The following is a 134,074-nucleotide window of genomic DNA, read 5'->3' on the forward strand; positions in this document are numbered from 1 at the left end:
ACATAAAGTACAAAGACCAAGCAAAATTAATTTATGAGTTTGAAGTCAGGACAGAAGTTTTCTCTTTGGGACAGGGGGTGGCAATTAAAAGGGAACGTGAGAACGCTTTCAGAATAGTGGTAACGTAATGTTCCTGGATCTGGGTGCTGATGACACAGTTGTGTTCAGTTCATGGAAATTCACTGAGCTCCACACTTAGGATACCTGCATATTCCTATATGTAAATACAGTCCAACAGAAAGTAAAAGAGAAAAGACTAAAAACTGACCCAGAATACAATGCAGTAGTACTACATACCCACAAAAATGGCTAAAATAGAAAAGACAGAAAACACTAAGTGGTGACAAAGACATGCAGCAACAAGAATGCTTATATATACAGTCCCCTTGGAAAACTACTAATGCTAAAATATGTATACATAGTTGTATATATAATTTTATGTATATTATCTGGCAATTTCATTCCTAGGTGTATACAATCAATAGAAATATGTATATATGGTTTAAGAATGTTCAAAATATCAAAAAAGAATGCTCATAACAGCAGTTTTCATACAACCAAGAGCTGGAAACTGTCCAAATATCCACCAATGGTAGAAAGATAAATGAATTGTGGCATATATATACCTGATGGAATGTTGTGTATCAATGAGAATGAACAAACCCCAGCTGCATGCAATATAGATGAACTTCAATTTAAATTTGGAAACCCAGATATCAAAACACATGATTTCATTTATTGAAAGTTCAAAAACAGGCAAAACTAATCTATGTTGTCAGAAGGGAGGATATCACTAACCCTAAGGGGCTTTGTGACTGGGTACCAGCGACAAGAACACTTCTGGGGTTGCGATAAGGTACCACTAATGACCTATGAGCATTACACAGCAGTGAGAACTGTGTGGAAATTCATCACGCTGAACACCAATGATCGGTACTGTGCACTTTTCTGCACATACATTATGCTTCAATCAAAGTTTACTTTAAGAAGGCCTCAGATCTGAAAGCCAATCTTATTTAAACATTCCCTAAATGCTACCTTGTCTCTGTAGGTCACTTTTTAAATTTTTTCAGGTTTATCAGAAAAATCACAGTACTGTCAAAAAGAGGTCTTTGTTCTCCTTGCAGCACTGTGAATATAATATAAAAGTGTGTTCTAGAACAGTCTACTGACACAGCATTAGACTGCCACTTACTATAGCTAACTATATTGCTGTTTACTATAGCTGACTAGGTTGGAAAATAGAATAAAAGGCAGCCTTGCAGTGGCATATGGCTTTTGCCCCAGTTAGGTAAATCATTAACCCAGGTGCTCTGTGGTGCAGGGTACTTGACTAACCTTGTAAACCAAGCCAAAGAGCAAAAGTAGGGAGCTGTGGCTGCCTCTTCTCTGAAGGAACAACGAAAAAGAAATAATTTGGTGAGGAGTTCCAAGTCCAGCTGTTGGTTTTCTCGTTAGACATGTCCTCCCTCTGATCTCTAAGGGGAAAAAGCACCTTCAAGAAAGGATTTTTAAATGGCTGTAAAGAAAAGCCCACCCTGGCTGGTGTGGCTCAGTGGATTGGGAACAGAAAGATAAGGGTTGGATTCCCGTGGGGCACCTGCCTGGGTTACAGGCCAAGTCCCCAATTTGGGGAGTGAAACAGGCAACCAGTCGGTGTTTCTCTCACACAACAATGTTTCTCTCCTTCTGTTCCCCCACCCGCCTCGACTTCTCTCTCTCTAAAAAAAGGAAAAAAAAAAAAGCCCAACCAAAATACACACCCCTCCCATCCTCCCACGTAATTAACCTATGAGAAACTTTTTTAAAAAATACAGCTTATTGATTATGCTATGCAGTTGTCCCATTTCCCCGCTTCATTCCCCTCCACCCTACACACCCTCTCCCACCCACATTCCCCCTCTCTGGTTCATGTCCATGTGTCATAAGTTCTTTAGCTTCTACATTTCCCATGCTATTCTTGCCCTCTCCCTGTCTATTTTCTACCTACCATCTATGCTGCTCATTCTCTGTACCTTTTTCCCTTCTCTCCCCCTCCAACTCCCCCGCTGATAACCCTCCATGTGATCTCCATTTCTGTGATTCTGTTCCTGTTCTAATTGTTTGCTTAGTTTGCTTTTGCTTTTGTTTTAGGCATGGTTATTAATAACTGTGAGTTTGTTGTCATTTTGCTGTTCATGTTTTTTATCTTCTTTTTCTTAAATAAGTCCCTTTAACATTTCATATAATGACGGCTTGGTGATGATGAACTCCTTTAACTTGACCTTATCTGAGAAGCACTTTATCTGCCCTTCCATTCTAAATGAAAGCTTTGCTGGATAGAGCAATCTTGGATGTAGGTCCTTGCCTTTCATGACTTGGAATACTTCTTTCCAGCCCCTTCTTGCCTGCAAAGTCTCTTTTGAGAAATCAACTGACAGTCTGATGGGAACTCCTGTGTAGGTTACTGTCCCTTTATCTCTTGCTGCTTCTAGGATTCTCTCCTTCGTTTTAATCTTGGGTAATGTAATTATGATGTGCCTTGGTGTGTTCCTCCTTGGGTCCAACTTCTTTGGGACTCTCTGGGCTTCCTGAACTTCCTGGAAGTCTATTTCCTTTGCCAGAATGGGGAAGTTCTCCTTCATTATTTGTTCATATAACTTTTCCACTTGTTGCTCTTCCTCTTCCCCTTCTAGTACCCCTATACTTTGGATGTTGGAACATTTAAAGATGCCCTGGAGGTTCCTAAGCCTCTCCTCATTTTTTTAAAATTCTTGTTTCTTCATTCTTTTCTGTTTGATTGTTTCTTTCTTCCTTCTGGTCCACTCTATTGGTGTGAGTACCAGTTTTCTTCCCATCACTATTGGTTCCCTGTTCATTTTTCTTTATTTCACTTAGCATTGCCTTCATTTTTTCACCTAATTTGCAACCAAATTCAACCAATTCTGTGAACATCCTGATCACCAGTGCTTTGAACTGTGCATCTGATAAGTTGGCTATCTCTTTGTTGCTTAGTTGTATTTGCTTTGGGACTTTGATCTGTTCTTCCGTTTGAGCCAGTTTTATTTTGTCTTGTAGTGCCTGTTCCATTGAGGGGTGGAGCCTTAGGTGTTCACCAGGGCAGAGCAACCAAACTGCTGGGTTGTGACGTTATATGTCGGGGAGCGGTCAGAGAGGGAACAATGGCGCTTGCTCCACTCTGTCAGATTTCAGTCCCTTCCACCGCTTCCCCCAAGCAAATTGGGTCCTTCTGGTGCTAATTCCTATGTGTGTGGGCATGTGCACGTTCTAGGACCCTGTGGGTCTCTCCAATGAACTCTCCTGTGAGGCTGGGAGTCTCTCCCGCTGCCTCAACCCCCACAGGTGTTTTCAATTGGTGTTTTGAAGCTTTATTTCCCTGAGCTGGGGCCCTGGGTTGCATGGTCTGTCTTGTTCTCCAGTTTCACCTGGTTTATCTGTGCACAAATGTGTGACTGCCCAGTCTGCCAGCAGCCTTGCACACCTTGCTGGGTCTGCCCGCTGCCACCCCATACCTGGGGTCTTCCAGCCACCACTTTTTTTTTGCCATGACCCCTTTCCACCCAGCTGCCCAACTCCGCCCTTTCTACCGATCTGGATGAATGTGTCTATTTTAACTCCTTGGTTGTTGGACTTCCGTACAGTTCAATTTTCTGTCAGTTCTGGTTTTTTTTTTGTTTCTAAGTTTTTGTTCTTATTTTGGTTGTGCGAGTAGACACAGTGTATCTACCTACGCCTCCATCTTGGCTGGAAAACCTATGAGAAACTTTTAAGGGATTTGAATGGGCTGTGGCTTACCTACTACCAAATGTTCAAAATTGAGTTAAGAAAAATTTTAATATTTTGTCTTTTTCCAAAATGAGCCTTCCCCTCCCTTGACCTACAGTGCTACCTGCATTTATGAGCAGCTACAATAAATGAAATGGATCACTTAGTGCTGTGAGCTTACTCAGCCAGAAGGGGGTGAGCAGAAACAGTTACCAAAGGTTTGGATAAAGTTAGATGCTTACTTTCTGTTTATGGTATCCCAATTTGCAGCTGCCAGATTGGACCACCTGAAGTGAAATCTATGGTGAAACTGCCGCAAAAACATTGAGCAGAAAGGGAAAAAAAAGGCATGTTTAGCAACTCTCCACCACTTAACAAATCAAGCACAAACTGTATTCCCGGTTAGCTCAAAATGACTGCTTCAGATTAGGGCGGTGTGTTTTCGTCCTGCTGGGACAGTCTGAAATCAGATAAAGCATACTGTATGTTGGAGTCTGGGTAGTGGGAGCGGTGACAATTTTGTTTGGTGACCTCACTTACTCCATGCTCCTTGCTGTTAAAAAAAGTCCTTGCTCTCAAGGAAGGGTCCCGTGGGAACACAGCAAAGCCAACCAGCAGTCGCGAAGAAATACCAAATGCTAAAAATGGCTTTTTCTGGTATTCAAACTGAAGCAGTTATTATCAGCTATTCCCAGTACTCATCCCTAAGCCTTGTCATTACCTGGACAGAAATCAGCATAGTTTCAGCACTACCACATTTTCAAGTACCACTGGAAAAAAAGTCACATTAAAAATCCTCATCTGATTTCATTTTATCAGATGGTTAATATTTTTCTGCTTCCCGTAACAAAAGGTCAAATGCTAGACTAGCTGCTGGACCAATTATTTTTAGTGGTATATACACTTCTTTTTCATCAACTACATAGGAAAATTTGAAGACAAAAGTGGCTCCAACTAAGTTTTCCAGCCTTGGTAGAAAACGCTTTCCTGGTCCAAACCAGGGTATCCATATGTGCCCCATACAGTGTCTGGAATACAGTGTTTTGCAAATAAAATCTAAATATAAAAAATAAAATAATAAAACATTAGAAAAATATGAAAAAAACATTTGTATAACTTCGGAGATGGGAAGTCTTCTTGAGCATGGCAGGAAACCCAGAGAAATCAAAGAAAAAAATACACATGTTTGACTACACAAAATTAATAATCTTCTGCAAGACAAAAGACACCATGAACATAATGAAAAGGAAAACTGAGGGAAATTGTTTGCAATAAAAATGACAGAAAATAGTAAACATGTTAATAAACTGAGATCCCTACAAATTAATAGACAAAAGACAACACAATAGTAAAATGAGCCGGTGTTATAAAAAGGTGGTTCGGGTCAAGAGGGAGGTGTAGGTAAACGTGGCTCTCTTCCTCGCACAGCTGCAGCAAAACTGCAGCTAAACTACAGAATATCACTCAAAACCATCAGAAAATCGAGTGGTATAGGAGCATGACAACTGAGGAATTAATTAAAGGAACTACATTTATCCAGACAGGAAGGAGGGATGGAGGGGCAGAGACACGGAACTGGCTGGCCTCAAACCCATGTGTGGTGGATATAAAATGGAGGGCTATCTCAGGAGCAACTGATCCCAGCCCCACAGCAGACCACCCAGCCCAGGGTTCCAGTGCCAGGAAGACAAGAGTCCATAACTTCTGGCTGTAAAAACCAGTGGGGGTTGGGTCAGCTGAAGAAACTGTGGGATTCTCAGGCCTTTCCTCTTAAAGGGCCTCACACCACACATGGACTTACTCAGACTCACTCCCTCTGAGCTCCAGCACTGGGGCAGCATTTGGAGGGCACCAGTGGCATATGGGGAGGAACTGAAGTGTCTGGTATCAGGGCAAGAACTGGGGGACAGCTACCTGCCAAACAGAACTGCAGGCAGTGGCCATTGTAACTTTTCTGAGCCTTCCCCCACAGAGTCACTGTGCAGCTGGCACCATTATCCAAATCTCCATCAACCTGGCTCACATGGTAAGGCCTGCCCTGACAATTACCTAAGGGTTTGCCCCATCCAACCTATGGCCCACTTAAGCTAGTAAAAGTGGCTTTTCCATAAAGGGCTGGGCTAGGCATAGGCTTCAGACCTTCCTAAATCTAATCAAAGGAGCAACAGCTGAGCCCAGCCCCCTTACTTCTTGCTAAGTGGCCCTAGGCCTGGCATTAGCTGCAATCATCTACAGGTTGCTTTACAGCTTACACCAAGGGGTCCCAGACAGAACACAGGTGGAGGCTGACTTTGGCCTGCACCACCTGGGAAATTCCAGAGCCTTCACACCCAGTGGACAGTTACAGACCATGTCAGAGCACCATCTAACCACTTCCACAAACCATTGAGGGAGATGGCTGCTGACCAGGGGTCACAACCAGTCCTACCAGCTGTCCGGACTGGGCAAATCCCTCCCATTGACCTGCTGACAGCAGTCAAGGCTCAACTACAAGAGGAGGGAGTACTCAGGCCACATGGAGAGAGCACCTTGAGTACACAGTATGGGAGATAGGGGAGGCTGTATCAGTGGACCCTACAGGACACCTATTACATTAGGTCACATTACCAGGACACGGAGTCAAAGCAGCTCTACCTAATACATAGAAGGAAACACAGGAGGCTGCCAAAACGAGGAAACAAAGGAACATGGAGCAAATGAAAGATCAGAACATAACTCCAGAAGAACTAACAAAATGGAGATAAGCAATCCATCAGATGCAGATTCAAAACACTGGTTATAATGATGCTCAAGGAACTCAGTGAGTACTTCAACAGCATAAAAAACACCCAGGCAGGAATCAAGGATACACTAATTGAATTAAAGAACAGTTTACAGGGAATCAACAGTGGAGTGGATGAAGCCAAGAATCAAATCAATGATTTGGAAAATAATGAAAAAAAGGATATTCAATTAGTAGAGCAAGAAGAAAAAAGAATCCAAAAAATAAGGATAATGTAAGGAGACTCTGGGACAACTTCAAATGGTCTGACATTCACATCATAGGGGTGCCAGAAGGAGAAGAGAAGGAGCAAGAAATTGGAAACCTATTTGAAAAAATAAAGAAAGCATACTTCTCTAATTTGGTGAAGGAAATAGATATGCAAAGCCCAGGAAGCAAAGAAAGTCCCAAACAAAGACAGATGTAAAGAGGACCACACCAAGACACATCATAATTAAAATGCCAAAGGTTAAAAGTAAAGAGAGAATCTTAAAAGCAGCAAGAGAAAAGAAGATAATTACCCACAAAGGAGTTCTGTTAAGGCTGTCAGCTGATTTTTCCAAAGACACTTTGCAGGCCAGAAGTATACAAAGTGATGAAAGGCAAGGGCCTATAATCTAGATTGCTCTACCCAGCAAAGCTATCATTTAGAATCAAAGGGCAGATAAAGAGCTTCCCAGACAAGAGAAATCTAAAGGAGTTCATCATCTCCACACCATTATTATATGAAATGTTAAAGGGACTTATTGAAGAAAAAGAAGATAAAAACTATGAACATTAAAATGGTAATAAATACATATCTATCAACAATTGAATCTAAAAAACTAAGCAAACAAGCAGAACAGAAACAGAATCATAGATATGGAGAACAGTAGGGTGGTGGTCAGTGGGGAGGTGGTTCTGGGAGAATGAAGGAAAATGTGAAAGGATTAAGAAGTACAAATTGGTAGTTACAGAATAGGCAGGGGTATGTTAAGAGTATAGGAAATGGAGTAGCCAGAGAACTTACATGTAGGACCCATGGACATGAACAAAGGAGGGGGGATTGGAGGAGGGAGTGGGTGGTACTGGGTGGAAGGGGGTCAAGAGGGAAAAATTGGGACAATTGTAATAGTATAATCAATTTTTTTAAAAAGGCAATTCATAGAAGAGGATATTAGGAGAAAGTGCTCAGTCTCACTGGGAGTCCAGAAAATGCCATGAATTCATGAATAATATGAGTAGTTGCCTTAGGGCCCATGGGTCTAGCAGAGGGTAATGGGCCTCAGAACAGAAGTCAAATGAGACTTTAACTGAATTGCTTTTGTTTTTTTTTTCATTAAAATACATTAAGCCCTGGCTTGTGTGTCTCGGTGAATTGAGCACCGGCCTGGGAACCAAGGGGTCACTGGTTCGATTCCCAGTCAGGGCACATGCATGAGTTGCAGGTCAGGTCTCCAGTTGGGGGCATGTGGGAGGCAACCAGGAATATGTCAATGTTTCTCTCCCTCCCTTCTTCTCTTTCTAAAAATAAATAAATACAATCTTTAAAAAATTCTTTAAAATATATTAAGACTTAAGGGGAATGTGACTAAATGGTTAACAGTTATCAAACCTGAGTTGTGTCTTTTGGTGAACATATATTTGCATCTGTTCAGTATATGCCTAGGAGTAGAATTGCTGATCAGGCTATGCATATGCTCTAGTAATGATGTGTTTCTTAATCTGGGTGTTGGTTTTAGGGGTGTTTTCAGTTTATAAAAATTCAATGTGACACACACTTATATGCATTTCAATAAAAAGTAAAAAAACAAAATACAAATTATTTTTAGTTTTTAATTATTGGAAATAATGATTATTTCTAATTCAGGCACTACCACTTCACAGCCACCATAATGGTTAAAATAAAACACCAGAAAACACCAAGTGTCCATGAGGTTGTACAGCAACTGGGTTGCTCCTATGTTGCTAGTGGTGATTTACCTCGATACAATCTCTTCAGAAAACTAGCATCATCCATTAACAGTGAAAATAATGTGTTCTATGATCTGATAATTCCACCCATCAATAGACATACCTGAAAGAAATTTATTTATATTGTTACCAAAAGACACGTATAAGATTTATGTGAAACCATTTTTCAATATATCTTTTAACAATTTTATTGAGATATCTTTGATGTATAAAAATTGCATGTATTTCAGCAGTATGTTTTGATATATGTGATACCATTGTTAAACCTTCAGATTGGGTGGGAAACAAACTATGGTAGAGCAAAGATAGGAACTTCGTACAAATTAAACCTGTGTATGTATAGATTTGGTGGGATATCCCTGAAAAGTGAACTTGTGTATAGACTGATCTCATTTTGTAAGACTAAACAATGAAGACAAACCCCCTGTGATGGGCATCTATGTATGCGAAAGTGAGAAAAAACCCAGTGCAAATAAACAGATCACAACATGGGCAGTAAAATTAAATGGGAAATGAAGGGTGAGATGATTAGCTTTTTTCTTAGCTCTGTACTGTCTGACTTGCTAAAACCGAAATTGTTAATAGGGAATTATTTTTTATTGAGATATACTTCACATACAATAAAATTCACCATTTTAAGGTATATAATTCAGCCATTTTTTTCTTAGAGGTTCTTCAAATCCATCTTCAGTAGTTTTTAGTACAGTATATTCACAAAGTTGTGCAAGAATTAACACTAATTCCAGAACATTTAAATCATGCCCTTTGACCTCCCACCCAAAAAATAAACAGTATCAACAACAAATAAAACATTAGCAGTTCCTCCCTGTTCCTCTGCCTATCAGCCCTTGGCATCTATGTGACTTTTTGTTTTGCTTCTTTCACTTAGCATAATTTTTCTGAGGTTCAACCACATTGTATCATGTATCAAAAGTTCATTTCTTTTTGTGGCTGAATAATATTTTATTGTATGAATACAGCACATTTTATTTATCTGTTCACCAGGTGATTATCATTTCTTTTATTTTCACTTTTTGGCTATTATGGAAAATGCTGCTATGAAAATTCATGTACAAGTTTTTATGTGGACATATGTTTTCCATTTTCTTAGGTATATACTTAGGAGTGAAGCTGCTAGGTCAGGTAATAACTCTGTTTAACCTTTTGAAGAACTGCCACGCTACTTTTTAAAGCACCTGCATCCTCTGACTTTGCCACCAGCATTGTTTGAGGGTTCCAGTTCCTTCACATTCTTCGTTCACTTGTTGTTATAGTAGTCCCCAGTGATCCACGGTTTCCCCTTCTGCAGTTTTAGTTATTCAAGGTCAACCGAAGGCTGAACTACTAAATGGGAAATTCCAGAAATAAATAATTCGTAAGGTTTCAATCGTGTGCCATTTTGACTAGTGTAATGAAATTTTATGCCCTTCTGCTCATCCTGCCTGGAGCCTGAATCACTCCTTCGTCCAGTGTATGCAACACCGTACACACTATCTGTCCATTAGCCACTCGGTAGCCGTCTTGGTTACCAGATGGACTGTTGTGGCACTGTAGCGCTTGTGTTCCAGTAACCCTTATGCTTAGAAGGTGAACAGCAGCCTAATGCTGCGTCACAATGCCTGTGCCACTCACCCCACTTCATCTCATCACACAGCGCTGTACCATTTCACATCATCACAACAAGGGTGAGCACAGTGCAGCAAGATATTTTAAGAGAGAGGCCACATTTACATAACTTTTATTACAAAATATTGTTATAAGTGTTCCATTTTATTATTAGTTATTGTTGTTAATTTCTTACTGTGCCTAATTTATAAGTTAAACTTTATCATAGTGCGTATGTATAGAAAAAAAGCATAGTTATACATAGAATTTGGTTCTGTCTGAGGTTTCAGGCATTCATTGGGGATCTTGAAATGTATTCATGTATTTCCTTCAGATAAGGGAGAGAGCCACTGTATCTGTCTTTTTAAAAATTTTACCCATTCACACTCTGGCTCAGTGGATTAAGCACTGTTCTGTGAACCAAAGTCACTGGTTCAATTCCCAGTCAGGGCACATGCCTGGGTTGCAGGCCAGGTCCCTAGTAGGGGGCATGCAAGAGGAACCACACAGTGATGTTTCTATCCCTCTCTTTCTCCCTCCCTTCCCCTCTGTTCAAAAATAAATAAATAAAATCACTAAGAAAATATAGGCCTCCTATACACTTTGAGTTAATTTTTGTATATGGTGTGAAGTAGGAGATTACCTCCATTCTTTTACATGTGGATATCCAGTTTTTTCAGCTTCACTTGTTGGAAGTCTATTCTTCCCCTCATTGAATTGTCTTGGCACTTTTGTTGAAAATTCCTTTATCATAAAGGTATAGGTTTTTCTCTGGGCTCTCAATTCTATTCTATGGATCTATATAACTAGCCTTATGCCGGAACCACATATCTTGACTAATATGTAGGTAAAAAAATAAACCAATTTAAAGATACACTTGATCGTACAGAGGTGGGCTTACAGTTGTAAAAGTAGGTTTACAGTTGTTACCATGTAAAACAGAGTTAATAAAGCTATTGTCATAAAATCATAACCTGCATGTCTTTTTGAATAAGTGTAGCCCTGGCTGGTGTGGCTCAGGGGATCGAGCACCGGCCTGAGAACGGAAAGGTCACCAGTTTTGCCCCCCGGTCAGGGCACATGTCTGGGTTATGGGCCAGGTCCCCAGTTGGGGGTGAGGCAACTGATCGATGTATCTCTCGCACACTGATGTTTCTTTCTCTCTTTCTTCCTCCCTTCTCTTCCCTCTAAAAGTAAATAAAATAAAATCTTTAAAAAACCAACTGTAAACCTACTTTTGCTTATCTCTATATTTAGTCATATACCATCAAAGGATTTATTAAAGCTTTCTCTATCTTATTCTGTTTTAACTTTTATTAATCCTTGTATTTTTTTCTATTGCTGCTAAATAAATTACTACAAATTTAGTGACTTAACACAAATGATATTATCTTATGTATCTGTAGGTTATAAATTTGACACGGGTCTCACTAGGCTTAAATTAAAGGGTCAACAGGGCTGAATTCTTTGCTGTAAGTTCTAGAGGAGAATCTGTTGCTTTGGACAGCTTTTAGATGCTGTCCACGTTCCTTGGCTCATGGCTGCGTCCTTCGTCAGAGCCAGAATTTTGCATCTCTTTGACCATTCTGTAGGTACATCTCCCTCTGACTCTTTCTGAATCCCTTTTCCCCATTTAAGGAGCTTTGTAGTTACATTGGGCCTACATGGATACTCCAGAATAATCTTATTTTAAAAAAGTTTTTATTATTTTTCAGGAGGCAGGGAAGGGGAGAAGTAGCCAGAGGCAGAGAGGTCCTTCCTGGACCACACACCCATGAGGAGGTGGTCCGCCAGTGTGCCGCTGCATCAAAGCAGTCTTAAAGTTATCTGGATAGCAACCTTAATTCCCCATCACTATCTAAGCTAATATATTCACGGTTCTGGGGATTAGGATTTGGACATCTTTTCTCAGAGAGAAGGGCAAGGCATTATTCTGCCTATGGTATTCACCATCACAAACTGTGAATTAGAATACAATTTTTTAAGGCTTTACTATACAGATTTTATTTATTTTTTAGAGAGAGGGGAAAAAAGGAGAAAGAAAGGGCAACAACGATCAGTTGCCTCTTGCATGTCCCCACCTGGGGACCTGGCCTGCACCAATGCCGTGTGCTCTCCCTGACAGGAATCCAAACAGAGACCTTTTGCTTCGTGGATGATGTCCAACCCACTGAGCCATGCTGGTCAGGGCACAAAGGTTTTTTAATAGTTTATATTAATGTTGGTTAAAAGAGCTGCTTTAAGATCATACAGCAAATAAGTGATAGGATTGGGGAGAAGACTCAGGTGTTTTAATTCCCTGTGTGGTGATCCACTTGCCTCACTTTTCATTCAGGAAATACTCATTGAGCATTCAGGAAATGTGACACACAACCTTACGCCGCTTCACTAAAGGCATTTTAGACTTAACCAGCTTGTTAGGTTTGGAGTTCAAGATCTCTGAAATTTTAAATTTTTAGATAACTTTAAAAATTTAAGTGTGGCTGAATACTTATAAAGAGCTGGCACTACAAAGCTTAATAAAGTTGAGTAAACTCGACTAAACTCAAGTAAAGTCAAAAGCCTTTCGATGACCAGGACTGTAATGCCCAGGTGGGAGATGCTGGCGAGGTTGGTGGGAAAGGAGCAAATAGGGTAGAACACAGTCAGTGTTCGATTGCCAGTCCTTTCAGGGAGGATCACAAAACAGGCCTGTGGTTCTTACGAGAAACACATGTTTTCACATCCACACTACATATTTTGTTACTGGGGAAGAGCCTGAGAAAAGGGGAAATGTATCCATGCAATAGCAACCAGGCAAACTCAATATGCAACCGAAACAAGGCAAAAAAAACCAACCACCTGTAGAAGAGCATGTGTTACAGAGTTAGTTCAGTCATTTATTCAGTCATTCAACCAGCATAAACTCCAGACAGTGTCTTAGGGGTTAAGCACATGGCTCTGAAGGAGGCACAGAACCCCTAATGAAGGTGTCTTTCCTGGCCAGGCCCTCCCCTGGTTGGGCGCTGCCACTCAGAGAATAGGTGGGGGCTGAGAAGGCTGTGCTGGCTCCAGTCCTGCTTCCCACCCCTCCACAGCCCCGCTTCCCTAACAGTCATGCTACCTGCCCATTCAATGTCCCAAGGCTAACAACAACTCCTGGGGACAACAGTTTAAAATCACATGAAGTGAAAAAGGAAGTTTGCTTCAAAGGGACAAATCCGCAAAAGTTTCCATGGCCCCATTGTGGACAGCCTCTGAAGTTATTGTGCAGAGTGGTTTCTTTCCTCTTTTTTCAACTTCCGGCTTCTAGACTTGGCTCAGGGGCCCACCTCTGCCTCACAAAGCCCATTTCAGTGCATTTCCAGTAAGATACATGCCCTGGCAACCCTCCTAGAATGTGCAAGCAGCTCATTTTAAAATAGAATTATTTTTCTCTTTGGTCCTTCTGCATCTAATAAGTATACAGTCTACTACATGGAAAAGTAGAGTTGTTGTAGTCCTTCCTCTCATTTTCTGTCCCTCTTCTTCTCTTCTAGATCCTTTTCCTCTGCCTTTTCTTTTTTAAAATTTTTTAATTTATTGATTTTAGAGAAAAAGAGAGGAAGGGAGAGACAGACATCAATGTGTCATCTACTTATTTATGCACTTATTGGTTCATTCTTGTACGTGCCCTGACTGGGGATTGTACCCACAATCTTGGCACATTGGGGCGATGTTCTAACAAACTGAGCTACCTGGCCAGAGCATCTGCCTTTTATTTTCGCTACTCTTTGTTTCCTTGAACACCCCCTTATGGCTCAGTTGTTCTGGACTTGATAGAGTTCTGAACCAGACAGACACAAGTCAAGGAAATAGTATCTTTTCTTAACTTGGTGATTGAGTGAAATAGGAGAGAGTTCTTGGGTGAAGAACTGGAGGTTGTTAGAGAAGCAACCAACTCCAGGGAAGAGACATTCCCTGAATTCATTAGTTCCTTCTGGAGCAATCACTCTCCAGCTCTCCCATGGTGGCCAGACTTTTGTTTTTCTTAGACCCTGTGTAAAATGCATGATGATGGACCCAAGGCTTCCCCTGGTCTTCAATCCACTGTCTTTTATGTATCAATTGTCATTATTATTTATTGTAAAGTTCCTGCCTGAGCTCAGATCCCCATATGATTTATTCTTATTGTTACTCCCATAGGGGATTGCTGAATCCCCTATGGCTGCCCTCTTTTACCTTTTAAATCCTGACCCAGAGCCTTCCATGTGACCCCATTTCTGACTTCTTCCACAATGGGCTATAATTTGCCAGTTCTCTGTACAGTTACATTCTCTAGGCTGCCCACCTTTTTAAGGGCAGGTGTGCCTCTGTGATCCAGGGAACTGCCTCCACGCTTCTCACACAGGGGCTGTAAGCCACCCCCTCCTCCCTGACATCACAGTCATGCCCGTCTCCCTGGCCCCAAGCTGCAGCACAGCTGTTAGCATGACTTAAACTAGCCAAGTTGCTATACGTATATGCAAAGTACCTCTTGATGGCTGTCCTTTGCTTTCCCCATCCCCCCAACCAGGTTTGTGGGGGTCTTTCTCCTCTATTTTGGCACCCCTTGCCCAATACCCCATTACATTTCCATATTTCCTATTTTTAAGTGCCTTTAGCTCAAAATAATATACCAAAGCAGCACATATGGGGTGGCATATTCTACTACCCTCAATCCTTTAAAGAGTCAATGACCAGGAGTTTCCTAGGTTGCTCATTTAAAACAACCCAAAGGAGTTATTAGGTTTCTTTCATGATTACTCTAGTCTTTTTTAAAGTGATTGACTTGCGGGGGGGAAGGGAGAGAGAGTGAGAACATTGGTTGCTAATTCCATGTACCCTGACCAGAGATCGAACCTGAAACCTTGGTGTATGGGACGATGCTCTAACCAACTGAGCTACCCAGCCAGCTCCCCAGTCTTAATCAGATAAAGGAAAAAGGAATTTGCGATTCTGTAAGGATGAAGGAGAAACTCTGAAATTAGAAGAACAATTCCTATTCCCCATGAATGACTTCCTCATCTCTTTACATTTTGGTAAAATTAAGCAGTCAGAAGAGAATGTCCACCAGCTCAACACTGTATCCACTTTGCTTCTCCTCCCTGCAATGGGTGCTCCTTCCAGATTCTCTCCCCTGGAGCAGACCTCTTAACCCCAAGACTCCTTCCTTGGCCCTGGCCGCTATCTGTGTTCTTTCCCTTGTTATCTCATTTAGCCTTTTGACTTTGTTCCATTCAGGAATGCAGGAGTGTTCAGGAGTGAAGCAACAACGTGTCACTGTGGAGGTTTAGAAGGAGTCATTCTAAGAGGCGCTTCCACGGTGTGCAGATTGTTTTGAGCTAAACACAACTTTAGCTCAAAACAATCCCTTTGCTACAGGCTCAACCTCTCCCTTAACTACATAGAAGAGGTGGAATTAAGGTCCTTACCCATAATAAGGGATTATCAGAGATAACTTCTTTTGACCTATCTATAGGGCAGGACAAACTTCTATTTACTAAGCAACTACTTTTCTTATAATCCTGCAGTGACCCTTTGAAACCCCCAAGGTACATTACCTCACTCCTACCTTAGGATTCGGGGTATATATATATATATACACACACTAAATTTGGTTGTTTTCTCTTGTTTATCTGTCTCATGTCTGTTGGATTATTAGACCAGCCAGAAGAACCTTGAGGGCAGAGAAAAGTTTATTCCTCTCCTACATCTCCAACTTTCAAATGGGTCTCTTAAACAAAGTTAAACATTTATAAATAGAGGAATGTAGGGCAAATATGGAGGTAGAAGATACATGTACTAAATATATGTACAGTTCTTTGTAAAAATGTACATGTTAAAATAATGGAAATAAGTAAAAAAAAAAAAAGTATTATCTGTATACCGACAACTCCCAAACTATGTGTCCCGCCCAGACCTCTCTCCTCAACTCCAGACTCACATACATATCCGACTACTTACCAAGTTCCCCATTTGGATGTTCATTTACCCAAATCACACTCCTGATCTGCCCTCTCCCCACAAGCCTGCTCTGCCAGCAGCTGCCCCTACGCAGTTGATAAGTCCCTTTTTTGTTGTCCAGGACAAAACCCCTGGAAGCACTTCGAGTCTTCTCTCTCTATCCCAGACCACATTCAATCCCTCAGGAAAACCTACTGGTTCTGTCTGCAGAGCATCGAATTCGAGCACTTTGCACTACTGCCGCTGTGACCCTGGTTTTCACCACTCCCAGCCCTATCTTGGATCACTGGAGCAGTCTCCCAATTGGTCCCCTTGTTCCTGCTTGTTCCCCTCAGTCTTTTCTAAACAGAGAGGCCAATGAGACCCTTTTAAAATGAAGTCAGGTTGTGTTCCTTCTTTGCTCGAAAGCAGTCTCATCCGGAGTAAACAAAGAAAGAGTGGAAGCTGAAGTTCTTTAGTTACCCCAGATCCTGCGTGACCTCTTTCCACTTCCCTCCTGGCCCCTGTGCTCCAGCCACTCTGGCCATCCTGCTGCTTCTTAAATAAGCCAAGATGCTCACGCTGCCTTCTTGGAATGCTATACTAGCTGTTGCCTTTCCTTGGAAGGCTCCTCCCCCAAACATTTGCACCTTTTCCAAGTCTATTTAAAGTCACCTCTCAACAAAGTCTACCCTGAGGGTCGCATCCTGCTCCTCCTCACTGCTAGATCCCTCTAACCTTGCTGCTATTTCCCTGTAACCCACACCACCTTCTAACATACTAATTCACTTACCTATTCTGTTTGCCATCTCTCTCTCCCACTTGACTGTCAGCTCAAAGAGGAAAGGGACGATCTGCTTGCTGTTTTATGCTGTGTCTAGAACAGTGCTGACCCAACGTGGGGCCCTAATGTGCAGTAAATGTCTGGGATGAATGGATTGAATGACTTGATCAAAGAACCTATAGTGTGAACTTTAATAGGCCATAAATTAAACTTAAGTCAAAAAAACTCTTTTAAATCCAGACTCGCAAGCTACACTTTCTTTTTATTCCAGTTTGTTCTTTATTTTCTTATTATGGTGGTACTATACTAAGCTTTCTGTCAGTAACCTCTTCTATGAGTGATTTCATTGTTCTTCTTATTTTGTACGTTATAATTCTTGGAACTCTTATCAATTCAGCTGTTTTATTGATTTCACTTACTTCCTTAAAACGAAATGGCATTACTCAATATGTGAGAATCTGTGCGGGTTAAGTCAGAGTAAGAACTTTCATTTGAACTGGCAGAATTGAAATGAAGTGTCCATGGGGTATGACAATGCACTATTGATATCCATTCTCCCTAAAACTCACCCCTTGGACCAGAATGAAAAATTTTTTAAATAACAATAGGTTTCTCCCAACCTTTTTTTTGCCAATTGCTTAAATAGCAGAACAGAGTTATCATTTGCTCCCAGGAAAAGCAATTTATGAAATGCAACACCATTCTTTTCTATAGTAATTCTACCAAAAAATAGTCTCTTCTAGGTGGTCCCAATTTTTTTCTAGCTTGACCATATTCATAGACATGTTAAATGCCTTTCTTAGTTTCTCAAAAGAAATCTTGTAGGTTTTTTAAAAGATTTTATTTATTTTTAGAGAGGGGAAAGGAGTGAGAAAGAGCAGAAGAGACACATCAATGTGTGGTTGCCTCTTGTGCACCCCCTACAGGGGACCTGGCCTGCAACTCAGGCATGTGGCCTGACTGGGTATCAAACTGGTGAGCCTTTGGTTCGCAGACCAGAACTCAATCCACTGAGCCACACAGCCAGGGTGGACATTCTGATTTCTTAATTGAGATTATATTTGCTACTTATATTTACTGTAGGAAAAGTGAGCATGTCACCGGAAAGAAACTGGCCCAGAGTCAGTCTGCTTTGGGCTAGCCAGTAGTGTGTCTGTTCTTCAATTTGTGCAGAAAAGATTTCCCAACACGAGTCCAGGTGATTTGGAGAGTACACTTATTAAAACTGGGGATGCTTTGGCCATGTAGCTCAGTTGGTTGGAACATCATCTTGATGTGCCAAGGTTGTGAGTTCAATTCCTAATCAGGGCACATACAGGAATCAATAAGTATGTAATTAAGTGAAACAACAAAAATTGACATTTCTCTCTCTCTCTCCCTTCCTTTATCTAAAATAAATAAATCAATAAAGAATATATCAAAGGTGAGGGCAGTGAAACAAGGAAGGGCTTAGGATAGAGGCAACAGGAGAGAGCCTAGGCAGGGCTGCTTTTGGCTCTGGGGGAAGTCAGAGAAAAGGAGGCCTTGGAGACAGGTTCAGGGGGTCATCCCAGGATGAGCAACTGCTGCCCACTGCTCCTCTGGTTGCAAGTCTCGTGGAAACCCTTAGAGTTTAGGAGAAGCACAACTGCGAGGGAAGAAAGGTGTGGGTGTGCTCCTAGGAGGGAGAGCAGGCCCTGGGTCCTTCATCTTGAGGGTTTTAAAGTCCAGGACTTTAGGGGATCTTAGGGAAGGATCACGATAGAATATTCGTCTTTGTGCAGATGTACCAAAATGAGATTTATTCCCTTAACTTTATCTGTCCTTGGGTGTGGTTGGCACAAATGGCACTAACTGGATTTCTGCTATCTATTGTGACACAGGCTGTGAAAGAATTCATAAAGAGAGGACAGTGCAGAGAGTAAAGCTTTTATTCACTTTCCAGAAGTGGAGAGGGGCATGGTGTGGAGAGAAATACGCCAGCATTGAGGGGTAGGGGCTGAGCCTTTATTGGATTATAAAAGGGTTGCAGGGGTTATTGCTGTGTGGCCCCTGGGCTGTTGCAACCCAGGAGGTTTTGGGTGGTTTTGCATAAGCCACAGTTTGTTCCAATGTTATATTCTGCCTCTGGCTGTGGGGGGCAGTTAGTCACCTTCTGTTCTTGTTTTCCAGTAATTTCTAGTTCTGAGGACATAAGCTCAGAAGTGTAAAATGGCAGCCATGTTTCATAAGGTCATAGGCCTGCTGGGCAAATGGTGCCACAATAGCTAACAGCACTGTCTCTGCCTTTTCATCTACCTCCCTGAGTAGGGTGATTTAAACTGTTTACCCTCTGGTTGGGGAGGAGGGGTGTAAACTCTCAAGTGTCCTTGGTTAGGGAAGGAAGGATTTTGGGATTTATTAGATGGCTATAAACTGCTTGGCCTTTTAGCTATCTGTCTCAGTTTCCCTATTTCATTTGTCCTGGCTGACTAGTAGTCTGTCTTAAGCACAAGACTATATTGTGAGCCTGAGCAGAGGCATCACTGGCCAACTGGGCTTTCAACTAGTGCCAGGAGAAGAGAAACTCCACTGAATGAAAAATGACAGCATTTTATAGGTATTGAGCTATCAAGAAATTATGGTTAATTTTTAAAGTGACAACAGTATCTCTTGTTATTTTTAAAAGATTTTATTTACTTTTTGGAGAGAGAGGAAGGGAGATGGAGAGATACACCAATAGGTTGCCTCTCACATGCCCCCTACTAGGCACCTGGCCCACAACCCAGGCATGTGCCCTGACTAGGAATTGAACCAGTGATCCCTCAGTTTGCAGACCAATGCTCAATCCACTGAGCCACACCAACCAGAGCTATTGTCATTCCTGAATAGCAAGTGGGGTTCTGCTGCTGGTCACCACCCTCTAGGCCAAAATTCTGAAGGCAAAGTTTTGGTGATTAGGAAAGGAGTCTTTATTCAAAGGCTACATTATTTTGGAATGACAGCTTTCTACAAGTGTTAGTCACTTAAGCCTATCAATTAAGGCTAAAATCTTTAACTTTTTAGTTACAGCTCACTTAAGCCTTTCAGTTAAGGCTAAACTCTTTAATACCTGAGTTTTATCATTCCCTAGTTAGGTTTTTTTGTTTTTGAAAAAAATTTATTTACTTACTTTTTAAAAAATTTTTATTTATTTATTTTTAGAGAGGGAAGAGAGGGAGATAGAGAGAGAGAGAGAAACATCAATGTGAGGTTGCTGGGGGTTATGGCCTGCAACCCAGGCATGTACCCTGGCTGGGAATCGAACCTGGGACACTTTGGTTCCCAGCCAGCGCTCAATCCACTGAACTACGCCAGCCAGGGGATTTTATTTATTTACTTTTAAAGAGAGGAGAAGGGAAGGAGAAAGAGAGGGACAGAAACGTCAATGTGCAAGAGATACATCAATCAGTTGACTGTTGCACGCTCCCAAGTGGGAACTTGGCCCCCAACCCAGGCATGTGCCCTGACTGGGAATGGAACTGGTGACCTGTAGATTCATAGTCTGGTTCTCAATCCACTGAGCCACACCAGCCAGTGCCCCCTTAGTTTTTAATTACTGTATTTCTATAGGGTTAATTTACAAACTAAAACAACATAAGATACAAAAGCTTAATGTTCTCCAGTTCCATCCATGCTGTTGTGCAGGTTGGAGCTCTGCTGTATAGTATTGCATTGTGTAAATGTACCATAGTTTTTTGATCCATTCACTTACTGATAGTGTTATGCTAAGTGAAATAAGCCAGGTGGTGAAAGACAAATACCAAATGATCTCACCTATAAGTAGAACCTAATCAACAAAACAAACAAGCAAAATAGAACCAGAGACATTGAAATAAAGAAAAAACTGACAGTAACCAGAGGGGAGGGGCCAGGGGCATAATGGGGGAAAGAAGGGTTGTCAAGGAACATGTATAAAGGACCCATGGAAAAAACCAAAGAGAGGGAGGATTGAGGGTGGGAGGTAGGGATGGGTGAGGAGGGGGAAAGCGGTGGCGAGAAAATGGAGACAACTGTGCTTGAACAACAATAAATAAAAAAGGATACAAAAGTTACACAATTTTGGAAGACTGACTTCTGCCTCAGAGTTCATCCCCTCTAGAAAACCCAGAGAATAACTGAGAGAGGGTGGCCTGCCACCCTCCGCCAGGCCAGTCTGATTGTAGACTGTGCTCAGAGTCCCTTCTCATCCAAAAATATGGTCCGTTGGGAAATCCAGGCAGCTGCAGCACAACCATCCAGGCATCCTCCAGGAAGAGAGCCCTAGAGCCCATCTCTGCTCTTCTTTATTTTAAGTCTTCTGGCCCATAATTCCATGTGCTCTGGAGACATTCAGCTTCTCAGACAATCTGGTCCTAGACTGTTTACCTTTGTCTCTGGCAACCTCCTCCTACAACCCCTTCCTACTCCTCCCTAGTGATCTGATCTGATCTCTCTGTATCATTATCATGTTTTTAAAAAGGATTTATCATTTAGAGATAAATCCTAAGGTGTCTATAGAGCAAAGGGTATGAAGTCTGGTATTGGCTCCTGTTGAGGGGAGGAAATGAGTGCAGGCAGAGATGAACAATTTTGGCCATTGAGTTAATGATTACTGAAGCTGGGTGATGAAAACACAAAGATTATTATAATATTTTCTCTATTTTTTAAAATATTGTTTATTTTTAGAGAGAAGGCAAGGGAGGGAGAGCAACATTGATTGGCAGGAGATACATAGATCAGTTGCTTCTCACATACCCCCAGCTGGGGACCTGGCCTGCAACCCAGGCACCTGCTGACTGGGAATTGAACTGGGGACCCTTTGGTTCACAGGCCAGCACTCAATCCACTGAGCCACACCAGCCACGGCTCTACTTTTGCATATGTTGAAATTTCCCATTAGATAATGTTAAAGAAAAAGAAAAGTGGAAGAAAGTTGGATTTTGATCATAATCTATGCATGATGTTTGCTCAACCTACTGGTTCCAGATAAGTTAAAGATGTGGTGCTAGGGGCTATAAAATAGCAGCGAAGAGGGATGTCAAGCCCAAACAAAGAACACCTAGTGCAGGAGAGTCAAGAATGCTTTACAAAAGAGGGCTGTTTGTTTTGGGTCTAGAAAGTTAACTAGGAGTGAGAGACCAAAAGCGGGGGATGACATTGCAGGTGGAAGGAAGCATCATGTTCTGAGACAGGATTGCAAAGGGACATGACACGTTTAAGGAATGGTGGTGACACTACAGGCCCAAAATTGTGTCACTCATGCTAAACACCCATGATATCAAATTTTTTTAAATTTAATTTAATTTAATTTTAGTTGTTGTTCAAGTACAGTTTTCTGTCTTCCCCCCGACCCCAGCCCACCTCCCCAGCCCTCCCCATCTCCTTCCCATTTCCAGCCCCCCTAGTTTTTGTCCATGTGTCCTTTATACTTGTTCCTGTAAACCCTTCCCCACTTCCCCTGAAATTTCCTTCCCTCTCCCCTCTGGTCACTGTCAGCCTGTTCTCTATTTCAGTGTCTTTGGTTATATTTTGCTTGTTTGTTTGTTTTGTTGATTAGGTTTCTGTTAAAGGTGAGATCATATGGTATTTGTCTTTCACTGCCTGGCTTATTTCGCTTAGCATAATGCTTTCCAGCTCCATCCATGCTGTTGCAAAGGGTAGGAGCTTCTTCTTTCTTTCTGTTCCATAGAATTCCATTGTATAAATATACCACATTTTTTTGATCCATTCATTTACTGATGGGCACCTGGGTTGCTTCCAGCACTTGGCTATTGTAAATTGAACATTGGGGTGCAAAGGTTCTTTTGGATTGGTGTTTCAGGGTTCTTAGGATATAATCCTAGCAGTGGAATTGCTGGGTTCATTTTTAGTTTTCTGAGAAAATTCCATCTATTTTCCACAATGGTCGTACCAGTCTGCAATTCCACCGACAGTGCACTAGGGTTCCCTTTTCTCCACAACCTCTCCAGCACTTGTTGTTTGTTGCTTTGTTTATGATGGCCATTCTGATCAGTGTGAAGTGGTATCTCATTGTGGTTTTAATTTGCATCTCTCTGATAGCCATGATACCAAATTTTTTTAAAGAATATGTATTTTTTAAGGTTTTATTTATTTATTTATTTTTAGAGAGGGAAGGGAGAAAGAGCGAGAGAGAGAGAAACATCAATGTGTGGTTCCTGGGGGCTGTGGCCTGCAACTCAGGCATGTGCTCTGACTGGGAATCGAACCTGCGATGCTTTGGTTTGCAGCCCGTGCTCAATCCACTGAGCACGCCACCCAGGGTTGATACCAAATTTAATACCTGATCTAACAGCACTTTCAACCTCTCCCAGAAACATAATCAATCAGTATGGAATTTTCTGGTAAAGCACCACACGGTAACCTGTCACATAGACCCCCACAGAAAAAAGGCAATCTACACAATACAAACCCTTCCTCCCTACCCAAAGAAAAGGTGTCCAGCACAAAAAATAATCCTTTCTTTTCTTTTGCTAATAGCCTCTTTGTCCCACCCTTCTTCCTATAAAAACCACCTGTTTGTTACAACGACTCAGAGTGTCCTTCTAGTTGCTGGATTGATTGCTGCCCAATTCATGAATCGCTTGGTGAAACCAATGCGACCTTCAGATTTACTCAGAAGAATTTTTTTTTAACAGTGGCAAGCCTACCTGGGCCAGAGTGAAGGACATGGGGTGCAGGGTAGGGAATGAATTAACGGTAGGGTGGGGCAGACTTTTGAAAAGTTTTGTGTACCATCCTGGAGAGTTTGCATAGTATCCTGTAGCAGATTAAAGAGATGGTCAAATGTGATTCAATTAGATTATATAAAGCTCTAGTGACAGAAAGAACAAAAAATGTCCACTGGGTGGTCAAGGCTGGTGGCAGGGAGATCAACAGCGAAGCTATTACTGCAATGCAGTGCACACAGGAAAGATGATGAGGGAGCCAAACCCAGTCTTACTAGAGCCTGTGGCATTATTTCATCTTGCCTTCTAAATAATTACTCTCTCTTCCCGACTTTCACAAAGTTCCCAACCACTCCTCACTAGAAAACTCCCCTCAACCCGCAAACGACAACCCTTCCCTGTTTTCTTCCCCACCAAAGATTCCCCACCTGAAAATAATCCTTTCTTTTCTTTTGTTATTCACTCACTTTTCCCATCATTCTTCTTATAAAAACCTTCCATTTTGTAAAACTGCCCACCTCATTCATGAATCGCTTAATAAAGCCAATTATCTTCAAATTTACTCTGGCGAATTTTGTTTTCTGACACTTTGTAGGAAATATGGGGGACAGCAGATTGGGCTAATAGATACAGCAGCAATCAGACAAAACCAGAAGGTGGGGTGACTGGCTGAGCTGCAACAGACCGGCTGGATTAAAAGAGATTTACAGGACAGAATTACTAGATGTGACAGGAGTCCTGGACTGAGTCTTCTTGAACAAACCGAATGACAATGACAGTGTAGTGTCTTTATATTTTAATTGAGATAAAATTTACTAAAATGGAAACAGAGGACACTGGGAAAAAAACAGGTGATGATGAAGCATTATGTACAATATAATCCACTTTTGGTTATAAATATCACTAACGTGATAATCTCTGTTTTTTATTTTTGTTCATCTGCATGCTACTATTTTATTTTGCTGCATATATAGTGCATCTGTAGTATAATGAGTTGTTTTACAAAAGGTAGGAAATAATTTTTTACTTCACTAGGTTGGACTCAGTTCCATTTCATCTCCCTGTGACTCTCCACAGTTTATTCACCCCAAAAAGAACACTGCTGCACAAAAAAGCCAATGTTTACTTGGTTTAATGGTGGGAGGACTTCAACTTCATTTATAACAGTTCTTAGTTACTCATTGAAATGAATGACTGTTGCACAAAATGATATTTAATAATGTACGACGTCACATGAGTCAGCTTATGCATAGCATTCTGTTTGTGCTTCACTCTATATTCCAATAGTTTTATTTATTTATTTTTTAAATTGTTGTTCAAGTACAGTTTTCTGCCTTTTCCCCCAACCCCAGTCCAACCCTCCAGCTCCCCCCACCTCCCACCTGTTTCCAAACTCGCCCCCTAGTTTTTGTCCACGTGTCCTTTATACTTGTTCCTGTAAACCTTTTCCCTTTTCCCCTGAAATTCCCTTCCCTCTTCCCTCTGGTCACTGTCAGCCTGTTCTCTATTTCAGTGTCTTTGGTTATATTTTGCTTGTTTGTTTATTCTGTTGATCAGGTTTCTGTTAAAGGTGAGATCATATGGTATTTGTCTTTCACTGCCTGGCTTGTTTTGCTTAGCATAATGTTTTCCAGCTCCATCCATGCTGTTGCAAAGGGTAGGAGCTTCTTTTTTCTTTCTGCTCCATAGAATTCCACTGTGTAAATGTACCACATTTTTTTGATCCATTCATTTACTGATGGGCACCTGGGTTGCTTCCAGCACTTGGCTATTGTAAATTGTGCTGCTTTGAACATTGGGGTGCATGAGTTCTTTTGGATTGGTGTTTCAGGGTTCTTAGGATATAATCCTAGCAGTGGAATTGCTGGGTCAAAAGGCAGATTCATTTTTAGTTTTCATATTTTCCAATAGTTTTATTCAATATTATGTATTTTGTGACTATTCAATAAATACTTGATGATTATATGTAGAAAAACTTAAATTAGAAGATCTGATCTGAGATTTCTGGTCAAGATGGTGGCACAGGTAAACATGGCACACCTGCATCAAAATTACACCTGCATCAAAATTACAACTGAAAGTATAGAGCAACCATCACTCAGAAATGTCAGAAATTAAGATGAACAGAAGTCTGACAACTACGGAATTAAAGAAACCACATCCATCCAAACTAGTAGGAGGGGCACAGATGTGGAACAGACTGGTCCCTCACCCACGTGTGGTGGATAAAAATTTGGGAGGGATATCTTGGGAGTGAAAAGTCCCAGCCCCACACGAGGTTCCCCAGCCCAAAGTTCCAGTGCCAAGGAAAATAAGGGTGCATACATTCTGGCTGCAAAAAACAGTGGGGATTGAGTCAGTGGAAGAAACTGCTGGAGCTCCAAGGAGTTTCTTTTAAAGAACCCACACATGGACTCACCTACTCATATTCATTCCCTCTGATGTCCAGAACCAGGGTAGCAGCTTGAAAGGCATTGGTGGCATACTGAGAGAAACTGAAATGTCTGGCATCAAGGCGAGTGGAGGCCATTGTACATTTTCTAAACCCTCCCCTGACAGAACCAGCAAGTTGGTGCCATATCTGCGACTCAGCCAACCTGGCTAATGTTGTTTGACCCACCTTGGAGATCCCCAGAGACTCTGCCCCACTCAACTTACTGGCCCACCCAAGTTGCTTTTCCATATGAATGGCTGGTTTTGACTCATGCTTCATAACTTCCTAAACCCTCTCAAACAAGCAACAGTTGGCTTTGTGAGCCCCAGGCCAGGCACTAGTAGCAGCCAGCCTGGATTCACAACTTGGCTTTGCCTGGGAATCTCCAAGCCCAGCACAAGTAGCAGCCATCTCAGATTGCTTTATAGCTCAGACAGGTAGCCCTGGGCAAAACACAGGTCAAGACTGACCTTGGCCTGCACCACTCAATAAACCCCAGGGCCAGCACACCCATCAGACAGCTACAGACCATGTCAGAGTGCCATCACCCTGTCCCTGCACAGCTGATCCTCCACAGATGACAGAGGTTGTGGTAAGTGGTTACAACCAGTCCTTGCACCTGACTGGCCTGGGTAAATCCCTCCCATTGACCTGCCATCAGCAACCAAGGCTCAACTACTAGAGGAGGGTGTACTCAGTCCACATGAAGGGTGCACCTTGAGGACCCAACTTGGATGATATGGGAGGCTGTGCCACTGGACCCAACAGGGCATCTGTAGGCCACACTACCAAGACACAGAGTCAAAGTAGCTATACCTAGTACATAGAAAGCAACACAGGGAGGCTGCCAAAATGAGGAGACAAAGAAACATGACCCAGAGGAAAGAACAGATAAAAACTCCAGACAAAGAGTTAAATAAAATGGAGATAAGCCATATATCAGATGCAGAGTTCAAATCACTGATTATAAGGATGCTCAAGGAATTTAGTGAAGACTTCAACAGCATAAAAAAGATCTAGTCAGAAAAGGATACACTAATTGAAATAAAGAACATTTTACAGTGCAACAATAGTAGAATGGATGAAGATAAGAATCAAATCAATGATTTGGAACATAACGAAGCAAAAAACAACCATGCAGAGCAACAAGAAAAAAAAGACTCCAAGAAAAAATGAAGAAAGCATAAGTAGCCTCTGGGACAACTTCAAGAGGTCTAACATTTGTATCAAAGGGGTGCTAGAAGGAGGAGAGAAAGAGCAAGAATATGGAAATCTATCTGAAAAAATAGTGGAGGAAGAATTCCCTAATTTGGTGAAGGAAACAGACATGCAAATCCAGGAAGCACAGAGTGTCCCAAACAAGATGGATGCAAAGAGGCCCACTCCTAGACACATCATAATTAAAATGTCAAAGGTTAAAGATAAAGAGAGAATCTTAAAAGCAGCAAAAGAAGTTAGTTGCCAGTAGGGGAGTTCCCATAAGACTGTCAGCTGATTTCTCAAAAGAAGCTTTGCAGGCTAGAAGGGATTGGCAAGAAATATTCAAAGCCATGAAAGGCAAGGACCTACAGCCAAGATTGCTCTACCCAGCAAAACTATCATTTAGAATCAAAGGCAGATAAAGAGCTTCCCAGACAAGAAAAAAACTAAAGAGTTCATCATCACCAAATCATTATTATATGAACAGTTAAAGGGACTTATTTAAGAAGAGTAAAACTATGAAAAATAAAATGGCATAAAACATACCTATCAACAATTGAATATTAAAAACAAACTAAGCAAACTAGAAGAACAGAGACAGAATCATGGATATGGAGAGTGTTTTGGTGGTTGCCAGAGGGATACTAATAGGTAGTTACAGAATAGCCATGGGGATGTAAAGTACAGCATAGGAAATGGAGTAGCCCAAGACTTAGATGCACAACCTATGAACTTAAACAATGGTGTGGGGATTGCCTGAAGGAATGGGGGGTGCTGGGTGGAAGGAGGCAAAAGGGGAAAATCAGGACAACTGTAATAGAATAATCACTAAAATATAATTTAAAAATAGCCCTGGATGCTGTGGCTCAGTGGATTGAGTGCCAGCCTACAAACCAAAGAGTTACAGGTTCAATTCCCAGTCAGGGCATATGCTGGGTTGTAGGCCAGGTCCCCATTAGGGGGTGTGGGAGAGGCAACCACCTGTTGATGTTCCTCTCTCTCTCTTTCCCCTCTGTGTAAAATAAATAAATTTTTTAAAAATATAAAATATTAAAACAAAAACAAAACAAAACAAAGCAAAAAAGACTTGATTTTTCTTTTCCATCAGCACTGCTGTATGGAGACAAGGATCAAATGTTTCTGTCCTCATTTTTATTTTATTCTGTGGTTGAAGCAGATGACCCAGTTACTGTTTCCTGATTTTAAAGTAATTATAGGCGGACATGGATGCTATTGCTGTTTCTACTTCTAATAGTTCTATGACTCAGAAATAGCAGTAGGCTTGGAGTTAGCCTACTTGAATTCCAATGCCAGTGCAATCACTAACTAACTTACTTTTTTACCTGTTTGAGATGAAAACACAAAGCTAAATGATATCTAGGGTTACACCTAGCTCCAAAATTCCATAATCCTAAAACATTGCTTTCTTAGATTTTTTTCCCAAAATACAATTCTTTGAGCCCAAATAAACAGCAACAAAACACCATACATAATGGGGGTTTAGCCTGTAGCAATTGGTATGGATTGCATCCCATAGTTGAAGCATGATGACTTCATAAATAATGAGATAGAAATAAGAAATTATTGTTATTTCTTATTTCAGAACAAATAAAAGCAGTAGGTTGCTTCTAGTTCTACTGATGATTCAGCAGATTACAAAACCACTACATATGCATGCTGAATCTAATATATTTGGCAATATAAGATGCCCTATTTCTATCACAAGAAAATACAAGTATAATTCAATTTAGATACTGTCAACAATTGTAAGATATCTTTCTTTTATTTTCATGGGATTTAGGGTCAGGCTAACTTGGGTAAAAACGACAGTTTTGACACTTTCTGCTACATTTTCCAAAACTTCTATTCACTTTCACTTTTAATTTCCAAGACCATTCTCTGAATGCTGTTTTCTCTTCATTTCCTTTTTTTCTAATAGGGTTCTGTTCTGGTTTCACAGTTACTGATTGCCTTCTCCCTGCATTATCTCTGTTTCCAATAAGTTTGTTTTTTATATTTGCTTGTCCTGACTCATATCTTTGGTGTAAGAAGCTTCCTTCTGATGTCTGCTAACCTTGAGGTGTCTGCTCCTATTTGATTGGGTTGTGTGTCTTTTTGTTTTGAGTTGTAAGAATTTAAAAAATATTCTGGAGCCCTGGCTAGCGTAGCTCAGTGGATTGAGCATGGGCTGCGAACCGAAGTGTCGCAGGTTCGATTCCCAGTCAGGGTACATGCCTGGGTTGCAGGCCATGACCTCCAGCAACTGCACATTGATGTTTCTCTCTCTCTCTCTTTCTCCCTCCCTTCCCTCTCTAAAAATAAATAAAAATAAAAAATATTCTGGATGTTAGATCTTGATCAGATATATGACTTGCAAATATTTTCTCCCATTCCATAGGTTGCCTTTGACTTTCTTTCTTTCTTTTGGTGTTATATCTAAGAAATCATTGCCCAATCCAAGGTCATGCAGATTTTCCTGTTTTCTTCTAAGAGTTTTATACTTACAGAAGTTATATTTAGGTCTTAGACCCATTTTGAGTTAATTTTGTATATGGTGTGAGGTAGGGGTCTAACTTTTTTTTCTTTTACATGTGGATATCTATCTTTCCCAACACCATTTGTTGAAGTGATTATTTTTCTTCTCATTGAATGGTTTTGGCACCCTAATTGAAAATCAATTGACCATAGATGTATGGATTTATTACTGAACTTCAAATCTGTGCCACTGCTCTGTATGTTTACCTGTATGCCAATACCATAGTCTTGATTACTGTAACTTTGTAGAAAGTTTTGGAACCCAAAAGTGCTGACTCCTCCAACTTTTTCTTTTCTATTGAGAGATTGTTTTGGCTACTTGAGGTCCCTTGCAATTCTATGGGAATTTTAAAATAAGCTTTTCCATTCCTAGAAAAAAAAAAGGTTGTTGAGATTTTATAGGGATTGTTTGGAACCTGTTGATCACTCTGGGCAGAACTGCCTGCCTAACAACATTAAATTTTCTAATCCATAATTGTAGGATGTCTTTCTATTTGTTTAGGTATTTTTAAAATTTCTTTCAGCAGTATTTTTTAGTTTTCAGTTTATAAGCCTTGCACTTCCTGGGTTAAATTTATTCCTAAGTATTTTAATTTATTTCTGATCCTATTGAAAATGGAATTGTTTTCTTAATTTCATTTTTGGATTGTTCATTGCTAGCATGTGACAATACAACTAATTTTTGTGTGTTGAGCTGGTATCCTATAATTTTGCTGTATTCACTTACTACCTCTAATTGTTTTTTTGGTAAAGTCTTTACGATTTTTTATATATAAGGTCATGTCATCTGCAAATAGAGATAGTTTTACCTCTTCCTTTCTAATTTGAATGCTATATATTTCTTTTTCTTGCCTAATTACTCTGGCTAGAACTTCCAGTACAATCGTGAATAGAAGTGGTAAAAGTGGGCATTTTGTTTTGTTTCCAATCTCACAATGCCCTTATTTGAAAGAGAATGGAGTCTAAAAATCTGATTTGAAACTTTGGGTGCATGCATGGACCTTCCTGACTGAAATTCTCTGTAGCTGATCTGGTTTTGCTAGTTAGCTGGAAGACCTTCAATGTCATTACTTTTAGGTTTTTCTGTTCTGCTAAATTCTTTGCCTCCTACTCTGCAGCTTCCAAAATTGTGTTGCTGTTGTCTCTTCTTCCATTCTTCCTGTTCTTGTGGGTTTATACCTTAAAAAAAATCCCTCATATTGTTTTGAAGGGGAAAAGTATTTGCCATCTTTCTCTGAAACTCTAGGACTGAAATTAATAGGCTTTGTGCCATGTATATTTTGTCATTTGTAACTCAAGCACTTGGGCCTAATTCAGCTCCATGGATAAAGTGTGAGTTTCGCTTCTAAGTAGACTTTCAGAGTTTGGAGTGGTTTGAACTTTCCCTTTAGATTTCTTAGTAAGCCAGAGACACCACTGGCATAGCCTCCTGGCCCTGACAGGTGTTGTGGTGGGCTGTCCTTTTGGAGTACTGAGTCAGCCAGCAGTGTGAAAGGAGTTTGTCACCAGCTAAAGGGAGGCTCCAGTGAGGCTTCCATCCTCACTCACTGTTTTTGTGCCCTTTTTGCTGATCTACACCAAAAAAATAAACTCTAGTTACAAAAACTACTTGTGAATTGGCCTTGTATCACATCAAGAAAGAGCCCTTTTAGTACTCTAGATCATCAGAAAGCTGTGCCAACATCAAGCTACTAAAGTGCCTTCAGCACAGCCTTATTTAGACACATATCTCTTGCTTGGGCCTGGGAGTCACCGGTTTCACCGATTTTAGGACACAATCTCTGAACTCTGACTACATGTGAGAATTGTCTTTTTAAAAATCTTGATCCCTGGCTGGCGTGGCTTAGTGGCTTGAGTTCTGGCCTGTGAAACAAAAGGTCACCTGTTTGATTCCCAGTCAGAGCACATGCCTGGGTTGTGGGCCAGGACCCTGGTTAGGAGCGTGAGAGAAGCAATCAATCTATGTTTCTCTCCCACATTGATGTTTCTCTCTCTCCCTTCCTCCCTTGCTTCCCCCCTCTCTAAAAATACATTTTAAAAATCTTTAAAAAAAAACTTTAGAACTCTAGTTTTCAAAGAACTAAAAGAAAAAAATAGTTTGTCCTCCATCCTGGTTAATTCAGAATATCAAGAATGGTGTGCAGACAGACAGTGGTAATTTACTGAGCACCCCTTGTGATCTGAAATGCACTTGCCTTAGGAACCTGACTTAAGAGGCCCACCGGCAAGGTGGCTGGAGCCACCCTGGAGCTTCTCCAGAGCTTGTTAAGGTAACTTTCTCCTCGAGGTAGGGGCAGCCCAGAGGAACCCAGGCTTCCTCACTTCAAGTCTGAGAGCCTGGAAATGAAGCAACAATGTTCTGATATTCTTCATTCTGAGGAAGTTGTTTGACATATGTGTGCTTTTTTTCTTTTAAATACTTTATTGTTTATGCTATTACAGTTGTCCCAATTTTCCACTTTGTCCCCCTCCATCCAGCCTGTCCCCCATTCCCACAGTCAATTTCCACACCATTGTGCATGTCCATGGGGTGTGCATGCTTTTTTAAGGGACTTATCCCTTGGGTGAGTCAAAGAATGCTGAGGAATTATACGGCATTCCTGGTTCCACGCTTGCATTCCTGAGCAAGCGTTATAACATCTCTTAGCTTCAGTTTCCCAATATATATAAAAATAAGGATAAAAATCTCATAGTGCTCAGTAAAAATAACTCTTATCATTTAACTAATAAAAATAATATAAAAGGCAAAAGAAGAACTTTAAAATGGTACTACCAAGGTAAAAGATGTTACTGGAAAGTTGCTCTAGGCAAAATGTGTCTGGTTAGCACGATGTCTGGGAATGTTGCAGGATTAGCATTGAATAATAGTGCTTTGGCAAACTTCAGTGTTCCTCCAGATCAGGATGGGTCTTGAGGAGGGCTGAGGGTCTGCATTTCTTCCTTCCTTCCTTCCTTCCTTCCTTCCTTCCTTCCTTCCTTCCTTCCTTCCTTCCTTCCTTCCTTTTTTCTTTCTTCCTTCTGATTTTTAGAGAGAAAGAGTGGGGGAGAGAGAAAGAAACATCAATTTATCGTCCTACTTATTCATGCATTTAATGGTTGATTTTTTATGGGGACCACGCTCTAACCAACTGAGATAGCCAGCCAGGACTGAGAGTCTCTAACAAGGTTATGCTGATGCTGCTGGTCTAGGAACCACGCTTGAAAGAGCAAAGTAGAGGACATGTCAGCCACAGTGTTTGTGATGGTGTCTGTTGAAACTAACCATCTTCCTTCTTAGTCCTCCTCTCAGGATTTTTGCAAAGAGTGGGGAGAGGAAGCTATTGATTGGACCCACAGTGGGTCTCTGACCCAAGGAGAGTTCGTCCATAGGCTGGGCTTCAAAATTCGAGATGGTGCAGCTTAAGGGGGCCATTAGCTGGGCCACCCAGACTCGGAATCTACAGTCCAGGTTCCAAAGGCAGTACCTGTAGCTTCCAGTGGGATGAGATAGGTTCTAGAGTTCCATCCCATGTGTATCCAAAACAACACTCCCACACTTCTCCAAAGAGGACATACAGATGGCCAGCCACTAGACATGAAAACAAGCTCAATACCATTAATCATCAGAGAGATGCAAATTAAAACCACAATGAGATGTCACCTCACATCTGGAAGAATGGCTATCATCAATAAATCAAGAAACAACATGCGTTGGTGAGAATATGGAGTAAAGGAAACCCTTTTCTCCATATGTTGTGCACTGATGGTGGGAATGCAGACTGATGCAGCCACTGTGGAAAACAGTATGGAGATTCCTGCAAAAATTAAAAATAGAACTGCCTTATGACTTGGTGATTCCACTTCTGGGTATATATCTAAAGAAACACAAAACATTAGTTTGAAAGAATATATGCACTCCTATGTTCATTGCAGCATTATTTACAATAGCTAAGATATGGAAGCAACCCAAGCTCTCATCAATAAAAGAGTGGATAAAGAAGGTGTGGAATGCATATACAATGGAATATTAGTTAGCCATAAAAGGTTAAAAGGTTAGAATGAAATCTTACCTTTTGTGACAGCATGGATGGACCTAGAGGGTATTATGCTAACTGAAATAAGTCAGTGAAAGAAAGACAAATGCCATATGACTTCACTTACATGTGGAATCTAAAGAACAAAATAAATAAATAAACAAAATTGAAACAGATTCATAGGTACAGAGAACAGATTGATGGTTACCAAAGTGGAGTAGAATTAGAGGACTGGGTGAAAAAGGTGAAGGGATTAGGTACAAATTGGAAGTTACAGAATAGTCCTGGAGATATAAAGTACAGCATAGAGAATAGGTCAATAATATTGTAATAACTGTGCATGGTGCCAGGTGGGTACTGGAAATATCAGGGGAATACTCTGTGAAGTATATGATTGTCTAATCACTAAGCTGTACACCTGAAACTAACACAAAATAATATTGACTGTAACTTCTAACTGAAAAATAAAATTTAAAAAAATTAATTAAACCCCTCTTTTTCTTCACATGGTCTGGATGCATGCCCTCACACATTCTGTTACTCAACAAGTATGTATTGAACACCTACTCCACTCCAGGCACAGTTCTGCACTCCAGAGGTACAGCAAAGAACAAGTAAGGCCCCTGTTTTCCGAGTTTGCTCTGTAGTGGAAGACTTCTTATAACCCAACAGGTGAACTAGATGCAAAAGGCATCCTTCTGCCAGGCCTCTAGGTCTGCTAAACAGTTGGAATGTATTCAACTAAGTTAAGGGAGCTTATTTCAAAAGAGATTTTGTCGACAAGGGTATAAAAACATTTCAAAGAATCACACAAAATAATGTGTGGTGGAGTCATAATTGCCGTTAATATGTGAATTGCATATGCTTTCAGGTGACAAAGAAAGTGGAAGGTGTATGGAGGTGCTGTTTAGTCAGTGAGAACTGTACTTTAGAAGTCTTTTGTCTCATCTGAAAATGGTTTAAAACAGGCTATTTTCTGCTAGTTTTATGCTAAGCATTTTTAAGTACTCTAGTAAGATACAAAAGAAAAACATTTATGTTGATTGTGTAAACTCTGAGCCTTCTTGTGTTTGGTAACAAAACCATGAATATATAAAACCTGTAGCATTCTTAGCAGTGTTTTATAAAATAGTAGTTAATGCATAAAAGGGAGCAACTAGCAACATTTGCAATTCTGATGTTCCACCCCTGTCTGTTTTCTGTATAAGAAAGCAATAAAGCACAGTGGTCAGGAATGCAGATTTTAGAGTCAAATATACTTGGGATCTAATCCCAACTCTGCCTCTTGAGAGCCATGTGGCCTCAAGAAAGTTACTTTATCTCTCAGACTCACATCTGTAAAACAGGAATAGTAATTATACCACCCTCACAAGATTATTATAGGGACTAAAAAAACAATCTATGCATATTCAATATCTACTAATTTTTATGGATTGTTGTAAGAAAGACTCTCACCCGTCTCCCCTCTATAGTAATGACCCTGCATTACTACCGGCAGCAACAAACAGGTGCATCATTAGTGTCCATCATGGCACTCCCCACCTCTTCCCCAGATTTGGCCCCGCTTGTCCACTGCTTCCGTCTGCAGCTTCACGGTGATACTCCTGATTCCCATCTCACAGCTTCTCCCCTCTCCACATTCTGTTATGAAAGAAAATGTCTTTACAGATGAATGCACACGTGCTAAATGATACTGATGTGAATGTGGTAGGATCAGTGCAGTCTACACTGGCAGTAATCAGACAATAATTGTCCTGTTTTATACATAAGTGTTTGTTGATTGCACTTCACCTCACATATGATAACTGCCTTTTCAACTTTTCATTTAGTATAGATGTATTCTACTAGAGACACTCAACCTTTTAGTATAGGGAGAGAAATCGATTCCACAGCGTCAAATGTTTTTAATAGAATTTTGTATAATGAAACAAAATGGGGTGCTGCTTCCACCTTGCTTTCCTAGTGGATCAGAGAAACAATATTAATGTCGCAACTCTTAATGATCTCAATGATTTTTTGAGGCTAATGAACTGACTCCAAGGTTGGGACTCTGAGCAACAAAAACAGAAGACTAGTTTCTTCTTTTGAATGGCCTGAATGAGCTCAGGGAGTCCCTGTGACTTGCCGCAGCAATTGGATTTCAGGGATGGCTGGTGGTTGGCTTGGCCACCTTGTAGTCCAGCAGAACATCCGGAAACACATTTGACCAAATTCCAAGGAACAGTGGGTGTGTCCCTGGATATCACATTGGTGTCACACCCTTTACCCCAGAGAAGAGGGCTTTTTGTGAATGAGGTATTATGGTTGCATTTTTTAAATATACATAGAGTATTTTTATATTGCTAAATGTTCTGGTTTGATTTTTTTATTGTGGCAGAATACACATAAAATAAAATTTACTATTTTTTATCATTTCAAGTTTGCAGTTTTGTGGCATTAAGTATATTCATATTGTTTTGCAAACCATCACCACTATCCATCTCCAGAACTTTTTTTTTAAGAGTTTATTTATTTATTTTCAGAGGGGAAGGGAGAAAGAAAGAGAGGGAGAGAAACATCCATGTGTGGTTGCCTATCACATGCCCCCAACTGGAGACCTGGCCCACAACCCAGGCATGTGCCCTGAACGAGAACTGAACCAGCGAGTGACCTTTCAGTTCACAGGCCAGTGCTTACTCCACTGAGCCACACCAGCCAGGGCTCCAGAAGTTTTTTATCACCCCAAACAGAACCTCTGTACCCACTAAACAAAAAGCTCCGATTCCCTCCTTTCTCCAGCCCCACTTACCACCATTCTACTTTATATCTCTATGAACTTGACTACTCTAGGTACCTAATTTACCCGAGGTAGAAGTGTACAATATTTGTCCTTTTATAATGGGCATATTTCACTTAGCAAAATGTCCTTAAGTGCACCCATGTTGTAGCATGTGCCAGAATTTATTTACTTTTTAATGTTGAACAATATTTCATTGTATGCATATACCACATTTTGTTGATCCATTCTGCCCTTCTGTTGGTGGGCATTTAGGTTGATTCTACCTTCTGGCTACTGTGAATAATGCCGATGTGAACATTGATGTAGGACCAGCTGAAAGCTACATTTCTTACTCATGAAGCACTTTTCACTTATTTCAACGTAGCTTGAAAATAACATTTGCATGAGAAAATTAAAAAGAATTTAAGTAATTTCCATAATGTAGAGTTACTGTACTTAAGAAAACAATGAAAGAAATTTTGTTATAAATCTAATTCAAATGCAATAAATCATTGGAAATGTTAGAAAAATGTCAATAAATGGCATTCGCTGTGTCAGAATGGGTAGAAGAATGCCAACCAGTTAGGTCTGTGAACCATACAGTTCAAAGATAGGTATCTGCTCTTAGCTACCTGTCTGTTTTCATAACTCCATTAGTATTCAGAATTCAATCAGAAGATGAGTATGGGGGAAATTTTTGACCAAAGCACAGAGTTCCACTAATAAATGAATCTTGTATTTTGTTCTATGTAAATTACAGTTCCCAGCTACGACTTTTGATCTTCCAGCATAAATTGAATTGGGTCTGAAAATACATTTAGAACAAACATACTAAACCAGTGGTTCTCAACTGGAGAACTGTCTGAGACATTTGGCAATGTCTGAAGACAGTTTTGGTTGTGCCTACTCAGCGGGGTTGCTCCTAGCATCTAGTAGGCAGAGGCCAGGGTGGGTACACACTCTGCCATGCACAGGACAGCCCCTGCAAGGAAGAATTACGTCGCCCCAAATGTCAAATGTCAATTGTGCCACTGCTGAGAAATGTGCACTAAACTACAGTCATCCCGAACAGAATTTATATTTGAAAATACCTCATTGCAATGAGGCTTTATTTCCAGTTCTCATTAAGAATGCTAATTATGGGGTTCCAATGTTTGCTCCTCTCTCTCTCCCCTCTTCACCTTTCCTTCTGCTTCCTTCCATTCCCCCCCTTTTTCTCCCTCCCTTCTTCCTTCCTTCCTTTTCATGAGACATGGTGGAAACTTATCTATCATCTCTTCTACTCATTTTGAAGTTTCAGTATTATTTTAAAGTGGTAAGAAATATATTGGGGGGAGGGGTTTCAGACTGGAAGTCAGGCAGCCTGATACCGGTCCTACTACCCTGAAGTAGGGAATGTTGACTATGTGACTGCAAGGCATAGCTTTCCTAACCATCCACTTCCTTCTCTCACCAATGGGTGGAACCGATTCTCCTCATGGTCTCTGCTCTGGCTATACTGGGAGTTGTCTGCCAGCATCTCTCGTAGTTGGTTCATATTTCATTTGGGCTGGTTGGTGCCTGATCCAAATATTTTTACTATCACCACAGACAGTGGCTATAGCAATTATATTGCCCACCCCAAAGGGTTTGGAAGGGTCTTATAAAGCAACTGAAAACACATTCAAAGAATAACAACCATATAAACGTAAGGTCCTAAAGAAAGAAAGGATAGAAAAACACCAAGGAGGACAACTCCAAGATCAAAATGTTCATGGCCCCATCTGGGGGTTCAGGGTGAGGTTATTTTTAATTTGTTTTGCTTTTTAAAGCTAAGTCTTTGTTTCTGCTACCAGTTAATCTGGGGAAATAAAGGGTGTTATGACCTTGAATTTTATCTAAGAGTAGTTCATCCTTTTCTGGCCACAGGAGGGCAAATATGACAGAAAAGAAAAAGATCTTTTAAATAATTGGGTCATCACAGCACAGATCCACAGGAGCTCTTCTGGGATAGGATTTCATCACTCCATAAATTGCATATGTTGATTGTGTTATAATAATCCTGTGTGCCTCATTAAGCCCCAAATACATGTCCTTGCTTAAAACTCATTCCTTTTCTTGCTGGCCTAAATAGATGCACTGTCTTCGAAGCTGTCTTGGGAAACAGGTGCGGGTGGCTCAGGGTTAGGCAGCTGTGAGATGTCTCAAGAGCAGTGGAATGCTATGCTCCTCAATTTTGACAACCATGCTCTAGATTAACTGTTAGGATTTTCCTCATTTTTTTTTTAAACTGGTGCATCGATTCACAAAAATTGCCAGATAGGAAAAGTAGCATAGCTCCTGAGACTCCAGGCAATCTATTTTATTCTATTCGTATTTAAGGCTTGAGAAGTTTTGCGAAATACATGCCTGTCTTAATTTCTTCCACCAAAACCATTTGAAGTGTATCTCCTAGAATGAGCCAATTTCATTTGATGCAGCAATGAAAAATAAACCATAGAAACTGAATGGATTATTTTTAAGTAATAAAGAATAGAATAAGGAGTTCCCACATTTTATAGTGGTATGTTTACAAGAGACCTACTTATTGCAGAATTGGATGGTATGAGGTTTGCCTTCCTGAAAGAGCAGTGCTACTCAAGATGGGACCCACTGGCTAGTACCAGTTAGCAAATCTACTTGTTCATACAACAAAGGCACAGAATTTGAGAGCAAGCATCTAGGAAGTTTTATAGCTATCTAAGTATGTGATTATTTTTCTAGTGCTGGATTTGATTTTCATTTCATTTGGCAAAAATGTCAGTTCATGTTGTATTGGAAATGAAAAGAATCTGGTCCTGAAATAGTTTGACAAATGCTACTGTAGGGGATTCTTCCAGCACTATACTCTTTCCCAATGATGGCTGTTCTCATACAAGTTTCTTAGGCAAGAGCATAATATTGTTCTATTCTTCTTAGTTGCTCTGCATCCAAGTGTGAAGACACATAACTGGTGTTTTCACCTGCAAGTATCAGGTCCTTGATGGAGAACCAGTTTCCATTCCTTCTACCTTCTAGTTTCCCTAATTCTTTCCAAATAGGACTCATTTCCTCCCAGATGTTACGCACTATCAAAATATGGCCTTTGCGACATGTCCGAGGTGCTCTGGCTGGGCCTCTGTATATAGATGAGTGCTAAGAAATATCTCTCCTCTCTGGTGTCTCCACATTCCTCCCTCCCATTCTAGGAGGACCTGCTGTGTATTATTCTCGCGTCAGAGAAAAATTAGGTTAGCTGAGATGTCAGGTAACCTGTAATGGGATATGAGGTGACCTTCCTTCTTCTTAGTAAGCCCTAGACTGTGACTGAACTGAGGCACCCTCCTGGCCTCTTTGTTTATTCTCCTGGCCCTGGTGCCCTTCTCCACCCTGACAAGCACATACGGGAGCCTGTTAAGGCTTCAGGGCTTCTCTGGCATCTGATTATACCTGAAAGGTTTAGAATTCCTTTTGTATACTTATATCTACTTTTTTAGAGAAATATGTGTGTATTGGGGGATGGAAGGACTGGACAGACAATTTTTTTATCTTCACCCGAGAATTTGCTTATTGATTTTTGAGAGAGGGGAAGGGATGGATAAAGAGAGGGAGAGAAACATCTATGTGAGAGAGAAACATCAATTGGTTGCCTCTTGTACACACACTGTCCAGACAGCAAACCCACAACCTAGGCATGTGCCCTGACTGGGACTTGAACCTGTGACCCTTCATTTAATAGGATATTGCCCAACCAACTAAGCCATGCTGGCCAAAGCTGGACAATTTTTTTTAATTAAAAACTTTCAAATCCAGAATTTATGCTAATTTTGTTTTTTCCAGGTATATTTTGCTTGTATTTAAAGAACTAACATGTTAAGCCCTCTCCAGTCTCAATTTTCTTTCTCCCCTTCCCAGATGCATTTACTATCTTGAAGTTGGCAGGTATGCTTCCTGTCTCTGTTTTTAATACTTGTACTATTTTATTTATCTTAATAAACACCTATAAAACAGTATATCAGTTATTTATTGCCGCATCACAAACCACTCCAAAATTTATTGGCCCAAGGTAATATTGATAATTGTATGATTATCTTTTACTGTCCTGTGGGTTGATTGGCTCAGTGAAGCAGTTCTTTGGTCAGATTGTAGTCAGGTGGCGGCTGGGGCTGGAGTCCTCTTAAAGACTTCCTCACTTGCAGATCTAATGACTCATGCTGGCTATTGGCTAACAACTCATCTAGGGCCATTAGCTGGAACACCTATGGGTGGCTTCCTCATGTGGCCTGAGCTTTCTCACAGCATGTGGCTGGATTTCAGGAGGCAATGTTGTAAGAGGACCAGGCACAAGTTGCATTGCCCTTTATGATCTGTCTTCAGAAGTCACGTGATATTATTCCTGCCATGTCATAGGCTCACCCATATTAAAGAAAAGGAAACAGATCCACCATCCCCCTCTCCCCAAAGCCTTACCCCTCATATTTCTCGGTGGGAGGAATGTAAATGTCATATTGGGTGAAGATCAAGTAGAATGGGAAATCTTGTGACCATCTGAGAAAATACAACCTGTCATAAGCACTTACTGCCTGCCAGGCTCTATTCTGTGTTTTACAAATATTGATAGCACACATCCATAATCAAGATGTGGTACTATTTTGTATGTTTTTAATCTTTTTATGAATGATATCATGTAGTATGTATCATTTTGTAACATTTTCACCCAGCTTTATAGTTTTGAGCTCTACCTAGCTCATATGTGAGGATTCATTGATTTCTTTTCATTGCTACTTTCCATTGCATTGTAGGAACATACCACAGTTTATTCATTCCCATGTGCGTATATCTTTATTGTTAATTGAAATGATGTAGTACCTATTACTTTGTGATATCCTTTAAGAAACTACAGTAAATGGTCAGCACTTTCCCGCATCACCAAATACTCTCCCAACACAAAATTTTAGTGGCTGCATTGCTGTATTCATCCATCATTTAAATGGAACATAATCTTGAAACCTTTAGAGAAGAAATTTTAGGTTGGTTGTAATTTTTACTACTGTACTACTTGTCCCTCCCCCTGTCTTGCTCAAATAAGCCTTCCCTGACTCCTCAGGTAAGAGATGCTTTCCCCTTACAAAGCACTCAGCATAATTCTAATAAACAGTTCATTATGTAATTAGTTGTTTAATGTCTGTCTCTTCCGCTAGACCATCAGCTCTATGACAGCAGGCAGCATGACTGTCTTTTTCACTTCTACAATCCTCAGAGTATAAATAATTATTTGTTGGATAAATGAATGAGTGCATGAATGAAGAAATAAACAGATGGTGAGATGGTGATCTCATCATCCCCTTCCGTGGCCTCAGTTTTGAGTATGTTGGTGACGGAAAATGTATATTGCAAATTCTCTTTCACACAGAATTCCTACTTTTCAGAAGAGCTTTTCTGATATTGAGTAGGAGGTATATGTGCCTTTGTCCAGTACCTCAATTCATTCTCTCAAGTGTAAGCTTAGCATTGCCAACAATTGCCTCAAAGATCCATGCATACTCTTCCTTTGCATCCCTGTTCCCCTTTTTATAAGGCATTGCCCTTTACTGGCCCAGCAGCTTCTGATCCTGCCCCTTGGAACACTTGCTTTTGAGCTGCTTTCTCTCACAAGCCAGCCTCCATGTTGTGAGAAGCCCAGGCCATGTGGAGAGCCACATGTGGGTGCTCTGGGTGACGGCCTCAGCTGTGTTCCTGACCAGCATTCAGCATCAACTGCCAGCCTGCTAAGTGAGTCATCTTGGATGTCTAACCTAGCTGAGCCATAGGGTGACTGAAGTCCAGTCGATTGCATGAGACCCCAAGTAAGAGCTACTGAGCTGAACCCAATCAACATGCAAAACCATGAGAGATAATAATAAATTGTTGTTTGGGGGTGGCTTGTCACATAAGCATAAAGAACCAAAATAAAGAGGTCCATGAATATAGAATTTCAGTTGATGGTATAGTTCTAAACCCACCCTCAAGTGCTTAGAATCCTTAAAACAGGAAGTAAGTTTTACTCAAGATCTAGCATGGCTGCTTGTACCTAGCAGGCATTATTGAAGTAGTGTTATGAATTAATCAATGATTGTATATAAAATAAAAATCACTATAAAGTAGAGGTGTTAATCCTAGACTTTAAAAAATGTTGATTTGGTCACCTATACATCAAACACTTGGAAATAACTCTTTTTTAAAATTAAAATGTACCTGGCTTGTTGGGCATGGCCAGATATACAGAATCAAGATGACCTGTTCGATCACAAGTTTGAGCTCAGGTAGGAGGATGCTCAACAACTGGTTTTGCTATTGTTGGGCAACAGTTTGACGCTGATGTCATTATGTTAACCTAGCATCGAGGCTCATTGTCACCCTTTTAAAGCTTTGAGAATGTTAGATGATGATCCTGGGAATACAATCTTTACATCTTAGCTCATAAAGTGTTTTTTTGTCTAAAAGAAAATAATTACTCTGATGTATAGCAGTTAACAGCAATATCCTTCCCAGCGCCCAACCAATTAGCTTAAGTGTGCTTCTTTCCTATCACTTCTTGTGCTCCAGCCTTGCTGATCTTTCAAGTCCTCAATCATACCGTGTTCCTTCTGGCCATGGGAACTTTGCACCTGCTATCTCATTGTCCCACCCCCCCCTCCCCATTTCTTCATCAAGTCAGACTATCACTTTGCCTCAGTTCAAACACACATTCTTCAAAAATGCTTTTTCTGGCCTCAGCAGAGTAGGTGAGCTGTTCCAGTTATATGCCCCAATTATATCACAGCATATTTTGCAATTATAATGACATACCCTTCATTGTGTAATTACTTTATTTCTCTTCAGGTACATGTAACTTTACATGTTTATGAAACAATCTACATAGCTTGCTGTGTACATGACTTTACTATTCTACTGCTGCCATTCACATAACTTTACTATTCCAGGAAACTCTTGACCAGGAAGATAAAAGTTATAAACAACTCTATTGTTGATTCTAGGATCTTCTTGAAAGACACTCAACTCTTTTAAAATTTTTATGTATTTATTTTTGATTTTAGAGAGAGAGAGGAAGGGGGGGAGAGACAGACAGACACATCAGTTTGTTGTACCACCCACTTATGCATTTATTGGTGTCTCCTGTATGTGCCCTGACATGAGACTGAACCTGCACCTTGGTTGTGGGGATGATGTTCTAACCAACCGAGTTAGCTGGCCAGGGCCCACCCATCAGCTCTTCAAAATAAAGTATCAAACAACAATTTATACGCCAGGACTCTTTGATGCCTCGCCTCAATTACTGTGTCTGCTAATCCTGAACTATTATATTATGATCCTTACCCAATTCTAACTAAGACTTATCTCTTCCCCAGGGAAAGACCCACTTTAAGGCAGACTTTTTAAAGTTCAATAAATAGCCCAATTTTGCCCTTACCCTCCTTTGAGGTGACACAAAGCCTGTCTAGATAGTGCTCTCCCTTATCTGGGTAAGCAATAAATGGAATTTTTAATGATATTTTGAGGGAAGCATTTTTTATTTTAACATCCAATCAACATGCATATTTAATGTGGTAGCACTTTTTTTTTTATTTTCCTGAAAAGCCGTTATTAAATCCATGATGGTGTAGAAAAGAAAGAAACTTTCCTCTATTCTCAAGGTTCTTTTGGCTGGTCTAATAATCAAATAGACATGAAACCGATTAACAAGAGAAAATAACCAAATTTGATACTACATGTGCGTGGAAACACCCCACACATGAGAGAGACAGAGACCTCACGTACACGAGAGGTTCCAGCACAAAGAGTTAACAGGAGCTGGATGTGGCAGACTGAGCTGAGGATAAGGGAAGGTGCCCCAGGGACTTCAGGGGGCCATTGCAGGACGGTCGTAAGAGCAGATGCTTAGAAGTGGGAAGTTTGCCTTGCCTTATAGGTAGGTCATTAAAAATGATTTCTGGTGACAACTTTTATTTTAGGCAAGGCCTCTACATTAAATTCTTTAAAGGAGAAGTAAAAGTTTCTCATGAGCTTGCAAGTCTCAACTACCTTCAGTTTAAAATAATTCATATGCCAAAATGGCACATTTGGGGAAGGCCTGTCTGAACGCCTACAATGGAACTCAATGAATCCTTAGATTTGAAGAAATATAGTAGGTGACTGATAGATCTCTCATGAGAATTTGCATTCTCCATCAGAGCGTGGACCTGGTCAGTTCTGTTCATTGGTTTAATCTTCATGTCGGAGCAGAATAGGTGCTTACTACATAACTGTTGAATGAATGAGATTTCGTGGACTGCAAGGGCAGCACTTACTGATGAAACTTCCTGGCTGAGACTCTTGTGGCAGAGTAAATTGGAAAACATAACTCCACTTTCTCCCCTGTCTGCTCTATTCTAATGCCAGAGAACATCATGCCACCATACAGGATTTTACATGGAGCTCTGATTGTGACTTCATATTGTTGCACAGATGCTTCTCTGTTCATTTGTGATTTTGATTGACCCAGCCTAGCTATGTAATATCACCATTGGTGAAACAGAAGTTGTCCACAAGGGCTGCCATTGCCAGGTGAGCAAAAGAGTTCCTTGTGCAGAGTTGTTAGTGTGGCTTGACTGACTGAAGAATGAAGAGTGGCCGAATATGACAAGCCAACACATGCCACTTTAGCATTAGTATTATTCTGAGCTAAAGGCAGTTAAGAAGAAGCAGATATAAGTAAAACTCTTTGCCCTCCCCCACTTGCCTAAAAGCAGGACATAAATTTGTGAAGATGTACCCTTCTCTCTTCTCTACCTAGAAGGAAAGAAGTTAATCCTCAGAGACAACTCTAGGGCCCTTACCAGCCCAGAGGTAGCACCAGAGGAATCTACAGAGCAAACTTTACTAACTAGTCCTGTCTTCCATTAGTTCCTCTGTATGTATACCTCTCACAATTTGCCATCCCTGGAAACTCAAAGTCCTTTTGTTTTGTCACTTCTCACCAAATGTGTTATTCTTTTTAAAAAGTGCTACACATGTACAAGCCCAACTCTAACCACCGTGTTGAGTAACTCACCTCTGAGTGCTCCCATGTGTGTACAGGGTCCTGCAGAAGTGACACCGTTGAGTGTCAACATTTTATTCTATAATGTTCAGGTCTAATACAGTAGTCTCTAGCCTCACGTGGCTGTTAAACACTTGAAATGTGGATAGTGCAACTGAGAACTGAACTTTTAACTTAATTAATTTAAATAGCTATATGTGGATCATGGCTTCTGAACTAAACAGCTTTGTAAGAAGCATTAATGAGCACTAAAAAAAGAACTGAGGTTAAAAAAAAAGGACAAAGATCATCTATTTCAGGTTGCTATGGACTGGGAGGGCTCCCAGAAAGGCATGTGATTACAGTTGGGACCTCAGGAATATATAGGCTGATGGTAAGGGAATAAGAAAAAGCTAATACTGGCTTTGGAGAATTTTCAGAGGACTGTTGGGTGATACCAGAGAGCAAATATTAAACAGTGTATACTGTCCTCTTCTGGTTTTCATTTTATCTATTGTGTGGAGAAGATGGTAGGGTTTGATGAAGCAATTATCCCTCTTTTGTGATCTCTGACACTTTCCAGGGGACTGAGTGATTAATCTTAAAGGCAATTGGAAGAGCACTAAGATGGGTGTCAGAGGATGTGGGCTCTACTCCTGCTGTGTTATTAACTTACCCACAGAGCGTAGTTTCCCTGTCCAAAGAGAATCAACGGTTCTGTTCTGTGCTGTGTTCTCTGATTCCCATTACATTTTGGTGGAATAGGATGGTGTAGCCCATGTCATCCAGCTTAAAGTCTTGCTTAAGGTGAAGAAGGAAACTCAGTGGGGCAGGGTGGGGGTGGGGGGTAGGAATATAAGAGTCTATACCCTCCCTACCTTCCTGTCTTGAAGGGAGAAAGCAGAGGTAAAGGAATAGTAAGCTCACTTCTAAAGTATCTCTCACCCCTAAGTCAATAGGGGATCTTCTGTACATTGGGAGGGGTGGGGACAGGTAAAGCAGGAGTGGAAATCACCTTAAAGTGAAGTGGGGATGAGTTTAAGGTGTGTTGAGAGTATTTGGGGTAAGGTTGGGTATAGGGAGGAGGTTTCTGGAGGAAGAAGGTGGTGGTGAGTGGGAAGTTCAAGTTCTGAAAACATTTCCAACTGGACAATTTCCCTTAAGATTTTTCACCATGGCTGCTTACTATCTATAGGTCAAATATGTTGGTGTTTTAGGGCCACTGCAATAAAGGTATCTTTTTTTTAAAGATTTTATTTATTTATTTTTAGAGAGGGAAGGGAGGGAGACAGAGAGAGAGAAACATCAATGTGCGGTTGTTGGGGGTCATGGCCTGCAACCCAGCCATGTACCCTGACTGGGAATCGAACCTGCGACACTTGGGTTCACAGCCCGCGCTCAATCCACTGAACTACACCAGCCAGGGCTGCAATAAAGGTATCTTGCTCACAGTCATTGAACATCTTAAATCCAGATTTTGACAAACCCTCTCCTTTACCAAAATTTAGTCTGCCTCCTTCGTGTTCTGTTCTCAGCTACATCTCAACCTTGGCCTATAAAAACTATTAGAGCTCTCAGCACAAATGATTTTGTCCATCTTCCCTATCCTCCCGCCCCCTGTGTCTCGCTCCCCGCCCCCCCCCCACACACACACTAAGAGGTCTGAACAAACAAACACCAGGATAATTTCTGCAGCTCAAGGCCACATCTTTAGGATAATCCCAGCCTCCCTCCCCTAAAATGCCTGGAGAATTTACTGTTTGTTCCAGCCAAAATTTAGTGATAGTCAGATTGGCCCCAGAACCCCTTCTTTATGCAGTTACTTTTCAAAGCTTGCAATTATAAGTCCGTTGCTGCTTCCTTTCTTTTTAAAATGCAAACATGCAAAAGATAACTCACTCCCAGCCCGGGGCTCTTTACCAGAAGGTATCACTACCTTCTGTCAAAAAGATAGAAAAAGAGCCTATGATGAATTGTTTTATAACATGAAAAAAGTTTGTCTTCCAATTAAATGTTAATTATTAAACCCAGATGGCCTAATCACATGGACCAATGCCCTTAACACCTTTCAATGCCTTTTCCTTGGCACACACCAGCTTTTAAAAAGTCTTCCTTTTGTTTTAGCGAGCACGTTAAATTCAATTCACCTTAGGCCCTTTTCCCTATTGCAATAGTTATTACTGAATAAAGTCTACTTCAACTAGTATCTGGTTTTCTCTGTCTTTGCCAGTCTTCTGTGTTTTGTGCTGATTCGGAAGGGGGGCAATTTCTGGTACAGTAATGTGCCACTTAACGTTTTAGTCAACAAAGGACCACATATGGTCCCATAAGATTATAATGGAGCTGAAAAATTCCTACAGTCTAGTGATGTCGTAGCCATCTGAAGTCATAGTGCAACACCTTACTCACTTTGTGGTGATGCTGGTGTAAACAAACCTACTGAGCTGCCAGCCTTATAAAAGTATAGCACATACAGTTACATACAGTACCGAAAACTTGATAATGATAATCAATGACTGCTGCTGGTTTATGTATTTACTATGCCATGCTTTTGTTATTTTAGAGTGTACTCTTTCTACTTATAAAAAAGTATTGTAAAACAGTATGCCTTGTTATGCTGGCAGCAGCCTCATAAATCTTGTGTTTATGAAGTCTCTAGATTCCATCATTTTCTCTTGTGCTTAATTTAGTCTTGTATTGCTTTGTACAGCAACAAACTGTGCAGACTTGTAGCCTAGGAGTAATAGGCTAGATCGTATAGCCAAGTGTGTAGAAGGATCTAGCATCTAGGTTTGTGTAAGTGCACTCTACAATGTTTGCAAAATGACAGAATTACTGAAAGACACATTTCTCAGAACATATCCCTTCACTGAGCAGCACATGACTATAGTCTAGTACTTCTATACCAGGACAGCTTTAACTCCGACCGAGAACTGCATAGCACTGCCCGCCTTCCTCTTTTTTCTTTACCCTACTTCTCTCCCCTCCTCCCCTGTTCTCTGACTTGGCTGGGCCTTGGTTCCCATGCTGACAGGTAAACTGGATATCTCTGAGTCAGTTTTAGCTCCTCCCTGTCCACTCTTCAGATTTTACCTCTTCTTCTCTGGAATCTCCTCTCCTTTTCATTCTTGATGCAATTGCTCTAGGTCAGGACACACCAACTCTTGCCTAAATAAATCTAGTTACCTTTTAACTAATCTCCCTACCTCCAAAGTACTTCCAAAACTCTGAGTTGATCACCTCAATCCTCTTCTCAGAACTTTTGACTTTATTGGCTATTGAATAAAGTTAAAACTCTTCAGCAGGCATTGGGGCTCCCATGATCTCATTTTAACTTCATTGTCTCCCACCTCATCTTCCATGGAACTGTTCTTTAAACACATGCATATCTTTGCACTTCTAGGGTATGCACATATTCTTTTGTCATTATAGAATAAATGGCTCTCTTTCCCCCATTTTTACCAATGATCAAAATTTTAATCTATTTGAAGGCCCAATTCAAATATCATTTGAATTTCATTTCCTTCATAAAAGCATTCCCAATAATTTCAGTAGGAGTTGTTTCCCTCCTCTATATTTCCACCTCATATAATTTCTGAATGTCAGGTTCATAGCTGAGGTATAACTAACCATCACCATAATGAAGACATAGAGTACAGTTGATTCTTGAACAACATGGAGGTTAGAGGTGTCGACCTCCTGTGCAGTCAAACATTTTTGTATAACTACTGTATTTCTATCAAACCAAGTTCCCCTCTGTCCGTTTGCAGATTTTCCTCCTCCCAATCCTAGTTCCTGGTAATCACTGATCTGATTTCTGTCTCTGTGCACCTTAGAGAATGTAATCTTACTTTTGCATTTTCCCCTGTAGGCCTTGTCTGTATACACATATTTCTCTCACCGGGTTGTAATCTTGCAGACAGAGAGTGGTGATTATTCACCTTTCTATTTCTCATGGTTCCAAGCACAAGTTCCAAACACATTTATTATGGGCCAGGTCATAAGTATTTGATAAAAGAGAAAGGGAAGAAAAGGAAAAGGAAAGAAGAAAAGGAAAGAAAGGAAGAAAGAAAGGGAGAAAGAAAAGAATGATCCCAAGAACAAATGGCCAAACCACTCTAGAAGAGTTCTGACTTAATAATAGGGCAACCAACAGGGCTCATGGTAGTTTAAAGAATTATTCTGAGTTATTAATGTGAGTATATAAAAGTAGCCACTCTTAAACATCTACACGTAAAATATATTGTTCGAATCAGCAAAACTGACACTTTAAGTTGGGAAGGAAGTCTTAACACAAATGACATATAAGTTGTGGTAGGTTGTAGGAAACAACCGGCCACCACTCCCAAGCTAAGCCACCTCTGATCTCTGTGCATATTACAACACACTGCAAGTACACTTAGAAGTCCCAGGGAAGTTAAGAGAAGGAGAAAGATAATTAACATTTACCAAGTGCCTCCACAGCCATTGTGCAGTATGCTTTATAATCTGTTTTAATTCTTACAACTACTCTCACTTCAGTTATAAGTTATTAGGAGCTATTTTTTTTATTTTAAATTTTTATTTACTTTAGAGAGGGGAAGAGAGGGAGAAAAAGAGGGAGAGAAACATCAATGTGTGGCTGCCTCTCACGTGTCCCCCACTGGGGACCTGGCCCCAGGCCAGGCATGTGCTCTGACTGGGAATCAAACCTGTAACCCCTTGGTTTACAGGCTAGTGCTCAATCCACTGAGCCACACCAAGCAGGGGAGGTATTTGTTCGCTGGGAAAATAAATAGGCAATTCAAGGAAATTTAGGGGTATGCCTTCAATGGGAGGGGCAGGCTAAAAATTGTTTTTGGATCCAGGTGAGTTCTTCAGAGATTTCTGTTTTTCTTCTGTGAAATCACAATAAACAAGAAAGGACAGGAGTCTGGGGTAATAAACACTAATGTCTATCATTGATCCATTCAGGGTGCTTCTGGTGTGGTGAAGGAACTCTAGTGTACCCTTTAATGAGGTTGTCAACTGAGGCACATGGTGGAATTGAGGAGTTAAGGTGTGTAGTTAGCAAATGGGTAGAACAACTGCCTTCTTTCTATATTTTGGAATTTAAAGTGACTTTGCAGTCATTCGACAGATAATTTTCTTGGCTCTTAAAAAAAGTTGGAAGATAAACTTTGGACAATGTATTATACTATGCCCTTTGTAATTAAGTAACTCAAGATAATGTGTTAAAGTTCAGTGGAGGTTTAAATTCCCAAGCTGATTCTAGAGAGCTGTTAAGACCAAAAATGTGTTAATACTACTCCTGGAGTTTCTCAACGTTATACAGTGGTGAATTGCATGTTTCTATCGCTTATTACTTTCCAGTCTTGCAGAACAGCTCAGCATTAAACAACTAAAAATAAGTACAGTTCAACTTGAAGGCTGAGACCAGGACAGGACCCTGGGCTGTGTCCCAGTCACGGGATGTGAAGCCTCCGAAAGTTGTGGGGTTGTGGTGGAAGTGCTGCTCCAGGAAGATAAATCTGGCTGTGTGTGCAAATGGCCTGGAACAAAGAAGAGGTAGAGGCAGTTTAGTGTACTGGGAGGCTTCTGTGATATCCAGCCTGCGGAGATCACAGCAGGGCTGAAAGGGAATGGTAAGAAAAGAAAAAAGAAAATGGTAGTGCCTGTCGGGTTACGTGAGCGAGGAAGAAAACTGAAAGAGCGGCTTCACGTTTTCCGCAGACGCGAAGTTTTTAGCAGGGACCCCTTAACTCCTCTTCCGTCCTTAGAGCGGACGTCCTGAGATCAGCCTGAAAGCTTAAGTCTCAACACGGTCTGGCCAGTAAAAAGCGCACTGGGAGGCAGGAGCAGCTAGGAATGTCCTCTGGCCCACTTCCCTCTTCCCGCACTCGACCGCTCCCTCGGGTTCCGACCCCTCTCTGTTCACCCCAATTTCCTCATGTTCCCCAACCCCCAACCTCTATCTGCGGCCAGCCCCGACCTCCTCCTACCCCTCCCCTCTCCTCCCTTCCCCCTTCCCCGTTCCACCTCCCCCTTGAGGCGCTGACTCGCCAGGCTGCCACGTCTCACTGATGACATCACCAGGGCCGCTCGGCCTTAGCCAATCCGCTAGGGGGAGTCCGAGCGAAGTCCTAGCCAGCGAGTCAGCGGGGAGGGGAGCAGGGAGAGGCGGAGGGGGCGGTGAGAGAGTGTGGAATGGGGAGGGCGACAACCCCTCCAGTACGCATGCACCAGAAGCGCGGGGCTTGGCGGGAAGTTGAGTCCTGGTCCCCGCGCCACACCGTCAGTCTCAGCTCCCACGTACTTGCTAGCAACACTCTTTCCCGTCGTGCCACGCGGTGCGGCCGCCCCCTGGGCTAGGTAAAGGCCCCTCGGTCTAAGGCTTTCCTATTTCCTGGTTCGCCGGCGGCCATTTTGGGTGGAAGCGGTAGCTGAGTGGCGGCTGCTCCTGATTGTGTTCTAAGGGGACGGAGTGGGGAAGACGTTTGCTCTCCCGGAACAGCCTATCTCATTCCTCTCCCATTACCCGTGGCGCCGAGAGTCAGGGCGGCGGCTGCAGCAGCAAGGGCGGCGGTGGCGGCGGCGGCAGCTGCAGTGACATGTCCAGCATGAATCCCGAATAGTGAGTGCAAGAGCGCACCGGTCGGCTGGGTCCGTGGGCCAGCTTAGGAAAGCTTAAAGGGGGCTAGGAGGGCTGGGGCCGGGGTGGGGGCCTCGGCCGGGGTGGGGTAAGGATGATGGGGCAGGAGAGGCTGGCGACCGGGAGTCGGGCCCCATTGTCTGACGGTGGAGGGGCGGCCTCGGGGAGGGGTTGGGTTGGAGTGGTGAGCCACCGGGCCTGGACCCGGTCAGGGTGGAGGCCTGAGTGCCGGGCCAGTGCGGAGGAACTGTCTGCTCTGAAGGATGGGGGCGTTTGGGAGTTGGTGGTAGGGCGGTGGGAAGGGATAGTTTCTCTTGGAGGCAGTGACTTTTGAAGGAGGACTTGTTTTTAAGAGGAGAGGATGGGGTGGGAGAGCTCTTCTGGAGGGCAATGTCAGACCTTGCCCCCGCACTCTGCGGAGCTGTCAGAATCGTTTGGGTGGAGACCAGTTTACTTGTAAATCTTGAGCTTGTTGGCTCTGCTCCCACCCTCCCCGCCAGGTTGCAGGTAATACAGTTGTTTTTCAGGACTGCGTGGGATTGAGGGGAGTGAGTAGATTTAAAATTTTTAGTTCTTTTTAAAGTTATTTCTGGGAGTTTTTTAAGAACTCGCCAGACCCATTGCCTTCCTAAAAACCTAGGCATTTGTGAAAATTTCTTTTAGAGGACACTAAAGTCATTTTGTGTTGTGTAGGTCAAGAAAGAAAAAAACTAAATCTTAAGAACATCTGTTTGGTGTTACCAAATTAAAAGAAGACTTTCCTGTCAAGTTGAAAGAGAAACGAATGGGCCCTATGATAGATCTGAGGTTTTGTATTACCTTCTTGAATGTTTGCAGATAGGGAATGAGGTTCCATGACGTGTCATGAAAAGTTAATGCATTTCTTTTTCTTGCTTACTCAAGAAGTCACCACAGCAGATGTGACACACCTGGCACTTTTCCGGGGAACTGGTGTTCACTTTCCTTGGGAAGACTTTATTGGGCTCTCTTAATGGCCCTTTAAAAAAATCCTTCTGCAGTTTGCATATATAAATTAATGAATAAATTGGAGGAAATTTACCTGGTGTTCCTTTTAACTATTAAATTTACCTGGCTGTGGGGGACAGGGTGGTTTTTTTGTTTGTTTGTTTGTTTGTTTTTTAAAGCAGATCAGTATTTGTTATAAAAGTTGAGTTTAGCCCTGGCCAGCATGACTTTGTTGGACCATCCCGTAAACCGGAAGGTCTCGGGTTCGATTCCTGGTCAGGATGCTTTCCTGAGTTGCAGATCCGTCCCGGTTTGGGACGCCTATGAGAAGCAACTAAACTGATCTATGTTTTTCTCTCACATGGATATTTCTGTCCCTCTCCCCCCTCCCTTCCTCTCTCTCTAAATATCAATAAGCATATCTTCTGGTGAAGATTTGAAAAAAGAAAGAAAACAAAGTTTAGCTTATTGGCGGCTTTGGTCAACTAAACGTTTCCCCTACAAGGTCCACCCATCAGTTTAGCTGACAGTCATGTGTGTGTCACATGGCTCTTGCAAAATGCATTCTGACTTCAAGTTTTGTAATATTGTGGTTTTATGCAAAATGCCCCCTTTTTGTATTAAACAGAAGCCATAGTATTTAATTAAAATTTTACAAACTAAGAAATTGAGAGTAATGTTCCCGTAGTGCTGTATTTGCTATGTTGGCAGTTTTAAAATTTCTTTATGAAAGGCTCCAAGGACAAAGTTTGTTTTGCATAGTTGGGCAGAGTTGAACTTGATGTCCTTAATTTTCCTGGCAACAATAAAGTACATGGATTGGCCGCTTTCTGGAGGTTTGTAAACCCCTTTTGTTCAGGAAGTTTCTTATATTTGCTACACATATTTAGTGCTGTAAGTAGATTTTGAAGATTAATTTAACAGAACAATGACAGATTATTTAGCCTCTGAGTTTGTTTATGCTTTTTACAAATAGGATAATGGGAGAAGTAAAAGGGGACTAAATGGTAATGGAAAAAATACAATAAATATTTTTAAAAAAGTGATTACATCTGGCAAAACATAAAATTTCAAGGCATTTAAAAGATAAATAAAAATAGGATAATAGGAGTCATTCCTATCAGGGTAGTAGTGAAGTTAAAATGTATGTAAAGGAATTTGGAAAACTGGAAGCACACTAAATGGTGTACATCATTATTTTGTGAGACATTCTAGTAGTGGTAGGGTTTAGGAATGTACTGTAATCCCTACTCTCAAGGAGCTGATCATGGAGTATACAAAATAGGTTGTAGGTATGTCAAATACTAGCAGATATAGCAAATTCCAGATATCCGCACATATAATTTTGTTTGGAGCAACAAAATTTCAAAAGAGGGTAGAGAGTTGTGGTTGGCTAGTTGGGTTAAGGAAGACTTTATAGAAAAAAGACCTGTTAGGGAATTATTAGCAGTAGTTTTGGAGAAGCAGAGGGAATGAGGAGGACTTTTCCAGGGGTGAGTAGGAAGAATAAATGGCAAGGAGTAGTAATTCTTAAGTAAATATAGTGGCAAATCATCCTTCTTTGGAGTTCTCTGATGAATGACCTCAACAGAACTAAACCCAGAAATCATGTTTATATTTTTTTGGCATCAAGTATACCAGTAGCTGGCCTGCTTGCTGTATTTATACTCTATATTGTGCCTAGTAAAATAATCTAGGAGTTTCTGGAAAACTTTTGGAAAAGCATTAGTGAAAATTACTTGAGGTGAGAGGAGGTGGTGGATATTTTATTATGCAAGGTCACTAGGGCAACCAGCATGCGAATTTTTAGCAGCCTGACTTTAGTTTCTTTTGTCTTTAATGAAATTTGTTATCATAAAAGCAATTAGAGAAAAGATGGCAAATATAGAAAAGAAGAAAGTAAATTCTTATTTTTATCACCCCCACATGGGTCCATTTACTTTAACACCTTATTCTAAACTTTAAAGTCTTATGTTTTTTATTAAATTAAAACTTTTAATGGGTGGGTACCTTTCATGATTCTATGATAGGTTTTTGACGAGAGAAAATGTTTGGTTCTCTCAGAGAACAGCATTTTAGATTTGTATTTGTTGGCACAAGATTGCCTGTTGGTAGCTTTATTACTGAATGCTTTTACTTTATGATCTTCCAAGTTGTAAGCTTTTGGTTTTGGAGTGAGGAGAATAAAAAATATACCAATCACTGCCCTGGCTGGTATGCCTCTGTGGATTGAGCACCAGCCTGTGAATGGAGGGGTTGCTGGTTCAATTCCCAGTCCGAGCAGATGCCTGGGTTGTGTGGGCCAGGTCCCTAGTAGGGGGCATGTGAGAAGCAACCACACGTTGATGTTTCTCTCCCTTTCTTTCTCCCTCCTTCCCCTTTCTCTAAAAATAAATAAGTAAATTCTTAACTATATGTATATCAATCACTGATTAAATTTTAAGCTATCCCTTTGAATGCTTTCAATGTTATTTTTCTGATTTGGGAGAATTGACAACCCTGGGCTAATCTTTATGGTAGTAATTAAGGGTAATAACTGACTCATTTGAATTTCAAGTACAAACAAAAACAAAAAGCCACTGGAAATGGAATCTGAACAGTGGAAAAATAGATGGAAAGTGTCAGAGCTTTCTTTTTCTTTTTAGAGAGAAGGGAACATTGATGTATGAAAGAAACATCCATCGGTTGCCTCTTGCACACTCCCAACTTGGGACCTGTCTCCCAACCCCCAGGCTTGTGCCCTGGCTGAGCGACCTTTTGGTTCACAGGCAGGTGCTCAATCCACTGAGCCATACCAGCCAAGGCTGTTTTTCTTTTTCTTTTTCTTTTTCTTTTTCTTTTTCTTTTTTTGTGTGTGTGTGTGTTCTGGAGATCCAAAGAAAGATTTTTAATTTACTGAACTAGGTGGTAAAGCAGGCAGTGATTATTTCAGCACACTGGTTAAGAAATACTTCACATTATTCTCATACCAGGAACATTTGTCCTAATCCATTAGCTTCTAGTGGGCTTTTTTAGTGTCAAGAAAAAAGTACATGTATCTATCATGAACATACCAGTTAACTGCACTAGAACTGTATAGTCTACTTGGATCAACTGTGGTTCTGTTTTTAAAGATTTCATTTATTTATTTTTAGAGAGAGAGGAAGGGAGGGAGAAAGAGAGGGAGAGAAACATCAATGTGTGGTTGCCTCTCGCATGCCCTCCAATGGGGACCTGGCCTGCAACCCAGCCATGTGCCCTGACTGGGAATTGAACCACTGACCTTTAGGTTAGCAGGTGCTCAGTCCACTGAGCCATACCAGCCAGGCCAACTGTGGTTCTATAATGCAGGAAAATTTTATAGTAATGACCTTGTTTTTAGTTTTTTGTTTGCTTTTAAAAATCATGGCTCCAGATTATACTGACATCATGGCTTAAGATTTAATCAGTCTTTCAAACTTGGCTTTCTGTCATGGTAGACTCAAGAAACATTTGACTTTTTTTTTTTCTTTGCTAGCACTGTGCTCTGAATAAATCTGTCTTTTAACTTAAGGATTTGAAAGTAAAAACAGGTTAACTTTTTGATCTGTTTCTATCTGACCAAGTATATTTCATTAATGACTGCATCATTACTGACCTTCATATAATTTTTAGTTTAGTTAGGATTCTTTTTTTGTTTTTTAATTTTATTAGAACAGAAGGTGAAAATCAGCCAAAACTAAGTTGTCTTTGTTGGTTGTCTTGATGACTTTTTGGTGGTGTTGGTGATAGTTTGAAAAGTTTAGAAAAGTTTAAAGAAGAAAAATAACCACTATTTTCACTATCAAAAATATGATTTCTTAATGTCTTACAGACATTCTCTGTAATTTCTTATAGAGAGAGAATCAATGTATATAATTCTTTGGGTAACGTAGGTTTCCAGTAGCTGTATAGAATCTCCACAAAATGCACCCTAAGAGTTTTGTGTCAGTGGATGATCTTGTAGAATCATTGAAAGATAATTGAAATTTTGCATTTAAAAATTTCCTATTCCTGTTCATCATAATTAAGTTAAAATGAGACATGTTGACAGTTTCTTACATATTCCAACAATAAATCATTTAAAGGTCTTTAAATAATGTTGTATGAAGATGGATGAACTTAAGAAACAAGTGTTCTTGCCCTGGCTGGTGTAGCTCAGTGGACTGAGTGTGGGCCTGTGAACCAAAAGGTCATTGGTTCCATTCCTACTCAAGGCACATGCCTGGGTTGTGGGCCAGGTTCCTAGTTGGGGGCATGTGAGAGGCAAAGATCTGTGTTCCTCTCCCTCTCTTTCTCCTTCCCTTCCCCTCTCTCTAAATATAAATAAATAAAATCTTTTTTTAAAAAAAAGAAACAAGTGTTCTCTTGCCAACTCTTTAGTTGGCTTTTAAAGAGAATTTTGCATTCTGAGTAGTTTTCTTCTTCTTCTTCTTTTTTTTTTTTTGAAGTTCTGGAAGCAATCTTAGTAATTTACCTATGTGCTAACATCTTGTTATAGTCACATCCTATTAGCAGTCATTTGTGTTATGTGTGTTCTCCTTGGCAAGGTTTGTCTATACATACATGATTTTACTATTAGCAGTTGTAATAGTTAAGTTTTATTTTTGATTGTTAAGAATAGCTTCCTTTTGCTAATGTTACCTACTCTTGTCTCTTTCCTAACATATGAAAAATGTTGAGGGTTAAATAAAATGCTTTTTAGGGTTTTGAGATTTTTAAAGATTCGCTAAAAAAAAATACTTGGAGTGTTTTAAGACGAAGAGAAACCAAAAATGGGTGTAGGATGCCAGTGCATGAGAAATTTTAGATGTGTAGCTCATCAGTTTTCACTCTTTGAACTACATTTTGGAGTTTTGAGATTTAGGCAAAATGCCCACACTTTTTTTTTTTTTAATCTTAAGAGGAAGGAGAAGTCAAGATTATTCCACTGTTTTCCTGTAGAGGGTGGGGCTGAGATTGCTCTTTTGATGTCTGAAATAGAATTTAGGGAAGAAAATCTAGGGGCTGGCTTTCCTGTGGAACCACCCTGTGGGTGTTTCAGATTACAAAAGGGTAATGGTGGAATATCTGGGAAAATAAATAGTCCTGAACTGTAAGAAGTTTGAGAACAAGTGTTTGTTGGTTTGTTGACTGACTTAAACATGTGGAGAAGTAAGGTACAAAGAAGTAGAAAGTGGAAGTTTTCCTTGGTACTTTTGTGACTGGTAACTCAGTTGGTCAGCACACATTGCTTTATTAAATCCAAAGTTGTGATAGATTCCAGTTACATTTACTCTATTCCATGTGTGTAGATTCCTAATTCTGACAGACAGTGTTCATTGTGAGTGCCTTTGCTCATGAGGGGAACCAGTCAGTCTTTGGAAACATTTAAAGATAACAATAGCTACTATTTAATTAGTGCTTACTCTGTGTGCTAACCACTTGATTTACAAGAGGCATTTTATTCAACCTGTACCTTAGATTGTGAACTTTACAAATAAATTTAGTGGATTATATAGTTGATGTTTTCCAAGAACAGTGATGGGTTTAACTTGTCTAAATGTATTTCCTTTGAGTAACAATAGTACTTAAGTGGAATTATTCTTTGTCCTTTTTACTCTGCCTTTAGATGTTTTCTAGTAACTTGATTTGGGTTATTCTGAACCCATTTATGTTCATGTACCCTTAGGAGCATCTGATGAGCCCGGTGGAGCTGCTGCCTATATAAATACATACTCATGATATTTTGTATGAAGTTGCAACTTGTCACACTACCTGAGCCTGTTCATGAACCTCAAGTTAAGAATGCCTGATTTAGGAGATTGAAAGTAGAAAAGAGAATGTTTACTACCACTCTTTTGAAATGTGGAAATCTGAGAGTGAAGAGTTTAATTTTAAATCTGGTATCTTGAAGTAATTAGTGTTAAAATGTGAGATTTGTTGGGACATGGCTTTATTTTGAGGACCTATGATTTTCTTTCTTTCCTTTTTTTTAATGCTTACATTTCTGTTTCTCATTAAGTTATTAATATAATAAGTGCTTCCAAGAGTCTTGAAACAAAGACACACTGAGTTCACAGAACATTAGCATTCACATTAAGAACCATCACTATAGGTCATCTTTATAGTGTCTTTTACTAGTTTACAGTCCATATGGATGTAATTAGGATAAATGCCTAGCCAAGTGTAATATAGTCTGAAGTAGATTAGATGGAATTTATTAGAAGTTAAGTAGCTAGATTTAGAAAAGGACATTTGAAGCAACTTTGTGAAATGTATATCATGTAGATGGCGGCTGGCACCTATCCTCATCAGTAGCTTTTGTGTTCCTCACTTACTAAAGCTAATGAAGTCTGAGCTCTAAAATTTACCATGCTCTTCTGAGCTGAGCTAACTTATTTACTAGTACAGGAGCTCTAAGTTAATTTAAGCTGTGAATCATACTTTTCTTTATATTTGGTCAGGTCCTATGTGCTGGTTCATAGATGCTTTGTTTCATTCTCTTAGGTTTTGTACATAGGACTTAGCATATTTATTTACTGACATTTTTACCATCTGAGTATATAAAATATGTCATTGAGGGAATGTGGTGTGATGAAAAGAACATACCATTTGGAGTTGTAAATCCTAGGTTTAAGTTTAGACTGCCACTTGCCTCATACATCATTTATGCCTTTTGAGCCTTTTTATTTACAAAATGTGGTTAGTTCCACTTTAGTTCTGATTTTCAACAGTAAACTATACAGTGCTATATAGACATTATTTGACATGTGTATTCTAGTAAGGGCTATTAGACTATGGGTAAATGGCAGGTAGTTTCAACTTTAAAGACTTTCTTACACATTTAATCATTATATATTTATCCCTGTCCTTTTTGTCTGCTTTAACAGTTGTTTAATACAGACTTTTAAAATCTTCCAGTGAATGTATGTGTATACATATATACAATTTTGTGTGTACATACGTGGCTAATTTCACCTTGAAAGAGAGCTTGATAAAAAAAAACAGCCAGCTCTCATTTTCTCTGTCATCAGAGTATGATGACACCATACTCTGTCATCATTAGAGTATGCTAGTCTAGGAGTTGAGGGGTTTTTCTGTTTTTGTTTTTTAATTACGAAATGTGAACTTACCCATAGGTACTTACCCATTAGTTAAGTTGACTCCTGCTTGGACAGACATTTCAATATAACAGCATTAGTATAAGTTAAATCTTGTTATACTTTTAAAGAATTAGTATGGCAGGATATACAGTGCAAAAGATTTGGAGAAGGGGCCTGTGATTTCCATTTTTTAACAGAAAGTTTTAGTTATATTTTATTTAGCTGGAAAGGAATAGAGCACTGAGGACTCTCCAGAACCCTTGATTCTAGCTAGTCAGTCCTGGGATGAAGTCACCAACTAACAATTTGAGTGTCTACCACCAGCCAGAAAATTATGTATGTACATTATTTCCCTTAATTGTGTGAAGAAATAGTGCTCTAGTTTTACAGATGAGGAAAAAGAGGCAGAGAAGAGTTAAATGGCTTGTGCAAGAGCATTCAGAGTAAACAGCGAAATTGGAATTTTAACTCAAGGACCTGTGAATTCACAGCCCAGATACGCTATTTCTGGTTTACTATATGTGGTTAACTTCTATGAATTTAAAATTTAAGCCAGTTAATTAGGCAACTAACATTTTTGTGGTCAGTTACTTTTAAAATTCATGATCAGAGAGGTCTTTTTAAAATGTTATTAAAAAGGGTTTGTGAGTTACATGTTATGAATGGATTATTGACTTTCTCCTTCATATCTCATTTTAGGTTGATATTTAAAGCTTCTTTAGGCTTGAAGTTATTGTATCCATTCTCAGTTTTTCTACCCTCATGACTATCTATCCTTAAGTATATATACGTGGGGCACTGGAAGTCATGCTTATCTTTCTGTGAGTAAGGCAAGTGAAGCAGAGGACTGCCTTTCTCTCACTGGAGCAGGCTCACTTGCTGCAGACATACTATTATATACATGTTGCTAGGTTTTGGAACTGTGACCAGTGTGATCATAGTACTTATAAATAACTATTAGTAATTTTTAAAGTTAGATTATACTGGTAAATTGTGATGCTTTTTTCATCCATCATCTGAACAGAAGCTTTGGATAAATAGCTTCATAGTTTTTGTCTATAGCTCTTAAAATTTTTCATCAAGTTACCTTGTAATTTGGATGGAGAAAGGAAAATTAATAGTAAGTGACACTTATGCTTCTATAATGTGCCAGGCACTGTGCTAGTGGTTTTAGAGGCTTTATTTCTAATCCTGACAAGAAGCCTAATTGGATGGTAGAGGGTGCTAATAGAATCTTTTTACAGATGAGGAAATTAGTGAGTACCTTGCTTCAATTATAGCTAGTATATGATGGTACCTGTATTCAAACACAGGTCTTTCCAGCTCTAAAACCCAGGCAGTCCTTGAAAGGTAATGAGGTAGAGGACATATATGCCTCCTCCTTGGCATGTTTTTCAGCAGTGTTTATTAATGTAGGTTGCAAGACCATCTACTCGTTTATCTTCTTGTCTGATATGCCAGTTCTTCAGCACTACCGAAAATTTCACAATTCCAGTTTTCAATTTTTAGAACACTGTTCTAAACAGCTAGAATAGAACCTGGAAAGTTATTGTCTCCAAATATCAAAGAAAAACATGTGGTTTTAGGGGTATGGGGATCGTTTTTTTTTTTTTTTTAAATTGCATGACTTTCCTTAAATTTGGTAATTGATTATTTTGACTGACAGGCTGCTTTTGTCCATAGCTGAAGGTTTATTTAATCTTTATTTAATTTAATCACTTAAGATGTGCTCTATAAAATTCAAACAATGTAGAAGCATAGGAAGTAATTTAAAGTTCTTACCTTTTTTCTCCAGCCTAATGGTCAATTTTGAAGGGTGTTCTGTGAAGCATACTCACTTTAAAGTGAGTAAAAAGAAAAGTTGATGTTAAATACAAATATTGCAGCCCAAGTTTTTGTTAGTCATTCCATACCCCAAAGGTTAATAAGATACTGTGTAGTTTAATAGTGAATTAAAGGTAAAATCACATGATTCCTATCATACAGGTGAATTAGTTCTAGATTAAAGAAAACAAATTTAGTTTCCATTGAACTTTTTAAAACAGCAAGTGTTTTAAAGGTAGACTTATAGCTGACATTGCAAAATTTGTATTTTGGGTCTTCTGTTTGAAAACTACTAGTCATGATACTAGTCATGATAGTCTTCTTCTGTTTTGTCTTTCCTTTTTTGTATATGTATACAGAAGGTGGAATGTTGAAAGTTGTGTTAATGTTAGTCAACTTTCTCTTGTAAAATTTTCACTGACCTGAGAACTATGTCTAATAATCCACATTTTATTGCATAAAAGAAAAAATGTTTATTCTCATGTAATCTAAAAAGTTATACTTGTGACTTATATTGGAAATGTGCCAGTGCTGTCTGCTTTCCAGCCTTGACCTACTCTACCTACTTAGTGTGGAAATCATTTGTGTGATGGCAAGTAAGCTGAGTGAACTTCCAGGGTTATTAAGTCATTGAACAAACCCTCTGATTAAAACCTTTTTTCTATCCCTCACCGTCTTTTTCTGGTTGTAAAAGTAATACAGGCTTACTGCAGACTGTTAAAAAAAGTATAAAGAAAAGTGTCAATCGTGATACTATAATTTATAAGTGTCCATTTTCTCCAAATCTTTTATGTGTGTGCAAAATATAAAAAAAAAAACAAAAATGGGTCATACTAAACAAAATGTTCTATAATCTTTTCACATAACAGTGTTTCACATAACTGTCTCTTGAGATTTTGGAATTTCCAGTGGCATTTTAGATTCAGAAATCAGCAGATTTATGTTCTGCTTCATATTTTATGTAGGCAGTTAGGTAACTTCATGAAAAGGAATGCATTTTTCTTAAATAATCGTGACTGTTAAAGGTACAGAAAATGTTAGTGCTTACATATAAAAAGGGCATAGGCATTAAGATTATATTATGATCGTAAACAATGAAAATGGAGGCTCCAGTATTGCTAAAGTAGACCATGACTTGACTTACAGGAAGAACTGATAGCAAAAATAATTTTTTACTTTTTATTGTCTCTGATGTCCCACCACCCAATTTTTAAAGTCTGTTAATTTCTGTGAATCTTCCCCTTTCCATCCAGCTTTCATCTGTGTCAGTCTTTTAACTATTTATTTATTTATTTATTTATTTTTAAGAGATTTTATTTATTCATTTTTAGAGAGAGAGGAAGAGAAGGAGAGAAATATCAATGTGTGGTTGCCTCTCATGTGCCCCGTACTGGGGACCTGGCCTGCAACCCAGGCATGTGCCCTGTCTGGGAACCGAATTGGTGACCCTTTGGTTCACATCTGGCGCTCAATCCACTGAGCTACAGCAGCCAGGGCTCTTTTTAAGTATTTCGTTTTCTCACTGAATTGCCTTTTTAAATCAAAACATAATACTTATTCATGCTGTTATAAATTCAAGCAGTTCAAAAGAGTTTTCTATGATAATAAAAATACTTGTGCCTCAAAACCAGCTTTGTTTGTATATTTTATAGATTGCAGCATGATTTATGATTTTTTTTGTTTAACTGGAAAAAACATAAAATCTGTCTCTTATATTTAAAAGTATTAGGAACTGGCTTTTCAAAGAGATGGTTGTATCTACCCATTTTACTAATGTCCTCGTAGTTCTTTTTAAAATTTGTGAAATAAATGTAGATTTACAGAAGAGTTCTAAAAATTGTACAGAGAATTCCTGTATACCCTTCCCCAATTTCCCCTAACGTTAACATCTTATATCTCATGGTACATTTGTCCAAATTAAGAAACCAACACTGATACATTGCTAGCTAAACTATAGACTTCCATCCGGTTTCTCCAGTTTTTTCACTAAGTTCTTTTTCTGTTCCAGGGTCTATCTAATCCAGGCTGCCATGTTGTATTTAGTTGTTATGTCTAGTTAGTAGCTTCCTTCAATTTGTAAGTTTCTCTGCCTTGCCTAGTTTTTTATGATCTTGACACCTTTGAAGAGTAATATTAGGTACTTTGTAAAATTCCCCTCAGTTTGCATTTCTTATGATTAGGCAGGGGTGGGTTATGGATTTATATGGGGGAAGATACCGTAGAGGTGAAGTGCTTTACTAATCACATACTAGAGGGTACTTGATACCAGTATGACTTATTACTTGTGTTGTTCACTTTGATCACTTAGTTACAGTAGCATCTGTCAGATTACTTTCATTATATAATTAATATTTTTTTCTTTACATACTCCGTTAGAAAGCAGTCATTAAGAGCCCACACTAAAGGGAAGAGAATTAATGAGCTCCATCTCTAGAGGGAGGAGTGTTTGAAGGATTTGTGAATATATGTTAAAACCACCACAGTAATGAATATTTGGGGGACATACTTTGAGGCTATGCAACTGACTTGTTTCTGCTTAAAGTATCACCCGCTAATTTTGGCATTCACTGGTGGATCTTGGCTGTAACAGTTATTGTGATGATCTGTTGGTGATTTTCTGTTTCTCTTGTTCCTTCTACATGTATTATCTGGAATCTTCCTGGAAGGAAGATCTTCCTTCCTGGAAGGAAGATTTATCTTCTTTCTCATTTATTTAACATTTATACCGGTATGGACTCATGTGTATTTCTTTTATTGTTATAATCCAGTATGTGGTTGTTTACTTTGTGGCTCAAATTGTTTTGCTTTGGCCACTGAGAGAAATTTCAGGTTGGCTTGTGTCTTTTTAAAAATTGATTTGAAAGAGAGACACATCAGTTTGTTGTTCCACTTACTTAATGCATTTGTTGGTGCTTCTAGTATGCGCCCTGACTGAGGTGTAATCTGCATCCTTGGTGTATGGGGACCATCCTCTAACCAACTTAGCAGCCTGGCTAGGGCAGCTCTTCTGTCCTTTGAATATGTCCCCATCCATTTTTTTCCCCTCTGGTATTTAGCCCAAAATGTTAATTAAGGATGGCTGTAGATATTCATTAACTGTATCTCACCATGAAAGAGGCTGATTAAAAATGCAAGATTCAAATGTCCTCTGATTTCTTAGCACATGCTTTGTAAAAGGCACTGTGCTAGATTTTGGAGACGCTAATAAGTCAGTTGACTTTCACACTCACAGAGATGTCAAACATAAGATTGTGGAGAAGTAGATTTCAGATGACTTAGGGGGAGAGAGTATGAAGGTTATAGCAAATTAGACATGAAAAAGACCAGAGAAAGTTCTGATTTGGGAGCAGTGGATAGGATTTGCTAGAATAATCTAATATACGAGAATGGTGATTATATTTGTAACTATAGATTTCTGATAAGAGTAATCCAGTTTTGTCCCTTAAGTCGCAATTATATTGTAGACTGAAAACCTAATCCAAATTCTTGGGGAATAAAGGAAAAATACAGTGGTACCTTGGTACTTGTCGTTAATTTGTTCCAGAACTTGTGACAAGTACCAAGCAAGCGATGAGTGATGAAGCATTATCTTTTGCGGGGCAGTACTGTGACTCATACAGGTTCTGGCAAGTGTGACAAGTCCTGAGCAAGCTCAGGCTCTGAGTGCTGAAACATTTTTTTCTCATAAAAATGAGATGAGTACAGGGTTTGATGAGTTCTGAAGCTGACTGTTAACTGAGATATGACTGACTGTATATTGTCTTACCATTTGCTATATAGTATTCTTGAACCTTTGTACCAAAATTCTGACCTTGTGCTTTCTAATTTTAGATTTGCATATGGTCAACATTTTTCTGTGTTCTGTTCTGCAAATTATAGTCATAGAAATTTATTTATTTATAGAGAGGAGAAGGAAGAAAGAGAAACAATGATGTGTGAGAGAAACATTGATCATTCACCTCTCCCATGCCCCCAATTGGGAATCGAACCCACAGCCTTTCATTTTGCAGCATGATGCCCAACCCACTGAAGCACACACTTATCAGGGCAGAAATATGTTCAAGTCTCCGAATTATCTTGAACACTCAGTATATTAATAGTTTAGAAATAAGGTGCTATAATAGTAGGTTATTTAAAATGTCCCAATACAGGTAACATGCATGTAACATTCTCTAGGTGTGTGTATTCAATAAACAGAAGAAGTTTGTGAGTTTCACTTTGTTTGCCATTCCCTATGTCTTTTGTCATGTTGGGTGAGAACAAAATACAGTTGATCCTTGAACCAGTGGGGAGGTTAGGGGCACCTACCTGGGCACAATATAAAATCTGCATGTAACTTAATATGCAGATTCCCATCTGGTTAAAAACATGACCCATGTGACAGTGTGGACTTTAAAAATCCATATATAGATGCATCCATGCAATTCAAACTCATGTTAACTGTGGTCTTGTTTAGCAGTGATTATCCCACTGTAGAGAAGAGTACTGAACTCTTCATATTATTTTTAATTGAGAAAGGTGATTTAAAAAAATTGAGTATTAATTTCTTCTTCCCTCCCAAACCTATTGGGAATTTTCCTGAGTTTATTTGAGCCAAGCTGACATCATATGCTGCAGCAAGATCTCAAATGCTCTGACTGTTAATTTCTTGAAACCATAATGTAATTTGTAACAATTATTAGGAAGCATTCATGTTTTTTACAACCTTAAGAATACTCTGAAGTAGAGAAATTGATTTTTAAGGTAATGAATGCTACCTCAGGCAACATCTGTGACTCAGTGCTGTCCTTTATTGTAACAGGGTCCAGTACAACTGATTCAGGTGATGTTTACTGAATGTCTACAGGAAGCTTGGCATTGTGCTCAGGGAGATTGGTAAATTCAGGGTATCTATTGTGTTGAAATTTATGTTAAAAATTAAGTAACTCAGAAAATCAAACTGCATGGAACTCCGACAGCCAAAGAGTTAAAGAAACATTCATCCAGACAGGTAGGAGGGGTGAGATGGGAGACAGGCAGCTGAGCTGAAAGGATGGTGACCAGGGCAAGTTGGCATACCATGCAGGTGATGTGGGACTGACTGAATGGGGAAACTAAAGACTCAAAAGCTCTAGCTGTAAAAACTGCAGGGGCTGCAACGGTAGGAGAAACTCCTAGTCTCACAGGAGAGTTCATTGGAAAGTGGGACTAAAGCAGTGCCTGCCAGTGGCATTGTTCCCTCTCTGGCCCCTCCCCCACAGACAATGCCACAACACAGCAAACACGGTTTCCCCACCCTGGCGAATACCTAAGGCTCCGCCCCCATACAACATAACAAGTGCACCAAGGCAAAGAAATATGGCCCAAATGAAAGAACAGGTCAAAACTCAGAAAAAGAGCTAAGTGACAAGGAGCTAGACAACCTATCTGATGCAGAGTTCAAAACACTGGTAATCAGGATGCTCACAGAACTGATTGACCTTGGTGGCATAATGAAGGAACAAATGAAGTCTACTCAAAGTGAAATAAAGCAAAATGTACAGGGAACCAACAGTGATGGGAAGGAAACCAGGATTCAAATCAACAATTTGGAACAAAAGGAAGAAATAAACATTCATTGGAACAGAATGAAGAAACAAGAATTCAAAAAGATGAGGAGAGGCTTAGGAGCCTCTGGGACAACCTTAAGCACTCCAACATCCAAATCATGGGGGTTCCAGAAGAAGAAGAGGAAGAACAAGAAATTGAAAACTTACTTGAAAACATAATGAAGGAAAACGTCCCCAGTCTGGCTGGCGAAGGAAATAGACTTCCAGGAAGCCCAGAGAGTCCCAAAGAAATTGGACCCAAGGAGGAACACACCAAGGCACATCATAATTAAGTTACCCAAGATTAAAGACAAAGAGAGAATCTTATAAGCAGCAAGAGAAAAGGAGACAGTTACCTACAAAGGAATTCCCATAAGACTGTCAGCTGATTGTCCAAAACAATCCTTACAGGCAAGAATGGGCTGGAAAGAAGTATTTGAAGTCATGAAAGTCAAGAACCTACATCCAAGATTACTCTATCTAGCAAAGCTATCATTTAATATGAAAGGGCAGATAAAGTGCTTCTCAGATAATGTAAAGGTGAAGGAGTTCATCATCCCCAAGCCCTTATATGAAATGTTAAAGGGACTTATCTAAGAAATAGAAGATGATAAAAAAAATAATGGAAAGTAAAATGAGAACAAACTCACAACTATCAACAAATGATCCTAGAAAACAAAAATTAAGCAAACAGCTAGAACAGGAACAGAACCAGAAATGGAGATCATATGGAGGGTTATCGGTGGGAGGGGGAGGGGCAGAATGGGGGGAAGGTATAGGAATAAGAAGCATAATTGATAGTCATAAAATAGAAGGGGTGGTAATTAAGAATAGTATAGGAAACAGAGAAGCCAAAGAACTTAAATGTACAGCCCATGGACATGAACTGAGGAAGGTGAGAATACTGGACGGCGGGGGTAATGCAGGGCAGAGCAGGGATAAAGGGGAGAAAAAAATTGGGAAAACTGTAATAGCCATAAACTATACTTAAACAGAAAAACTAACTATAGTAGTATTAATGGTGCAGTTATTCTTGCTCAATGAAATGTAAATTCTCAACATACTCATTGCTAGTGTCAGTGTTCAGCATTCTTAAGAATTTAGTCTAAGGAGGAAGCAATCAATAGTGCTAATAAAGTCAATCAGAAACTGTACTGCCTAATAAAAGTTGTATGGTATTATGTATGAATTATTAAGGGTAAAATTTCACAGTCATTACCTTCGCCCCTTTTTTCTTTAGTATGTCAAACTGGAAAGGCTATTTTTTTTTAGTCCATTCTGTGTTTTAATCTCCCTCTCTTTTTTAAAAAGATTTTATTTACCTTTAGAGAGAGGGCAAGGGAGGGAGAAAGAAAGGGAGGGAAACATCCATGTGTCCATGTATGAGAGAAACATTGACCTGTTGCCTCTTGTATACACCCCGACTGGGGACTGAATCTGCAGTCCAGGTATAGGGCCCCACTGGGAACCCAACTGGCGACCCCTTGCCTTGCTGTATGATGCCCAACCAACTGAGCCACACCAGCTAAGGCTTTGGTCCCCTTCTTAATGCTTGCTTAAAAGCTTCTTGTTTCCTTCTATGACTTTTATTTTGCTGTTAACTAGAGCACTTTGGATTTTCCCCCTTTCCTTGAGATATAATTAGGGACAATAAGTATACTATAGTAACTTAATATAACCAAAAAGATAAATTTATGTAATACATATTACTGTAAACTTGGGTAACAATTGATGAATATCCACAAAGATAATCACTGTTAAAAGTTGTATATCTTGCTTGTAATTATGATTAATTGTAATCTAATTTAAATTGTGAATGATATTTGGGTTTCACATTAGGTAGCATTTTTAAAAACAGAATCACAAACAGCAAAATTGAAACTCATGCTTATCTTCTAAAATAATAAAGTATAAATTCTGGATTTAAAAAAATCTTTTTCAAATTGCATGGAAGAACAGTTAGAACTGGTCAGAATTAGAAAGGCTCTATGAAGGATTCCTTTGGAGACCATGGGCAGGTAGGTAGTCTTTTGTCTTCAGGTCCATGAAGGAAAACCCACAGATGGTCTTTGAGTCAGGCCTGGCAGTGTCAATGTACAAAAACAAAGCTTAGATGTCAGTATTTTCTGAAGAATGCTTTACTGACTTTGACTTGTTAGAGAAAGAGAGGAAGAGGGAGAGAAAAACATTGATTTATTGTTCCACTTACCTGTGCATTCATTGGTTGATTCTTGTATGTGACTTGACCAGAGAGTGAACCTTGGTGGGAATGATGCTCTAACCAACTAAACTACCCTGCTAGGGCTCTGAAGAATGCTTTAATACAGGCTTAGAATGTTTGTCAATTTGTGCCTTTGCATAAACCACCTTTGAGTTTACCACATCTTCAGTTTAAAATATTTATAATACAGGCTTACACAAGTTAAATGATCCTTTTTTTTTTTTTTTTTTAAGGAAGAATTTCCAGGTGTATGCTAGGAAAGGATCATAAAAGCCCCTTGGAAGATTGCTATGAAATAATGTTTTGATCTTGGAATTAGGAGGACAGATTTGTTTCCTTGGCAAGAATACTCCCTGTATTCTAATACTGTAAAGGGATTTATCCAGCAGTTTCTTGGGTTCTCCAAGAATGCATATCACTTATGTTTCCTTTCATTCTTTCCTTGGAAGTAGTTCACTGATCTCAGAGATCATTGGGGACACATTGCCTATCTTACTTTTATGCAATTTTGTCATGTTCAGTGATTCATCAAAAGGACTTCTGCTAAGGACTTGGTTGCAAAAGGACTTGATTACAATTTTGGCTTCTGCTAAGCTATTCATGGACTTTCCAAGAGCTATAGTCTTCCTTAGTGACCTGCTTATTATTCTTGCTATGTTTTTGTTGTTGCAGGAATATCCTTTTTATCAATGTTTTTTTTTTTCTTTTTGCAGTGATTATTTATTCAAGTTGCTTCTGATTGGAGACTCTGGAGTTGGAAAGTCTTGCCTCCTCCTTAGGTTTGCAGTAAGTTGAAATTGAAATACTTTTTTTAAAAGATTTTATTTATTTATTTTTAGAGAGGGAAGGGAGGGAGAAAGAGAGAGAAAAACATCAATGTGCGGTTGCTGGGGGCTGTGGCCTGCAACCCAAGCATGTGCCCTGACTGGGAATCGAACCTGCAACACTTTGGTTCACAGCCCACACTCAATCCACTGAGCTACGCCAGCCAGGGCAAAATTGAAATACTTTTAAAGAAATTAATACTGCATATGTTTTCTAGGTAGACAAAAGATTAAAGTTTTGCTCACAAAAAATTAATTCTTCCAGAATATATAGATTAAAGTCTTCAAGTATACATCTGTAGTGATACCTTGGAGCCTTAAGGAAAAAAAATGCTGTTGTTCTTAAAAGAAATTCAACGAAGTGTGGTTGTAAAGTCAAAATGATATTCTTGATAGAGGTCAAACAGTGTTTCACTCCAACATATATAGTGAGGTAAATGGAAAATAGTTGGCCTATGTTGAAAATGACTTGATGGACAACGAATTTTCAAGTAAAAGTTCAGCAGAACAAAAAGGAAATGCAGGGTCTAGTACAGACTGTTTTTTGACAATGGTATTGTGTTCTGTAATAAGCATATTGACTGCCTTCAAATTTAACATGGTTTCCATCTCACTGTGTGGATCATGGTTCTTAGAGTATGGAGTAAATATCCCTAGGGATTATTGGGACCCTTTTGGGGGGTTGTTCATGAGATCAAAACTATTATTCTAATAATACTAAGCTCTTAGTATTTACTTAGTAAATAATTACTTAGTACTAAAAATAAAGACATTTGCTTTTTTCACTGTGTTGACATTTGCTCTGATAACGGAAAAGTAATAGTGGGGTGAAACTATTGGCACCTTAACACACCTTGTCAAGGCTGTGCTAAGCCCCAAACTGTGCTCATAGTTATGTTATTTACCTCTCTTCACTCACCGGGGGGGAAACACCATTTTCACTTCAGAGTGTCTTTGATGAAAAAGTAAAAATGATTAAGTTTTAAAAATCTAGTCCCTTTTTTTTAAATATCACGTTGTGAAGAAATGAGGAATATGCATAAAGCGCTTTTGCTGCTTACTAGAGTGTTTTGGTGTAGTTGTCTTGAGGAAAAGTATTTTTTTACTTGAAAGAACAACTGATAGACTACAGTTGTGTAGAATTGGATATTGGAAGACATTTTCTCAAATGAACTGAAGATTGTCACTTCAAGGAAAATATCTGACAGCATTTGCCGCCAGTAATAAAATTCAAGCTTTCAAAGAAAAATTAGAATTTTAGAGAACTTGTAATTCACCACTGCAAGCTTGACAGCATTTCAGATACTAAATATGACTTTTCTGATTAGATGAACAGTGATATTAATGAATGTCATTAAAAAATAATTTCATTATATATCATAGTTAAAAGTGAAATGGAAGTACTAAATTATTTAATATGTGTGAATGTATTTTCTAACAAAAAATTATGAAAGAAAAGATTGTTAAATTTGATTGCATAAAAATTAATGGCAAGCAAATAAAAACGTTAGAAGACAGATGGTACTAGCAAAAAATATATATATATGAGGAAGGGATGATATTCTCAATTTATAAAGCACACTTATACATTAATAAGAAAAGGATTTTGTCCTAATAGAAATATGTACGAATACATGAGAGGTAGGTCACAAAAAAAGAAATACAAATTGACAGTGAATATGAAAAAATGTTCAATTTTATTTGTGAGTAAAGGTTTAAAAGTGGATTTTACTTAATATTTATTAAATTGGCAAATATTAAAATTAAGAGTAACTCCTAGTATTAAATCAGCAGTTCTGGGTAGGTGGGAAGGATTGGGCATCTCTTAATAAAAATGGCTATATGTTTGTGTTTCAAAGAAAATTCTCTCTGAGATGCCTGTTGATCTAAGTTAAAGGTTTTCGCTAGTACCCACACAATAAAATCACCTGGAAGTATTTACAAAAATACTAATTTGTGGATCCCCCAAATAGACAAAGGTACAAAAGGTATTATAACGAAATGTATGACAAGCTATTGGAGCACAAGAGGGAATGATCTCTTAACTGTTGTCTGAGGAGTTGGAGAATGTTTGGACAATTACTGTTGCCTGGGCTCAGAATTGAATAGTGAATAAAAATTGCCATGTGACCCAGGGGCTGGGGGAGTAGGGGGTGTGCAGAAAGAGATAACCGAGAATTTGGGCAGAAGGAAGAGCATGTACAGTGGCTCAGAGCCATGCAGTACGGGTCATTTAGGGATTTATAAGTATTCTAGCAAAGCATTTATAAATGTTTCTAACAAAACTCCCTCCCACAGACACATTTTACAATTTACTTAGAGGTTTTTTTTCAATCCCATGTATGTATCAGATTCAGCATCATCAAGACTTGCCCACACTGGCTTCATTTAATCCTTTCTTCCCCTTCTCTGTTGTAGTGTTGTATTGCAAATTGTGCAAGTATTGTTTTCCCCCCTACATACTTTAGTATGAATTTCCCCAAACTGGACATTTTTATATAAAATAACATTGCCATTATTAATTAGAAGAATAATTTTCCTTGATTGTCTCAGAAGTGTTGATATTATGGTTGGTTTGAATCAGGATTCAAACATGGTCCACACATTCTGGTTGTTTCGCTGCTTAGTCTCTTAATCTAGGGTTTTTCCTTTCTATTGCCTTTCTATTACCTTTCTACCTTGCCTTTCTATTACCTTGCCTTTCTATTGTTTTCCTGCCCTTTATTTTTTGCAGAAACCAGGGCAGTTTTCCTACAGATTGTCCAGCATTTTATATTTGCCACTTTGCTTCCTTGTGGTGTCTTTCAGTTGTTCAGATTCCTTGTGTTTCTGTAATTGGAAGTAAACCCCAAGAGCTGTGCTATCTTTATGGTAGCTACTAGCCCCATGCAGCTATTTAAATGTAAACTAATTAAAGTTGAATAAAATTAAACATTCATTTCCTTGTTCTCACTTGCCCTTGGGACTAGTGGCTACTGTATTGACTAGCTCAGCTTGTAGGATGTTTCCATCATCAAAGAAAGTTCTGTCGATATTGCTTCTCTTAGTGGATTTAGTTTTGATTAGATTTAGGGCCATCTTTGTTGGCAGAATACTTAATAGGTGATGCTTTCTGCTCGCTAAGATTGTTCATTGGGTTTAGGTGGTGATAGCCTGATCTCTCCATTCATACATTTTTTCGCAAACATTAAAAGTTTTGTTTCCATTTGGAGTAAAATGTCACAACAGATTCTTATGTTCAGATTCTGGACATTTTAAAAAAACAAGTATAATTTTAAAAGTTTAACATTGGGTTACACATTGTTCACATACAAGCTTGTACACAAATGTTCATAACAGCATTATTCATATTAGCCAAAAATTAGAAACAACCCTGATGTCCACCAACTCATTAATGGGTAAATAAAGTGTGGTGTATCCATACAATGTATATTATTCAGCCATAAAAAGAAAGGAAAACTTTATGCTGAGTTAAAGAAGCCAGACACCAAAGGCCACATGTTGTATGATTCCATTCATATGGCATGTCCAGAATAGGCAAATCTATAGAGACATAAAGTAGACGAGTGGTTTCCGGGGTCTAGGGGAAGAGAAGGAAATGGAGAGGGACTGCTGCGTACAGGGTTTCATCACAGGGTGGTGGAAATGTGCTGGGGTTAAATGATGGAGGTGGTTACACAACTGTATGAATATACTTAAAAACCACTGAATTGCACACTTTAAAAGGGTGCATTTTATACTGTGAGAATTTGAAAAAGTCATAACTAGGAAATAAAATTGACTTCTAAAAAAATCCAGAAGAGGAGAGTGACATTACTTTGTGGTGAATAAATTGGATTTGGGGGTGAGGGGAACTAGAGTTTTACTAATTAGTAATTAGGAAAATCATTCATAATCATTGTAAATATAAATCCTTTTTCTATATAAGAATTTGCCAAGAAATATGTAGAAAAATTAAGGATAACTGTTGAAAAAGTCTTAAGAAGAGACTACTGTTAAATAGTACTTTGTAATAAAAATATGAACTGAGTACTGGAGCAGGATGAAGTGGTCGTCCTCAACATGCTGTGCCTTTTAACCATATCAGCTTCGTATATACAAGTTAACACTATTTTATTTACTGTATTGAACATTAACTTTAATCATTAACTTTTTATCCCTTCAGGATGATACGTATACAGAAAGCTACATTAGCACTATTGGTGTGGATTTCAAAATAAGAACTATAGAGTTAGATGGGAAAACAATCAAGCTTCAAATAGTAAGTAATTTTTGGACTAGAAGTATTTTTGAAATTATTTTTGGTAAATTTAAAATGTATTTATTTTTTAATATAGTAACAAAATTAAATTTATAGTAGCTTAACCATGTATCTGTGATAGTGTGTAGAATAAGAATTGTTCAGATTAAAAATGATTTCTCTAAGACTACCCTTCCTCATTGAATTTTCCATTTATAAAGCAGAAAAGTACATTTTTTAAGTCAAACTTGGTCCTAGTTACTGCTTTTTTGCTTTTAAGTTTATTTCTTATTGTATTTTATTGTGTTTTTTACCCTGCTATACCCTCTACCACCTCCACCCACCTCATGGTCCTAGTTATTTTTCTTGTGCTTTTATCAGTAGAGTCTACGTTAAAATTTACCTTGCCTTCTATCAAAAGTAAATGAGCATTTTCTTTATGCCTTTTACTGTGCTAAATATTGTGGAACATGAGAAGAAACCTAGGGAAAGCTTCTTTATGTGTGGCTAAATTGAATAGTTGACCCTCGAACATCATGAATTTTAACTGTGCACGTCTACTTATACGTGGGTTTTTTCAGTTGATGCATGCAGTTCATTGACCCATGCAGTTCAAACTTGCATTGTTCAAGGGTCTTCTTACAGTTGGGAATCCTCGTGTGCTGGGGGCAGACATGATTTATTTGTGAGTTTTTGACTACTGATGGTTGGCACCCTGAGCTTCTGTGTTATTCAAGGGTCAACTGTATTTATTTAGTTCTTTTGTATGTATTAGATAGTATGTACCAAGTCTTGGAATTTTATTGAAAAGCTTAGTTTTCCTAACTTGTTTTACAGCTCAGGAAAATGGATGCTGATTTAATTAATAATTTACAGTTTCTAGCAGAACCAAATGACCCATAGCTCTGTCTTCAACATTTTATGTCCTTGTGCCTAGCCCCCTTGTCTATCCTTACAACCCTAACCCCACATTAAAAATAGACAGTTGCATGGGTCTGGGACTACCAGTGTGGACATGTCTGTGGTCTTTAAAAATATTAATTTCTGGGTATCTTTTGGAACTGGCTATTAGTGTGAGGTAACAGAAAACCAGTGACTGTACTTTTGATGGAATTGATAATACATTGAACTGGGAGTTCTGGATTGGGAGTCAGAAGACTTGGATTTGTTATCTTTCTGATATTTACTATTTAGAAAGTCATGGGTTAACTTACTTCAACCTTTTTCCTGAGACTCAGTTTATTATCTCTGAAATGAATATGAGTATACTTGATTTGCTAACTCATAAGGTAGTTGTAAGAACCAAATCTAGTAGCTCTGTGTATGTGTGTATGATAATGTATATGAAAGCCCTTTGTAAACTTTTGGGCAGTATGATAGGCCCCTCCCAAGACCTTGAGGGGATGCCTGAAACCACAGACAGTACAGAACCCTACATATACTGTGTTTTTTCTTACATGTATATACATACCTATGATAAAGTTTAATTTATAAATGAGGCACAGTAAGAGGGTAACTATATACTGATAAAAGATATGAATGTCATCTCTCTCAAAATGTATTGTATTGTACTCACCCTTCTTGTGATAATGTGAGATAATACAATGCCTTCATGATGAGATGAAGTGAGGTTGATATGCTTGGCAAAGGGGATGATGATTCAGGTCAAGGGTGGGATGGAGTGTGATGATGTGACATTTCATTGCACCTCTCAGGGTGACATACAGTTTAAAACTTATGAATTCTAGAATTTCCATTTAAAGTTTTGGACAATGGCTGTGGATAACTGAAACCACAGTGAAACCGTGGATAAGGGGGCGGGGGCTACTGTATACAAATGTTACTGATGATATGACATACCTCAGAGAGGTAATTTTTTTTAGTTGCTCATTTTCCATATAAGACTCTGATGAGGTGGGAGAAAAGTGCATTACAAAAGAATTGTGGGTTTTGATGTAAGTTAACATACTTCGTACTTCAAATAAGGACTTGCAAGGATGTACTTATGAGTTTGAAATACTTTAAACCAGTGAATGAGATTACCTTCCATAGTAATTTCCCCCCATTATATGTAGGACTTTATACTTGGCACAGTATTTCAGGTGTCAAGTATAAAGTTAGAGGCATGTTTCAGAAAGATGCACCCAGGCCTCTTAACTACTGATGTGAAGTGATTATGATTATGTGTGATCATTGGTCTCCATAAGATTTGAGTGTATATTTGTGAAAACAGTCACATACTGCTACTTTCCTATGGCTGGAACAGATCTTACTTAATAGGTCACTCAGTCTTCCTTTCATCTTTGTTCACAATTTCCTTTCCCTATCGGGTGCCTTTTTTTGAACATTTTTGGGAAGTTCACCAGCTTATGAAAGAAGCTAGCTCCACTTATAAATAATCTCTAATTGTTAATTCATTATATTGAACTGAAGCCAGTTTCCTTTAACTTCTAGCTCTCCTCTGCCATTTAGAGCTGCCTGAATGAAATTAATTCCTTTTCTGTTGGCAGTTTGCCCTTTATTTTTAATTTTTATAATCTTTCTTTTAAAAAATTATTACTGTTTTTTAATTAGAGTTGACATACACTATTATATTAGTTTCTGGTGTACAACTCAATGATTAGACATTACATAACTTACTAAGTATTCATCCTGATAAATCTCGTACCCATCTGACACCATACATAGTTATTAGAATATTATTGACTATATTTCCTATGCTGTACTCTACATCCCCATGACTAGTCTGTAAGTACCAATTTGTACTTTTTAATTCTTTCACCTTTTTTACCCACCCCCCCAACCTCCCTCCCATCTGGCAACCATTAAAATTTTTCTCTGTAAGTCTGTTTCTGTTTTGCCTTATTTGTTTTAGATTGAATTGTTGATAGACATGTATTTATTGCCATTTTATTGTTCATATTTTTAATCTTTTTTTTCTTCTTAAAGTATATGTCATAGTGGTGATGAACTCCTTTAGCTTTTTCTTGTCTAGGAAGCTCTTTATCTGTTCTTTGATGCTAAATGATAGCTTCACTGAGTAGAGTAATCTACTAGAGTAATCTTGGTTATAGTTTCTTGCTTTTTATCACTTAGAATAGGGATGTCAAACTCATTTTCACTGGGGGCCACATCAGCCTCGAGGTTGCCTTCAAAGGGCCGAATGTAATTTTAGGATTGTATAGATGTAACTACTGCTTAACAGTTAATCGAGAGCTTGGTGCTGCCGCTGGGTAGAAACAAGGTACTGGGCTGGATAAGACAAGGTGGAGGGCTGGATTCAGCCTGCGGGCAGGCCTTGCATTTGCCACCTGTGAGTTTGAGTATCTCTTGCCAGTGTCTTCTGGCCTGCAAAGTTTCTGTTGAGAAATTAGCTGACAGTTTCATGGGAGCTCCCTTGTAGGTAATTGCTTTCCTCTTGCTGCTTTTACAATGCTCTCTGTCTTTAACTTTTTGCATTTTAACTATGGCGTGTCTGGTGTGGGACTTTTGGGGTTCATCTTCTTTGGGACTCTGTGCTTCCTGGATTTGTATATCTAGTTCCTTCACTGGGCTAGGGAAGTTTTTTGTCATTATTTTTTTAAATAAGTTTTCAATTTCTTGCTTTCTTCTTCTTGCACCCTATGATTATGAATGTTGGTACACTTGAAGTTGTCACAGAGGCTCCTTACACTGTCCTCAGTTTTTTGGATTCTTTCTTTTTTAAAGGTTTTATGTATTTATTTTTTTTTTTAGAGAGAGGGGAAGGGAGGGAGAAAGAGAGAGAAACATCAATGTGAAAGAGAAACATTGATTTGGTTGCCTCTTGTATGTGCCGGGATTGGGGACCAAACCCACAACCCAGATGTGTGCCGTGACCAGGAATTGAACTGGTGACCTTTCACTTTGCAGAATGAGGTCCAGTCAACTGAGTCACACCAGTCAGAGCTGAATTTTTTCTTTTTGCTGTTCTAATTAGGTGGGTTTCCCTGCAAATTATTCTTCATTTCAATTAGGGTATCCTTCATTTCTGACTGGTTCTTTTTTATGGTTTCCATGTCCTTTTTTATGTGTTTAAAGTTCTCACTGTCCTGGCTGGTGTGGCTCAATGAACTGATTACCGGCCTGCAAACAATTTGATTCCCAGTCAGGGCACATACCTGGGTTGTGGGCCAGGTCCCCCGTCAGGGGCATGTGAGAGGCAACCACACATGATGTTTCTCTCCCTCTCTTCCTTCCCCCTCTCTAAAAATAAATAAATAAAATCTTAAAAAAAATAAAATTCTCACTGTTGATCCACTTTTCCTCCAAGTTCATTGAGCATCCTTATAGTTTTGAACTCTGCATCTAGTAGTTTGCCTGTCTCAGTTTTGTTTAGTTCTTTTTCTGGAGTTATGTTCTTTCATTTAGGACACCTTTGTCTCTTCATTTTGGCAGCCTCACTGTGTTTGTTTCTGTGTATTAGGTAGAGCTGCTTGCTATGTCTCCAGAGTTTGTTAGAGTGGCCTAATGCAGTAGGTGTCCTGTAGAGTCCAGTGGAAGAGCGTTTTTATTCACCAAACTGGGCACTACTGGTATACCTCCCCTGTGGGCTATGTACACTCTCCTCTTGTAGTTGAGCCTTCATTGCTATTGGCATGTCAGTGGGAGGGGTTTACCCCTAGGCTGATCAGCTGCAAGGACTGGCTGTGACCACTGAGGACTTTGGGGGATCGGCTATGCAGGGGCCCACCCCATGGAGCAGGACTTGTTTAGGGCTCTGGTGCCTGCTTAGTTTGCATTTTGAGTGTGTTGCTTGTGGAGGTGGTGGCTGGTGCTTCATTGTGGTCTCAAGGTGTCTGGCTCTGGGGTTTCCTGGGAGGTGCTATCAGAGGTCAGCTGCCACCTGTATTCTGCCCAGGGCCACCTGGCCTTCTGCATATAAAGCCTTCTGCAGATGGCTGCTACTTCTTACTAGGCTTGGAGGTGCCGAGGGGCCTGGCTGCAAAACAAGGTCCCTGCTGCTAGTGCTGGGCCTGGGGCCACTTAGAGTTCTGAGGCATGCAGAGGTCAGATGCTGCTTGTTTTGATAGATTTTAGGAAGACCTGAAGCATGAGCCAAAACAGGCCATTCCTGTGGAAAAGCCACGGAAATATCTTGGGTCAACTGGCAAGTTGGTTGGGGTGGGGTCTCAGGGAATAACCAGGGTGGTGGTGGGGAACAGTGATAGCCAGGTTGATGGAGACTCAGATATGGTGCCCACCTGCCAGCTCTAGGGGGAGAGCTCAGAAAAGAAACAATGGCCTGCTAGCATTTCTAAAGCTGCCCCTGCAGCTTTTGCCCTGATACCAGACAAATTCAGTTCTTCCCCGTATGTCCCTGGCACCTTTCAAGCTGCTGCCCCATACTGGAGCTGAGAGGGAGTGAGTTTGAGTAAGTTTGTGCTAGGGACTCCAGAAGCCCTTTGTCTCACTCAGTCACAATCGCTGTTGGCTTGTACAGCTGGAAATTATAATGGGAGTTCTCTTCTAGCACTGGAACCCTGGGCCAGGGACCTAGTGTAGGGCTGAGATCTTCACTTCTCAAGGGGAATCCTTGGCAGCCAAGATACCCCTCCTGATATTTTATCTGCCATATGTGGGTGCGGGAGTAGCTGCATCTCTGCCCTTCCTAGCAGTCTCATTGTGGCTTCTGCTTTATATCCTTCTTGTAGGACTTGCTTCGGCAGTTCTGAATGATGGTTGTTCTATAGTTTAGTTGTAGTTTTGATGTTGTTGGAGGATGGGAGTACTGCCCAGCCTGTGCTTTAGATCTTACCACAACCTCTACTTCTGGAGTTAGTTATTCCTTTCTGGAAGTATGTTTTCTGAACCTTTTACAGTTTGAGTTACTCTTGTGTTTTATAAGTACCTCTTATTAAAATGTGATTCCTGAAATCAAATAGGATATAGCCCAGACAGTGTGGACTATGTGAGGAAAATCCTCTTTTTATTTGGACTCTGAATCACCCCCGCCCTTTGGACTTCAGAGACTCAGGGCCTTTTCTCATCGTTAATCCACTCAAGGACTTACAAAACTCCTCACTTTGGATCTTAGGGCTTTGAGTTTGTACTTTTTTTAAAGACATAATTTGTGACTACTCTTTTTAAATCTGAATGCTAGATTTTACTTTTAACCCCATTATACTTCAAATTGCTTGGCTTCAGTTATCTTTCCAAGTTTTCTAGGTCTTTCAAAATTATTGTTGATCTATATTTTAAATATCCTTTCAGCTTTTCAAGTGTGTCCATCTGGGACTTTGTATTGTAGTTAGTGATTACAAAAACATTCAGCTGGGCAGGGCAGGTATGGAGTCCAGACCCACAGCAAGAAGGCATACTTCTGTGATTGTTCATTGATGAGGCATTTATGGAAATGCTTACATTATGCCAGGCACTCAGATTCGAGGTTACAGAGATAAATGATTAACATAGCCTCATAGGAGGAGATCCCATTTCAGCCGGAGAGACAAACATGGAAAAATCAGTTACGCTGTGATAATGTACTATTAGGATATAGACTCAGGAAGAGTTTTTAGAGTGGTGAGGAGACATCAGAAATTTTACTCTTCAGATGCCATTGCTCAGTCAGCTACAATTCTTTGTTAACATTTATTCATAAACTATTTCTTCCTTGTGCTATCTTTGTGCAAGGGGTTGGTAGGTGGAGAAGGGAGGACTTTTTTCTGTATTTAATCCTCATTACCCCTCATAATCATAGTGTAACTGATTTTTCTGTGTTTGTTTTCCCCACCTTAATGGGATCTCCTATGAGGGCTATGTTTCATTCATCTCTGTAATCCTGATTCTGAGTGCCTGGTGTAGTGTAAGCATTTCCGTACTATTATATTGAACAGCTTCTACAGTCAAGCACTCTGCTAGGCATTTTACAAACATTAGTTCATTCAAACCCATTTAGCAATTCTGTAAGGTGAGAGACACCTAGGATTAGATGAGGAAACTATCCCTACCATTAAATAACCAGGAACCTAGATTTGATGTTTCCAAGTCAGGTTGGCTTGACTCCAAAGCTCATGCTTCTCCAAGGATATCCTGAAAGATAACAGATCTAAAGTCTTCTGGCTCTCAGGCTAGTACTTTTAACAAAAAAGGTAATGAAGTTGTTCTGACTTACCTGTTTATTTTAGATTAATGATATTAACTTTATTTGCTTCATTTATTTTTTTTCCCTTGGAGTATGTTATAGACATATTTACTCCAAACATAGGTTGGTATGCACCTGTATTTTACTATGTAACCATTAATCACATTTAACTAAATTGACACCAGTGCCTCAATATTATCTAATACCAGTCTATATTCGTATTTCCCCAAAATTGTACTCGTTTTTCACAGGTCTGTGTCAGCTGGGTTCTAGAACAGGAAGTATTTTACTGAGTGCTCCTGAACTGGATGTTGTTTTTTTTAATTTTGCCATTTAAAACATTAGAGGGGATTAATGTCGAGTTCAGATATACTTCCAAACTTTGTAATTCCCTCCCCTTAAAGGGTATTGCATCTTAATCTTCACTTGTCTCAGGCTTCAAGTCTTTTTACAGTAACCAGTATGTTATTTCTCTATCAATCAAGGTGTTACCTTTCACCAGTAGAGTAGGTAGCTATTCTCAGTATAAGTTTTTTGTTAAGCCATTGTCTAAGAGCTACTTAAACAAAATTCTTATTGTCCTTGTTAATTAAAACAAGACTTTAAAATCTAACAGTTGAGTTTCCCCCTCAGTTTTTTTAAACCCAGAACTTGAATGTAGTAATCTAAGCATGTTTTTGGTGTTTAAGCCTAAATGGCTCAAGTATGGCAACTTTTAAAGTGAATTTTATCAAAGTATTTTGAATCATCTTCCTTACATTGACTCTAGGATTAAGATAATACCTTCCAGAGATGGTTAAAATGTTTTTCTTGATTGGCAGTCATCCGAATGTACTATGTTAAAAGGGGTGTTAGGCCAGTAGCCTTCCTATTCAAGTCAGCCTGTTTCTGCAGTCATACTGAATGTCTTACACAGTGCTAAGGGCTGTAGGGAATATGAAGAGTTTGACATAGTTCCTGATCTCAAAGACCTTGTGATACTGGTAGCATTACTGCAAACTAAACTAGAGGCACTACCTTCTTTTCTGGACCTTCAGGTATTTGGTAGTTACCATGTAATTTACTAGTGTGCACACTGAGGGCTAATATCTCATCCTGGTCATTTCCATAACTGTGTAAATGAACTGTTCTCCCTCCTCCTACCCTATTCCCCGACTCTATCTTAATGGAACTGTTTGGATGTCTTGATTGTTTTACAATAGTGGGACACAGCAGGCCAAGAAAGATTTCGAACAATCACCTCCAGTTATTACAGAGGAGCCCATGGCATCATAGTTGTGTATGATGTGACAGATCAGGTAAGTTCCAGGAAGAAACTGTGTTACAGTGACAAAGTGGGAAGTTACTATTTGATAGCCATCCATATTATTTATGTGGTGAAAAACTCTGTCCACTCCAAATAAGTTAATCACATAAACATTATTTTGGGTACCTAGTGGTGGCCAACCAAAATTTCCTATTTTCCTTAAATAAATAGAAAATCTAGTAATTGGTTTTACACTTGCTTTCAAGGGACTCTGGTTATATTTATTATCAACTAAATAAATAATCATTTTGGCACGAGTTTATTTGGGAGTGTTGGGTTGTTTGGTTTATACCATGTTCTTGGTGTTAAATATTAACAGGAATTTGCCTGGTAATTAGACTTGTTAGAATGGCAAAAAGCAAGATTATGGGTCTCTTCCTTCAGCATGTAGTTCGGAAATAGGATGAGGTAGAGGAAGATTTTAGGATAAAGAGAAACAAAAGATTGCTTTTGAGAGAAGGTGAGGGTTGCAGGTATAGTGGAAAGAATGTGGTTTAAGGACCATAACTATTGTTTTGATTAGAAAATTAGAAAATTTCAGGGTTGGTTTTTTTGCTATCAAAAATTAAAATAAACTTTTAGAACTTATTTTTTCTTGTAGCAAATGTTAATTGTTACCACAACTATGATATCTAATTAGGAGATACTTAGAATCATGACTTTAGATTCAATACTATGAGAAATATTGGGTGAATGATATAACAGGAAGGAAAGTTGTTAATTTCAACACTCATGTCAATACCATGAATTATTTAAAAATGAAAAATTTCTTCCCCTTAATATGACTGGAAAACAAGCATCTTTATTTTGGACCCATTTATTTAGTAACATTTTTTGAGTCTCTAGTAGTAAATACTTAAGCTATCCATACACCAAAATAATCAGATTTTGATTCAAATTTATCAAATTTGCTTGAGCTGCTGCTTGACACTGAGCTGTATTTCTCTCTCAAATAAGGTGTTTTTATCTTCAAGCCTTCAAATTCCAATTTCTTACTTAGGTACGGGTAGTCATTTTAATGTTATCAGTTCACTTCTTAGCCAGCACTATAGTTATTTTGTAGCTAGAGTTGTTTCACCGTCTCTTCTTAGGTCAAGAAAGACACTTTTGTTTATCACTTGCTTCATTAGAACAGTTGTTAGGTTACAGAGAACTATATTAATCATTCTAAAAAATGTCTGTCTTCTTAGGAGTCCTTCAATAATGTTAAACAGTGGCTGCAGGAAATAGATCGTTATGCCAGTGAAAATGTCAACAAGTTGTTGGTAGGGAACAAATGTGATCTGACCACAAAGAAAGTAGTAGACTACACAACAGCAAAGGTATGTTTAAAGTTTGATTTTCAAACTGAATGTGAAGGTGAACCACCATCTTGGCTTTTAAAACGTGCACTAGAATGCTTTGAAATGACAATTTTTTTATGGTGCCTGTTTGGATTCAGTAAACTTAGCCTTTCCTTAACCGCCCATTTTAGGTAGAAATGCACTAAGTGAAAAATATTTTTCAATGTTAATTGTGCCTTATTATTCTCTTAGGAATTTGCTGATTCCCTTGGAATTCCGTTTTTGGAAACCAGTGCTAAGAATGCAACAAATGTAGAACAGTCTTTCATGACAATGGCAGCTGAGATTAAAAAGCGAATGGGTCCTGGAGCAACAGCTGGTGGTGCCGAGAAGTCCCATGTTAAAATTCAAAGCACTCCGGTCAAGCAGTCAGGTGGAGGTTGCTGCTAAAATTTGCCTCCGTCCTTTTCTCACAGCAATGAATTTGCAATCTGAACCCAAGTGAAAAAACAAAATTGCCTGAATTGTACTGTATGTAGCTGCACTACAACAGATTCTTACCGTCTCCACAAAGGTCAGAGATTGTAAATGGTCAATACTGACTTTTTTTTTATTCCCTTGACTCAAGACAGCTAACTTCATTTTCAGAACTGTTTTAAACCTTTGTGTGCTGGTTTATAAAATAATGTGTGTAATCCTTGTTGCTTTCCTGATATCAGAAAATGTTTCCCGTGGTTGGTTAGAATATATTTTGTTTTGATGTTTATATTGGCATGTTTAGATGTCAGGTTTAGTCTTCTGAAGATGAAGTTCAGCCATTTTGTATCAAACAGCACAACCAGTGTCTGTCACTTTCCATGCATAAAGTTTAGTGAGATGTTATATGTAAGATCTGATTTGCTAGTTCTTTCTTGTAGAGTTATAAACAGAAAGATTACACTATCTGATTAATAGTTTCTTCATACTCTGCATATAATTTGTGGCTGCAGAATATTGTAATTTGTTGCACACTATGTAACAGAACAACTGAAGATATGTTTAATAAATATTGTACTTATTGGAAGTAATATCCAACCGTATGGTGATAAGTATTGTTTTAATTCTTACGGTTAAAGGGAAATAGAACCTTGCATTCTTAAAACATCCATTCATGTGTGCAACCAGGGCGTTGTAGACCTACCTTAGAGCAGTGGTCAGTGTGCTCTCCAGAAGATAATATCCAGTAAACGACCTAGGGAGGCTTCTGTGCCAGGCAGGCATTTAACCAAGCTTAGTGGTTCAGGAAGATTAAACTCTTTGGAAAACAAGTTTAGGATGTATGCTATCTAGCCTGTTGTCTGTGTTCCTTCTCTGAAACCATCTGAAATGGCTTAATAAATTAATACTTTTGTTCTTTCCTGTGGTAAAGGTAGAAAGCATCACCTTTCCTAATTGGCAAGTGATCAGACTAACGCATGTGCTAATGTTTCTTCATGCTTTGAGTCAGATGTTGATATTTTATCCTCCACAATTGTATAACTTAGGTTGGAGGAGAATTAAAGCATTAAAGTTGAAAGCAGGAAAAATTTACTGTATGACTGCCCTAATTTTAGAAATTATATCCCTAAAAATTAACCAAAAACACAAATGCTGGATGGGAATAATAAATGAGAAAAATGTATTTATTTCCGTGGAATTTTGCACATATGAAAATTTTGTTAAATAGGACCTTAAAGATTCTAGAGTTTGTTTTTATTGTGGGGAAGCAAATCTTTTGCTAACACTGGCATTTTAAGGTGATAGAAATCAAAAACTGTTTCCTTGTGGTTGTAGCAGCCGCCAAAATACTTACTTAGGGGCTTGGGATGTGGTTGTTGGCAACACATTTTATGGTGGGGTCTTGAATTCAATGATAAAATTTAAATTACAAACAAGCCAAAAATTAAAACTTTTTTTTTAATTTTCACTAAACAGGCAATTGAAAATACATGGTACAAAAATAAGTGATAAGATTATTGTAAAATGAAATTGACAGAATAAATATTCAATTTAATTTTCCATCTATGAGAATTTCACAATAAAAATCATAGTTTACTTTGTATTATAGATGTGCTTGTTGGATCTATTCATCCTCAAATAAGGCAACTGAACTCAAGTTACCAAATAGTAATTATCTGGGTGAAGTTTTCTAAAATGCTTCAAAAGGTTTTTTTGCTTTACCATACAATATAAAGGGGGAAAGAATCCAGAAACTATGTTCTAAAGTAAGTAAATGATACAAATGTTAAACAGTGTGATGGCATGCACTTCAAACAGCAAGTTGTTCAAATTGTCAGCTTCTTCTTGGCGAGTTAGCAAAAAACATTACATGGATTTATTATAAGATATAAGCATATTTATATACTTAGTTTTGAAAATTCTAGCATCTTTCCCCCATGACAGTCAAGACTGGGGCTCACTGCATTGCCTTGCTTTTATGAATATGCCAATAAATGCAGCCTTGAAAAAATATATATTCCTATTCCTACCCCCATTTCAAGCTACTATAGGCTTTAATATGTTCACTTAATAAAGGAAAACTATCGCTTGCCATATTGTAAATGTAAGTGGCTGCCATAAATTAGCTTACATAAGAGTAAGTTAAACTTAAGCAGTTTAGTCTCTGGGAAATCCTTGCAGAATGATGGCCATTCTGGTCTCAGCAGTGACTTTCTATTCTTTGACTAAATTTTCCTTCAGCATACATGCATGTTGCCATTGCAGCACGTTTTATATCAACCCTTCTCAGCCTCAAAACAGCCATGTTGACAATGTCTCCAATTTGCACTTTAGCCATGGAGCTGTGACGAGAACCCAGATCTTGAAACTGCCTATATGGCCCTTAGTACTGCAACTTCCCTGTGGACTTAAATTCTCCTTATTTAAAGGGACTACCAGGAAATTTTACTGCAGGTCAAGATGAAATTTCATTACCACACTTATGTCACTGTAGACCATTAGTATCCTGAAGACTAGTGTGTACCACTGTGTACTGGCCAGCCAAACTATTTGAATCAGTGTGGCTGTGTTTGCTCATGGAAATGCTGCTGGCATCTTACTAGGCTGAAACAGTTTCAGCTTCAGTTTTAAGGGAGGTCTTCAACTTTCTATATATAGCACTGCTGAAGATGAAATTAGCAGCTGTGTTGATATTCTTTGGTGGCATTCACAACTAAGTCCAGAATAAGCACCCTTCAGTCACACCTTATTTCAAGGAGATGAACAAAAACCTTGAGTTCATCTCTATGTAAAAGTAGTACTTTCTTGGGAAATGGGGTACTTTGAAATAAAACACTCTGAAAATTTCTGTCATTACAGTTACTAGGTTGAATGGGAATAAAATGGCATATGCAGAATTCAATTATTATAACATTGGCCAGTTTCTATAGAGTTGTCATCTTCAGTCTTTCTTTGCTAACAGATACATACTTATTTTCATGCCTATCAAATACTAGTAAATAACTAGGCTTAACTCCTAACTGCTATCCTGTAACATACTCAGTGGAAAGGCATGTACCACTTTATAGCCACATCAAAGAGAAGGTGAAGTACATCAGTTTTAATACAGGCTATTAGACATAACTGCCTTTTTAACCAATTCTACGCTATTGAGAATATTTTACATTTACAGCTATTTGTCAAGGAGGTATTTTGTCTACTAAAGTCCATGTATGGAACTAAGGGTTAAGATGGAGAATCGTAATATGGGCAAAATCTGAATATACAGTTCAATTCTGATCATGCCCTTAAGCATTATGGTAAATGATACCATAGCAGCAGGTGCTTGAAATACTGAGTTTTTATTTATATAATTTTCCAGTGACTATGAAGTCTAAGAAATTCTAAAGCAGAAACATTTAATAGGACTTTAGTTCATATGGAGGAGAGTGAAATGGTAAGATTATGTGTCTCAGCCCTGACCCGTGTGGCTTGGTTGGAGCTGTGTTACAGAGACTGAATGGTGGTGAGTTTGATCCCCGATTGGGGCAGGTATCAAAAAGCAACCAATTGATGTTTCTTTTTCACATTAATGGTATTTTCCCCTCTCTCAAAGTAGGCGGGGCAGGGGGGAATAGCCCAGTAAGGATTAAAAACAAGAAAAATTATGTGGCTCAGCCTCCAAAACTAAAAGTCCTAAACTTATTTTAACGGCAGTAATTTGGTCTTAAATGTTTTGTTCTGAGGGGAAATCAGAAGTCTGCTTCATAAGTGAGTGTTTCAACATCACCTTCTTTTGGTTCAAGATGACTTGCTCATCTCCTTATAAACTAGAAGATACTCCTTTTTAAAGCACCTTCCTCAAATGAGAATCTGGAAGGAGTTTGAAAAAAGGCCTTTAAATGCTTATCTCATATATTTAAGTATGAAGAACCTTTAAGTCTTATTAATTTTAACTATTATACTAGAAGTATATGGGGTGAAATATGCTTTCCTCCTTCCATGTTCATTCATGGCTCAATAGAAACTAAGTGATTTTTTGTTTTTGCAGAATCTGGTTACACCAGCAATAGGTGATCATTTTGCTTTAAAAAGCCATAGAATCGATGCTTTCAATGGCTGATCTGTAGATTTATTTCTATGAAAGTACTACATCAACTCCCAAGCAACAAAAAATTTCCTTGTTTTCCTTCATTACTGACAGCCTTAGAGAGTCCATGCCCTTCCCTTCCCTTGGACTTACTCTTCCATACCAAAGAAGGAATGAAGGGGTGCATCCTCCTAAAGGTACCTCTTACAGTGGGTCATTAGTCCACAGCCTAGCTGAAGCTCAATAGTAGCTCAAGAAGTCCCTGCTCATTTTCCCTTAAGACAGTTAGGCAGGGGGATGGACCCCCAAGCCCTGAAGATGACAGAAGGTACTGAAGCCCAGACTGATTTGTAGATGTTCTAGTCATTCAGAACCTTCTAAGAATTTGGTGAGTTAAAGTTTCTTCTAAAAATCTTCAAAGAGGGATTTATAAACGTTAAGCTTCAGTTTTACTGAAAGAACCAAGCTCTTGGCCAACCACTCACTTTTTTTCAGTCTCTTAGGTCCTCTTGTATGCCTGAGGGTACTGAGCATTGGTACCTTCTTTAAATAATCTCAGCACACAGACTAGTTTAAGAGCTCTGTCTGCTTTTTTTAACTAGATAGAGAGGGGAGGAAAGATGAATAAGCCTATGAGCATTACTTTATCTAAACTGGCAAAGCCACATGCTCTTTGTAGAGAAGCAGCACCAAAGGAATACCTTAGTTTGGAAGGATTCATTTTAAGTAAAAACGGTCACTCAGTAGCCTCTTGCTTCAGGGAAGAGAAAGGCATTTTATATAAACTAGTACATTAAAGTTAAGTTTCCTCTTTAATATCAACATTAAATGGCTCTTACTAGAACTTCCTGGAAGTTTCCCACCAGCCGAGTTTTGGGAGGCAGATTACATCTCTGCCTGAGAAGGTGCCTGAAAGAAAGGAGAAGCGTTTGTTACAGGCAGAAAACTGCAGAGGAAGACATGACAACAGACATCAACCTGCATCCGTTTTAGAATTAAAATGACTCGCTCAAATTTCTTTGATAGAAATACATGGGCTCCCTGCTCTTGACATACCTGAGGTTTTACCCTCTACCTTCTTTTGTCTATAGTAAATTCTAATCTGGAAGATCTTAGTTAAGTACATTTTGGTTGGAGAGGCAATTTCAGAGATAGCATGGTCCAGTTATCCCCCAAAGTGGGTACCAACCCCCTATACTCTCTCACTTCCTCTTTCTTATTGTGTCCTGTACGAGTTTCCAGAGATCAGAAGAAAGCTGTACTCTTAGGTCTCCAGGAGTGTCACCCCACAGCAATGCCCCCCAGCTCTTTGTGAGAAAGGAAGGTCTGGGGAGTTACCAGCAACTCTGTGTCTCTAAGCACTGGGTGCTGTCAATAGTTGCTTGGAGATGGAGTACCAAATGAGTTGGGTGATAGATGTACACACACAAAGTAGGTTTAGGTTAAGTTTTACCAGGGGCATAGGGCATCCTAGTCCTCAGGCAGGCAGAATGGAACACACCACAGTGAGCCTTGATCACCACAGGAAGACCCCCAAACCAAGCTTCTGCCTGGCAATGACAGCATCTCCCTTGTTCAGTATAGGTTTTCTCCTAGCATGTTACTTAATAGCTCTTGGCTCCAGCCTCTAAGAAATAGCCAAATGTTAGAACAAGAGCTCTGACCTCTAATCCAGCACTGGGGTCTGAGGACAGATGTTCTCTTAGGTTATTCTATTTACCAGGCTAATCCCAGTCACATCGGCACTCCTGTGTGCCATCGGTGTGTTGTCTGAGATGAGGGCACAACCAGCCAGCATGTCCACAGAGGCTAATATGGTGTCATACAAGTGATCTGCGTGGCTCTCCAGCTCGCTGGGCTGCTTTGCGATCCTCCCGAGAACATCCTGTAACACTAACAAACGAGGTTTAAAACAATTAGGCCAAAAAAAAAATCATGCAAGTTATTTTCAAAAGAAAATACAAGGGTGTAGCATTTCACACAAAATAGAAACACAGCAAGTTTCATAATGTCTACTCTTAACAGTGACTCTCCAGTAACACTAACAAACGAGGTTTAAAACAATTAGGCCAAAAAAAAAATCATGCAAGTTATTTTCAAAAGAAAATACAAGGGTGTAGCATTTCACACAAAATAGAAACACAGCAAGTTTCATAATGTCTACTCTTAACAGTGACTCTCCAGGAAACGCTATTGCACTAGTAGATATATGATAATTTCTGATTGAAGCTGAGAATTTCACTGGCTCCACTTTGGAATTACGTAATTCACAGAAGGGCAGAAACATGGTCTGACTTTTAGAGATAAGATTCTGAGCACGCCCAGATCTTGTGGGGCAGAAGGCTTAAATTAAATAAAACAACACACCCAGACCAGGGTCCTGTTGCCAGGTCCTGTCAACTGGGGGCTGTCATTTAGCATGTGTACAGGTAGTCAGGTAACATTTGGGAATGTTTGTGAACCCTTTTGTGGGTGTCCTAAATGAACAGACTTAAAAAGAAAATTATCTAAAAGCTGGCAAAGACAAGATTCCCTCCTACAGGATAGGCTAAGTTCAGAGTGCATCCCACACAGCAGGATTGTTTTTTTTTTCTCTTAAAAACTTTGTCCTTTGTTAAACACAAAGGCTGCTTTGGCTTCCTGTGCCTTTATCAGCTGTGTTAACACTCTCCCTAGTTTCCTGCTACAGCTGCAACATCTGCCAGCAGCGGAAGGGAAAGCAGAAGCTGTGTATCTGCAGAGGATGCTGACGGGGCGGGCAGTAGCGCCAGCTGGCTGTATTGAGATCAGCACTGAGGGGAGCTGCGTCAGTCATAGGGGCAAAGTGCGGTCCTGACAACTCTCCAGAGCTGATCTCTAAAGGGCAAGGCCAGGGTGCAGTCTAGTGCGCCTTGAAGGGCACCTGGGATAGGCCCTCTTCCATGCTCACCTGACCTTTATCCATCCTGTCTGCTGTCAGTGGAATCCAGGGGATCTTTATTTTTGAACTTTTATTTTAGAATGTTAGGTGTTTGGCTGAAAGGAAGTAAAAGGAAAGCTGGGAATGTACATGAAATCATTTTTCCCAGTGATTTTTAATGTTTTAATTTTACAGGGACCTGGTTCAGCTGGATGTATATACATGCCAGCCATTTGATAATGAGTTTGGGTGTGAGACAGGATTGTCAACTCACACACTAAAATGCAGCGAAAACCTGCCAGATTTCCACGGGGAGGCCTTTGGCAGCAGTCTGAGATCGGCATGTTTTGGGGGGGGAATTAATTTAGCTTCCGTCCCTGAGGTTATACTGTGGCAGAGGAAGAAAGCAGGCTCAGGGAGAAGTGTCTGTGCTACGGCTCTGGACACTGACGGCATGCTCTGGGGACAAGCCACGAAGAAAGACCCTGTAAGTATCAAGGGAAACTTGCGGTTTTCACCAAACAGTAGATTTCTGGTTATGCCAAACTGAGGGTGTGGAGGGGCAGTGTGTCAATCTGAAAGAGCCTGGATACATGTCTGAACACCACAGAAACCCCAAAAGCCTCTTATTTTGGCAGTAAAATACCTCCAGACTCCTTTGAGAGAAAGGCAAAGTGAGATGTTTTTATTACGAGAGAAAGGCAAAGTGAGATGTTTTTATTACGAATTAAGTGCTGCCCTGACTGGTGTGGCTCACTTGGCTGGGTGTCAACCAAGCAAAGTGAAAGGTCACCAGTTCAATTCCTGGTCAGGGCACATATCTGGGATGTGGGTTTGGTCCCCAGTTGGGGGTGTGAGAGGCAACTGATCAATATTTCTCTCTCGCATTGAAGTTTCTCTCCTTCCCTTCCCCTCTAATTCATAAATACATATGTACAAATTAAGCACTGAAATTTATGGAATTGATTTTTAAATAAAGGTCAAAGAACCCATAGTTTTTAAGAGGTCCATTGTTACTTGTGGCCTCTGGGAAGTTTCCTGGTACTGAGCTCCTTTCCTTCCTGCCCAGGCCCCTGCACCTCCAGACACTGACAACAGCGGGGGAGCTAGCATATGGGGCTGGAGCCAGGCTGCCCTACCTTATGTGACCCAAGGCAAATTCACCACTCTGCTGAGGTGGCAGTAACAATAGTATCCACCTCACAGGGCTGTGATGAAAGGAAAAAAAGTCTGATGTCAACTGCTTCAACAGTGTCTGGCACACAGTGTTCAGTAAAATACCAGTGTAATGAACAGTGAGCAAGGAGCCTGGCATACTGAATTTCTGCCCCAATCAAAACCAAAAACACTAGTGCAAGAGAACAGGAGAAGAGCCCAATCAAAAGTCTCCCAAGGGCAGGGGGTTGCAGAAGTCTCATACATGCCCTGGATAAGTGCTGCCCCTTGGAAATCCCTGCAGTGGCTCCATGGCTCATTCAGGTCTCAACCCTGGTGATTTTTCTTCCCAGGGGACATTTGGCAATGTCTGGGGGTATGAGGTGCTACTGGCATCTAATGGGTAGAAGCCAGGGATGCTACTGAACATCCTACCACACACAAGACAACTGCCCTCACAACAAAAATTATGTGGTTCAAAATGTCAGTGCTGAGATTGAGACTGTTCCATGCATCTCCTTAGTGTGCACCTGCCTACTACTACTTCTGGTCAGGCAAGTGCAACCTCATCGCCCCTCAAGCCTGCAGGTCCCGCCCAGTTTTACTTATGCTATTTGCTTCTAGCATAAACCCCGTTTCACTCCCAATTTGAGGCACAATATAGGTAGGCTTTTTTTAGCACTTTGATATTCAATCTTAGAGGAAATCAGAGGCTGCTTTCAGGGGTCCATCACTTCACTGCTTTAATCTGGCATTCTCGTAGCTCATCCTCCATATCCTATCTCCCCCCAGCAAGGGCAGCATGACCATAAATCCTTGCACCATTCATGCTTTAGTGCACTCTCAAAGGCTCGTGGTTCTCCTTTTCCCACAGTGGAAACCCACCTTACAAAACAGGCTTGAGCTCAGCGTGTGCACCACTGCCCGCCCTGTCCCCTCCTGTCAGTTCACTTCTTCCTTCAGTCTATTCCCTCAGCACAGAGTGACTACTCTTAAAATGTGACACGACTTCTTCCCCAGAGCAGATGACCAGAGGGGTTCGGCCTGTGCTGGGAAAGGAGGGGAGGCCCTGAGGGTTCCCCACCGTGAACGCCCTAGCTGAAAACCAAGAACAGCTGGATTAAAACCAGCATTCCCACCCAGCACACCACCAGGAAAAGATAAGAAAAGCACGAGTGTCGTTCTTACAAGCTCAACACCTAACTTCTTCCCGGCTTACCTTTAGGACTGTAACTGCCTCATGGTGTGGTCTGAGGGCAGTGATGGTGTGAGGGGCTGCTGACAGGGGTGCCTGTGGGAGGGGCTCTGGCACTGCTGGCTCCTTACCAGTCAATGTGGGTCCCTGGGCCTGCTGCAGACAGGCTGGCGGCATTCAAAGCCTCACGCATCTCACCTGGGGTGTTATCCAGCAGGCACTGAAGAAGAATCTCCCCTTTCTTCAAGACATTCTCTGTTAGGGACTGGTGTTCATCTATATCTTTCTTAAATTGCTTAAAGCATATTAGAAAAAGAAAAAAAGCTTTGTCATTATTATTTTCTAAGTTATTCAAAATGATCCCTTGTAGGGTAGCTTGATTCCCCTCTAACCTGGAAGGTGAACCCACTGGTTTTCAGGCTTCTCCAAGTAAACAGTGTAAAAGTTTAACTTCACCTCTTTTGAGCCCAAGGTAAATAGGGTCAATCCTTTTTTTTCCGTTTACAGTTTTACAAAAAAAAAAAAATAGTTTTCTTTGTCTTGGAGCCTGCCTTAGCAACAGCTGGAGCCAGGGCTTCCTTCCTGTCTCACCTCACAGGGTGGGTTCTCTTTGAAGTCACAGGGCAATGGGATTCTCAGAACAGTTTTCTGTTCTAGTGGAACTAGCGAGTAAGAGCCATTAAGACATGCTGTTAACTTGACCACAAGGACTGCTGCCTCTATCTGGGCACTCTCGCATTGTCCTGTTCGATGTGGCCCTTAGGCCTTGGGAAGACATCAGGGAAGATGTCATTCTCCTTAGCAGCTCATCTGTTTTTCTCTCATAGGTACCAAGCCTTGTAGTTGACTATTTTTGATGTCCCTTTAGCTAGGAAATATAAAGTCAAATTCATGACCACTTTTAACACAGGGTGCAGAACTTAGTTCACATTCTGAAGTTATAATTTTACTCTTGGAATTTATTATATTCCTGTGTTCAGCCTTAATACCTGTGCTTATATGCTGCCACAAACTGACTGTGATAAGACAAAATAATGAAACATAGTCACAGTTAAAGTATATGGGTACATACCCACACTCAGGCTTATATTAAGTATCTCAGCATGGGTCAAGGTAGCTTATACATATGCATAAGCCACGCACCATTCTGTGTGGGTAAGGGGTTGACAGTGTGGTTCCACTGTTGTATGGGTGACACAGAGGGCTATGCTTCACTGACCTGCAGGGGTAATCACAGCTCAGATCTCAGCTCTACACACAAAGCGAGAGAGTTGCTTCTGGTTAGTCTGGAAGTTGAGGCAATGGATGGAATGAGGGGCACAACAGAGGGAATGGAGTTGTTTTACTTGGTCTGCTCTGATGGGGGCAGGGCTGAGGCACTCTGGAAGGGCCACCCAGGTAAATCTTACAAGGGCAATTTCCTTTCCCAATAATGGTGCTGCCCTTGGGCCTCCTGGGAGCGGACCCCGGCACACGGAGGACCCTCATAGCCAGCCTTTCCCAGTGTACTCTGGGCAAGGAACTCTCCACACAGCAGGAAACAGCAATCTCACTGATAGAGGGCAGCTGGCCTGACCAGGCGAGCCTGGTCCCTTCAGTTTTACTTGGCTCTAAGCTGGAAAACAAAGGCCCTCCATCCTGCCTGGGTGTGGTGAGAGCTCCAGGCTCAGCCCAACCTACTGTGGCCCCTGGCTCAGTCACTTGTAAATCACACCCTGTTCTGTTAAAGAGGCAGGGTTAGGTTGTAATGTGCGAGCAATTCACAGAACTGTCCCAGAGAACCCTTTCTAGACTAGTGCCAGGCTCACACTACAAATACCCCTGCTCCTTCATCAGAGGTTATAAAGGTTTGGCCAACCAGACATGCTAGAAGCCATGGGTAGTTCAGTCAGGGTTAATGTTACGTTTAGGGCAACTGAATAATTTATCATCCAATTCAGAACACTTTTGGAAATGAAGGGGGACCTACTGATAATTATGCCAGAATAGCCAGCACAAACTGTCACCCTAAGTATAATTGCCCTAAAGTTGTAATCAGCGCCACAATTGAGATTTTAGAGAAAACCCTTATTTTTTTAAAAAGAGAGACATGCCCCTCCAAAACTAAACACATGAGAAGCAAATTGAGTCGTATTTTATTTAAATACCATCAAAACGCCCTGTGTGTATTTTGGAATCAGTACAATTTCAGTCCAGACACTTAAATACCAGTCAGTACTGTCCAACAGAACTCGGTGATGATGGAAATGTTCTTCTATCTGCACTGTTCAATGTGGCAGACACTAGAAGAATGTGATGGCTGAGCACTTGGAATGTGACTAGTGCAACTGAGAAATCCGAATCTTCAACTGTATTTAAATAGCCACATGTGTCCAGCGACTCCATATTAGTGCAGATCTATGTTTAATCAATCCCTAAGACATTTGGAAAATTACACTGGAAATCACCTGTACATATTTTTGATTCAAGATAAATACAATCAATGCGTTTTCTCCAAACTCTATTTGGCCTGTGAAATAACTGATACATCCCAGTTTTTCAGCATTAGGAATATGAAAAGGACCTATGATTAGATTTTAGGTAACATAGTCAACTGAGCCACGATGTGCTGAACATCAATTATTTCAGCTAAATTACCTGATTACCTTGTAATCAAGTAATGTAGCCATCCCTCTCGTGAGTGAACAGCTAAAGCCAGGACCATGCATTACCCGGTAAAGCTGCAGAGACGACTTGAGACCTGCAAGACTGGACCTGGGTGGAGTCAAGTGGTCAGTAATATCTGCGACGTTATATAGCCAGTGGATCAGCTCTTCTAGCTGACAGCAAAAGGTCTGTGCAGACAAATAAAAGAAACATGCTGTTTACATTTTCAAAAGGCTAAAAATATCCAGGGATTCCGAGATGGATTGTGCACATTTCTGGGGCATTCCTTCACTTGAGGCTTTAGTCTCCTTTCCCCTTCCCTGCCTGTCCCCACCCCATGATTCCAGACCTCTGCCTGGGCAACGGCAACAGCAACAGCCCCACCTTGGTTCTGCCTACCCTCAGCCCAATGTGACACCAAAAATGACAGTCTGAGAAAGGCCGGCCCTGCATGGGGAATAGCCCAGCCCCAGGAACCAGTTCTTGGGTCAGCACCACTGCTAACTATCAGACTGTTTGGGGGAAAAACATGGATATAAAATAAATGACTGGTCAAGACTAACCAGAATGTACACCAAGCTGACAACTGACTCAAAGCTGCACTCCGTCTCCTGTGCCCCCACTGCTCAGGGAGCAGGGCCCCAACACTCCCTGTGGAGCTGCAAGCCAAGCACTTTCCCTCACCCTCTCTCAATCCTGTATCACAAAGGAGAGTGCATGCTAATACGTGTCCCGCCGGCTTCAGAGTACAAATAAAACCATCCCTGGGACACCAAGAGCAGGTTAAAGCCCTCCTTGAGTTCTAGGAACCGCCTGTGGCACTAGCTCATGGGCCCACACACGGACCCGCAGCTGGCCGCCCAGCTCTGGTGAGATGCAGTATTCCCTCGCTCACCTGGGGGACTCTCCCTGTGTGTGTGATGAGCCACATTTCTGAATGTATGTACCTGTGTCAGGGACTGCGTGAAGCCCTCAATATGAATTATTTCATTTAATCCACACAACACCTTGAAGTGGCGCATCTCCATATTTTAGCAAAGCAGCGAACCTGAGAGACAGCTGAATTCCAGAGAGCAGTGCCCTGATTCAAATTCACACCTGCCTGATGCTGACAACCCTGCTCCCTGTAGTAGTAGTATTGTATCTCCAGATATTCTTGGGCGGTGCATAAACCTCTACCGTTACACCACTTCATTAGAACTGAAGCTCCGAGAAGCCTCCCAGTCAAGAAAGTACTTACTTTTGTTTAGTTCAGTGTTTCCTAAAGGCGTCTGAGCACAAACCTTTCTTGTGCAGAGTACCTCTTAATCTTCAAGGTCAAGAGCCTTGGGAAGCTGCCTGGGATACTGGTTAAGAGCTCAGGCTCCAGCCCTTGCTAATTTTCAGTGGGCAGGTTGCCTAACCTCTTGTCTGCCATTTTCTCTGTGAAATGAGAACAACAGTCCTCATCGAGTAGAGAGTTGTGAGGCTTAAATAGGATAAGATACAGCAGTCCAGTGCCTGGCACACAAATGAACTCAAACTTGCTAAGTTTTGTTATATTAGTGCATAATTTCCTTCTGGAAATGCATAGTGCATTTCTTTCTTCTGGGGGAAGAAATGAGACACCTCTCTGCAAAACCTCTTAAATGTTGAATTTACCTTCACACACTGCATGAGTGAGTCTTTTCCCGCCTCTCTTCCTCTCCTGGGAGGCTGCCCTTTAGAATCTGGGTCCAAAACAACTGGCAAGGAGGAGCGTGTTCTCAGAGGTCCAGAGACCTCCAGCGCCTGGCTGCTCACCAGACTGCCGTCCCCTGCAGAGTCCCTTGTATGGATGAAGGAGCGCAGCAAACAGTGGTTCTGCTCCTCAAGCTCCCCAGACCCTCTGAGGGTAGTCCCAGAGGGAAGCTGGCTTTGGCTGGAGTCCGATGGGAAGGAAGTAGGCCCATCACTGTCCGACACATCCAGGGAGCTCTGCCCTTCGGCAGCCCCAGCTGGCAGGGTCACCAAAGTGGGAACAGAACCTAGATATGAAACCAGGCTAGAAACCTGTGTCAGCCGAGTGGGCAAGGCAAGATACTCGTCATCGCTTTCCAGGTCTTCTTCTGGTGTCCATCCCGACTCCATGTAGGCAGGGCGCTGGATACCATGGCTAGCTCCCTTCTCTCTTTCTGGCCTGGACGAGGGCCACCCTCTGTTCCACGTCCTCAGCTGGGGAGGGCTCACCTTGAAGGACTTGCCCATAGGCCGCCAGTTCTTCACGCCCCTCAGGGCTGGCTCTCTACTCTTCCAAGGACTGCCCCTACTGCCTGTGGCCCTGGGTGTAGATGCAAGCTGGCTACAAGATGCCAGCCCAACGCTGCCCTGCTCCTGGGGTCCTCCAGAGTGCCACCATTTGAGGCTTGGCTCTTGGGGCTCAGAGAATGGCAGGGCAGTGGCCTCCACTGGTGGGCAACTGTGGGAGACATCAGTGGGTGACTTTAGAGTGCTTGCTGGGGAGACAGAAAAGCTATCCAGGTCTATGCCCGAGTCCTGCAGGACAGGGTCAGCCAGCACGTGGCTGTCAATGTGCTTTGGGAGCCGAGGCCTGGGCCTAAGTGGGTAAGTATAGTCCAGCAGGTCTTCATACTCTTTATTTGGGTTCCAGTGCGGGGAGTGGCGGTCAGGGGAAGGGGGCAGGGAATCTGGTAGCACGCAGGCCCAGTACTCAGCTTGGAAGGACAGGTGCCTCCTGCTCAGCCCAGAAGCATCCTCCCCAGAGGACACAGGCTGTGGAGACCATTGGAGCTGAGGCCGTGGCCCCCCCACAGAGGGGACTGACTGTGGACCGACCAGCTCCAGGGAAGAGACCTTGGCAAGGGAGCAACTCTGAGGCTCTGCTTTCTCTTGGAGACCCTGGAAACTGCCACCAGGGGATGAAGCAGAGATACTGCAGCTGGAAAACTGAGGAGCAGCGACACCTGGGCTCACCATGGACCTCCACTTTGACGAGAAAGGGAAACCTGAGATGTGAGGCTGTTGACTGAGGTCCAGCACTGGAGGTGACTCAGCTGGGGACGGATCATCTTCAGTATCCGCATCATGTCCTGAGCAAAGACCTGTGGCTTTGGCAATGGTTCCAGTCTGAGATAGCTCCCCTGAGGCAGAAAGACTGGCGTCCTCCATCTGAAATGATAAGAGGGAAGAAAAAGCACTCAAGTGTAAACAATTAGTGAACTAAACTTCTTTCTTAGATGACAATCCGGAGTTTTCTTTGAGGAGCCAAATGATGTTCAGGAGAGGTCCTGACATGGAGAGCCTGCTCTGGAAGCAGCCTATCTTCCCCAAACTGATCCCGTCCCCAGTCCTTTCAAAAGGCCTTCCTCCACAGATACCCTGCCTGTAAGCAGAACTCAGAGCTGTCAGACTGAACACACTGCCTAACTTTTTGGAAGTATGTCCTGTGCAGACGAAACCTTAGCCACCCTGTCACTGATGGGAGACACACCCAAACCCACTCACTCGGCTCGCATGCCAGTGGTAACTAAACACCAGCAAAATGAGTCACTCACCTCAGCCTCTTCACGTTGAACTTTTAATGTGCTTGAGGGAGGCCGGTGGCACAGTGGTTAAAGGCCATGGGCTCCGGCACCAGACAGACCTGGTGCCGACCCCTAACTGCCACCTTCCAGTGAAAGTGGTACTATTACTCGCCCATTTCACTCCCCACACCTATAAAATGGGGATAGCAGCACCAGTTCCTCAGGACGACGAGTAGTAAATGAGCCCGTGTGTGAAGGGCACAGGGTGAGAGCTCTACACACAACAGGAGTTACACTAAGCACTGGACTCACACCATGAAAAAAGCCAGTAGGCTTATTTGCTTCTGACTTCTCTGAAGCTCTGACTCACAGGTTCCCTGAGCCCCCACCACCCTGGCCCCCAGGCAGGTGAGCCCAGCTTCTGTTTTCTCCCAGTCAGAGGCTCTTGGAAGGAGCGGGATCCACAGGAGCAGCATGCAGCAGCCAAGGCCACAATGACCCTGAAGAGATCAAAGCCATTCCCATGAAAGGTCTGGGCAAGCAGAACAGAATAGGACGTCAGAGCTGGGAGGGGCAGGTCATGCAAGTCACCTTCCCAATTACACTGAGTGCCTAGAAGACTCAGTGATTTGCCTGAGGTCACAGACCCAGGCAGCACGCCCTGCCACCCACGCGTGACTCCCACTAGGCGAGGCTGCACTGTAGTCAGGGCTGCCCAAGAAATTCTCCTCGCCCTGCAACAGTGCTGCCCCCTGCAGGGGCTCCAAGCTTTGCCAGGCTTCCTGGGTTTCCAGGAGATACAGTCTCAAAGCCCTCAGGAGACCACAGCTCTGGGCCCTCCTCCCCCAAGTTTCCTCTCAGGATCCCCCTGAGGCCTTCAGACCACCAAGTCAGAAACAGAAAAAGCTCCCCTTTTCAGAACTCTCCTGGCCTAGCCCTCTGGACAGTAGGTCTTGGCCACAGCGTCCCTGGTTCTCAGAAGATCACCAATCTCTTAAGGAAAAGGAGATGCTATGGACAGAGCCCCCCAGCCCCACTGGCACCGAGGCCCAATTCTCCAGGTAAACCTGCAAAACAGAAATCACCATACCCAGGCACCCCAATGCCCCACCTTGAACAGGGATTGGGAAAGCATTTAAGATGACAACAAAATGCTGGAATGCATTCCCAAAAGATAGCATTAGGTAAACCTGCAGTCTCATTTACCTTAGTAGCTACTTGACTTCCCACAGAATGCAGATCTCCAGTCCCCGCATGGGGAGAAGGATGCAGGCAGCTGAAGGCACGCTGAGATGCACCGGCCACTGGCTCCTTGCTGGTATTGGTGGCCTGTGACTGGCAGGCTCCAGAAGGGCAACAGGTGGGGGCAGATAGGTCCTCTGCCCCCCACACAGGGGAGGCGGGCTCTCCCTCAGCTTCTAGGCGTGGCAGCTGCTCCCCATTCACAGGCACGGGGATGTCCACCTCTTGTTCCCTGCAGCTCCACCTCCCACGAGCCAGGGCCTTGGTGTCCGTGGATGCCTCCACCTCTGCCTTTTCTTCTCCCAGTGCCATTGACACGCCTCTAGGTCAGGACTCCCTGAAGCCTTCAGCTGCCTACAAAGTGGGAAAGAGAGACAAAAATATCAAATGTCCACCTGTGTCCAGGCAACTTTGCTCTTTAATGATTAAGAAAAACATTTGGGGGTGGGGGGCAAAGAGAAACAACCAAAAAACTATGGCTACTTCCTCAGGGAAGAACAAAGGTCCAGGTCCAGCTTCTCCTCGGCATCAAACCCTTCCAAAAAGGAGGCGGGAGCACAATATTCTGTCCTCCACTTTTATGTGGCCTGTACCAGCCCCAGCACCAGGTGCCTGGGAGGGTCGGTGCAGGTTCAAATCACAGTCAAGGCCTGGTCCTCACTAAAGTCACCTTTGCGTCCCTGTCCCTTCAGCCCAGCCCCACTGGGTAAGAGGCCTGGCCTGTGCCAGCCCAGCCCAGCTGCGGCTCTGTTGTCAAAATGCCCCCGTCAGCAGGCAGCTCTGGCCTGGCTCTGACCACTCTGCTCTGAAGAGCAAGTCAGGGCATGTCCAGGCCTCGCCTGAACCCGGGGTGCTCCCCACACCTTCTCCTGTGGAGAAGGGACGACCCTCTCAAAGCACAGGAGCCATGCTCCAGGTTGTGGAGCAGGATGGGGGGAGAGAGGAGGGAGGGGGGGAGGGAGAGAGGGAGAGGGAGAGGGGGGGAGGGAGGGAGAGAGAGAGAGAGAGAGAGAGAGAGAGAGAGAGAGAGAGAGAGAGATAGGGGCAGTCAGCGGGCAGGGAAGAAAGAAGGAACAATTTAGGAGGGCGATCTGAAAACAGGACCATTGCATGAAGAGCTTCAGGAACAGAGGGAGACCTCCTTGGCCTAAGTGTGCAGGTGAGGGCTGCTCCTGGGAGCACAAGTCCAGGAGGATTTGGGAGGCAAGGGACCCTCAAGCACCCAGGATTTCACTGGCTGCCTGAAGTGCAATGGGCCAACTTCAAGGCTAGCCAACTTCAAGGCTAGCCAACTTCAAGTAGCCTTGTCTCCTCAGAGACCAGGAGGTGAAGCCATGGCAAGCAGGAAGCAGCAGGGAAGTGAGAAAGTGGAGGGGGCCGTGGATGTGGGCGCTCCCTGCTTGGCTGGCACACAAGGAAACACAACTGGGTGAGGACAGCTATTCCAAGACCGCCCACACAGGAGGGTCCTACCCTGCCTGGCTGGCTCCAGACCAATTCAGAGGCCACCCTGCAGAAGAGCACACATTTTACATGTACTCTCACTTCTCACAACCACCCTATGTGGCAGAAACTAATGGGAAAAACATACTTTTTTGGGACAATTTCAATTTAGGACTCAAATATGAAATGCACTGCAGATCAAGTATCCCCCGCCCTTGTCCCTGTTGCTCCCTAAAATGAACTAGTGCACACAAGGCACCCCGACAGTGCCTGGCACAGTGTCAGCTACTGCCATCGCTATCACGGGGGCCGTGCGTGTGTCAGAATCAGTGTAACAAGTTTCAAGAAACGAAGTCTAAGAGAGGGAGGAAAAGTAGCCCTTATTTTTTTTTTTACATAAACCAAGCAAAATATTTACTACTAGATACTTCTACAAAAACAAGTAAACAGTCTCATTAATTTTGTGTCACTCATCTCCTGGTACACATGCAGACAAACACAAAAATCTATTTCATCTTTCTCCCTTTTTACATAAAAATAGCAAACTAGCCCTGGCCAATGTGGCCTGGTTGGTTGGAGCATTGTCCCATAAATTGGAAGGTCACAGGTTTGATTCCGGGTCAGGGCACATGCCTAGGTTGCAGGTTCGGTCCCTGGTTGGGGCACACACAAGTGGCAAATGATAAATGTCTCCCTCCTCCTCCCTCTCTAAAATCAGTAAGTGTGTCCTTAGGTAAGGATTTTTTTTTTTTAAAGCAAAGTTTATAGGACATGCTGTTCAGAACTTTGCTTCCTTTTCTTTTTAAACAAAATATCTTGGTGATCATTCCTTAACAATACAAAGAGAGCTTCTTTTCTTTGTATCACAGCCCAGTACTGTACTCCACTGTAATACTGCTCTCTTGTTTATTTTACCAGTCCCTTACCAGGAGATATTTGGGTTATTTCCAATCTTTTGCTATTACATACAACGCTGTGATGAATCACCACGCACACACACCATTTGCATGCATGCTAGCACACCCACAGTGCAAACGGCCAGGAAGGGTACCTGCACGCGTACTTCTGGTAGATGATGCTGGTTTCCCAAGGGAAACAGGCCTTATCCTCATTCCACAGAGGGAGAAACAAAGGCTCAGAGAGATTCCAATCTAGAACAGTGTGACTCCAGAATCTAAGCTCTTTATGAACCAATTGGGGAACAAGTTACAAAACAGAGGTACACAAAGTAGAAGAGGGAAGAGACTAGTAGAGGGACAGAGATGGGTGACCAAGTCCTGTAGAGACTTTCATGGAGCTGCGTCCTCACCTTGTGGCTACTTAAGATACTGCACATGAAAACACTCACGGGCAAATTGTGTTTTCATGACTTTGGGGATAAGCTGAGCCCATGAATGGGAAAAATCAAGGTGACGGCTGAACTTAGTCTGTAGCCCCTAGTTTCTACTCCTTCCTCCGTTCCTAAACTCTCTCACTGGCTGGCCCTGGGCCCTGAGGGTGGAAGCCAGTCCCCCTCGTTCATTCCTCCACTCCTCTTCGCACTGAAGGCTGCGGTCCTGAGATGGGGCTGGACGAAGACGAAGTTGGGGCAAGAGATGGTACAACAAATGATCTCTGTCTTTGTTTTTATAAGGTATTTTTTAATGTCTTTTTTAGATTTCATTATTCAGAATAGAAGGTATCCATTTATCCCTGGAGGGGTGGTGAGCTAGAATTATAAGCTATTTAGGAGACACCGCTGGGTAACTTTCAAGTATACATACAAACCTGAACTAGGTTAACAGTTTTGCCAAAGGCCCTTTAGCAACTAGGGTAAGAAGGTATGAAATCCAGTGACTTTGATGAAAATGGTACTTCTGAAAAGACATACTATATCTGGTTATTTTCTCTGTCTGGATAAGCAGTCCCTCATAATCTCGCTTATCTGCCTAACAAATCCTATTTTTTAGCCTGCGCTATACAAGATTTAAAAAAAAAACAAACGATTTTATTTTCAGGGAGAAGGGAACGCAGGCGGAGAGGGAGAGAAACATCCATCAGTTGCCTCTCACAAGTCCCCAACCAGGAACCTGGCCTGTAACCCGGGCATGTGCCCTAACTGGGAATCTAGCTGGTGACCTCTGACACCCAACCCACTGAGCCACACCAGTCAGGGCTGTGCTATACAAGTGTATTATGAGAACTAAGACAGATATATGTGAAAAAATAAAAATAAAATAGAAAAGAAGTCCATGAGAGTTCATTGTAAATTGTGTACAAGATGCTACAGAATATAAAGAAAAGGGAAAAGTCAACTAGGGTAGAGACAATCAGGGAAAACTTAAAGTAATGACTGCTGAAGACAGACCATTTTTAAAACATCAATCACGTTGGCCCTGGCTGGTGTGGCTCAGTTGGTTGGAGCATCGTCCCATTCATCAAAAGGTTGGGGGTTCAATTCCCAGTTGGAGCACATACCTAAGTTGTGGGTTCAATCCCCAGCAGGAGCATGTATGAGAAGCAACCCATTGATGTTTCTCTCTCACATCAATGTTTTTCTCTCCTTCTCTCTCTCCAAATCAATAAACATGCTTTTTTAAAGATTTTATGTATTTTTAGAGAGAGAAAAAAGGAGGGAGAAAGTAGGAAAGAAACATCAATGTGTGGTTGCCTCTTGGTTGCCCCTACTCTGGGACCTGGCCTGCAACTTAGGCATGTGCCCTGACTGGGAATCGAATCAGTGACCCTTGGGTTCACAGGCTGGCGCTCAATCCACTCAGCCACACCAGCCAGGGCAAAATCAATAAACATGTTTAAAAAAATTTTTTTAGCCCTGGCTGGCATAGCTCAGTGGATTGAGCGCAGGCTGCGAACCAAAGTGTTACAGGTTCGATTCCCAGTCAAGGTACATGCCTGGGTTGCAGGCCATGACCCCCAGCAACCGCACATTGATGTTTCTCTCTCTCTTTCTATCTCCCTCCCTTCCCTCTCTAAAAATAAATAAATAAAATCTTTAAAAAAATTTTTTAAACCATCAATCATGTTGATGGTTGAAGAAAACTGTAGCCTAGAAAATGTGCAGGTTTTGGATTTTCAGGGCTCAACCCTGTCTTCACTTGCCAGGTAGACATCTTAATACAACATGAAGATCCAGCCCTCATTTCCAGATTCTAGATTTTATACATCATTCTTTCTGACCACCTGGGAATGAGGGTAGAGGTGTGGGATTCTGCCTGTACCCTTCCAGTGAAAGACCATTTACTCCTTTTCAAATCACCAAATGGTCCGCTCAGAATGATGAAAATGACTTGCTGGGCTGGACCAACACTGTCCCAGATTAGTAGCTTTAAACAACCTATTACGCTACATGGAGCTTCCCTGCTCTTAGATCACGCATCTTACAGTGTTCCCAGGGGCTAGCAGCTCTGTGGTAGGCAGAGGCCTCAGCTGGCCTCCTACCAGGGAAGCACCAGTAAGTCTGACTGAATGACTGGAGGCCTCACAGCCCAGACTATGAACAATGAATTGACCCTCCTACCTGAGAAAGGTCTGCACACAGCGTATCTGCCTTCTCCTTGGCCAAACAAAGAGACAAGCCACATAAGCTTCAGGATATTCTAGGGACCACTGCACTTAAAATTCTCCACTAGTTTCCAGGACTTACAGAAGCCGAATGACCTACCAGATATAATTAGGAGTGATGCAGACTTGCTTGGCTTATTCCTGCCCTACAGAAAAAAATATGCTCACACATCACGTCTGTGGTAACACTAACTCCATAAGCCTGGACACCTGACCCTCCCTGGTATCTGCTGCACCACCCTCCTGCCGTCCTGTCACAGCTGCCAGGGCTTCCTCCCACTTGCTCCTGTCCCAGATGGAGAGGAGGGCTGGGAATTGACGGGGGAAGGGTGACGTTCCTCTCTTCACTAAACCATTCAAATATACAAATTATCAGCTAGAAAGTAATCCTCATATCAAAACAGGACTTGCCCAGGATTCTTGAAATCATGAGCTCATTTTGAACAATCTGATTTATACCAACTTTGTCTGGGAAGGGTCTGTCTCTGCACCCATGTACACTATCAGCCGCCTGTACAGCCAGAAGGAGCTGTGCCCAACACAGCAAGCCCTACCAGTTCAGGGGCCAAAGCCCTGACACTCCTTGTTGTTTTTACAGAAGGCGACAGGTATAAGTGGCAAATGCCAGGCACACACAGTGGCAGAATGTGACCAGACAACCAGGCAAAGAGGCTCTCAGTGCTGCTCTTTCTCTAAGAACATGAAACCGCCCACAAGGAAAGCGGGAGGGGATGGGGTAGAAACCAGCACTGTAGGTTGCTGGAAGGCTCTGAGGGAACTAGACTGACGGGAGAATGGAGCTTAAAGGTGGAAACCCATCTTTATGTGGGAGGCAGCATGAAAGGGGGTACAGACACATGTGGTGGAAGCCAACAAAAGGGGCAGTCACAAGAGGCCCAGGCCCGCTTCAGAGGCAGGTGTATGCCAGCCATGCTGTGGCTGGAGGTGTGGATCCTCCAGCACCCCCTCCCCTTTTGTTTCCCCTATGGCTGCTTCTCAAAGGAAGGGTCCTCCAAGGCCCTAGGAGGAGCCACTGGGCCCCTTCAGACAGAGGCGGTGGGAAGGCTGTTGCCAGGCTGCTGTTCCCTTCCTTCCCCTTCCCTCCCTCTCTCACCAGTTGGCTGACTGACTGGGACCACCAAACAGCCTCAGGGCAGGGCCATCCTTCCAACTTGTCCCGAGAGGTCTTTGGGTGGCATTTAAAGAAATGCAACGGCCACATCTACAAGGAATTTAGGACTGAGCTTCTAGCCACCCCTCCCTTCAACTCTAAGCTCTTGAGGCTTCCTCAGCAGTCAAAGAACAAGGATAATGAGGAATGAACATGTCAGTCAACTGTACCCTCCGTTCCCACCAAAGAGCACAGCAGAAAAACAGCTCCCCTGGAATAAAAACTGTTCCTGCTGTCCCAGGAAGCTGGCCCTGGACCAGTTCCACAGGCCACTGCTTTACTGTATTGGTAGTTCGCTGTGAGCCCTTCAGGCTACACATACGAAGAATAAGAAACTTACTGATTCTCTAAAGAGATGCCATGAAGAATGTCACTCAAGTACCAAAACCTCTTAGAGAACTCATGGGACAAGAATTCTCTAGTCTCAGTAAGAGAAAGAGCCATTTCACTGAGCAGCCAGTTGGTTTTTACTTTATAGTTATTGGTAAAACTGATAAAAAAATTTTTTTCCTCTTTGCTTTGGTTGCTAGGAAGCTCAGGGCCAGATGTGCAGTACCACCCAAGCAAAATCTATGAGGCAAAAGGCACTCTTTTTTTGTACTGACCTTAGTCTGGACCTTTTTTTTATTCACCCTATCTGCCTCAGTTGCTCCTATTAAAAATCTTGTTACACAGAAAGGATCTTGGAAAGATTCCTCAAATTATTTTTTGGAACAAAACAGAAGAAATGTTAAAAACAGAATAACAGAGGGGAAAAAAACTACTAAATTCAAGACTTTATCTCAATACTACAAGGAAATAAAACCTGTTTGTTAGTACTTCTAAAAAGCTGGCCGTATACCTCAGTTGGTTAGAGCACTGGTTCTGATACACTGAGGTTAAGGGGGTTCAGTCCCCCGTCAGGGCACATACAAAAATCAACCAATGAATGCACAAGTGGGTGATACAAATCAACATCTCTCTCTATCTCTCAAATCAATAAAATAAAAAAAAAACTTAAAAAACCAAATGCAGATACTTATGTTAGTCGCTTTCTACTCAAAGTGTGGTCCACAGATCAGCAGCTTCTACATCACTGTAGAGCTTGCTGGAAATACAGATTATCAGGCCCTACCCCATAGCCTTGGAATCAGAGCCTGCACTTTACAAGATCTCCAGACCACTGGTAAGCACAATGTTCTAGAACCACCAGATTCATAAGCCCGTTTTAGCACTGTGATGCAGAACTATAATGGCTTTACATGCATTCACTGAGTGCCTATCTGACTTACATCCACCAGACAGGAGGAAATGTATCCTGTCCTTAAAACCTTTCCAACAGGGCACTAGAAAAAGCTCACATCTTGTGGCAGGATTTTAATGGCTCATTACAGAATACCACCAGGCTGGATGGGAGTCCCCAGAAACAATAATATTCCCTAGAAAGAATTCAAGATTCTTTGTGACTACAGTAAAAGCAGAATCACAGATCAGAATTCTCCTGTAATAGTTACAAGTGAGGAGGAGTTTTGTTTTGGAAACTCTATATTTAAGAGGAATTGATGTGCAAAGGGGACCTACACCTGGAAGGAAGTATAACAGCCTGTTTCCTGCAACCAGAAAGTGGTACAGGAAAACCTGGAAGTGAGGCAATATCCCCTAGGCCTAGGGGTTATATCTGCCACCTCTAGGTCTGGCAAACAGGTCTGAAACCAACTGGAAGACTTCTTCCACTTTTCACAATGTTCATGAACAACTTCAAAGACAGGAACCAGTTTCTTCAGAAGACCAGATTTGTTGTAAGGAAAGAAGCCACTCCAGGCCCACCTCCACAAGTTCTGCCTCTTTCTGGCTGAGCCAACTATCCTAAAATCTTTTTCTGTCAGCCACACCAGGTCACATTTGATTTACTCCTCTGCTCATTTTAAGAGACCACATTTTGAGTGTATCCAATACTACTATATTTGCTAAATGTTATTTGGCGCTTCATCAGTCTCTAGTGGGTAGTGAGACTAAAAGCGTGAAGAGCTTATTTTCTATGGAATAGAGGCATACCTTGGAGATACTGCAGGTTCAGTTCCAGGTGATAGCAAAAAAATGAGGATGTCAATAAAGTGAGTTGTAATCTTTTTGCTTGAAGGGTCCTGCCTTCAATTTGTACAAAACACAACATCTGTAAAGCACAATAAAATGAGGTATGCCTGCATGTACTTTTACTGAGGGGGGATGGGGTGGGCTCTGAAAAGGTTTAGGCCAGGGTGTCTAACCTTTTGGTGTCACTGGGCCATAGTGGTAGAAGAAGAGTTGCTTTGGGCCACACATTAAATACACAAACACTAACAAAAACTGATGAGAAAAAAAAAGGTTTTAAGTAAATTTATGATTTTGTGTTGGACCACATTCTTAGCCATCCTGGGCCTGTGGGCTGCGGGTTGGACATCTCTGGTTAAGGGATTTTTTAAAAATCAAGAAAACACATAGGACCAAGTACAGACAGATCCTGAAGGGTCAAGCACATACAGATATTTAGTATTAGTGAATCTGTTCGAGTATCTGTTTACTTTTATCCTAACAACTGCTAACAGCTATGCTAGGCACTTTATGTCAATATTTTATTCAATCCTCAAAACCCATGGAGTAGAATGTACTATTATAACTCCTGTTTTACAGATGAAGAAACGGAGGCATAGGGAAGTTTAATTACTTGTCTAAAGTTAGCAACATGGAAGAACAGAAATCTGATTTGACTTGAACCAGAGCTCAACGGATTCCCTACCCTGTAAGAATAATTGGCCCAATAAGTTAAAAGAATTAAGTTTGCCTTGGCTGGTGTGGCTCAGTGGATTGAGCACTGGCCTGTGAACCAAAGGGTCAGTGGTTCAATTCCCAGTAGGGCACATGCCTGGGAATTGCCAGCTGGGTCTTCAGCTGGGGGCCTGCTGTCACACATTGATTATGTTTCTCTCTCTCTCCCTCCCTTCCCCTCTAACAGTAAATAAATCTTAACAAAAAATCAATGTTTTGTTCTGTGAACTTTTTGGCTATGCTGCTACTGTTTTGTTTTCTTTAGCCTTTCTTCAGTCACTGACTTCCCAGCATTGTGCTAGGGGCTGGGGAAACCACAATACAGCAAGAAAAGGCAGCCTAAAGAAAGAAGTGATTATTATTTATGGGGAGGGGGAAGTCCTTTAAAAAGCTTCTCCAAAGAGGTGAAACCGAGTTCTTCACTCCTTTCTGCAGTGAGTGGCCCAGGACTGGTTGGTTCAACTGGTGGCCTCTACTTCTCTTAACCAAGCCCTAGAACCTTCATTTCTTGACTGGACACACTTTGTCCTGCATTTGAACAACATTCTTCATACCCTAAATCTTGGAAGCGCTAGGATATTTATGAAAGCTAGCTACCTTCGGGCCACCTCTCCCCATTCTCCAATGAATTCCCAGTGAGGGCCAACGTGCTCTGGCAGGATTCCGCTCCTTTTTATTACAAACAATACACCGAACTCAACCTAGTAATTATTAAGGACCTGAAATAGGTTTTGAACATGTGCCTCCTGGGCTGCTTAGAGCTCTTCTAGTGATGACAATTGGAAAGGGTGATCCTTCTGGGCATGAGTGGGGTATCTTGCGTTTTCCCCTTGGCAGCCCTGGACAGCTGCATTCAAGGCAAAAAGAAAGCATCGTTCGGGTCCACCTTTCCACTGGGAATGCCCCCGAAGTAGTGAGAGAGGATCTGTGCGTTAGCTGGGGTCGGACTCCCTTATTCCAGGGGCATCTGGGTCCCGGCGTGAGAGCACGGTAAAGAGGCGAGGACCTAACAGTCAGTTTCCCCAACACAGAAGCCCACCAGAGGCGCGGCAGCGAGGATGAGTGGCCACGCGCGCCCCCTCCGCCACGCCTCGCCGTAATCCGGGCCTTTCGCCTCCGCGTCCCACCGCCCGTCCGCGTTCCTCACCCGCCGATCCATCTGCAAAATGGAGGCGAAGGCATGGGGCGCCCCCACTCTCAGGTAGGGGACGCAAGGCTCGGCGGGCCTCCCGCCCTGCCCGGCCGGGCCTCACAGACCCAGAGAGACTGCAGAGCTCAAGGGGCAGGGCTGCGCGGGCGGGGAATGACTGGGCCACCGCCTCCAGAGCCGCGAAACTCCCGACCTCCCACACGGCCACTACCTACCGCGCCTCGAACGTTTCGGATGCCCAAACCGGGCCCGCGGCCCCAACAGCCGCAAACACCGGCCCCGAAGCAGGGGTACAGGTGCAAACCGTGACCCTCCAGCCGGAGCCCAAAACTCAGGGGCGTAACCCAGCGCCGGCCACGCCCTTCGTACCGGTCCCGCCTCCGCGCGGAGGGCGTCTTTTGAGATCCGCAGCCAATCCCAGCCCTTAGTCTAGAGGATTGACCAATGCACGACCCGCTCCTGCAAGAAAGGCCCACCTTTTGTGCCGTCTGGGCGTATGGGAAAAGGACCTTTTTCGGGATCTCGTCCTCTCTCCCTCGCCTTCCGCGGTCGCGAGACGCGTTCGCTTTTTTCTTTTGCCGCGGGTCGTGCGAGGGCGCGTTGTCTGGCTCCGCGGGTAGCTATCTCGGGACCTCTTTCCCAGCGTGTAGGCTGTGCCGTGAGTCGTGCATTCATTCATTCGTTTTGCGACACTGCCAGGGAGGCGGCCCCGCAGTCTTAATGCGTTTGTTTACATTCTCATCAAAACAACCCGGAGTGTGATGGGTATCTGAACAGGTGCCACGAGGCCTGCGCTGTGGACAAGGGCGAGGTCTCCGGGCTGGGGGTTGGGGTCAGTTTCTGAGAGAAGGTGGGACTTAGGCAGGCTCGGAAAGGATAGGAGGTGTGTGGGTAAGTGAGCCGGGAGCTACGTAGTCACTTTTTGAGCTGCCGGGTCTGATGGAAAAATCGGTGATGGAGGTATGGCGCCCAAGGGGAAGTGGGAATCAGCCTGTGGGAGGCCATGATGCACATCCCGGTCTACCACATCCTCTTCCTCTCCGCTTTTTCCAGCAGTGTTTAGGAGCCTAATGAACCAACTGTAGCTCTTAACTGCTCAGCGGAATCCTGGAGCACAGGAAAACTACCATCTGGCCGAGGTGGGAAAAGGGTCATGCTCTCAGTTTTAAATAAAAATGCTCTCATGCCCGACCCCCGCAAAAGAGGACAGCTCAAAGTTCCATCAGTTAGTTTATCTGGTCCCAAGTTCAAATCTGTAGGTGATGATACATTGTACCTCTAAGTTTCATCATCATTCTATCTCAAAGTTATAAAGTGGACTAAATTTTAAAGTTAGCCCTCGCTGATAGACTTTAAAGTAATAAAAGGAAGGGAAATTAACGAAAAGGGCAATCACTAAAAACTATATATGACACAGCAAGAAAGGAAATACCAGTAGAAGCTACAATTCTCACTTTTGCAACTAGTAATGAACCTGCATTTATGATTTCCTTTCCGGGAATCACTACCCATTCCGGGTTCCACTTACCTTTAAGCTGGCCAGGATTCTTTACGTGGTGGGGTTAAACAGAATCTTCATTCTTGAGCGTCTGCCTTGGGCCCGTCAGTATGTAGCTTAGTACCTTTTCATTAATTTGTGTATGTGTCACAGGAGTGGGAAGGTGCCCTAGGAGACCTCCTGGATTCTAGTCATACTCCACTATTCCCTTAATAGTCAGGACCAGTCACCAGCCAACACCATAACCTCCAGTGGCATTAGAAGACCCCGTCCATCTCAGTTGTCAGTGGGAACCACTATTACAGGCTCTGGTGAAAGTGCTGCACTAAAGTGCCTAACCAGCCGATGTGAGGAAAAGGGAAGCATGCATTCTGAAGAAGAATCATCAGGTATACTTTGAGAGGTGCCACACCCACTTTCACTAGCTGGTTCACTGACATCTGCATTCTGCTGTGCAAGAAATTGGTCCTTGGTTTAGAGTGAACACCAGGACAATACCACAGACTCTCAGAGTACTGTTTCCCAGATGGCATTTGAACTAGTTTTTCAAAAATTACATTTTTAAATGTTCAAGTGATATATCCACATATCCTTTTATAAAAAATCATGTACTAAAACACTCACAACTCAAAGGATTCTCCTGTCCATTTAATCCTCTTAGTGTCCTTTATTGGAGGGGTTTTTTTTTTCAATTTTTTAGCTTTCTTCTGTTATTTTATATTTTTAAATAATATTTATTGATTTATGAATCAGAGACCTGATCTGTTGACTTATATTATGTTAGATGAGGATTAGCACTGTTATAGTCCCATTCCCATTTTCTCTCATCTACCTTATGTTTGCTATATCACAATTTTCATAATTTAAATAAAAGTCACTATGATTTTGTGAATATTGTTTACACCTGAGCCAAGTTCTATAATATGGTTGTTTCCTTTCTCTTGCAACTTTTTGTTTTTCTGAAGCTAATGATGTTTTTCACAGATTTCATTGTATTTATGCTTATTTTTTCCATTAAATGTGTCATATTTCTTCCAGTAATTTGTTTTAAAAATGCTCACACTAATATGTTCTACTATTTCCATTTCCCCCCTCAGAGATTTCCTTCCTAAGAAATCTTCCTCCCTCCCTCCCTCCCAACATCTTACTCCAGCCTTGACCTGCCCTATTAGGCATCCTACTAAGGACACCTACCCTCGGTAGAAACATTTGTTATTTCTGATTCAGGAAGATTCAAGACTTTTTGAAACAAACAGAAAACAGCAACTGACATCCATATAAAACAACTATGATACCAAAATAATTAAACCATTTTTTTGCTAATGAAATACAACCAAAAAGCAGAGAAAAACTGTAACACAGCACTCTTAACATGAATTAAACATCCCTTAGCAAGCAATGGCAGCTGTAAAGAATCTAAAAAATCAGATATTTAAAAGCTCAAAATAGAAATGGACACAAAACCGAAAGCTGTAAAATGAGGATCCACTGAATTTCGGAAGGAAATAGAAAAAAAATGACCTTAAGGTATGAAAACTAAATTACGTGGTATCCACGGGAAAATGGGTTAGGCTAAGAATTCAATAAGAGACATTGGAAAAAAATTTTAAACAATCACAAAACAAATAGGAAAAGAAAAATATCAGAAAGTGAGAGATACAGTAGACAAAGAACAGCCAACATGTGTATCATCAGAGTCATCAAAGCAGAAAAACAACAAAACAAAGCTATAACAAGAAAATAAGATGAAATTTTGAAAGTACCAAAGGTATCTGGGGAAAGAAATGGACTCAATATCATTAGCCTAATGGAAATGCAAATCAAGACAACAGTGAGATATTAGTTCACCTCTATTAAGCTATTTTTAATTTAAAAAGGTAATAACAAGTGTTGGTGACGATGTAGGAATGTGTGGTGCAGTCACTTTGAAAAACAGTAGCAGCTGTGGGGCAGAATATATGGTGCAGTCACTTTGAAAAACAGCTTAGCTGTCTATGCCATATGGCCCAGCAATTTCAAATGTTCATGCAAACACTTGTACATAAGTGTTTATAGCAGCATTATTCATAATAGCAAAAGAGTAGAAATAACTTAAATTTTATCAACTGATGAATGGATAAATAAAATGTGGTATAGTCATAAGATAGAATATTACCTGGCAATAAAAATAAAAATGAACTGATGCATACTTCATAACATGGATGAACCTTGAAAACATAATGCTAAGTAAGGGTAAGAAGTCATTTGCAAAAGACCACATTATATGAGTCCATTAACATGACATGTCCACAATAGGCAAGTCTTTGGAAAGGGAGTAGAATAATTGTTTAGGGCTGAGGCATCTGGGGCTAATGGGAAGTGACCACTAAGGAATGGACAACAGCTTTCTTTTTGGGGTGATAAAATATTCCAAAGTTGCACAACTCTGAATAAACTAAAAACCAGGAATTGTATACTGTAATCAGGTGAATTGTATAGTAGGTGAATTATTTCTTAATAAAGCTTTTTTTTTCTTAATGGATACAGAAGTCAGCTTGAAAGTTTCTCACTAGCCAAATTTGGGACAATTTGCATGTCCAGTGAATAATATTAATTGATTTTAATGTAATAATTTTTAAAATAGGGCATCATCATCATTGTCAAACAAACAAAACATGAGAAAAAGAGGGGACAAGGAAAAGTTGATCTTCACAGAGTAATAAATATAGAAGGAATGATAGATGAGACAGGCACCACTTGCAGCCCCCAGTGTAACAATGAACCAAGTCACGGATTATTAATGAATGCTCAAAGTGCTGAGAGAGGGGTCCCTGGGGAGCAGGATTTCACACAGACTCTAAGGATTGCCCCATGGATTGCATACTTACTATGAGAGGAAGGTTATGCATTTATAAAGGAGAAATGGAACAGTTACCACAATAACCAAATGAGCAAATGTCGCTAGTACTGGGATTAGTGCCCCCACTGTAATATTCTTTCCGAAAATATTTAACCTAAATTCCTGTGTATGGGAAATACAGTGGATATGGAGACAAGGTAAACAAAACCATAAGGAAATAATCATCTCCAGAATATGAGGCATTCTACATAGCAATTGGCCTGGACTCTCCAAAAAAGTTCATGGTATTAAAAAAAAACAAACAGAAAAAGATAGTATTGGGAAGAATTGCTCTAGATTAAAAGAGACTAAATAGATAAAACAACCAAAAATAATGTGGGATACTGGAGCAAAAAATGAAAAAGAGCTACAAAAGATATTTTTGGAATAACGGGAAAGTTGAGTTTGGGCTGATGCTAGATAATATCACAGCACTATTGTTAAATAGTGCAATAACATTGTGGTTGTGTAGGAAAATGTTATTATTCTTAGGAGATGAATATTCTTAGGAGGTAAGTAGAGTTGAAATGTCTTGATGTCTGTAACTTGTTTTTGGTGGTTTAACCAAAAAAAAGTATGTATACAAGTAGATAGGTACTGTATACAGATATCTCCATATATATAATCTCCATATATATATATATACATACCATGGACATATATCCATATCTATGTAAAGGGGATTAGAGCAAATCAAATAAGGTAAAATGTTATCAATCAATGGATCTATGGTTGGCACAGTCTGAGATGGTCCTTATTGAATCCTGCCTTCCTTCCCAGAATTTACACGCTGTGTAATCCCTTTCCTTGAATGTGAGCTAGATTTAGTGACTGAATTCTAGCAAATAGGACATAGCAGAGATGATGAAATGTCACTTCTGTGATTAAATGACCAAAAGACTGTGACTTTCATCTTGGGCATTCTCCCTCACGGGCTCAGATGGAAGGTGGTTGCAATTTTGTGAACTGGCCTGTGGAGAAGATGCCCATTGACAAGGAGCTGAGTTAGGCCTCAGGCTAAGAGCCAGTATGGAATTGAGACCTTCAGTTCAACAGCCTGCAAGGGGCTGAGTCCTGCGAACAACCATGGGAGTGAGCTGGGAAGGAGAGCTTTCTCCCTAGACCAACCTTCATGTGCAACCCCTTCGATACCTTGATTGTGGCCTGGTGAGAGACCCTGAGCCACAGGCACCCACTGACGGGTGCGTGGTATCCTGAACCACAGAAACTGTGGCATCGTGAATATTTGTTCCTTTAAGCTACTATGGCATGGAGTAATCTGTTTCACAGCAATAGATAACTAGTTCACTAAGGAAAGGGTGCATCCTTGTAGTCTTTCCCTGTTTCTGAAGACTTGCTGTTTTTCTCTCCATAGGGATAGTTGGGCCTGCACACTGCCGTTGGCACCATGGCTGCTGCATACTAAAAGCTGCCACTGCTGATATTTGACGCTGCAGTAAATTATTTCTCCACTGACCCTGAGTGTCTGATTCAGTAGCGGGATCATCATATGCCCATGTTCCATCTTCCAGGGTGCAGGGACAGGAAGTACCTGACTGAGCTTCTGTAGTGGAAACTGTGGCCCTGGCTTCTGCCAGGGCTCATTCAGCAGGGAATCCCTCTCAAATAGGGAGGTTATTTAGGTGCTGGGGAGGCACCCCCTAACAAAAAATAAGAAGAGAGAAGAGAAAGGAAGAGGAGGAGGAAGAGAAGGGAAAAGATAAGAAAGAGAATTGGAGGGAAAAAAGAATGTAGGAAGAGAAGAAGGAGAGAGAAGAGAGAAAACACCTCCTAGAGTACTTTCTACTCTACTCCCCCACCTGTCAGGGAAGCTCACCTGCTGTAGGAGAGAATAACATCCACAGAGAGTTTCTGGTGACTAATTAAAATTCTTCAGTGCTCATTATGCCAGTTAATTACTACTGATCTTCAGCGCTTTTACTCCTGCCAGGATCAACCCGCTCTCTGTGTCTCTTTAAAGCCCCCAGAGAGATGGTCACTATTTAAAAGAGGGTGTTCTTGCTGGCCAGTGCTTTCTCTCCAAGCTACTTCAGAAGGTCTAGATTGGCCACGAGCTTGGATGCCTTCAGATGAACTCCAGTCCATTTATTTGCCGCTGATGTGGTAGCAAACAGAACAACTTGTGCAAAAAAAGAAAAAAAGAAAAAGCTTCTAGCCTGGGACTTCCACAGGCATTCTAGGCTTGTAGGAGGGGACAGTGTAGAACAGCAATTTTCAACCTTTTTCATCTTATGGCACACATAAACTAATTACTAAACTTCTGTGGCACACCAGAAAGTATATTTTTTGCCTATCTGACAAAAAGTAAGTAAAATTTTGATTCATTCACACCAGATGGCTACTGTTGTCTTAGCTGTTGTCATTTTTAAATTAGAAATGGAAAAGAGGTCAGTGCCCCTGACTATTGAAATAGTCAGGTGTTGTATGTTTTAAAAATTCTTGCAGCATGTTGGTTGAAGGTTGCTGGTGGTGTAGAGGGAGAAATAAGAGACGCACAGAGGAAGCTGGCTGGGGTAAAGACAATGAAGTTGATTTGGGACACAGAATGAGAGCGAGATGTCCAGGTGGTGCTGATTTGTGGTCACCTGGAGACCTGGAGCTGACATTCAGAAGTCAGGGCTGGAGATGAAGACAAGATAGTTGGTCACATAGACCAGATATCTAAAGCTACTGTTATTGAATGGAAAGAGTTTGTCTGCCTGGTGCTAGCAAAGTGAAACTAAAAATGGAGAATTGCAGTGGAGAAATATTGGCTATTTTATTGATGGAAGGTGCCATTCAGGAGAAAGGGAAAGCTATTGCTCAAAAGCCCAAGCTCCCCAATGGTGTGTACATTACAGATCATATAGGGCAAAAATCACAAGACGCCTTGGGTTAGGAGTTTGGGGTCATGCTGGGAGCTGACTGGTCAGAGGTAAGGTAAGGGTAATAAGTCAGGTCTTGAGGACAGCTCTGAGGTCTGTTCCTCTGTCCCTCTATCTGGTGTCATGGTAAAGTATCCCGAGGGTCATTTCACCTTAGGGCCTAGGAGCTAAAACATAACTTAGGTCAAGATGTTGTTATTTGTCTGTCAGAGGTCAAGGGCATGTGACTATTAGTCAGGTGCAGGCTAATGTCTTCTGCTGCCTTGGGGGTTGCTGACTCTCGGGGCGCTAGGTTTCTAAGGGGTATATATACAGGGTGGGCCACAATAGGTTTACTGTCATGAGAGCATGAAACAGGGTTTATTCCTGTATTATTACTTATTAATTATTGGATTATTATACTTTTCCATATGAACAAATGTAAACCTATTTTTGCCCACTCTGTACACAGAGAGGTATGATTTGTAGAACTAAGATTGGAAGCTAAATTTGATCGAAGTCACAAGGACCCTCGGTTTCTCTGCAGAAAGGAAGGAGATTTCTATAGACATGGAAGGGATTGTAAGGCTGAAAAAAAAAAAAAACAAGGGCAGTGGCTATAATAATATTCACTCTTTCAGTCATTTTTCCCAGAACTTCAGAAATTTGCATCTAGCATCAACAGGTGGAATAAATAGGTTTTGCAGACTGTATGATGTCCAGATCCTGTCCGCATCTATGTGCTGCCCACAGATTTCATGTCTAACATTCAGTTTTTATGACATTGCTTGATCATTGAGCTTCTCAGTGTAGGATAATCTTTTGTCATACTAATGTGAGATTTACCCCCATATTTCCTCCCTCCTCCTCCTCAGGCAGATAGCAGGCTCTTGTTTACTTTCGTGGAAGGAGGTGTGTGGCAAGCTAAAGAAGGAAGATGCCTGCAAAACACTTTTCCTTCCTGGCTTTGTTTTCAAAAGTCTATCTCCCTGAGGTGATTCAGTGCAGAGGAGAATGGAAGTGGCCTTAGGGAAAGCTGAACGGGCAGAGGTGGTTTTCTGCAGGCTGGAAGAAGTCCTCAGGCTGGGGGAGGGCTCCAGGCTCCTTCAACCCCTGGACATGGGACCTGTGCTCTGCCACCTGACAGCCCCACTCCCACCCTGGGAAGTGGCCAGACCTCAGAAAGAAATGGTGAGGGGTTCCCAGCCTCACCAAAGAGACATATGTCTGGAGGGTGACATGTAAGCTAGTGGGCTATTGGAACTGAGGGAATCATAAACTGAGACACTGGAGGCCTTGGCAGTGACCAGGGATGACCCAAGACTGCAGGGTCTTCCAAGGACCTCCATGGACAGCCTGAAGTAGAATTTCCTGTTCGTTTGGAGTTGAAATTAACTTGATTTAAAAGATTTTTATGTATTTATTTTTAGAGATAGGGGAAGGGAGGGAACATTGATGTGTAAAAAGAAATATCCATTGATTGGTTGCCTCTTGCACTCCCCCAACAGGGGACCAAGCCTGCAACCCAGGCATGTGTCCTGACAGGGAATTGAACTGGCCACCTTTCAGTTTACAGGCTGGCTCTCAATCCACTGAGCCACACCAGCTGGGGCAAAATTAACTTGAATTAAATAATTTATTCCACAGTGGAGTTTTTAAAAAAAAGTTGTAGGGGAGGAATATGCAACATCAATAACACTGTCCTGACCATCTTTGTGCACTTAGTCTTTTCTATACTCTATAAGCGATTTTTTTGAAAGTAGATTCATTGAAGAAAAATTACTGATCAAAAGGATACAGACACTATTAAGGTTCTTGACACATATGGCCTAAATCTCCTCCTCTGGATGGGTTGTACCTTTTCAGATTTCGATTTTAAACTAGAACTGCTCTTCAATGGGGTCAGTTGGGGGGCAGATTAAAAGCCTGTTAGGAGGCTATTGCAGTAGTTCATATAAGATATCAGGAAAGGCCAGAAAGATTATGGCAGTGGGGAGAGAGAAAGGTGAAAATTCCAGTGTCATTTGGGAGGTGGTATCAATAAACCATCTCCCCATGTGGGTGAAGAAGAGAGAGCAATCAATCAAGAACAGCCTATCGATTTCCAGCTTCAAAACCCAAGGAGATGAGAATTCTATCAACTAAGAGACAGTGTGGTTTGGTGGCATTGTTACCATAGGTAGTTAGCTAGTTATTTAAAAAGGAAGGAAGCAAAGGGAATCATACATTAACAGGCATAGTCAATCAGGGAACATAAGCCTGCTTGCTTCCCCAGGAAGCTGTAGCACTCATAGACCCACTCACACACTCCAGGGCACTGCCACAGAGAGGACATAACCTCTGGAGTGGACAGGAACTCTCTCCAGGAGCACTACCAGCCCTCTGGTACCAGATTGTTGGGGGGAGCAAGGGGAGGTAAATACATCTGCAGGAGAAGTCAAAGTGGTGCCAGAGGAAGTTCATGACCATAGAGGCTGTGAGGGGGGCCTGCCCACAGAACCTTCCCACCATCTGCCACAGAAGAGAATAAGTCTAGCAAGACACAATCTGCTTGGGGAGGAAAGATGGCAGATCTCTAAAGGAGAAGGGCCTTGAGCCTGTTCCTCAATGGACTTCTATAGGGTGTAGTTTGCATTGGAATACAGGGCGTATACATAAAGCAGTAATAAAGCATTATCAAGCAGTAATGATCAAATAATAGATAACATTCAAAGAACTATGAGGGCTTATTCTGAGTCAGGGTCAGATAGCCAAAGGGCCATAAAACTTTGGGGAAACAAACTCATTGTATGCTTGGACCCATATCATTTAAATTGAGGGCATTCTTAGCAAAGCAGGTTTCACAGGATTTTATGCATTCTTTTCTAGGCCTGATTGCCCCAGAAATCTGCCCTTTCCAGCACAGGGCCACACCCGCCTCCAGCATTGTTTCGGACTTAAGTCAGGCAGGGGAAGTAAGGTAGCCAAGAGATTAGGAGATTCTTACAGACAGAATGAGGATTCAGGCTATGTCAAAGCTGATGGGTGAGGGTCTATTACCCCCTTTTTTTATAGTCCCCCAAGTCCTTCCCTAATGGCCCCATTGTGACCATGCCTGTCTTAGGTTGTCCCTCCCTTGAGGAATCTTACCCATCATTGGTTAACCAGTCATCTGCTGGGGGCCAAGCAGGGTGAGGTAAAGGGGGCAGAGGTGGCATCCGTGCTGGGAAGATAAGCTTTGTCTCCTTAGTGGCTTATGATCCCAGGGCCTTTTGACTCTAGCCGAGGGGGGTTACAGCTTCTGAAACCAGGCAGGGCAGTTCCCAACAAGAGGCTTGTCAATCTAACATAGGGAAGGGATCAGTTGGCTAGGGGTGGACCCATCAGAAGCCCATGAAATCTTGGGAAGATGATTGGTTATTTTGAAAAATCTCCTGGCCCTCCCTAAGCCCAAAATAATACAATCCAAGGAAACAAAGAAGAGCTCTCTCAGTGACCTGCACTTGCCCTGTATGCTCACACATTATCTTAACCCACGTTGTTAGGGTGGTCGGTGACTTGGGATGTGAAGGAATTCCCAAAGAGAAGGAAGTGCAGAGAGTAAAAGCTTTTATTTTCACTTTCCCAAGGGAGGGAAAGGACTAGGTATGGAGAAATGCACCAGCCCAGCCCTGAGGGGTGGGGCTGTGAGTTCTTATCGGGCAATGGGGTGGTTGTAGAGCAAGATGTTTCAGTTGGGCTGCAACTTGTTTATCTTTGGGTGTAGGATCTGGTCCGGTTGTTGTGGTCTCGTGTGTCCTGTTTCATAAGGCCCAGAGCCTCTGTGCCTTCAGGGTGCTTCCAGCAATTTGCTAGTCTTGAGGATAAAGCTCATAAAACAATTAGGGTTGGTCCTGCTTTATGGGGTTCAGCCAGGTCTGGGAAAGAGGGTCTGAGAAAGTGACTTTGTCCTATTACATGTGGCCCTGGCAGCTACACAGCCCATGGCCAGCGGGACTCCGAATGCAGGCTGCAGACAGGAGCCTGGATACTGCAGCACAGCAGCGCAGCCAGGGGCACAGGCTAAGCCAGCTGAATGGTGAGAAAGGTTGGACGGGACTGGGCTTTAATATAAATTGGAAGCTCTGAATGCTGGCCTTCATTTTGGCCTTGCTGAAGACAAGGCTGGACTCTTCACAGTGGGACAAAGCCGAACCCAGCACAGCCCTTTGTGTTCAACTTCGGTAACCCCCCGACAAGACCACACCTCCCCTGTGGTTCCTGGAATACCTTCCTTGGGGCACCGGGGAAGGGCCCCTCTTCCACCAGCAACAGCATGAGCCTGTGTCATGGACCTAGTTGACCTACTTTAAATCCTAGCTTCCCCATTAATTAGCTGTGTGGCCTTGGGCGAGTCATCGAAACTCTGAGCTCACTTGCCTAGATTTCCTCATTTGTGAAATGGCCATAGAAATTTGTCAGTCTTCTAGGTTACCATGAGGATTAAATGTGAAAATGTTTCTAAAGCACCTGGTCTATCATGGCTTTGAAGAAACTAAACCAATATTATTCATGGAATAAGATGTAGAGATTTAAAGAATAAAGAGTATATGTGGTTTGAGATCAGTTGTGTTTAAGATGTTGGTATGAGACTCCATGCAGTAAACTTCATCTTTGTGTACTTCTCTTTTTTAAGAGACCTAGAGGCAGGGATTCCCAACCTCTGGGCTGCAGACCAGTCCAGGTCCGGGCCTGTTAGGAACCCGGCTGCCCAGCAGAAGGTGAGCTTGAATGTAATCCGCTTGAATCATCCTGAAACCAGCCCCCACCCCAAGTCCATGGAAAGATTGTCTTCCATGAAACTGGTCCCTGGTGCCAAAAAAGGTTGAGGACCGCTGCCTAGAGGTACAAGAAGGACTAGGAAAGAGGGGTGGTGATCCTGCTGTCCTTGGGAGTAAACCAGGGAGCAGTGCTGCAGTTCTCAAGTGTGACCACAAAACAGAGGCCATTGTGTTGCAAAGAGCTTCTTAGACTTGACCGAGTCGGGGTGGGGATGCAGTATTTGTCTATAGAACATGCAGGGGCAGCTCTTCTGCACTGGACTCTGCCTTCCAGCAGCTCCCTGACTTGTACGGCCGGGGCTGCAGCGTGTGGGAGGGCATCCGTTTCTCTTTCCCACCACGGGGTTTTAGGCTTTGACCTGGTCAGGGAAGCTTTCATTCCAGGACGGCCACTGATGTGTCTGACCAGGTGCAGAGCCCACTGCACACTGGATCTCTTGAGGACTAGAAGTACTTTTCTATTTCTGAAAGTGGACTTTAAAAAAAGGAAACATTTAACAGATTCCAAGCGATTTCTTGGGGATATATTACAAAACCTCTTCCCCACTCCCCACTTTAAAAAAATGAGGACATTGAGACAGTTGAACAGGGAAAGTCCAACCGAAGTTCAGATCTTTCCTGCAGCGATTGCCGGGGCACAGTAAACCTCTGTGATCTACAGAACAGGAAGTGTCGTGTTAACAGGAATCACACTGTTACTGGCATCACACTGTTAGAAACTGAACGTACGTGTCACCCTCCCCAAATCTGTATCTTGGGGCCCTAACCCCCCAATGTGGCTGTATTTGGAGCAAGAAAGTAGTAAATGTTTCATGAGGTTGCAGTCTTAAAAAACAGGTGAAAATAAGCATGCAAGTAACTAGAATGCAAAACATTGTAAGGCCTGGGATAGACATCATTTGGGGTGTCGTCCCAGCCCCCCAGCTATTCCTTCCCCTTTCTGTAGAACCTGTCTCACCTGCCCCGGGGCAGGGGTGAGCAGTGGCTGCTAGCAGAAAGAGACTCTGCTGGAGAAAAACAAACAAACAAAGAACACAACGAAGTGGAGAAAGAAATGGAGCACGTCAGTGGTTTGCGTGCAAAGAGTCTATAATCCCCACAAGACTTTTGGGATGTTAACACCTACTTTGATTTCTCGCCGATTCCCAGTTACCATTTATATCATTTGTATAGTTAGTCTACACTGGATGTTTTTTCACATGCTAGAATAGCTTTTAAAAATGGGTTTCAAGTTACTTTGTGTCTATTTTAATTTTCTGCCTGCTCTGCATCACGGAAACTTCTGCATGAATCCTTGTTTACAAACTGGACAGGGCTTCCGAGTACTCTGGGACACCGATGTCTGCTAGTAAACTGGTATAAATGGTTTCTCTATCTCCATGTCTAACTAGAAATAAAGAAATAGATGGGTAATGTAGATATAAAATGCATCCATTTCTTCTTTCTAGCTCAAAAGATTACTCACTGCTTTTCAGCAGGGCAACTTTGGACAAATTGCTAACCTTTGTTTCTGTAAAATGGCCATTACAACAGTGCCAACCTCACTGGGTCGTTCTGAGGGTGAAATGGGATTATCTTTGAGAACCATTCAGCACAGTGCCTAGCACCTCAGTAAACCAAGCACACACTCATGGTTCGAAGCTGTCCAGGGGGCAGGAATGAAGAGCATCTCCAGTGCTGCCATAGAATGATCTCTAGTATGCACTGCAAATGAGAAAAGCAAGGTAGGGAAAGGCGTCTAGAGTATGCAACCACATTAAATATAAATATTTATGTTGAGGACTGGGGTAGAAGCCACACTTCTTTGAACATACCTTTGTTTGTAGATTTGACCATGGAAATAATTTACATAATTATAAAATAACATTCAAAAGTTTGAAAGTCATTCCTAAAAATAAAACAAAACAAAACAAAACCAACAAACCAGCTTTGGGGATAACTACCCAGAGAAGGAACTCTCATAGGTGACCGTAAAACACAGTCATTTCAGTCTACATCCCGGGTGGATACACCCTGAGGACAAAAGGGACTGCCGATATGCAAGTGTTACACTGTGTGAAATAACCATAGTTTTGCTAGCAGAACTGATATTCTGAAATTGTGGTGTGTTTGCTGCAGCCTGTGACATTGTAATTCTGTCACTGCCAGAGTACATGAGAGCCAGACTCTCAGTGTGGGAGAAAGGAGACATGGAAATGAAAGAGGTCCAGTAAAATCTCCCTAGAACTGATTCTGAATGAGGGCTCTCAGCATGAATTCAGAATGTATTTCTTGGCTCTGTCCGTGGAAGAGACCTAGAAATAATGACCAACTCTGTAGCAGAGCACTCCTAGCTTCCAGCCTGTGGTCTTACGTGCTAAAACGTACCCGCAGGGCACTGACTCGTGGAGGTGACTGGGTGATGACAGGGAGAGGTCGTGCCACAGAAAGAAGACTTACTACCTACATTTCCTAAGAGACAGAGGATGCCACTCCAAGCAGGGCCGTGTGGGGAGGCAGCTGGTTTTGTCAGCAGGCAGGAGTGAGGAGAGAGCATGCGGCAGGGGCTTGATTGTGTTTTCTGTGGGAAAGGCAAGGCTGGGCAGGGTGCACAGTCTAGGATTGGAGAGTCCGAATAACGTCGGTGGGCTCTAGGCTATAGGGGTGGGTTCTAGTTGTCTGGTACCTGGCCCTGGGTTGATTTAGGGGAGGGGGAATATTGGCTTGGTGTGTACGAGTTAGGTGAAGGAGGTGGTTGGCAGTATGAACTCAGGATTGGTTGGTTGCATATGGAAGGTGTGTTTGCAGGTGAGTTGTTTATTATTTTAGGAATTAGCTAGCTCTGAGAGGGGCAGTCTCATCCCAGTAAGCAAGGCTCCCCGAGATGTCAAAATATCATAAAATTACAACATGATTAATACATCTCAAAATGCCATTTCCCACTAAGTCCTTAGAGAAATGGTTGGCTCCAGGAAATACATGAGATGAGCCTGGAGATCGTGTCATGTTAGAGAGGAAGGAAGCTTTCAGAGATGACTTGGGTTACACCATGAGGGCCCAGGAGCCAGCTCGAGGACCCTTGCACTGGCCAAAAATTGGATCATTTCAGCATCGATAAGAAGAAAAACTGCAGTGGATTAAAACACATCAAATGTATTTAAAGTCAACTCAGTATTTCAAACTCTGATAAACAAAGAAAAAGAGTCAAGCATTTATCCTGGTTTTCTGTAAAAACTGTACCATTGAGTAACCAAATAGTAAATGAAAGGTCTCTTTTTTGTTTAAATGCTGTATAAGGAATGATGGACTCAGACTGTCACCATCTGATGAGCCAGCTCTAAGGTGTTACAGGATCTAGGTATGGAATACCAACACCTGTTGTCACAAGAAAAAGAGAATCAACCAGGCCCGAAGAGCCCCTGTTGGAAGACTGCACCACTGCCCAGGAAGTACTTCTGCAAAGACATTGAACCCGAATCTGAATGAGCCTCTAGTTCCAACAACCACGTTATAATAAACTCAAAGGAAAAGAGAGAGAACATATTAAATAATGCCACCATAGAATTGTAATCAGCAAAATCCAGAGTGTGGGAAGCTCTCCAGGCCAAATATTCTGCTGTATCAAGTTAATTTCAATGAAAAAAAAAAAAAGTTTAACAGGGCAAGGGGTGCAGGATGGGGGACAGAGGGACTAAGAGACATATCAGTCAATTGCCATGTTGACTTGATATAGATCCTAACTTGAATAAGTCTTTTAAAAGTTATAACTTTAAGAAACAGTTGGACATTTGAACTCTGAGTAGATGTTCCATTATATGAAGGAATATTGCTAATTTTTCAGATGCAATCCTGAAATTTGGGTGATTTTTTAGAGTCCTCATCTGTTAGTGTATATACTGAAATACTTATGGATAACATTCTGTGCTGTCCGGGATATGCTTCAAAATAATGCAGGAGGGGGTGTGGGAGGTTTTAGATGAAATGGGACTGTTCAGCGTGCGCTGAATACATAAATGTTCTTTATGCCATTCTGTTTTGTGTGTATTTAAGTTTTTCCATGACAGAAAGGTTAAAAAAAGAATGTGAAGTAGCAGCAATAAGATTTTAGCAATTATTTCCTCTACGTCCAGCGCCACATTCCCAGCATAGTGAGAGGACCCAAAGTAGCGGTCTACCTGGGAAGTCAAGACTCAGCTTTCAAATTCTTCCTCAATAGAGCTTTGCAGGCACATTTACAATAATATCCTATTAATTCTTATGGAAATTAGAGAGTCTAGATTTAATGCATCATTAAGATGACCAAACATGACTCTAATAAATTAAATGCTAATTATTTTGATTAAGCTGTTCTAAATGTCTTATAGCATTCCCTGTCATAGGAAATTGAATTACAACTTAACTTTTTTTTTTGCATTGTGCTCGTTGTAATCCAGCTTGGGGGGGATTTAATTATCTGGTGTTATTAGTGTAATTCCAGCTCTGAGACTTTTATTCTTTTATTCTATCTGGTGATTTTCCTGTTTCCTCTTTCTTGTTGCCGGCAGCATATTGCACCCCCACCAAATATACATAATTATAACCTACTCACTGCTATTTGTTTTACAATCCTCATCGCAGTCTAACAGCGTGTCCTAGACACAGTTAGCACTCAGTAACCATACAGTGAATTGGACTAAACCTGGAAAGCATGGAAGGGAGCCAGAGGAAATCAAATAATTAACCTTATTAAACCATTAACCTTAATTTTAGACATATCACTTAAGCTGCTGAGTGTAGTTTGGGAATTCATACCTGAGTTCCAAATGGTTGAGGTTGGCAGGAGTCTGGCTGCTGAATTAAGTGGGGGGTATGGCTCTATAACATATGAAAAGGCATGTTTGCAGGTACACATAATTGCTGCTAATTTGTACCACAGGAAGAACAAAAGTAGTGAGTTGTAAAGCAGTTCTATGTCTACTTCCAATATGAAGCATAGCCCTTGATTACCTTAAGTACAGCCCCTACCTTCTTTGTAGATACCAGTACATGAAAGTATTATCTGCGAAATTCCAAGGTACTTGTGGAAATTAAAACACATTTTTATAAAAGCAGAAGAAATATTTTGACTAAAACAAAGAATTAGCTAAATTGTATAGAAGGAAAAAAAACCCATACTCTTCACTTCATTGGTCTTTCCCACTAAAACATTTACTCTTTACCTATGAGATATATCTTAAGTGTACCTTTGGTAGACTCTCAATTATTTCTCACTAAATATAGTTTTGTTCAGGCAGAAAGACTGGAGTCACCCTAGATTCCTTTCGGCATCCAGTCTCATCCCTCTCATCTCATGGCATTCAATCCATTCATAAATCCCACCAATTACCTTTCAATTACCTTCCAAATCCATCCGGAATCCAGCCATCTCACTATGTCCCTGCGACACGCAGTTCAAGTAGCCATGCTCCCTCTCCTGAGCTTTGTTTTTGCTTCTTATTTGGTCTCCTACTTCCACCACCGACTGTTTTCTATTTGCGAGGGGGCGATCTGTAAGAAGACAGGCTTATCACAGTTCTTCCCTGTGCAGTACCTCCAGGGGCTCCCACGACGACGCACCTGTCCTCATCGTGGTCTGCTTGTCTACACAGCCTGGCCCCCGCCTGCCACTCGGAACACATTTCCTCCACTCTCTTGCTCAGCTGTTTTGCTCAAAACACACAGGTTTTCTTGCTGCTTTTTAAACATACAATAAATATTTGTTGAATAAATGAAATACCACAGTTTCCAAATGAATGAATGAGTTCTATAATAATGAGTATAGACCTGTTATGCTAGCTCAGCTCAGGGAGATGATATTTTACCCAGTTGGTCTAAACTGGTGGTTCTCAGCCTTTACCTGGAGTCAGAATCACTGGAGGGCTTGTGAAACTCAGATGGCTGGTCCCTTCCCTAGAGTTTCTGATTCAATGGGTCTAGAATGGGCCTAAAAATTTGCATTTCTAGTAAGTTCCTAAGGATGCTAATCATGCTGATCCAGGTATATACTTTGGCCTACATGTTCCAGCCTGGAAGGCCAATTGACCATTCTGAGCAGAAATATAGCAAATTTGTCTTGTTGCTGCTATCTGTTCTTTGGATGAAGATTACCGTATTTTTCAGACTATAAAATGCATGTTTTTTCCCTGAATTTGGGAGGAATAATGGTTGCTAACCCTGCTGTTGAGTTCTGTTTACATTTACATTGGTGAAATATTATGTTATTTATGTTATTAAATATTTTACCACATTTTTCCTTCAAAAATTCTTTCCTATTTTCTTCCCCTAAAACCTAGGTGCATTCTTATGGTCTGAAAAATACGGTAAGTGCAGAAAGTTGTGGAGAAAAAAACCCTGGACCTCATTTTTGGACACTTAGCCACAGGGTGGCCCCCTAGCTCTAGTAATGACTCTATTGGTCCATAATTACAACTGCTTTTGTTTTATTTGGAGAAGTTCCAAACGATTTCTCTCTCTCTCTCTCTCTCTCTCTCTCTCTCTCTCTCTCTCCCTCTTTCAGTACATTTAGCTATGGGACCAGTGGTTTCCTGTTCACAAAAGTCTGTCATGGGACATGTAGTGCTTTTGTCAGCAATGTATGATTCTATGCTCTTTTAGAAGTCACTACAGTCACTCCGATGGAAACGACACGGGGAAAGGAGGTTTGGAAGTTCGGCCGAGAAGGAAGGAAGTGTACTCAGGATCAGTGTCCACCTCTGTGTTGCCCTGGCTGGTGTGGCTCAGTGGATTGAGCCTGGCCTGCGAACCCCCGCCCCTCCTAACCCCTCCTCACTGTGAGGAGAAGGGGGCCTTCTATTCAGGTGCCAGCTGCCCTTACCCTGCCCTCTTCATCTCATGCCCAGGCAGACAAGGTGGCTGAGGGTCTACCGAGGCAAGAGTGGGAGCAAGGACTGTGGGCTTCCGTGAGCTTGGGCATGCTGCCTCACTGTGCATGGCGTTGGCACGTGAGGAGGAGCTGGGCTGAGCTGATGGGCCAAAAGCGTGAGCGCTGAGGAACTGGGGGGATGGGTGGCAACATGTGTGGACTTTATGTATGGCTCTTCCCTCTTCTCCCCTGCACACTTGTTCTCTTGCTTCTCTTTCTCTGTCGAGTGAAACATCATTTTATACATTAGTGGAGTCTGAAAAACACATCCAAGTGAGAATGTGCAGAAGTTGAATATTAGGCAAACAAGGCTAAGGAATTCCTAATAACACTTTGTCCGCTAAACACATTTTTCAGTAATAGAGTTTTAGCCCTGGCTGCTGTACAGCTCAGTGAATTGAACATAGGCTTGTGAAGTAAAGGGTCACCAGTTCAATTCCCAGTCGGGGCACATGTCTGGGTTGCAGGCCAGGTCCCCAGTAGGGGACATATGAGAGACAAACACATTGATGTTTCTCTCCCTCTCTTTCTCCCTCCCTTCCCTTCTCTCTAAAAATAAATAAATAAAATCTTTACTCCCCCAAAAAGAAATCTGTCTCTTTAAAAAAAATAGTTTTAGCAGTTTAAGTCCATTCCTTACATGCAAACAGGCAGTTGTTCTTTCCTCCCAATAAGGGTCTCTGAGGTAATGGGTTGATTGCTTTGGGTACTACTGATAATCTAATCTTTGTTTCAGTTTTATTAAATTTATGAGCTCTACGTTTCTTATCACAAATACTCTCACTTCTCTGTTTTCTTCTCATTTGAGAGGAAAGAAAACAGAACAAGGGCAAGTGCAATAAAATACTCCAATAGCTATAAAACAAATATTGCTGAACTAAAATGCAGACACCACAGAAACAGGTCCGTGGGCTGGAGCATAGCATTATGAGAGGGTCTGAAGTATTTATTCTCTCATGAAAGTTTGCATTGGTCACACGACGGGTGTTTAGGGAAACCCAGCCCTTGTCTGGAATAGGGGAGGTGTCCTGTAAATGGGAGTGGTGATGGATCTGGCCCGTTGGCCCCTCAAGCCCCATTCCAGCTCCTCTACTTTGCTGAGCTATTTAAAGCCTGAAGAACTAGAAGCCACTTTCCTGGACTTCCCTGAAGCTCCGCCAGACTGAGTCACCTGTGTGAAACTCAGAAGGTGAGGCTGGGAAGGTGGAAGTGAGGACTACAGAGCAGAGAGGTCAGGTTGCAGTCTCTTGGCAGAGATTCCCACTACCTGGTTCCTGGTGTCCCAAGTTGGGGGTGGTAGGCTGTAGCAACAATGGGGCTTCTGTTAGTACAGTTCTTCTAGAACTCAGAACTCTTAGCTGCATTGTTCATGGCTACTAGCAGCCCACCTGTTCCTCTATCCTCAGAAATTCTGTATGCTCCTTACTAATACCCTGTAATCAACACCTTTGCTTTTCATAACTAGAGTGGATTGTATTGTCTGCCACTTGGAATTCTTATGAATAGCCTGCTCTCTCCAAATCAAAGCTCTTCAGCCTGGGCTCAGGGAGATCTGTTTGACATCATTCTCTTCAAATCCCCTGAAGTGTCACCTGTCTCCCATTATACTCTCTTCTAGTTACTGTTCACAGGTTTGATTTCTTCTTCCCATGAGCCCTGGTGTTTACCAGTCAGAGGGGTTCCAGCATGTTTCACCTGATGGCTGATTTTTGCCCTGATCCCTCATCTGGTTCCTTGAAGGTGTTTATTTTGACATCCTGTCTCGTACTCCTCCTTGGCATTGGTTTCTTGTTCACAAAAGGCTGCCTCGTGGCACTGTCACCTGGATGTTTTTTGACAGCTATCACTGCGAGGACACAAACACCATGGGGAAGCAAACACACTGACTTGTGGAACTCAAAGTGGAAAAACAGTGCAGAAGTGCTCACTGATCCAGGGCTCACTACAGGCACTGGAATCCACCTACAGATGCACCCACCAGACAGCGAGAGGAGGCGCCTGTGCTCAGAAGGGACACAAGGTGGCTAACTGGGACTCTAACACCAAACTCCAGTGTGCGGGGGGCGGGGGGGGGTGTCGAACTGCCGCCCCCCACCCCCCAGCCCAGCAATTCTTCAACACTGGCCAGGTGTCCGATGATTCAACTCAGTTCTCACACTGCCTGGAGAGAACCTCAGAGTCCACAGGTTAAGGGCTCAGTCCTACAAGACTGCCTGCACTTAAGATGCCAATTGCAAGCTCAGGTAGGTTGTCACCTGTGCTTCTGACTGACTGGCTATACATCAGGGGTTCTCATGACCCCTCTACTTGGGTTTGATGAATTTGCTAGAGTGGCTCACAGAACTCAGAAAACCTGTTTACTCACTAGACTACTGGTCTATTGTAAAAGGATGTAACTTAGGGACAGCCAGAGGGAAGGGATACACAGGGCAAGGTCAAGAAGCCTCCGTTCTCTCTCTGCGAAAGTGCCACTCTTCCCACACCTACACCAGTTCACTGACCTGTTAACTCTGAGCCTCTTCCTTTTGGGTGTTTATGGACACTTCATTACATAGGCGTGATTGATTGAATTGTGGCGATTAATTCATCCTCCAGTTTCTCTCCCAGGAGGTTAGGGGTTGGGACCGAAAGTTCCAACCTTCCAGTCACATCATTAACTTCCCTGACAACAGCCCCCTCCTTAGGTACTTTCTCCAAGTCACCTCGTTGACATACATTCAGCTGTGGTTGAAAGGAGCTGGTTATAAATGACAAGACACCATTTTACCTTTATGGTTCTGAAGCAATTTTAGGACCTGAGTACAAGAGGCCAAATATTGATGACAGATGCCTCCACTGCCCTTGTTGATCAGGAGATTCCAAGGATTTGGGGAGAGGTGAGCCAGGAACTGTGGACAAAGGCCAAATATATATGTGAAATATATTTTGGTCACCTGAATGACCAAATATACATTTCTTATAAATACACTATTGTACTAGCTCAGTGGTTCACAGCCTTGATTGCACAATAGAATCACTTCGGACTTAAAAAAAAAAAACACTTAAATAACCAGGCCACAAATAGGCTGATTGAATCATCGAATGAGAATCTCTGGGTAGGGCTCAGGCATTTTATTTAAACTCGGGTGATTCTACTGAGCCCTCAAGGTTGAGAACCACTGGGGGAGGCTTTCTACTTTGCCCTATTTATTCTTGTGGTTATGACTTTTTATCCCATCTCTGTGGACATCTGAGGATTTAAGATGAAGTAACAACATAGGTTTTTCTAATAAGTAGCATTTGAGGCTGGAGGCCAGCTTCCTTCAAAGACTGTCTCGCTTACACAGGTTGGGCCTGTCCACTGTGGATGGGAGCTGGACAAGGG

The 134,074-nt window shown here is 41.4% G+C and overlaps 2 protein-coding genes across 2 annotated transcripts; one reads left to right on the top strand and one right to left on the bottom strand.

The window, feature by feature from the left end:
• The first annotated feature begins 51,823 nt into the window (after positions 1–51,823).
• RAB1A (RAB1A, member RAS oncogene family) lies at positions 51,824–85,563 on the top strand. Its single transcript, XM_045828821.1, has 6 exons — positions 51,824–52,063; positions 70,455–70,527; positions 74,731–74,826; positions 83,110–83,205; positions 84,404–84,535; positions 84,749–85,563. The coding sequence occupies exons 1-6, from the start codon at positions 52,041–52,043 to the stop codon at positions 84,944–84,946; spliced, it is 618 nt and encodes a 205-aa protein (XP_045684777.1). The 5' UTR covers positions 51,824–52,040; the 3' UTR covers positions 84,947–85,563.
• A 237-nt stretch (positions 85,564–85,800) lies between these two features.
• CEP68 (centrosomal protein 68) lies at positions 85,801–112,124 on the bottom strand. The gene is made up of 7 exons (XM_045828820.1): positions 112,007–112,124; positions 101,647–102,036; positions 98,579–100,084; positions 97,003–97,125; positions 94,490–94,586; positions 90,763–90,935; positions 85,801–89,951 (listed from the first exon to the last, which is right to left on the bottom strand). Exons 2-7 carry the CDS (start codon positions 101,992–101,994, stop codon positions 89,928–89,930), a joined length of 2,271 nt encoding a protein of 756 aa, XP_045684776.1. The 5' UTR covers positions 101,995–102,036; positions 112,007–112,124; the 3' UTR covers positions 85,801–89,927.
• Positions 112,125–134,074: the final 21,950 nt, after the last annotated feature.

This window comes from Phyllostomus hastatus, unplaced genomic scaffold (assembly GCF_019186645.2).
Source record: "Phyllostomus hastatus isolate PE091 unplaced genomic scaffold, TTU_PhHast_1.1 phas_scaffold_78, whole genome shotgun sequence".
Classification (NCBI taxonomy): Eukaryota; Metazoa; Chordata; class Mammalia; order Chiroptera; family Phyllostomidae; genus Phyllostomus; species Phyllostomus hastatus.

What these genes read in the sequence shown, in the direction of transcription:
- RAB1A (XM_045828821.1), top strand. Translation starts at nt 52,041, where the DNA reads ATGTCCAGCATGAATCCCGAATA. An exon ending in AAACAATCAAGCTTCAAATA is followed by an intron (nt 74,827 to 83,109) that starts GTAAGTAATTTT and finishes GTTTTACAATAG; the next exon opens with TGGGACACAGCAGGCCAAGA. An exon ending in TGTATGATGTGACAGATCAG is followed by an intron (nt 83,206 to 84,403) that starts GTAAGTTCCAGG and finishes CTGTCTTCTTAG; the next exon opens with GAGTCCTTCAATAATGTTAA.
- CEP68 (XM_045828820.1), bottom strand. Translation starts at nt 101,994, where the DNA reads ATGGCACTGGGAGAAGAAAAGGCAGAGGTGGAGGCATCCACGGACACC. An exon ending in CGTCTCTGCAGCTTTACCGG is followed by an intron (nt 94,587 to 97,002) that starts GTAATGCATGGT and finishes ATATGCTTTAAG; the next exon opens with CAATTTAAGAAAGATATAGA. An exon ending in CCTGCTGGATAACACCCCAG is followed by an intron (nt 90,936 to 94,489) that starts GTGAGATGCGTG and finishes CTCGTTTGTTAG; the next exon opens with TGTTACAGGATGTTCTCGGG.